The 144,179-nt window shown below is 37.5% G+C and overlaps 9 protein-coding genes and 2 long non-coding RNA genes across 14 annotated transcripts; 8 read left to right on the top strand and 3 right to left on the bottom strand.

The window, feature by feature from the left end:
* The first annotated feature begins 3,443 nt into the window (after positions 1 to 3,443).
* Positions 3,444 to 10,285, top strand: LOC139967601 (actin, cytoskeletal). Its single transcript, XM_071971565.1, has 6 exons — positions 3,444 to 3,584; positions 4,638 to 4,815; positions 7,514 to 7,753; positions 8,183 to 8,429; positions 9,066 to 9,257; positions 9,699 to 10,285. The coding sequence occupies exons 2-6, from the start codon at positions 4,690 to 4,692 to the stop codon at positions 10,022 to 10,024; spliced, it is 1,131 nt and encodes a 376-aa protein (XP_071827666.1). The 5' UTR covers positions 3,444 to 3,584; positions 4,638 to 4,689; the 3' UTR covers positions 10,025 to 10,285.
* Positions 10,286 to 14,697: 4,412 nt separating this feature from the next.
* On the bottom strand, positions 14,698 to 18,061 carry LOC139967600 (uncharacterized). Its single transcript, XM_071971564.1, has one exon. It carries the CDS (start codon positions 17,796 to 17,798, stop codon positions 15,852 to 15,854), a length of 1,947 nt encoding a protein of 648 aa, XP_071827665.1. The 5' UTR covers positions 17,799 to 18,061; the 3' UTR covers positions 14,698 to 15,851.
* A 5,812-nt stretch (positions 18,062 to 23,873) lies between these two features.
* LOC139967599 (uncharacterized) lies at positions 23,874 to 26,444 on the bottom strand. The gene has a single exon (XM_071971563.1). The coding sequence runs from the start codon at positions 26,172 to 26,174 to the stop codon at positions 24,222 to 24,224; it is 1,953 nt and encodes a 650-aa protein (XP_071827664.1). The 5' UTR covers positions 26,175 to 26,444; the 3' UTR covers positions 23,874 to 24,221.
* A 1,727-nt stretch (positions 26,445 to 28,171) lies between these two features.
* On the top strand, positions 28,172 to 32,295 carry LOC139968194 (uncharacterized). Its single transcript, XM_071972587.1, has one exon. It carries the CDS (start codon positions 28,332 to 28,334, stop codon positions 30,276 to 30,278), a length of 1,947 nt encoding a protein of 648 aa, XP_071828688.1. The 5' UTR covers positions 28,172 to 28,331; the 3' UTR covers positions 30,279 to 32,295.
* A 20,941-nt stretch (positions 32,296 to 53,236) lies between these two features.
* On the top strand, positions 53,237 to 58,838 carry LOC139968193 (uncharacterized). Its single transcript, XR_011793240.1, has 3 exons — positions 53,237 to 53,534; positions 53,821 to 55,527; positions 57,433 to 58,838. It is a non-coding gene; the product is annotated as an uncharacterized lncRNA (long non-coding RNA).
* A 20,842-nt stretch (positions 58,839 to 79,680) lies between these two features.
* LOC139967597 (spondin-2-like) lies at positions 79,681 to 89,443 on the top strand. Its single transcript, XM_071971562.1, has 5 exons — positions 79,681 to 79,885; positions 81,425 to 81,677; positions 85,628 to 85,839; positions 86,030 to 86,438; positions 86,807 to 89,443. Exons 2-5 carry the CDS (start codon positions 81,488 to 81,490, stop codon positions 87,118 to 87,120), a joined length of 1,125 nt encoding a protein of 374 aa, XP_071827663.1. The 5' UTR covers positions 79,681 to 79,885; positions 81,425 to 81,487; the 3' UTR covers positions 87,121 to 89,443.
* A 2,735-nt stretch (positions 89,444 to 92,178) lies between these two features.
* Positions 92,179 to 97,340, top strand: LOC139967604 (probable glutathione S-transferase 5). Its single transcript, XM_071971568.1, has 5 exons — positions 92,179 to 92,456; positions 94,593 to 94,715; positions 95,483 to 95,586; positions 95,983 to 96,087; positions 96,722 to 97,340. The coding sequence occupies exons 1-5, from the start codon at positions 92,324 to 92,326 to the stop codon at positions 96,884 to 96,886; spliced, it is 630 nt and encodes a 209-aa protein (XP_071827669.1). The 5' UTR covers positions 92,179 to 92,323; the 3' UTR covers positions 96,887 to 97,340.
* Positions 97,341 to 98,789: 1,449 nt separating this feature from the next.
* On the top strand, positions 98,790 to 105,017 carry LOC139967593 (uncharacterized). Of its 2 annotated transcripts, XM_071971557.1 has the most exons (5): positions 98,790 to 98,974; positions 99,076 to 99,159; positions 102,200 to 102,484; positions 103,341 to 103,455; positions 104,310 to 105,017. In XM_071971557.1, exons 3-5 carry the CDS (start codon positions 102,201 to 102,203, stop codon positions 104,847 to 104,849), a joined length of 939 nt encoding a protein of 312 aa, XP_071827658.1. In that variant the 5' UTR covers positions 98,790 to 98,974; positions 99,076 to 99,159; position 102,200; the 3' UTR covers positions 104,850 to 105,017. The 2 variants fall into 2 exon arrangements, with proteins under 2 accessions (XP_071827658.1, XP_071827657.1); XM_071971556.1 differs by lacking the exon at positions 99,076 to 99,159 and having other exon boundaries at positions 98,791 to 98,974.
* Positions 105,018 to 109,163: 4,146 nt separating this feature from the next.
* Positions 109,164 to 117,213, top strand: LOC139967594 (uncharacterized). The gene is made up of 4 exons (XM_071971558.1): positions 109,164 to 109,323; positions 111,258 to 111,626; positions 112,410 to 112,518; positions 116,493 to 117,213. The coding sequence occupies exons 2-4, from the start codon at positions 111,337 to 111,339 to the stop codon at positions 117,030 to 117,032; spliced, it is 939 nt and encodes a 312-aa protein (XP_071827659.1). The 5' UTR covers positions 109,164 to 109,323; positions 111,258 to 111,336; the 3' UTR covers positions 117,033 to 117,213.
* Positions 112,565 to 115,563, top strand: LOC139967596 (uncharacterized). Its single transcript, XR_011793050.1, has 2 exons — positions 112,565 to 114,193; positions 114,593 to 115,563. It is a non-coding gene; the product is annotated as an uncharacterized lncRNA (long non-coding RNA).
* A 2,402-nt stretch (positions 117,214 to 119,615) lies between the features above and the next one.
* Positions 119,616 to 128,868, bottom strand: LOC139967595 (nucleolar protein 16-like). Of its 3 annotated transcripts, none has more exons than XM_071971561.1 (6): positions 128,687 to 128,868; positions 125,038 to 125,162; positions 123,995 to 124,103; positions 122,594 to 122,678; positions 121,443 to 121,549; positions 119,616 to 121,230 (listed from the first exon to the last, which is right to left on the bottom strand). In XM_071971561.1, the coding sequence occupies exons 2-6, from the start codon at positions 125,139 to 125,141 to the stop codon at positions 121,027 to 121,029; spliced, it is 609 nt and encodes a 202-aa protein (XP_071827662.1). In that variant the 5' UTR covers positions 125,142 to 125,162; positions 128,687 to 128,868; the 3' UTR covers positions 119,616 to 121,026. The 3 variants fall into 3 exon arrangements, with proteins under 3 accessions (XP_071827662.1, XP_071827661.1, XP_071827660.1); XM_071971560.1 differs by lacking the exon at positions 128,687 to 128,868 and adding an exon at positions 126,216 to 126,438; XM_071971559.1 differs by lacking the exon at positions 128,687 to 128,868 and adding an exon at positions 126,221 to 126,434.
* Between the last annotated feature and the right edge of the window lie 15,311 nt (positions 128,869 to 144,179).

Genomic DNA, 144,179 nt, shown 5'->3' with positions numbered 1-144,179 from the left:
CTATTCATGTTACTTCGAAATTGAGAATTGTTGAGAAACGATGACTCCATGTATATAAGCCAACACCACCAAGTATATAAGCCGAGACTAAGGAATCCCGCAGCTATGGTTACAATGGCATTAAAAATTAGCGAGAAGCGTGTGCTAAAATGTACGGTAGCTCAATGACGCTACTTTGGTACCATATTGTCTGCTCGCACAATATTTTTTTACGTTTACATGCAGGCGCCAAAGGTACTGATATTTCAATTGAAAATAAACAAACTTCTCGGAGGATTTTTAAATAACCTGGACATTGTTTTTGGCAAACCATTTAATGTTGTAATTTAGTTTAACATTCTTACCGGAGATTTTTAATTTCTCCGTATGTCGACATTCTGATCAGAAGGGTACCATCGAAAATGAATGGTGGTGTCCGACAACCAGTTTAAATATTCATCTTTAGATCTTTAGAAATGAAAAGGGAAGTTCAATATATGTTGATGTAATGGTATTAAAACCTTTAACATTGCATTGTTTCAGCGTATGCCGACATAGTTATGTCGGTGCATGCGTTAAAATATTTCACGTCCATTGTGGGCTACCGTACACACAAATCAACGGTTACTTATGTGTTTTAATGCACTATAAGCAATCACTGATGACTGTATATAAAATTCTTTAGATTCCAGGCGATCTTGAGTTGACAACTTAACCGATATCAGGAATACTGTTAAAGTTAAACTGTTGTAAAATTATTCATGTTATAATACTCCGGCGCAATACCGCCTCGCCTATATACTGCAGTATATTGTGCGGGCTCATTAACCAAACCCCGTCGGGTAGGAATGCCATCTTCAAATATGTTGATACGTTCGTATAGGCTTATATCGTAACCTTTTATCAGTGCAATCTGATACACAAGTGCATTTCATATCCCCTCAGTGTATATATTCATGCTCGTATCAAGTTTATATAACGTGTATGTCATATAGGTGAGAATATTATATAGGCCCCTACATGTTGTATACATGCAGTGTGTAGGGTTGTTATGTAATCTGCATGGTGTTTTGTGAGTTCTTATAGCTGTAGGACTATATTTGCTCACTCTTGTCAAACTGTTACCTTCGCGGACACAAATATAGCCTAAATCGTTTAAAAAAAGTTTTTTTTTCATTTATTAATGGATATTTGACATACGATGGGTTGTCAAACTAACGCATGGGTTAATATAGGCCACAGTATAGTGTTAATATATAATACACGATTTATCGATCACTCTCAATACTGAAATAAGGTGGTGACTGGAACATTATTTTACTATATATACCTCAGTTTGTATAACGTTAACAGAGGTCTTAGTTTTGTACAACATACATCCTGAAAGTGAAGGGGGTGTGGCTGGGCTAGGGGAGGAGGAAGGTGGGGTGGGGGGGGGGGTGGGTTAACAGAAGTCATAGCAGACTTCCATAAATAGTTAGGCGTATCAATCGGACGTTATCCACAATGTTAGCATAAATAGCACCGTACATTACCCTCACTTTTGTTATTATATATGGCGTAAATATTACATAAACAAAATAGGAAATCAGTGGCATCGAGAAGAAGAGTTCTCGCATTTCTCCATGTAGAATAAAGATGAATTCCCTGCGTTCACCAGAAACAGAAATCTTAACCCCTCCCCTTAACGTACCCCCTCGACTTAAACTAATAAGAGGCAAAACTGACCACATCTACAAATAAGTATATGTGTATTTATTACCGCAGGCATGCACGCGTATAGGTCAATATGTAGGCCTGATGATCTCCATAGGGAAATGTTATACTTTACAAAACATCCACCCTACGGTGGCATATATGTGGCTTCATTGCAGTACAATATCTAATTAATTTTTGACGCGCAATGCATAAGGAAAATCTGGTACAACAAAAGAGCAGAACTCGTATAGTGAGCCAAATATGACAACTGGTATATAGGCGTATATGATAAATTCCGGTCTAAAATGTTGACGATATGAGGTGTAGATTGCCATTGGGCGGATGTGGGACGGGTTGGGGTGGGGCTTAGTGTCGCTCCTCTACACCATTAAAGGGTTCCAAGCGACCTCACTTTTTCATGACCATCTGACGCCCCTTCTAAAATATACTTGTGGCTTCTAAATATAACCTTTCTACCACCTTATAAAGACGCTAAGTACGGAATTGTACATAAACTTATAGTGTTAGTTCTATTCTGGGGCCTTTCTTCAAACTAAATGGTTCCGTACCTATATCACTGTACAAGACGACGAGCATGCGCAGTTGAGCTGTGCCGTTTATGACAATACTATTCGCCCTCGCCCAGTGTGTTTTAACATTGAACAGATATATGAGTACCAGTTTCAGAAGGTGCAATAATATATATACTTGCGTGCTCATACGGCTATATATAGTGTCAATATGACTGTTTAATTTTAGAGTGATTATTTGGGAATTATTTTGGGCGTATTTCATGTTTCAAGTTTTCAATATTCTTGATGTTATAGGACTATTGTTTTGAGATGAAATTGTTCAACAAAATATATTTAGCTCCACATAAAAACTTTGCCAGATAAGGCGAATGGTGAATTATACCAAGCGGCGGGAGGGTGTGGGGGGGTGGGGGAGCAGATACAGTGGTAGTATGTCCATTTAAACATTCTCCTCGCAAGTTCGTGTTGCAAGCCGTAGATCCGCTCAGTATAGCCTACCACTTTACGTATATAGGATAGTATGATACCTTATACTCAGCCTACACGTTATCGATACTCAAACTACATCTTCACTGCCTGCAAGACCTCATTTCTGAACCATTCCCTTTGCAACCATTAAAGAACTATCTTAGGTCACACATATCTTATAGGATTATCTCAATTAATACGCTAGTCAATCTAGCGTTACGACGAATGCATGGGCACCATGTGCAGCATAAATACACTGAAGTAACGGGATTCTCCCGAAACCTTATGGTCAACGAATGAGAGACAGAGAGAAAAATATTTCAGAGAATGGGAAATGTGTTCTGATTAAATACCAAACACCTATATGCTAGTTGAAGAAATTCCTCCATGCGTCATTATGAGAGACCCTATTTTGTCGGAACCAATTATTCTCCCCAGGGAAGAAAAAGTCGCAAAGGTTACTTAATGAATATTCATCATTTCGACCGATGAGGTAGTCTATATGTAACCGCTAAACATTTCTGTACTAGCGTCTGTACTGACGATCCGACCGCTCGACGTATAGGCACCTTGCCATTTACGGACACGAGCTTAAACGTGTCACTGCATAATCTAGGGCTCATTTAGACGAGACCGCCTGCATTGCATATTCATGAGAGAGTTGACATTCGTATCCGAGGTCACTAGAATCAAGATTCGAATGTTGCACTTGCCAAGCTCACCCGTGTAAGGAGCCTGAAGGATACCATGTAGGTTTTGCATGGGGGATGTGGTATACCCAAATTTGGACACGGTCATATGTCGTGGGTGATGTGTAGAAGGAGCGGCGTATAAAAGGTTCTCGCCAAGGAGTCAACGATTCACTCACCGTCAGAAAGCACGGCCTGGACATATTCCTTCTGAAGGGTAAGCTACTCAATATAATTAATTTCTTTCTTACTTCTATTCAATATTGTGAGTTGTGATATAGAACTTACAAAAGATTATTTAACTCATATAACTTTTGGCATAATGGATCTTTAGGCTCTATAGTGTATAGAAGAGATATTTTAAACAGTCTGTACATAAACTCAGGAACAGTGGTAGTGATTATATAAATATATATTTTTCATCAGTAAATCAGTAAAAGTTGAAGAATATAGCCTTTATACGTGATCATTTAAACTTTATTTCACTGCGCTTAGTTATAGGTATCGTTCTTCGGTATTTTCTAAGTGATGGGGAGGGCGAGGCGGGAGGGGGAGGGGCAGGTTTGGGTGAGAGGGAGATAGCAACTGTGCATGTATATGGATCACAATGCAGTACAAAATGTGTTCATGTAGAATTGGGCTTCTCAGTAAGTAATTATGACCATTTTCCATGTAAAATGACATTTTATATAACAAATGTTTATACAGTAACTGAATCGGTCATTTAGTTTCACTAACAATCGTCATTATCTTTCAAAATAGGTTTTATACTATTGTAGTTCATTGGTTTAATTTGAAGAGACCATTATATGGCTCAACCTTTACCAGGACTTATACAAGCTCTATATCTAAGACACATAGTATACACATATAACAATTTTAAAGAAATGTTTGGGTAAGATATTGTTTCCAAGTACAATTGAAGTTTGTTCCCACCTCTAAGTAATTTTTACGAACTTGTCAAATTTTGTACCACTCCCTTCTTTTCCTTGCATTCCTTCTACTAAATGAAAGGCACGCCAATCAGGGTCGGAACCACAGTCTGTTTATATCATAGGTCGATTATACTCAAACCAATTAGGTATTGCGTAATGGATGTATGGGCGGGGCTTAACTTTATCTAATAGTATGTATTCATGCCATCATTCAAATGATAAAAGTTAACATAGGTCTAAACATCAAATGAATGTCAACAACAAATATTTTTGCCCTTTTAAATATTTAAAAATGTATTAATATTTTCTTCTTTTCTTTTCTTTCTTCTTTGTAGAGAAAGTTTGTTTTTGTTTGCATCTACCCCGTAACACAGAAATCTATTCATCATGTGTGAAGAAGAAGTAGCCGCATTGGTAGTCGATAATGGCTCTGGAATGTGCAAAGCAGGGTTTGCCGGAGATGACGCTCCCAGGGCAGTGTTTCCCTCAATCGTGGGCAGGCCACGTCATCAAGTACGTCATTCATAATTTACATATTTCATCTCATCCTTATTTAGCTCCAGCTATATAATTATATTCGTGTGACTTCAGAATTAGGCATTCTTTAATTATATACTGTGTAGCACATATATAGCACTTTGAATTTTGTACACGAATGTTGACTTTGAACTTTGTGCAAATTCCGTGGGGACGTATAATGACATATTTCAAATTAAATTAACCGTAGTGGAAAAATAAAAGCACAAACTTGGGTTCTCAATACCTGACGGTATATTCTACATCATGTAGTAGTATACCGTTCAAATTCAAATATTTGTTGATGATAAAGACAAGGGAATTGTCATTTAAATAATATTCTACTTTCAAGACGATGTAACAGTTGTTCAAAGTCATGAGTTCTGGGCATCCTCCCCCCTCCCCTCCCCTCCCCTCCAAAAAAAAATCTTCAATTATAGCAAGCGAGATCAGTCGTCATATATCATAAAAACAGCTAAATGTCGATATTATTGATTCACATCATAGGTAATTGTTAGCTCTACGATAAACCTTAATATTTAAAATCATAATTACAATTTTTGTCGGAATGGTATTAACTGTAAAATAACTTATATAAGTTTAGCAAAATTTATATCCTCGTGGTCGATTTATCATTGTAGTAAAATTAGCCACAAAAGACATCAAAAGAAAAATCAAACAAATAACCAACTGAAAGCAAACAGAAGGAAACAAGATACACACGGTATTTGAATATAAGAAAAATGTATAGGTATATAGGTATAAGAAAAATTCACTTTGTGATATTGTTACAAAAGGTTTCTATAGTTCTAGAAGTCATAGGTCAACTATGTATTCAAGTAGGAATAGTAAGTTTAGTTGTTTTTAAGTTAGGCCATCTCAAACAAGCTGTAGAAGAAGGGGGGGGGGGAGATATAGCCGGCTGAATAAATATTTCTTTATACTCTATCAGTTGCCCAGAATAATGCAAATATCGCCTCCTTAAACGAAATTTTGGAAACAAATATGTTTGTCTCGATAAGAGTCCCCCCCATCCTAATATCCAATGTAAATTAAAGCTAGAATTTAACCCACCGAGCGGTTGTGAGGTTCAAACTGTGACTTCACAACATACCTCCACCCAACCCCTCCCCCTACAAAGAATTAAAATTTTCAAACTTGTAAAAATAACGAAGAGTGATGAGCACATGGCGATCAACTTGGTGTCAACTGTTGTTGTATGAACCACATAGGCATTCCAAAGAAACACGGCGCATATTCCAATATATTTGAACTATATGGCTAGTTATAGGTGTAAGTTATTTACTGCGTAACCTTTAGAGGCTTATGGTAATTGCCTTATAATACCAGAAGTACGGAAGCCCGTTAAATGTCATTTATGGAATGGTCCATTTTACCACATGTCCCCGTGTCAACGTATACACACCCAAAGCAAGCGGAGCCATTCCATTCCTTATATGGGTAGACCAAAACGCTAGACAGACAAGTGCGTTAGGAATTTGCTCCCGGGACGCGATATACTAACGGCGGCCGGAACTGTGATAGTCAATACTAGCAATTAACATTTCAATGCTACTCATTAATAAGTACACTTGATAGGCTTATGCAACGGAATATTTTCATGCCTTGCTCAAGTGATTTCTGCTACGGAATTCCATACTCACAGAGGCATATTTTGGCCTATACCATTTACAGTTTGTGATGGAATTGTACTTAAACATTTTAGGTATATACACCTCTATTATAAATGGGATGCTCAAAGATATAGCCTATATCCTAACTCTATATATCTACGAAGCAGAGAAAGGGAAATTCCCAAATAAATTAAGAACGATCGATCAAATTTAATTGGTGAAGTACGTATTATTTAAACAAACTAATAAGGCATAGGGCTTACATAGTGTAACACTGTAGGTATACTATAGTCCCTTACATACATGAATAAATCGGATCTTTTTGCTCGCTGCTGTTTTTCGGGTTCTATTCACAATTTCATTATCTGGAATCGTTTATTAGGCCTAATATAATCTTCACCAAGAAAAAAAACCCGACCCATCCGGATTTCAATTTAAGAAAGGCAAGATGATGTAGAGGTCGGGGTTTGGTTTGATTTGGTGGGGAGGTGTGTGTGGGGTGAGGGGGGGGGGGGTGGCAGTGGATTTCAAACGGGAGCCAGCCTAAGGGAAATACGGATGCCTTTTCATTATATTTTCTAAGCTTCTGGATAACCCATCGACAAATTACTAATACAAATATTCATAATTTATTAATTCTTTTAAAGACAATGATGAATTGTTTATTATTATTGTTATTATTTACTGACAGACTGATGGCATAATTAAATCAAAATGTCACAGAATTTTTTTTTCGGCGCCTTTATTAATATGTCTATGTGAAACTCACTGTATTAAATATATCTTTTGGTTTGGTTCTTAAAGTATTATGTTTCTACTGGTATAGTTTCATAAACCGTTTTCATCAGTTGTTCTCCATTACATGAATGCCTTGCATTTCCTACGATCAGTATTTTTTTCGTTAATCAAGTCCTTGGGAATCGAAATTTTTTAAGATCGTTCCGTTTTGGAATGGATGGAAGAAATAACTGTATGGCGTGGTGTTAGTACCTTACCATATATTAGAAAAAAAAAGGGTTTCTCAATAGTAACACGTTCTTGTTTTCTCTTTGACTATATAGGGTGTTATGGTAGGTATGGGACAGAAGGACAGCTACGTAGGCGATGAGGCTCAAAGCAAGAGAGGTATTCTTACATTGAAGTACCCAATTGAACACGGTATCGTCACAAACTGGGATGATATGGAGAAGATCTGGCATCACACATTCTACAACGAATTGCGTGTAGCCCCAGAGGAACACCCTGTACTTCTGACAGAGGCTCCATTGAACCCCAAAGCCAACAGAGAAAAGATGACACAGGTAAGGAACGTGTCAATGATGATCAAACTGAAGAAACTTGGGAGAAAGGAGGATGGAGAGGGAGGGGTGAAGAGGAAGGGTGAAGAGGGAGGGGTAAGAAAAGATAAGGTAGACGAGGGAAGAAGCCGTCCTCCAGAGTCAATATTTTCAATTTGGATGGGTGAGTAGGGAGGGTTGATGAGGACATTTTCTCTCCATCGATACTATTTGAAGTTATTGCATGTTATCCCCCCCCCCCCCCAACCAGCCCAATCCTCCATCAGCTCCGCACTTCCCAATAAACAGTTTGGGCATGGTTATCGTAAATGGTACATCACACTTACCACTCTACGTGATATCCAGTCAGGCCCCAAGATTGATGATTTCATTTCCAGTGTACCTGCTTTTCTTCCGTCACGTGACAATTTTCTTACACATGCTTATTTTCAGATCATGTTCGAGACTTTCAATGCCCCCGCCATGTATGTAGCTATCCAGGCCGTGCTGTCCCTATATGCCTCCGGTCGTACCACTGGTATCGTGCTTGACTCAGGAGACGGTGTGACACACACAGTCCCAATCTATGAAGGTTACGCCCTGCCCCACGCCATTCTGCGTCTGGATCTTGCCGGCCGCGATCTGACGGACTACCTCATGAAAATCCTGACGGAGCGTGGCTACTCCTTCACTACCACAGGTCAGTAATGAATATTCAGTGATAAAATATACTAATACTGGCAGAAAGCAAAGTTGACATCATATCTTATAGAGGTCATTCCGTTCTTTCTGGTGCCACATAAGCTCTCATGCCATTTGTACGGTGGCTTGTTAAGGAAATTGAGGGGCGGGTTATATTCTTCTCAATGTTTTGGCTTTTATGTCTCAAATGTCTGAGTTTGTAACTAAAAATTTGACTTCAAATTCAACTAAGAAAAGTTAACATTTTGAGATAAAAATTCAAAAGTTTTATTCATGTCCTTAATAAGCCACCGTACAGTTGTATCGAAACGCGCCATAGGAATCCTCGGGCATACAACATTTGTCAACGCTCTTAAAATTGTCTAAAGCTCGGGACGAGAACTCGGGATAGAACGTAGTATCTCGGGATATACTGTTGCATGAGAGAGCTTATAGTTGAAGAAAAAATATCAAAATGAACCGAGTTTGCTCCCTCGGACCGTCGTCTTAGTGACTATATTTTGACATAATCTTCACACTTGTAGCATAAAAACATGTTAAAATATTCACTTGAAGTTAATCTCTCTCTGTCTCTCTGCTATGATACATCCACCGCCCTTAAACGACAACATTTCTTCTTTATTCCCTTCTGCAGCCGAACGGGAAATCGTTCGTGACATCAAGGAGAAACTGTGTTACGTCGCTCTTGACTTCGAACAGGAAATGGCCACAGCCGCTTCATCTTCTTCACTTGAAAAGAGTTATGAACTTCCTGACGGTCAGGTCATCACCATTGGTAACGAAAGGTTCCGTTGCCCAGAGACCCTCTTCCAACCATCCTTCATTGGTGAGTTTCAGGTTATAGTTTGGCCACAAGTGTTAGAAAGTATAAAGCTTTTTAATCAACAGGGGAAATGAGGGAATGGAGGGGGCTGGAGGGGGTTGTAGGGTGTCTTGTTTCATCCCCATTCAGTTGCATAATCTGATTATTAACACTAGAGGGCATTGTAATCAGGGGAAGGGATGAGGGGGTGGGGTGTCCGGTTTCATCACTTCAGTTGCATAATCTGATTATTAACCCTATAAAACACAATGATAATCAGTTGATGTCCTAAAATCGTTTGTTACCTGTTTCAAATTACAAATATTGCATAGTTTACGATGTTCTTTTTATTACCATATTACTAATCAGCTAGCACCCCCACTCCCCTCCATCCATCCATGTAAGAGACGAAAAATGAACTCTTTAAAAGTGAAGATAACAAATTGAACTGATTTCTTACACCAGGTATGGAGTCCGCCGGTATTCATGAAACCACATACAACAGTATCATGAAGTGCGACATTGACATCCGTAAGGACCTTTACGCCAACTCTGTCCTCTCTGGTGGTACCAGCATGTACCCAGGTATTGCTGATCGTATGCAGAAGGAAATCACAGCCCTCGCACCACCAACAATGAAAATTAAGATCATTGCCCCACCAGAGCGTAAATACTCCGTATGGATCGGCGGATCCATCTTGGCATCTCTCTCCACCTTCCAACAGATGTGGATCAGCAAACAGGAATACGACGAGTCCGGTCCAAGCATCGTCCACCGCAAGTGCTTCTAAATTAATTAAACATCAAGCTAACATCAAAGATACAATATTTACACAGAGAGCAAGACGAGCCCAACGGCTGGCTAAGAAAGGACCCTTACCAAACTTTATTCGCAAATGTCACTAATATAGTTCAGTGTTAAGTTGTACTGTTTAGCTGACATCAATCAAATGAAAACAAACAAACAAACAAATAAATAATATAAAATCCAAAAATGGGAAGAAGAAAAACAAAAAGAAGCCCCAGCCGATCCACTAGATCTAAGATGAGAACTTAAAGTGTTTCCTTTAGTTGGAATCTTCTTTAAACCTATCATACACATCCCCTTCTGTACGGAAGATCTGTTTGACCTTTGACTTTCTAGGTAGATTTAGAGATACTTAGCATGATTTTGAAGGTTTTTACAGTGCAATTATTGGATCTCACTTCCGTCCGAATATGATAATATTTTTGTCACTTTCTTCCTTCTATTTATTCTCGAATACAAAGACGCACACATGAATAATCTGCCATATCCCGAATTTTTCTCATGTTTTTTTTTTTTTTTTTTCATTTTTACGGAACGGAACCATTGTATTTTTTTTTGTATCATGATATGTTACACCACAGCATAAATGTTTTTGTCATCAATGTCTTACGGGGGGAAAAACTATTGAAGGAAAATGAAGGAAATAACTGTCTTTTTAGTTGTAATTTCGTGAAAAGTTTTCTGTCCAAAACCTGTCATTTGTTTTTTCAGTTATATTTTTCCTATATTTTTCTTTTCTTTTTTTTTTCGTATTTGTTCGTTTGCAATCGTGAATAAATGCTCTCAGCTTCAATAATTTATTCTCGGTACTTTATTTTCCTGACCTTTTAGCCTTTGAAAAACAAATGATCTGATCATTAGATGGTCATGAAGGGGCTTAAAATGCCCTCTATAGGGCTTCAATCAGTAGAGGAGAACGCCCTTTAAGTCTCAGGAGCACAAAATTATAAGCATTTGCATTGAAATTCGAACAAATATGAATAAATATTGTGTTGCTTTGCTAGAATAAATTATGCTAATAAGCTGAAAATATTACACATATATACTCTCAGCTCGTTATTTTGGGTGTTATCGTTATGACACATTTTTATTGTTGTTGTTGTTCAGTGTGAAAGTTGTGAAATTTTAAAATGGGACAGACAGTTAAACTGTAAACTGATCTCCTATAGCATATAGATAGGTTTGAGACTGTAAAATAAAAGAACAACCATTACCCCTATATGCGCCCTGATATATAGTTCTGCTTAACCAAAGCCTACAATTAGAGGTCAAAATGATCCACAGTCAATCTCTATATTATCCCTCTCTCAACCCCGACCCCGCCCACTCTGCCCGAACCAACCAAAAGCCCGCTTCACCCCTACCCATCCCAACCTTTCGAAATCTCCTTCCGCCTCACTACATGTATTATAGGAAGTTCCGTGCAAACGATGAACACTCAATTAAACATGATATAGTTATGAAATTTAGTCAAGCCTAATTATGCAAGAACGGGCGGATACAAAACTTCGCCAATTGCAATCATTATCAAGGGAGATGTGGGGTAGGGGGGCCGGGGGTGGTTGGGTGATGAACTAGGTCTTAAAGTGTCTCCTCGGGTAAAACTAGCAGCTTTTCGCGACCGAAAGGATATCGGCGCTGTCGACTTTGCAATCTGGCGGCGCCCTGTTTCCGAGCCAGTAAGCTGGTATCACAATCCGCCCCTGAGCAAAGTAAGAACATTTTACCCAAGATTTTGCTGAAACATGACATACTAGTGACAGACTTTTAGTAGACGGTATATTCGAAAAGTTTGATCAGGAAATATTGTTTATACAATGAAAGTTATTTAGCATCATGCATGATCTCTTCTCAGTGGAATGACAAGAAGAAAAAAATCTAAGGACTGTATACGTCTGACTGCATAAGGGGATACACAGTTATATATATATATATATATGTGTTCCATGGACCGGCAAAGGGATATATGCAGCCATGTGGTGATCCAGAAGATGAAACCAGAGGAACTGCAGCATTTACAGATGTTCCTTATATTTACACCTTACTACCAGTCCTTAGCACAAGTGAATAACAAAGGAAGAAATGGGATTTTATTGACGATTGAGTATAAAGCCCTGCTTCTACACATCTGATCCTTGATGGGTCACTACAACTGCCTGCAAACTTTACAGTGGGGTAAAATTGTTGAAAACTTTCCAGAAATGGTCTCAGGAACCTTAATATGGAACGGTTGGGTGTAGGCTCATATTTCATGAATAGTACAGGTACATTATGGGTAATTATGTATGCATTAAACCTGCCCTATGTAGTTTAATTGAAACACATCAAAACAAGCTATATAAGGGGGTCGGCATAGGGTTTTCGTGGAAGGAGGGGGGGGGGGGGGTTGGGGGATGCAGAAGGGTAGGTCTACAGGTGTTTCGAATTGAGATGAGATGCATAGCTCATAACATACTTCTACACAGCCCCCCCCCCCTCACCCCAGTTAATGACTAATGGTTATAATGACTGATGGTTAGAAGTGTAAACAACTGTTCCTATGTTTGACTACTAAAAGTATACCTTGTAAAAGATGCTTCAAATTGCAGATTTACAAAACGTGGACGAAATTATTGGGGAAACCTTAAGTAGAGTCTAGTCTGGTTAGTCAAGTCAATCATTAAGCATATGATTGTGTGTTTAGTATTATCTGTTTGTAAGGCCTTCTCAGTATCAGCAGCTGGTCATTAATGTAACGCATGTTAAGGAATTAGAACACACATCCGTTGTAACTGACTAACTGGTACTCACAAGTTCATCACGCTTAAGTCATAAAGACATAAGAATCGGCTGCAATTGGATAATTGCAATGTACGTTTACCTACAAGTACACCTGTCCATATTCTCGTTTGATTATACTTCCTAAAGCTTCGATTGTGTAAATACTGCAGGAGTAGAGAAATCAGGAATATCAAATATTTAATAAAGCCTCATGCCCTGTAATTAGATAACATTATAGATCTTAAAAAGATAAAAAATGACATTATATAGTTTTATAAAAATTAATTAACGAACGAATTATTGAAAAGATAGGTTATCAACTAACCTGGACACACCTGTTCCATATTTTAACAGCTAATTATTAAAGAGAGAGAGAGAGAGAGGTGGAGAGAGAGTACAATATCATCTGTAAATATGAATTTCATGTCATGTGAATATTGGACTATACTGATAAATGTATTGGAAAATACTGAATTTTCGAAACTTCTAAAATCCCTTTTACATTTCCTGTTATCTAAAGCCTAGGTTTTGCAGCAAGCAGGCTACGTGGCGGAGGTTATCACTGAAAAATCGATCGAATATCACGTGATTGTTTACAGAGTAAGACTATATATACGTCAATTTATGATGTCAACATTAAAAATTCTCAACTCAAAGACTTGAATACAAAATTATTAATAGCACGCTCACACACGCACACACGTACACACACAAATATATATCTATATATCAATATATATATATCAATATATATCAATATATATATATATATTATATCTATATCAATATCTATATCTATCTATCTATCTATCTATCTATCTATCTATCTATCTATCTATCTATCTATCTATCTATCTATCTATCTATCTATCTATCTATCTATCTATCTATCTATCTATCTATCTATCTATCTATCTATCTATCTATCTATCTATCTATCTATCTATCTATCTATCTATCTATCTATCTATCTATCTATCTATCTATCTATCTATCTATCTATCTATCTATCTATCTATCTATCTATCTATCTATCTATCTATCTATCTATCTATCTATCTATCTATCTATCTATCTATCTATCTATCTATCTATCTATCTATCTATCTATCTATCTATCTATCTATCTATCTATCTATCTATCTATCTATCTATCTATCTATCTATCTATCTATCTATCTATCTATCTATCTATCTATCTATCTATCTATCTATCTATCTATCTATCTATCTATCTATCTATCTATCTATCTATCTATCTATCTATCTATCTATCTATCTATCTATCTATCTATCTATCTATCTATCTATCTATCTATCTATCTATCTATCTATCTATCTATCTATCTATCTATCTATCTATCTATCTATCTATCTATCTATCTATCTATCTATCTATCTATCTATCTATCTATCTATCTATCTATCTATCTATCTATCTATCTATCTATCTATCTATCTATCTATCTATCTATCTATCTATCTATCTATCTATCTATCTATCTATCTATCTATCTATCTATCTATCTATCTATCTATCTATCTATCTATCTATCTATCTATCTATCTATCTATCTATCTATCTATCTATCTATCTATCTATCTATCTATCTATCTATCTATCTATCTATCTATCTATCTATCTATCTATCTATCTATCTATCTATCTATCTATCTATCTATCTATCTATCTATCTATCTATCTATCTATCTATCTATCTATCTATCTATCTATCTATCTATCTATCTATCTATCTATCTATCTATCTATCTATCTATCTATCTATCTATCTATCTATCTATCTATCTATCTATCTATCTATCTATCTATCTATCTATCTATCTATCTATCTATCTATCTATCTATCTATCTATCTATCTATCTATCTATCTATCTATCTATCTATCTATCTATCTATCTATCTATCTATCTATCTATCTATCTATCTATCTATCTATCTATCTATCTATCTATCTATCTATCTATCTATCTATCTATCTATCTATCTATCTATCTATCTATCTATATATATATATATATATAATCTATATCACCAACAGAACTGTCATCACCTTTTTACAAATTTATAGGGAAAAGAAGAAGAAAACTAAAAACTTGTTTAAAACTCGATTATTTCATTAGTTAGCTGTCGTTCTCTCTAGAATCTTCATGTACTTGTTCATTAGGCTCAGTACGATTTGTTGTTTTATAAGAACAAGGACGAACAGTTGTTTAATTAAAGTACTGAATATTAACTAGGCTTTTCATCCAAACTTTATTTTAGAATAATTTTAAATTAAATGACATGTGATATGCAGAGTATTGAGATACAGTCTTTTCCGCCTTTACAGACTAAAAACAAATAAATTCAGATAACTAGAATCAATCAAAATGAGGGAAGTTTGTGCGTAAGTCATTGTATGCAAAATAAAATTTCGACTTGAAAATATACTTGTGAAAAGCGAATGCGAATTTAAACATTTAAGTAAAATCACAAATAGATATAAGGCATTGTTTTTTCATGTTAACGATAAAAAAAACAATAGTTGTAAAGGATGCTTAATTTATTGTTTAAAACATAACAAAATGTCTTCTTTGGAGAACACAAAACAATTACCAAGAAATCTCTTCCCTACATCCAACAAAACAGGAGAAACAATGTGACAGTTCCAAACCAGGTGATCTAAAGTTATCCATGAATTTTGAATAAAAAATTAAATAAAAAATAAGACATAGGTCGGTGATTCTCATAGTATATTAACGCAAATTGGTATATAGAATTCTGTAAAAACTGAAACTGAAAATAGTGTAAATAATCTTGGCATCGCTCACGGCATTTCTTAAATTAAGGGAGAGAGAGAGGGGGTGTTATAGAGTCTGAATAAGGTACGCACAAGTTATGACATAGCAAATGTTTTATATAATAGTAAGGTTCCTGCAAATTGTGGTAATATCTCTGCAGACCAGCTAAGTTGGGGGGGGGGGGAGAGGGGGGGGGGGTGAATATTTGAATAACTCCAGCACATGCGATCCTGATCCTGTGTACTAACTATAAACATGTTTCCTTGTTTTGATATTTTGACCAGGTGTCTTTTAAGGAGATTGGAGTCTTGAACCCATGGAGCGTTAATGTATCTGGGTTTTGTAGGATGCAATCTTGCTTCTTAAATGATACTTTAAATCCCTCAAAATGAATCGGATGGACCCCGATCTGTTCTGTAAGCATACCTTGGAAAGCGTCGTCGATTGGAATAAGGGGAGTACTAAAAGACTTCTTAAACAACTCCGGTAAGATATCATTGGATATAACATAAGAACCACCAGAGCAATACATCGGATAGAAATCTCCTGCAAAATAACTTTCATTGACGTAGTATCGACTCTTCGGATTCGCTATTCTTCTACTGCCGGCCATTTTGCTTCCAACAAAGAATCGAGACATTTTCTCTTTGCCAGCTTTATCGGAAGTTTCTAACAAAAATCGTATAACATTTCTCCAAGCTACGAACATGTCCTCGTCACCCTTGTAAAGATACGCCACATCAGAGCAGAATTCAGTGGTCCATTTTAAACCTAAGACAACCTTTAAGGTTAGATTTTTGAAAGATTCCTGAAAGTTACCTTGGACTATGTCTCCGTATTTCTGTGCCTCTTTAGCCACCAATTCTTGTATCATAGCTTCATTCTTTCCTTCGACTTTAGCAAGTATGAATACATAGCGAACGTTGCGACCCAAGAATAGATGCTGCGAGCCCCACGTTTCACGTATCGCATTTCGTTGTTCGAAGTTAGACACATGAGAACTTATCAATGAAACAACAAACACGTTGTAATTTTTGTCTTTTGCAGATGAACATAAAGTTTCGTTATTGTGAAGATATTGTAAAACTTGATCGAAATATCTTTTGTTGTTAGTTTTTTTCGGTACGACCACATCGATATCTGGAACTAAGCATTTTTTAAGCTGCGTTGTATTCACTAGGGCTTTCCAATGCTTTTCAGGATCACTGATGTAAGTAAAAGTTGACATGGAAAGTCGCACTCTACAAGTGTTTATGTTAGGTTTCAGAGCCTGCGATCCAAAGGAAGGGTCTAATTTGGTATTTATGTGAGTTTTACTTGCAAGAATTCCAAGAAAAACATCTGGGAATTCAATGAGAGTCTCGTTACGAGCAAAGAATAATACGTCTCTAACAGATGATGCAGACAATACAAAACCATTGTCTAAAGAACAAAAGTCTGGATATTGATCATCTTTGAATTCTTCACGACTAACGTAAAACGGACTTTGTTTATCCCTTACTGGTTTCATTCCTGACCTTAAGAAGCCACTCCATATTCTCTTGTCGTCATTGTATCTGTATGCCAAGTGCTTGTAAAGACGAGGGATGTTCACGTATGTGTCATCTGTACCAATATATACGTCTACGGCAGATGGACAAGATCTGATCACGGAATAAAGTGAAAACAAAACTTTGATACTTTCCATCTTCGGGTGATCTTCAAAGTTGCCAATAACAACATCTCCGAACTCCTTAGATTCGTGTATTGTAGTTTCATTGTCCACAATACCATTGGTATACTTTCCTCCCACAATAAACCATAGGATAACATTCTCTGTAGACACAAGGGTTGAATTTGCCCATGTTCTCCTTATTGCGTCTCGAATACTACGTCTCGAAGGATGAGATAATACACATAAAACCAATGTTGGCTTCTTGTCCCTGCAATCATCAAAGGGTTTTGTTGATCCGATTGTTTGAAAATACTTCTTAAACAAGTGATCGTTTTTGAATCTGTCGTTAGCCCAATCACGCCAAACTTCATCTCCATCTTGCCAAAATTTCCGGCTATAAATTTTTTGAAGATAGCGAGGCATCTTTTTGAACGTGGAAAAACTCTCATAATGATTCAGCAGCGTGAAAAGAGTAATTAGCTTAAGGCTAGCTAAAAACAGAATAGATGTAAAAAATAATCTACGAACAGAGACTCTCATGTTGGAAACATTGACTCATATAACAAAGCGAATATTATAATCTCTTCTAAATTGTTGTGTACTACTACTACTACTGCTACTGCTACTACTATTGACCCAATGGCAGATTCAAACTTTAGGTGAATCTCTGCAGAATTACGTTTGACTTTCACCTGCCATCAACTAACTTATGTTGGCTATATAGTAACACGTGTCAACAGTTGCTAGCAGTGCTTTATCAACCAATTAAAGTTTACAATGCTCTCCTACAGCAAACAAAATCATTACTGACTATTTCAGTTTATCCGTCGTGCAAAGAGGCGTCTTTCAAAATATATCGACACATATTGATATATATATATATATATATATATATATATATATATATATATATATATATATATACACATATATATATGTATATATATATATATATACATATATATATATATATATATATATATATTGATATATATTGATATATATATATATATATATATATATATATATATATATATATATATATATATATATATATTGATATGTATTTAATAATCGCCATGTCGACGATCAATGCTAGTTTGAGTTCTTCGCTAGGCCGAGGAAAGGCTTTGTCAAAGCAAGTACTGTCTAGGCATATTGAATCGATCGATCCGTTGTCAAAAATATTGAAGCCATTAACTTGATATAAACCAAGGAAAGACAGCAAATTATCTGCTGCATTGTACTGTAATACGGTATGAACGGTTACCAACGGAAGTCAAGGTAATAGGGAAAAGGGCACACAAGAGGATACTATAGCAAATTCCTTTTATTACGTAACGCGCTTACTAAAGAAACATATACATCATCAACTCCCCAGATCACTGATGCTATAAATTGTCATCGTTGCTAGTTGAAGGCAGCCTACGCTAAGTACAACTAAAATTACAAACTCACTACGAGTCGTCAAAGGAAGAGCGATGATAATTTCCCCGTAAATACTAGCTACACACACATATGTGTGTGTGTATATATATATATATATATATATATATATATATATATATATATATATATATATATATATATATATATATATATATATATTAATTCGGTTTGCTGCCATTATGCCCATTTTTTATGTTACTTTCAATTTCCCACATCAAATTTCCCACGAAGAACTAGATGTTTTGGTCATTTGAATCTTAATCTCTCTTAACACACATTTTCCAACAATGTTCCTCGATGCATGAAAACGGCTCTTCACTCCAATGCTCAAATGCCCCCCCCCCTCCCCCTCTAAATGCACATGTGGCCCTTTTAGTGATGTGAACTCCATTTGTCATCGACGAATTTCCAATACATTGTAAACCTGTCATTTGAGTTCATAAAAGTGCACTGTTTTCCCGTAAAGTTATGTTTTGCATAATTATCTAATCACCTCAATTGATGAATCTACCAGGACAAACGTCATTTCCAAAACCTCATTGGTGGTATAGTAATACCACCTGCACTGAAGGTCGTGTTTTTTTAACGGTCTATAACGCCGAGGTACCAACATCAACATTGCGCTTGAAGTCACTTTTTAAAAGTGGACATGTTAGCCTACGTGGGGCACGATGGACGCACAATATTAAACATATATATATATATATATATAGTCAACCAGCGCATCTTGTTTCGAATTGGAAAACAAAGGCAATTCCATGCAGTAGGCTTTGGACAATTTATATATATATATATATATATATATATATATATATATATATATATATATATATATATATAAATTGTCCAAAGCCATGCAGTAGGCTTTGGACAATTTATATATATATATATATATATATATATATATATATATATATATATATATATATATATATATATATATATATATATATATATATAATTGTCCAAAGCCTACTGCATGGAATTGCCTTTGTTTTCCAATTCGAAACAAGATGCGCTGGTTGACTTCACAATGGAAACGTTGCCCGGATGTGTAACAATGAGATGAATAAATTACCGACATATATGCGGACATGAATACCGCGCGCACAGGGTAATCTCCGAACTCGTTTATTTATTGCGATTGAAATTTGTCAGAGAAGGAATAGCGTAATCGATAAATACACCCGATTCTCATAGCTAGAACAGTAACTACTGTTCGAGTATCGGGTGATAAATAAGACCGTAGTCACAAGACACTGTTGTCCGTGGTAGTTGTATATTTGATCGTTTAACTACGTTGCTATGACAAAGCACGCGAAGCAGGGATAGCGATGAGACATTCAGTTTAGATATTGATTTACTGAGTTCTTAGTTTCCGTGGTAAACTGAAGGAAATATTTCATCCCAGTAATATGTACCTTTCGATGACTTTGTGAATGCAAATATTGACTTCTCCTTTCTGGCTTCGTTATTCAGCTTCAACAACATGTAAAGATTCCGACATGTGCTGCTGAAGAGAAGTTACTCAAGGAAGAGCTTGAAGTGCACAACTTGATCAACTCTCAAGCCCAACTCTCAAGCCCAACTCTCAAGCCCAACTCTCAAGCCCAACTCTCAAGCCAACTCTCAAGCCCAACTCTCAAGCCCAACTCTCAAGCCCAACTCTCAAGCCCAACTCTCAAGCCCAACTCTCAAGCCCAACTCTCAAGCCCAACTCTCAAGCCCAACTCTCAAGCCCAACTCTCATGCCCAACTCTCAAGCCCAACTCTCAAGCCCAACTCTCAAGCCCAACTCTCAAACATCGAGAGTGTATAATCACGTGGTCATGACGATGAGTTACGTCCAGTATGGGTATTCCAGTGGGTATTACGAGTCCTTTCAATAGGAAATGGATGCAACACATGAAATGGTTGAATCACGGAGGTTTTACCTCTATGGTTGTATGTTGTTACTGACTCGTCAAAGTTAAAGTAATGTGAAGAAGTTATAGGATCCAGCAACGAGTGCACACTTTGGCAAAGCTTAAAACTGATAATATGATCAATATGTGGCATGGCATTGCACTCCCCTGCCCCCCCCCCCCCACGCCTGGTACGTCACTGACTCTACATACGTTCTGAACAAAGGGAATGTATATGCACAGTGGAAATTAGTAAACTGAAAGGTTAAATTTGTCAAGGAATGTCCGAACAAATGGTTCACCTGAAAGACAGGATTAGATAATTCTGCAGTCTTTTGTCAATCATTATTTTATTCATCTTTCTTTCTTTTTTTATCCCAATTGACCTCTGCGAAAGACATATTAGGCAACACCAACATTCAACACAACCATACTTTAGATACTGAAATGTTACGTCTGGAAATTACTGGCACTTCAACGCATTCTCACAGTTCTATGTCAGACTATCTGTAAACAATCCCCTGAAACACAACTATTTCCTTTTGTGACTGTAATTAAAGAGAGTAAACATGTGTGGTAGTTACCTTTACAAATCCAGTGCAGGAATGCATTACAGTAGCCAAGTAACAAACAGACGGCGCTGTTCAAGTTTATTTTCTGTTTTTGCCGCCGTAGTCAATATTGTATTGACTGGTTTGGTGGGTGATTCCTTGATGGAAGCAATCCACCTGTTTATGCAGTTGCACTGCTTAGATAAAGGTTAGCGTATATATAAGCGAGAAAATTGCCATCTGCACAGTCATCACAGATAGATCGACACAATGCACTTAATTGTTATATATGCTCAAGAAGAAACCTACTCATTTTATTTTATTATCTAAAAAAACAAAACAATTCTCATTCTTCCAATTTTCTCCGACTTTATGTGCCAAGTGTAAGAAAATCTCTGAAAACTCCCCCCCCCCCCCAAAAAAAAAAATCATGATCCTAAAGCAGGGGTTAATGGTTGACCGGCAATGGTCTTCCCATGTACATCAAATAAAAGGTATTGGAGTCCAGGTGTGGGAGGTCGATGAGGGACCCCCACCGATCAAGCCATCACAACCTTGTGGCCCAATGTGGGCAAATTAGTGTGGGTAAACCAAGGCCTGCCCAGTTGTGTTACAAGTGATTGAAATGTAAGATATACATGGGCAATTGATGGTGAAAGCCATTTGCATCGTGGTGCTAACCATGGATATACTACTAGGGCTCCGTGTTATATTTGTCATTAATTAAACATGTTTGGGCAAAGATGTGTAGGCTAACTATGGCATCCTTGCTTAGCCTAACTGCAAGGCCTATGCACAATTAATGTGGGTTGAATGCGGGCTACGATGAGTAAACTAATGTGGGCTAACTCTGGGATGACTGAGTTCCATATGTAGTATTACATGGCTTTGACATGGGCAAATTAGGGCGGGTAAACCAAGGGATGCCCAGTCGTGTTCCATGTGGGTAAAATATGGGCTCCACATTGGCTTTCACTATGATAATACCAGGTAAGATACATATGGGCCCCATGTGCTTTTGTCATGGAGGCTAGTAAAGTTCGCATAAGGGGTTCTGATTATTAACTTTTTCACTTTTTATGTAATTTGTTTGCTACTGACCTAGTTATAGTGTCAAACTTCCTTGCACAGAAAGAATAGAGAACTTACACATCGCTCACTTAGCCTATACTGTATTCAAGGCACGAATATATGTATTTGCCGATCGTGTTCAGTAAGTTGAAGTGGACCTTCTCTCACAGTATTTGTCACAACTGATCAGGAACGCACATACGTATTTGCTAATCGTGTTCAGAAAGTTTTAAGTGGACTTCCTGTCAATGTAAGTGTCACATCTGATCATACTCGTACTCAGTTATATTGCTGTTAATTTGAAAGCCTGCATTGCAGTTTTTGAGTTGCTGGGAAGTATAGTTTTTGGTTCCAATGCCGAGGGCTAGGTAATGTCAATTTTCTTTCAATATCCATATCCCAAAGAGTTTTGCCCAGGCGGGTTGCCTATTTCAGACCTATATTAGCTGTACAGGAACCATTATTATCCCAAAAGGGTTGCACATATGGGGTCTGTGTAGGACCCTAAAGTATGTCACACAGATTTTCCTACTTGGGGCCATATAACCCACAAAACCCAGTGAACGTTAACCCACATGGGACCAAGACAGACCAGGCATGCAGACAAACTGTGTAGAACCCATGGGGGTTTCCGTTTTGGCCTCATAGAGTTTGCCCAGGTGGGTCCTATGTGGGCTGTATGGTTTTGAGCTGTGTAAGCCCTACAAAGAACACACTAATATGTTGTTTGTGACCTAGATAGGACCCATATATATATATATATATATATAGCCTATATATATAGCCTATATATATATATATAGCCTATATATATAGCCTATATATATAGCCTATATATATATATATATATATATATCCCAACAGTTCTAGCCCATAGCTGGCACATTTAAGACCCAACATTTTCCCAACTGGGTATGCCAACATGAGTCCGAAATGGGTCTGGTGGAAAAAACCGTGTAGGTCCCACAAAGGTTGCCCAAATTGACCCCGACAGGCCATGTGTGGGTTAGTTGGGCCACATGTGCACTGCCCAGGCTGGCACTGTGTGAGTCCCTCAAAGAACCCACCAATATTCCACACAGGACCCACAAAGACTCATCAACATAAAGGAAGAAATACGTTGAAGAAATACTTGAGGTCAATTCGGACCTTGAACAGGCATAACAATATTGTGATCTATTGCTCAAAATGTAAATGCGTCATTATGCGGACAATATCTGAGTCGGAAAACCAGAAACCCTTTTGGTTTAAGCCTGGGCTGAAGAACCGATGACCCTTTTCAGCTTTTCAGTATAGCAAGTTAAGAGCAATAAAGTTTTGTCTCCCCTTCTTGTATAGAGCAAATACTGGATCAGCCGGTTCTCATGCGACTGGAGTTGAGGGAGGGGTGGGGGCACTTTACTCCACGCTATTGCGCACGTCATTGATTAGGTTTGAATGTATCTTTGCGAGTGTAATCAATGGATGTCAACGGTGTTAATGTTTATGTCAATGTATATTCATACGAATTTTAAACAGTCTCTAATGTTTAGTCGAAAAATTGATCAAATCGACGAGATATAGCTCAAAACACAATGACTGCTGTTCTTCAAAATGAAATACCTTCCTGGAATTATTTAATAAAGAATACCCAGCAAAATAATGTGTGGTCGGTCATATTTTGGCAACAAGATTTAAGCACATTAGTATATTAATAATAAAAAATTAAATTAAAGCAGAATGATTAGAAAACAAACAAAATCACATTGTTTACTTTTGTTGTACTTCATTACTGGATTGACCATTGGCTAATCGAGCTAATGGAGTTCATTGTAAAAGGATTTCAGTATCAACTAAGTTGGTATAGAACGATTTACGTATTATAATCGAAAAGTTGATTTAAGGTATAACAAATTTTCTGCTGTTCTCGTCTTATTACGGCATAAATCACAACATAACAATCAACTATCGAGTAAACTGTGGAATCATTACTAATTCAATATGTCATTTTATATACATTTCTCGTTCTCTTGGTACTTCGACCAGATATTTCTTAAGGATTGCGATGACTTAAACCCATGGAGCGTTAGTGTTTTTGGACTTTGTAAGAAACAGCCTTTCTTGAACAGAACTCGAAACCCCTTATGATCAACCGGATGAACTCCGATCTGTTCTGTAAGCATACCTTGGTAAGCGTCATCGATTGGAATTAGGGGAGTACTCAAAGACTTCTTAAACAACTCCGGTATGATATCATTGGATATAACATAAGAACCACCAGAGCAATACAACGGATAGAAATCTCCTGCAAAATAACTTTCATTGACGTAATATCGATCCTTTGGATTTGATATTCTTGGACTGCCTCTCATTTTACTTCCCACAAAGAATCGAGACATTTTCTCTTTGCCAGCTTTATCGGAAGTTTCTAACAAAAATCGTATAACATTTCTCCAAGCTACAAACATGTCCTCGTCACCCTTGTAAAGATACGCCGCATCAGAGCAGAATTCAGTGGTCCATTTTAAACCTAAGACAACCTTTAAGGTTAAATTTTTGAAAGATTCCTGAAAGTTACCTTGGACTATGTCTCCGTATTTCTGTGCCTCTTTAGCCACCAATTCTTGTATCATAGCTCCATTCTTTCCTTCCTTTTTACCAAGTATGAAGACATAGCGAACGTTGCGACCGAAGAAGAGATGCTGCGAGCCCCACGTTTCACGTATCGCATTTCGTTGTTTGTAATTCCTTACATGAGAACTAATCAACGAAACGACAAAAACGTTGGCATATTCGTCATGAACAGATGAACATAAAGTTTCGTTGTTGTGAAGATATGTTAATACTTGATCGAAATATCTTTCGTTGTTAGTTCGCTTCGGTACGACTACATCAATATCAGGAATTGTACACTTTTTAAGCTCTGTGATATTAACGAGGGCTTGCCAGTGATTTAGCAGGTTACTTTGGTACCTAAACGTTGACATTGAAAGACGCACAGTACAATGGGGTAAATTACCGCTAAAAACCGGCGATCCAAAGGAAAGGTCTAATTTTGTATTGATGTGAGTTTTATTTGCAAGAATTCCAAGAAAAACATCTGGGAATTTAATGAGAGTCTCGTTACGAGCAAAGAATAATACATCTCTTACAGATGATGCAGACAATACAAAACCATTGTCTAAAGAACAAAAGTCTGGATACTTATCATCTTTGAATTCTTCACGACTAACGTAAAGAGGACTTTGTTTATCCCTTACTGGTTTCATTCCTGACCTTAAGAAGCCACTCCATATTCTCTTGTCACCATTATTTCTGTATGCCAAGTGCCTGTAAAGACGAGGGATATTCACGTATGTGTCATCATTACCAATATATACGTCTACGGCAGATGGACACGATCTGATCACGGAATAAAGTGAAAACAAAACTTTTATACTTTCCATCTTCGGGTTATCTTCAAAGTTGCCAATAACAACATCTCCGAACTCCTTAGATTCGTGTGTTGTAGTTTCATTGTCCACAATACCATTGATAGAATTTCTTCCCACAATGAACCATAGAATAACATTCTCTGTAGACACAAGGGTTGAATTTGCCCACGTTGTTCGTATTGCGTCTCGAATACTACGTCTCGAAGGATGAGATAATACACATAAAAGTAATGTTGGCTTCTTATCCCTGCAATCATCAAATGGTTTTGTTGATCCGATTGTTTGAAAATGCTTCTTAAACAAGTGATCGTTCTTGAATCTGTTGTTAACCCATTCACGCCAATCATCGCTGGTATCATCTCCATCATGCCTAAATTTGAGGTCATAGATTTCTCGAAGGTACTTTGGCACTTCTTTTAACTTGGATATAGGTTGCTGGTTGCGTATGAACGTTAATACGTTGATCGCCTCCATGCTGCCTATAAACACAACGCACGCGAAATAAAATCTTCGAACAGAGACTCGCATATTGGTATTCTATCAAATGTCTTTACTATACAATTACGTCAACAATATTTAATGTTCTATACGTCTATGCATTGAACGTACAATGCGACAACATTTCTGTGAAGCTCATCGACGATTTATTTCAAAATTGTAATTTCGTAACGAAAAATCTATACATTTGACAGTCATGTTCTCGGAAGTACTACGGTACGATGACACGATACTAAAGACAGAAATATTTCTTTACTGATATAGAAATGATAATTATAAATGTAATCATGGAGGGAGAGAAGAAACAGATACAATATATATATTTTCTCTGAACTGAGATTTATGTTGCACTTAAAACAAATTTTATACGAGGAACAATATGTATTGATCTTTGCATTTTAATATCCGAGTATATGTAATTAAAACAAATGTTATACAAAGAACAATATGTATTGATCTTTGCCCTTTTTCATCCGGGTATATGTATTATATAACTCAAGATCTCACGCCTGCACAAAAGGCCACTGAAGTGTGAATTGGTGGTCGTGCAACTATCCCTGTTAAGTTGACCTTCGTACTTATGTGTTCGTCTGGCTACCACCTGTTAACTGTCCCACACAGTTTCAGTAAATCAGCTTTTATAAATTTTCATCGATATTGGTGATATAATATTGAAAACTGCAGGGCATATTAAAAAAATTCCCCATGGAGTGACGGAGGGGGGAAGGGAAGGAGGAGAGGGGTGGTCTGGGTATTGGGGTTGAGAGATGGGACAAATAAACAAAAAAGACCTTCACTAACGTGATGATATTATACAGTAGAAGGGGAAGTTCCATGAGTTAGTCAAATGTTTAGCCTTCCCCCTTGGAATGCCAAAATTCCCGAGTTTGGCTCCGGTTTGATTGAACGTATAAGCATCTGATTATTTCATTCCTGAGGTATATCATTAAAATTGTAGTGAGTTAAAAAATCTACCTTCCCCCGCCCTTTTCTGGTCCCAAAGATAGGATATTTATTTTTCAAAAAAGAATTATTCTGTTAATCACAGGTTCTCGTTATTTAATTTTTTTCTTTTTGCTGATTTTGTAGAAAATATGTGGAAATCTTCAACTTTCACTCTTACATTTAACATCTCCATATTACTGACAAAATTCAATATCCATTAATACCAAAAGACAGCTCTATATACGCCTATACGCCTATATCTGCTAAATAATCTGGCAGAAAGCCATTGGAGAAAAGTATGTCAACAAACAAAAGAACGAAGAATGAGAATTTGGGTCAACTCATACCTTTATAATAATTTCCCTTTGGTCTAATTGTCACTCGCTTGATCCGGTAGGGTCCAAAATGCATAGTATTCGCATAGGAAGCTCTCCAAAAGTGAGGGAGAAGAAAAAACACAGATGGGGCTTGGGGTATTCACCCAGAAGAATTAATTATTTTGGTAGATGTTACGGTTCATAGCCCAAATGAAACTTTCAAAATTTCAACTTAAGATCTGCAAATTTCTACAGTTGCTTGACGTTTTATATTACAATTTTGGGCTGTTTGATCTCGAAACGTTGACTCTTTATATGGAATTATCAATTTTCCATTTCGGCAACAATTTATATCACCAATATCGAAGAAAATGTAAAATTACTGATTAACAGAAACTGTGGAGGACAGGTAACAGGTGGTAGCCAGGTGAACACAAAATAATTACGAAGGTCAACTTAACAGGGAAGGTTGCATGACAATCAATTCACACTTCGGCGACATTTTGTGCAGGCGTGAGCTAATGAGTAATATAATATAAATGCCTGGATATACAAGGGCAAAGATAAATACCTATTGTTCTTCGTATAACATTTTTTAAGTGCAACACAACTCTCAGTTCAGAGAAAATATATTTATTGCTTTTGTTTCTTCTTTCGCTTCATGGTTACATGTATAAATATCATTTGTTTATCAATATATAATTATATATATATATATATAATTATATAAATATACCGACATATTTCTGTCTATACATCGTGGCATAGTAGTACTAACATGACAGTCGAAAAGACAATTTTGAAAATAAATTGTTGATGAACTTCACAGAAATGTTTTCGCATCGTACGTTCAGTGCATAGACTTATAGAACCTTAAATATTGTTGAGGTAATTGTATAGTATATAACTTTAATAGAATACCAATATGCGAGTCTCTGTTCGAAGATTTTATTTCGCGTGCATGGTGTTTATATGTAGCTTGGAGGCGATCAACTTATATACGTTCATACGCAACCAACAACCTTTATCCAAGTTAAAAGAAGTGCCAAAGTACCTTCGAGAAATCTATGACCTCAAATTTTGGCATGAAGGAGATGATACCAGCGATGATTGGGCTAACAACAGATTCAAAAACGATCACTTGTTTAAGAAGTATTTTCAAACAATCGGATCTACAAAACCATTTGATGATTGCAGGGACAAGAAGCCAACATTACTTTTATGTGTATTATCTCATCCTTCGAGACGTAGTATTCGAGACGCAATAAGAAGAACATGGGCAAATTCAACCCTTGTGTCTACAGAGCATGTTATCCTCTGGTTTATTGTGGGAGGAAAGTATACTAATGGTATTGTGGACAATGAAACTACAACACACGAATCTAAGGAGTTCGGAGATGTTGTTATTGGCAACTTTGAAGATAACCCGAAGATGAAAAGTATAAAAGTTTTGTTTTCACTTTATTCCGTGATCAGATCTTGTCCATCTGCCGTAGACGTATATATTGGTACGGATGACACATACGTGAATATCCCTCGTCTTTACAGGCACTTGGCATACAGAAATAATGGTGACAAGAGAATATGGCGGGGCTTTTTAAGGTCAGGAATGAAACCAGTAAGGGATAAACAAAGTCCGTTTTATGTTAGTCGTGAAGAATTCAAAGATGATCAATATCCAGACTTTTGTTCTTTAGACAATGGTTTTGTATTGTCTGCATCATCTGTAAGAGACGTATTATTCTTTGCTCGTAACGAGACTCTCATTAAATTCCCAGATGTTTTTCTTGGAATTCTTGCAAGTAAAACTCACATCAATACCAAATTAGACCCTTCCTTTGGATCGCAGGCTCTGGAACCTAACATACACTCCTGTGAAGTGCGACTTTCCATGTCAACTTTTACTTACATCAGTGATCCCAAAATCCAATGGAAAGCCTTAGTGAATACAACGCAGCTTAGAAAATGTTTAGTTCCAGACATCGATGTGGTCGTACCGAAACAAACTAACAACGAAAGATATTTCGATCAAGTTTTACAATATCTTCACAATAACGAAACTTTATGTTCATCTGTCAAAGACAAAAATTACAACGTGTTTGTCGTTTCGTTGATAAGTTCTCATGTAAGGAATTACAAACAACGAAATGCGATACGTAAAACGTGGGGCTCGCAGCATCTCTTCTTAGGTCGCAATGTTCGCTATGTCTTCATACTTGGTAAAGTTGAAGGAGAGAAGGAAGCTATGACTCAAGAATTGGTGGCTAAAGAGGCACAGAAATACGGAGACATAGTCCAAGGTAACTTTCAGGAATCTTTCAAAAATTTAACCCTAAAGGTTGTCTTAGGTCTAAAATGGACCACTGAATTCTGCTCCGACGCGGCATATCTTTACAAAGGTGACGAGGACATGTTTGTTGCTTGGAGAAATGTTATACGATTTTTGTTAGAAACTTCCGATAAAGCTGGCAAAGAGAAAATGTCTCGATTCTTTGTTGGAAGCAGCATGGCCGGCAGTCCAAGAATATCGAATCCGAAGAGTCGATATTACGTCAATGAAAGTTATTTTGCAGGAGATTTCTATCCGTTGTATTGCTCTGGTGGTTCTTATGTTATATCCAATGATATCATACCGGAGTTGTTTAAGAAGTCTTTGAGTACTCCCCTAATTTCAATCGATGACGCTTTCCAAGGTATGCTTACAGAACAGATCGGTGTTCATCCGATCAATTTTAAGGGATTTAAAGTATCATTTAACAAGCAGAAATGCATCCTACAAAACCCAGATACATTAACGCTCCATGGGTTCAAGACTCCAATCTCCTTAAAATACATCTGGTTAAAATATAAAAACAAGGAAACATGTTTATAGTTAGTAAACTTGTTTATTCCAGTCATAGAATATCAGGATCCCAGGAGCTGGAGGCAATCATATATTTGCCGCCCATTCCCTTTCGTCTCTCTTCCCAAAGGTAAAAAGGTAACGACGGAGTTTCGTAGAAATTCAATACGAAGAACAAGAAATATTGCAACTTTGCTGAATCTATATGGATATTACTCCAACTTTGCAGGAACCTTAATATAATATAAGACATTTACTATGTCACAACTTGTGCGTACCTCTTTCAGACTCTACCCCACCCCACCCCTTATAAGATGCAGTAAGAGACGCCTACATTATTTTGACACTACTTTCCGTTTCGGCTTTTACACTGGCGGCATTCTAGATACCAATCGGCGCTTATATACTATGAGAACCACTGACCTATGTCTTATCATTGCTTTCTTTCCTTTTTTAAGTTTAAGTTCATGGAGAAACTTTAGATCTTCTGTTCTGGGACTGTCACATTGTTTCTATCATTTTGTTGAATGTAGAGAAGCGATTTCTTGAAAAAGGGTTTTGTGTTCTCCAAAGCGGACATTTGCATCCTTTACAACTTATTGTTTTTAAATTTACAACACCAAAAGTTTATATTTTTCACAAAAGCAATGGATAATATAGATTGATCACTTACTTGATAAATTTGCATTCGCTATATTGACAACTATATTTCCAAAACCGAAAGGAGCGAAAGGTAATGTTTGCGTACAATAAGTTACACAGTAACTTCCTTCATATTGATTGATTCGGTTTACATGAATTTTATTTGCTTTAGTCTTTAAAAGCAGAACAGACTGTTTTATGAGTACTCTGTATATCACATGTCAAACTAATCCCTGATGAAGACTATTAGAACAAATTATGTTGTATTGTGAATCAAATTAAAGGTATTTGAATCGACTTATGAAGAGTTCATTTAATAAACATTTCAGAAATATTATGGTATCTCCTTCTCTAACACACAGACACACATTTTGTCAATGATCTGTGCAGTGAGTATTGGCATAGCTTTTTTACATTGGTTGAATTAAATCTTTATAAATTTCAATCCAGGAATATTATATTTTCAACATCGTTTCAACTATCATCGTTTTTATAGTGACTCACCCCGTTTTACATTCTCCAGAAAGAAAATGCAATTTTCTGTATAATTATTTTCCCTATATGCTCAGATAATGTAGAAGGGTTATAACAGTTCAGCGGAATCAAATGATTATATAGTATGACAAACCATCTGCGCTATATACACATTTTAATTCCCATATTTTAATTGCAAAAGTTGGTTAGAATTGGACAAAAGATTGTAAATTGTAAACACCGTAAAAAGTGTTTCTTATTTGCTGACAAGTGCTATCATCAGTGTTGCCATGATAACAACCTGGAACTTCTGGCGCTTCTCCGGGAAAAGTAACAAAATAACATCGTGATGTGACATTTGAACATTTTATGCTCCACCTTGTCGCTGTTCTATAAAACAAAGTTTCATTCTACTTTATATTCAACCACATTTTTGACAGTATCATTCAAAGAATAAGAAAAATGGAACAATCTTGACAGCATATATAGTTAGTGCAGGCTGTATTTTAATATCATTTATATTTTAAATACATTGCTCGTTAGAAAGCACGTTGGTCTGACTATCTGTATTAAATACGTTGTGTGAAGCTACAATGGAATGACGACCACTGTAAATCTGCAATCAGATTGCGAGGAACCGTACTTACATTGCCAGTGTAAAAGTTAATACATATTGCCAATGACAAATCACATCTCATCCGGTATAGCATAATATGATGGAGCTGTTAAATTGGCATCATCATGAATATATCACATCATCGTGCTGCGATTCAGAAATCCCTTGCACTTTTTTTTCCATATTGACAAAATATCATGTTCCTCAGGCTGGAAACGATCGATTCAGCACGAGGTTGCACGTACCTTCGAAATATTGGTTAAACAACTATTTATTTATCTTTCACTCAAAAAAGTACGATAGTCAATTTATTCTCCGTCAGTCAGTCATATTTACATTGGGTTTTCACTATATATTTTTATCTTATAGTGTTATATTATTTACATAGCATATGTACTATTAACAAACAAAGAGAAAACCAGTACATTGAAGGTGAACTTTTGACATACTATTACTGTGGCACCCCGTTTGTACATTATAACAGTGTTTTAAATCTAAAATGGCAGGATATCGTTAGTTAGAATACGCAGTCACGTTAACAGTCACCGTCCGTTCTGTGAAAATAACAGAACGTTATGGACGTAAGCGTACGTAACACCATAAATTAACATTCGCCATTGGTCGTAGAATAACAGTTAGATGCCCTTTTTTATCGCATACTGCTAATTGAGAAAAAAAAACGTATTTAATGGTGGGTAAAATGACTTGATATTCTTAAGTTAACCTTTGTGTTAACAACTTGAACGTAAAGGTAAAATTACACTTTATTACCGGTTCGTGTCAATTGCCACACACCGGGACACTGTCAATATGCTTATTCGTAGTGAAGCTGTTAACCAGTCTTTTGTGGGTTATATTCTCGTTTTTTGGAGAGGGGAATGATCCTCCTAAGTTAGACCTTTTGATCCCACTTTTCCCACATGGCAAACCATCAAAGGTGTATAATTAGTGAGGGGGGGGGGGGTGCAAATTGGTATCTTTCCCAACTTTTAATAGTGTTGACGAGCGTATGGTTGACCCCTCCTGATCTTTTTATTCAATTTTCAACTGGATCCTTTGAATTAGCAGTTTAAAAGAATGTCAACCGATCATGTCAAATGATCATGTTTAAATTTCATGTACCTCAGATTACTTGAACTACCAAGGGGAATATACAACACCGATTGGGATAGCTTACTGAAAACGTTACATACTGCTCAACTAGACGTGGGCAACTACACAATAAACATTGTGCTGGGAATGGAGCCCAAACCCAGCCGGCTTTCCACCTTCTTCCTCACCACACTTTTTGAAGCTTCTCACTAAATATGAAATACAGCCTTCTTCGCCAATAATTTCGTTGCAATGTTTTTACAGCGAATAACCGTACAAAAGCAGAGAAGCTACCTTGGACAGGTCATGCTAAACAGAACCATTGATACTTAATAGAAAAGCAAGCCTTACCACCATCATTTTTTCCATATGCGGAAAGGTGTCTAACGATGTCATGCAACTCCGCTTTAAACACCTCTCCCTCCTAACGCACTCCAAATCAACTCTCACCCCCCCCCCCCCCTGAGAACATCCAATGTAAGACCACCCCAACCCCATTGTACCTCACACCATCCTCCTCAAGGAAAAAACAGACAAGGGAAATGACTAGTCTCCCAAGGCTTTGATATGTAAAGAGGTAACATCTAAAAATAACACAGCAGAACCCATTCACTTTGTAATATCTATCTTTATAGGTTATACCATGTATCTCATTTGAAGATAATAACATTTTAATGTAGAGGTTTCTAATATGTTTGATACTGACATCTTTATTTCAAAATAACATTGTTCACATTCACAATGAAAATGTGCGACACACACTAACCACATTAACGCTCATTTAAATTGATAGTGCTCTGCTCGGATATGTTAATAAGATATCGCCGCAAGGTAACAACCGCACGAAAACATTCAGCATCAAATATGCCGTAAGGGATGTTTTGTATAGCGCCCCCATTAATAGATTGAGTTGTTGGCGCTATTAAAGAAGTCAGTGGTCATGAAACAGTTTTTGTGTCCTGTTACTCATGAGCCAACGGTTATCAAAAGGAATTGACTATAGGAATTGATTATGTATAGTTGAACGAGATGGAACGGGGTATATAATATGGGATATAATGTATATGAATACCAACAGACCCAAATTCCTCCATAGAGGTTGTCTGTTTAGCTAACCGCGGTAAAGTTATGGGGTAAAGGTGACTTTCGTACGCATATAATTAATTTTTTTAAACATTTTTTTAAACATGACAAACTGCCAGAAGCCCTGCAATTTTGACAGCCATCAACTAAGCAAAGATACATCAAACATTCTGCGCCAATAAGCAGAAATATTTATTAACCCCCCCCCCAATAAAGGGGGGGTGTCAATGTGCAACATGAAGAATACGGAATCGGCAATTTGGGCAGAGGTAAGTAACGAGATGGTACATTTATTAAAATAGAGAGGGGAGAGAAAACTAAATTGAGTTATCAAACTGGTCTGTTTTCTGTGTAAGGCTGCATGTACATAACATGTATTCTCGACAGCCAAGGGTTTTTTAATCTTATTCGAATTGCTTTCAAGTAGAAACAAATCTGACTACCAACTACTCGGTTTGATAAAGATTATTGCTTATAATAAACAGGTCCCCTTAAGCAGTAAAAAAAAAAATAAGTTGACTTCGTTCGAAATATATATGAGGCTTCAAAAGATTTCTTCCTTTTAATTTAGGATAATCCAGGGGAATTTTCCTTATTTTTGACTACTGAAAGATGAGATTATGTTTTTACATGAAGTTTGAGAAATGTTTTGCTCTTGTTGTTAACCAAGCATATATCAACAACTTCGGTCGTTTTTTTCTTACGATATGAACAAAATAAAGGAGAGCAGGCTTTCTTGACAAGAATATTGATGCCTTAATTCTGCAGGGTGAAGGTGACATGTTGAATTCTGTTATGAAAGGTACTCATGTACTCGAAAGAAACATCTTGCAGTATATCTAAGCCAAACAGGCATCTGCTATACATCGTATCGATATAGGCATGATTTCACACACTTTCGTTCAGTTGGACTATACCAGCTCATGTAGTAGTGTTGAGTAGGCTACTCTGGCCCCTTACGCTCCGGGGCCTAGTGCGTCTCCACCTCTCACCCCATCTCCTCCACCTCCCCATGGCACAACACAACTGAATGCAGTAATAAGATTGAACTTTTAAGGGAGAAATAAACTAGTCTCGATAGAACTCCTCATTCGATACAGTCCGAAAAGTAAGTGGAATATGTTGAGTGAAATAGGTGGACTTGTTTTGGGTACATCACTTTGTAACTCAATAATTGTAATTATTCTTAAGCCTGCTTGGGGACGAAAATTGCTGTTAATATATGTAAGAAAATGTTGGACATGTATTTTTGTTACTGTTTATTTTCGCGTTCCAGGAAAATGCAGAAGATGATTAATTTTATTTCATACTAAACATGATCTATTTGCTTGCAATTTGAAGACCGTAACTCCTGATGCAACATTATTCTTTAGGCTGTTGATAGAACGTCGTGCTGCTTTTTCCGAGACTTGTCAACAGGTTCCCTATTTCGAACCACTTGTTTTTTATTTGTTTTGGATAAGAAAACAGCAATTTTTTCTTTCTTGCTGCCGACTATCTCAAGAAAATATCTCCGGGCAATGCAATTTTGGCACCATCTTGGTTTTAAAATCGGAAACCAAAGTTCACAGTCTTATTTCACATGGATTAGATCCAGACGAAGAAAATAGAAAGAAGAACCACTTCCCAATGGCGGATTTTGGCACTATGTAAAGGAGGTGAGCTTGATTGGTATTAAACTTGACAGATGGGTGAATAAAGTCACACGAGTATAATTACTTTTCATACATCTAACCTAAACGTAAATACAAAGGCCTTCCTTAGAACTACTGTCATCGTCATCGTCTTCATCGTCATCGTCGGCATCACCATCACCATCACCATCACCATCACCATCACCATCACCATCACCATCACCATCACCATCACCATCACCATCACCATCATCATCATCATCATCATCATCATCATCATCATCATCATCATCATCATCATCATCATCATCATCATCATCATCATCATCATCATCATCATCATCATCATCAACATCATCATCATCATCAGCATTATTATTCATATTATCTTCGTCTGATTCTAATCCATGTGAAATAATACTGTGAAATATAAACATTTCCATCGACATATGGCTTGATTTGAAGTTTTAAGACAACGTATCGCCCCATGTACACTATACAGTATATACTATAAACTGGATTGTTAGTACGTGATGTTAAGTTATGTTGACCTTGCTTGACGACAAAATTGTATCTATAAGGTCTTTATTTGAAGGATAAAAATGGATTACTATACACATGATGCAACTCTTTCATATTGGAACTTTACTTTGAGTAAACAGTTCAAATTCCAGATGAGGTGAAGAAGTTACTGTATCGATGTCTCGTAAGGTGATTTAACATATCGAGAAATAGAATCATGAGTCAACATTCACTGCTGGTTTTAAGAGGAAATTACCAAGATGTACAAAAGTTGAAGTTATGTGTCTCTCTGCATATTTGTGTCAATGCATGTCGAGATATATCGACCACTCAACGGTCTTTGTTGTGATAGGGAGTTTCCAGAGTTGCGCTTACTTGTTACGGGTTCATTTTATTTATGTGTACCTCCCTCTATTAATCCATATGTACATTGCAAAGGTTTCACTGGAGGTATATTTTCGGTAAAACGAAGTCTGAGGATTAATAAATATGTAAAAGAGAACAAGCAAAAAGAAACCCATTGGTTCAACCCCTGTCTTTTTATCTTGTTCCGTTGATGATCTACAAAAGTTTGAAATATATTTATTTGTTTTGGAACAAAATATATTGAAAAAGAATCTGTGATGTTGTACATAATCACAGCATGAAACTGTCTTTGTTCTATATTGTAACATACTGCCAACATGCATAGCCTTTCAGAAAAGAAAAAAAAACAATCAGATAATCATTGCAAATATGATTAAGGAAAACAAAGCAATTATTTACATATTGTCTAAATATTACCATGCAGAATTATTTGCGCAATCACATAAACAACTCTAAATATGTTTTCGCTCAACAACCTATGAAGCTACGAGATGGAACAATTTGTTAATTTTCACGTGTTTTGCATGACATATTTATTGGAAGTGTTAAAAGCTGAAAAAAAAGACAACCATATACCGACATCGTAAACGCCAAAGAACGTATTTTATCAAACGTCTATTGATAGATATATTGATAGATGTATTGATAGATATTTTGATAGATATATATGCACATAAAGCACCTTTTGGTTTCACCCTTCCTATGTGTTATTTTCACTAATGTGCTTTGTTAAATTTGCTGTCATTTATCAGCGACATACAATCAGTGACCCTATAGGGAGATACCTTACCTTACGAAACATACAAAGAAGCACAAACCAATAGCGTTTTGTCATAAGTGAGTTACATGCAAGTCAAGCCTACAAAAGTATTAATTACTAAACGTAGGTCACGAAATGCCAATCATTTCAAGAAACCAAAAAGTGCATTAACTCACAAATCAGCACATGTATAAATTGGCATCTGCAACAACCCCGACCCCTCGTATACTTTCACGATGCGACACTCATTAATGAAAGTGTTCATTGCAATTACAACCATCTCAGTGTGTTCATCAAACATCGTCCTCGAGATGTAATCTCAATTTTTTTTTCAGCTCTCGAGAGAGTGTATAGTAACCAACTACTGCCTTCTGTTGGCATTGGTCCTAATGACCAAAGTAAAGTCGCACTGAATGAATTTGACAGGTCTGGTTAGGCCACCCTCTGTGTTTATAGTACACCACCATTCTAACTGAAGCACAGGTGCAGAAGACGATACCACGCAGGCTGTACGCCGTAGCGTCAGTTGCGATGACCAATTTTAGGCACACAGATGAACACATGTTCTTCAGTACGCGGGATCAGTCAGCGATGAGAAAGTTACCTTGTCTCATTCTAAGATGTTGAACAAAATAACATCGATGGGGTGACTTAGTACATCACCTCCAGCCGTTCCTATCTTTTTCTCATTCAGGGATACTACCAATAAAACACTCTTGTTTTGTTCATAGCTGAAACCATTATAGATAAGTGTATTTCAGTGCGGTATTTGAAATGTTCAACATGAGCAATGCGACAAAATAGCCTACAAATTATAAGTGTATATATCTGCTTTATGGTCATCAGTATTAGCCCAAAATATGCTACACAGGCGGATAATGATCACCCTTATTAACCAACTTAGCAAAGCATTTAATTGCCAAAGTTGTTTACCTCGCTAAGAATTATTTGGTCTTTCTTTTTACCCTCTCCAATGGATGGGAGTAATACGAAGAATCAGAGAAGTACTACTGAAAACTTCCAGTAATTAAACAGCATGCAAAAATCTGAGGGTTATACAGATGGTCTTTAATAGTTCATGAAGGTCAGAGGAACAATATACTCAACAATATCATTAAAGAATAAACAATCACTTGCTGTTGATTATTCTAAAACTCGTTTTGTGTAACGAATTGCCACAAATAATGATCAGCGACAAAAGTTATCGCACGACGTCCACGTAACAGATTTATCTTTCCTTTAAAATGTTACGGGTAACAAAAATATTATTACGGGTAACAAAAATATAGTTGAGTGACATCTCAAACATATTTAAGAGATAAATTTCTGACACAAATCATGTACGTGTTCTCTCTCTCTCTTTATAAGATTAGCTGTAGGTGTGATTGTATTGACCATCATAACGGGAGTTGACAGACACCCTGTAGGGTATCTGCTAATTAGCGTTATACCCAAATAAGTATGATACGTATGAAATAAGTATTAATAGTATTATTAGCAATACCGATTGGGGAATAATGCAATGTGGTTTCATGTACAAACTATCGGTTCCTCATAACTTTACTTCTTCAATAAATGTTTTACACAAACAGAGCATATCAAAACTTGTCTTTCTTTTGTGTTATTCTCCGTCACGAGATCACTTTGCACCTAGCAATACTTTCTAAAATGTTCAGTAGTGCTTGGTGCATGTTTGTAAAGTTTGACTGCTAAATGGCCGTGATAGAATGAACTACGTATAGTTCTGTTTTGTTTGATATCCTTCTACCAACAAAGAAATGAAAATTTAGAAAGAATTACTGATCACATCTTCAAGCATAGTTTTTAGACAGATATCGTCTGCATGAGTACGCGGTGTCATCAGTTGAAATCAATGGCTGCCAAATACGCCGCCGCAACCGCGTGGTAGGTATCTTGGCATGGTATCCATAGAGCATTATAATCAAACGCTACAGCAATGGCTTTACATTTACCACTGACCTGGGAAAGTGTCAGACGTTACCCTGGAACAGGGCATGAAGCTTCATTGGACGACCTAGGACCACCGACGAATTGTGTGTAAATTGAATGAATTTAAAAGTAATTAAATGAGCTACGTATTGAAGATCTAAGGACGTCACAGAGAATTTAATTTGGCAGATAGATTCGCTACCGAGAGGAAACATTGTCATAGTAAAGAAAAGACAAGAGGCCGGTTAATGACATGATCTTGTGGAGGAAAGTCACATGATATTTATGATTGTTTATACACGTGGGTTTTTGTTATGTTGCAGGCGCCGTTTCAATATGATTTCTAGACTGATTTGTCAATACCATGTCGTCATGAGTTACGGTCCGGTATTACAGTAGGCAAAGTGCATGCAGCATGATTTGTATTCCACTTTCTAAGTGTATATTGGCGAATAAAAAGATATATGAATGTGAATAGAATTACGGCTGAATCATGAGATCCATTCAGTAGTCCACTACGTATAAGTACTGAAGCGAGGATCTGAGAACGCTCATTCCTTAAAAGAAAGTTCCCACTTGGGCACATACTGACAAGTTGTGATAAATGTTTCAAACTTTAGCATTAGATTCGTCTCAATGACTTAAAGGGTGTAAAGACTCGCGCAAAAAGAAACGTATCATGCCGGTAATCTGACCTAGTTTCGAATGAGGTGTAACAGAAGTGTTAAACACCACCATCGATCCCAAAAATACACACACAGCTTGCTATCGTCGGTAATTAGACACTAGTGTACAGTCAATACATACAGCTGCGGTCAATACCCACAGCCCAGTGTACAAAAGATACAGCGATGGACATCTCAGGTCCAGCTAAAGATAACAAGGTATCACGTTTAATATACTGTCTGCATGTTGTAGCGACAAGAAATAAACTTCACTTGCAAGAAACGGAAAGTTAACTTTTAAAGTTGGCGGCACGCTGTTTGGGCGAGTCTTCATTGCCTTTAACTCCCAACGAAGATTTGAACGTCAAAAAGAAACAAAGTGGGAATATTAGATCGTATTGGGGGGGGGGGGGGGGATGTCTCCTGCAAACCTGTCTTGAGACAGACTAGTATGGCCTTAGCATATTCTCATCACAAAAACACTTGTTTTAAACCATTTTATATAATTAATATCACCTCATGAAAAATCAAATAATTGCTACGACAGACTTGTATCCATAAGCCGATCGGTCATCAAAATCTTGACAAAAGCGCCTTGAACAGATGCACCGTTTGGAACACATGACACCTCTTGCAAGTTATCGACGTGTTCCAATTTTCGTTGATCTGAAATCCAAGACATTCGACAGTGAGATTCTTTGATCAGCCGCAAAGTGATATCATACAAAAGTGACCTAATGATCGCTATTATCCTACAAATCATCCAGCAGGATCTCAGCGGGTAGTTGATTTCCAGTGGGTCACGTAACGCTCCTCTCCACCGTTACCGACCGTGTAAGGTTGAGGAATCGCAGTGGGCAAAGCCACCATTTAATGAGAATTATCTAGACAGATTTTGGGATTGTCCGGAGGCTTCTGACCTAACTTTCTTTTACATCTGATGTACTAATGCTGAAAGACCAGCATGACAAAACTGGTGTACTAACCTTCTTTCCAAGAAGTTTCTTAACTTGTGATCGTGCATCTTTATAGGGAAGTGGCCAAAATTGCCATTTAATTAATACATAAGTATAACAAAGAGTGCCACAGTCACTGTTGTCAGAGATAAAAACAATTTAATGTGTAAAAGGTAAAGACGTAAACAGTTTGCACTCCTTTGCGTATCGGTCATCAGTCATCTGATAAGAAACGTGAGACGTTGTCATGAATTCTCTCCTTTTTTGAACATATATAAGTTAGTTATATTGAAAAGATCAAAATATTGGTTACCCTATGTATTGTCTTTGCTGCATTGATACCGAGTACTCAGCAGCGACAGGATTTAAGGTTGTTGTTATAACGTTGCAGCAACGTAATTGTACATTTCAACTGTAAAGATCAAGTTCCATGTTGACTTCTCGAAAGTGTATGTTGATCCGTTCCAGATGTGTACGTTGATACAATACCATACAAAATACTACCCACCGAACTACCTTATACATGCCATTTTGTTACTTCGATGCAAAAACGCTGTTGATATAACAGCTTCAAGTAAACATATCTTCAACGTCAGTTTTCAAGACGCACTTCAAGTCAGAACTTTTGAATTGAGATTACTTGCGAACGTTTTGCTCTAATGACATTTTGAGGTCATATGAGAGGCACATATGTTGATACACTCTATATGTAGTAAGACGAAGGAGATCATAAAAGCATTGAGGTGTATCTTATGAATCCGATGATAACGTTTTGTTTGTTTTTGACCGTTCCTACAGGGGAATCAACAAAGTCCTCATATGTTAGGTCGGTCTCCTATAACTATATAGCCCCTCTCCCTGTATGCTCTTGAAATTTGGTAGCATCACTCAAAAAACAGCTCATATAGGTTCTGTGCTTCCTAAATGTGGCCAAAGATACGAACGAATAGTTGATCGACCTTTAACAACTCACAAATCTGAATGAAATATGTCATCATATTATACAGGTCAGGGCCGTCTACCTTTGAATGCATGTTTCTGAAATCTGATTGCAATTGAATGCTCGCCCTAAATGCCGTAACTGAAGCACGTAAAGCACAGCTAGAGTCTCGAACAGGCGATAATTATTCTAAATTATCTGTTATAACGATATGTAGGCCAAGTATTCAAAGACAGACCCTACTTTGAACATAGTTCACATGATGTGAAGTTCAACTGCATTACCGTAACCATTCTTCAAAAGTTATTCCAAAGGTTTGATTAAAGGAAAACAACATCAATGTACCGCAATTTATTGAGATTCGGTCACTTCAGCTGTTAGTATTAGTGAATTCAGGAACACTGATGTATTGCTCATAGCTTGCCGGCAAGTGAAACCTATTTATACGTGATCACACAAAAAAAAGTATATATCGAAGGAATTGGACGCAGCAAAGAGCAGCCGAATGACATGAATACTGATAAATAGATAAGAGGAGGGGACAAATGGAGGTGAGAGAGGTATGGGAGGGGGAGGAGGAGGGGGGTAGCAGCCAGCTATGTTGAGACAGGTGGAAGACGAAGTGCATAAATTCTATCAGCCAAATTCATGAAGGGGTTTGATTAGGGATGGTGATTGTGGATGGAGCTATAAGTCATTGCCCCTTCCGTATCTGTCCCACGTCTTCGTGTCAGTACATTGTTATAGAAGCCACACCATTTAAGATGAGCAACTTAAGGCCGACCCTGGATATGACTTTTTAAGTGGACGTAGAGGGTTATGTCGGTGACCGCTGGATATATAGCAGTTTCATCTCATTTGCCGGTCTTAACAACCTAATAAATTTGCAGTAACTCGTAGCACCGGCTTCTATAAGTTTAGACGCAATAGACAGACCGCCACTAATTATCAACACAGGAGGATATACCATTTGAGGAATCGTCTAGGGCAGTATACCATATCACGCCTTGAGCGGTGGGCTGGGGTCGAAGCCAGTGGAGATGCAATCGGTATGTGTCTTAATTGCCTGGGCGTCACTGGAAAATATTACATTCGTTTTTGGCATACTTGTCCAAAGTAAATGTAGCCTACCACCAATTAATTAGGCAATTATTTGAGTTGTATAACATGCATCCAAGGTGCAAATGAAACATGACAATCAATAGTTGGTGTTGTTAGGCTTAGCTTCAGGAAGTTGCAGTAGGTCTATAGATGAGAAACAAATTGCCAAATCGACTAGTACGCTTTATATTTACCATTTCTCGTCTATAGACATAGATAATGACCCTTGACACAAGCGACTTACAAAATAAGGCAGGTGAAATACTAAGTCTAGCAAACAGGCCATTCAGCCAACTCCTCAAAAGCTACACAAAGTTCATCAGAGACAGGAAAAAACGACTATCAACTCAATTAAAACATTAAGAATGTATTGTAAAGTAGCAAGAGATGTTGGCCTTTCTATTTCATACTTTAGTGGTGTATAGTTTAATCGAATGTGGTGTTCGAATGAACACAATATTGCACATTTGATTAATGGATTTTTAACATAATTTAGACCTGAAGGATTATCCGACGTCGTCATGGCTTACGAATTCTGGATATTTTGTTTTTAGAGGAGTACTGTTAAATGTATTGGAATTTTTCTGTCCCCTGCATGCATAAGTCCTTCGTCAGCATTACTTGACATTGGATATGTGTTAGACCTATACTGTCTAGTTTATGAATATTCATGTTATAAGGATACACGTACGTTTAAGCTACATTCCACTGGTTATAACTAACAAACATATAGAGTAGCCTACCGAGAAAAAGACACATCAAAAAAGAGAGTTTAGTGTAAATGTACAATGAACGGTGAGGACACCAACTTTGAACTTAATCGTCTTCGTGTCACTTCTTTATTGTTAGGTGAAAGGGTCACGTTCACACAGAAAAGTGAATAAATTTCAAACCATAGCGGACACTACCACCATCTACAGCTACTGTTCAATTTCGTGAGGTAATGACATTTAAAAACCAAGGTCAAAGCTTGGACTTGTATCTCTTTTAGTCACGTTCTGTCCATTTGTCTATTGGTGACAAGAAAGAGAAACAAACGATGACTCGGCTACCACTATTGGTATCATTTTGGTGGATGTGTGGAAAGGAAACAAATAATATCTTTGTTTGAAAAACTGGAATACTTCACATCATTTATACAAATTTATATGGTGCTGCTTGAAATCTGTTCAGCGCCATCATAGAAATGTTTTTTGTCAACTTATACTTTCTAAAGTAGGCTTACAAATAAAATGGTAATGGTTTGCAAGCCGTTGAATGAGTCATTTCTTGTTACTACAAACCTTTGGGTAAACTGACTGAAACGCCACCTATTCCGAATTTTATATGCATGGTGTTGTCATATGGGGACAATATGCAAGCTACTGAAACAGAGACACTTATTGCTGTGCGTGCAATTGATCAGTCACAATTGCGATGGTTTTCTGAAGTCTTAAGTTCAAATATCAAGATTTTAAAGGGGGGAAAAACCGGCTTAGCCGTCACTTTGTGGGAGCATTGACGTGTGTGTCTTCTTCTGTTTTTCGAGAGGACTGGAATCCCACATGTGGTGATATCCTGGAGTTGCTCTGTCATCAAAAATAATATTTTTAAGCCATCTAGTCATACCAATTTAACCTGTTTAACGTAAATCTTCTAAAAGGCCATTAATATATATATATATATATATATATATATATATATATATATATATAGAATTTTTTTTACTCAACATGGGCTGCGACTCAGGGTGACGTTGACTATTAATAGACTACATGACCTATATGGGCCACCTTTCAAAGCAGAGGATGATAACAATAAAAGAAACATGATGCACGCAATCCATGGAGAGAAACATACAAAGAAATTAAGATAATGGTTTCTTTCAGCGTAGGCCTATCGCAAATGACAGTCTGTTTGGAGAAGGTTAATGCTCGACTTAAAGACCAAGCTCGGCGTTAGAATATATAACCGTTACTCATCTATGACAGTCTAAATTTCCATCTCTCCCTTGTCCTATAGGCAGTGTATAAATCACGAAGAGGGGTACCGTATATCTCTGACAACCAAAAAAAAAAAAAAAACAACAACAACAATTTGCTAAAGATGGATTTTATGCTTGACAAACGCAACGACAGGACAAGAAAATGTTTGAAATGATGTTGCTCCTGATGGTTTCACCACTTTCATGTCCGCCACGCGTGTACCCCACATTGGGATGCATGTTAACTTAGTTGATGTAGTTATATATAATCATGGGCGGATCCGGGAAGTTTACAAAGTAGGGTCGGTGTGTGACGCTGGGGTTGTTGAAGCCGACTCCCATTCGGGAGTGTGTGGTCTTCCAACGGAGCAAACGGAAGGAAATTATACACGTGAAATGGTTTATTCTGATGCATATGTAGTATAGGCTATAAATTAGGTGTTTAACTGGGTCTACACCTGTCGATTGATCCTTCGTCTCACATCACATACTTGGTAAGTTTGTGTTCTCATAATTGGAATACAGAATATGTGTTTGTGCAATGTAGACATTTAATCGTGGTTCTTTAAGCTTTCCTCGCAGAGAAGAAGAAGATTACATAGACCATAAACCCACTAAGCTTCCTTTTCCCCCTTGTTTTTGGCTGCCCAAGCCAAAAGAGCCATATAGTAACATACTCTATTTTATCTATAGTCACTCGAACTTTGTTTGGTATCATCAAATCACTGCTTTGGCACTTTCGATAATTGGAATACAGAACATAAGCTTCTGCAGTGTGATCCTGTCATCATCATTGTGTAAGTATTCGTTTGCGTCGTCTGCGATTATTGAAAAGTTTGACGCAACTTGATACTTGAACCTTATTCGAAACATAATTCTTTGCTTTATTGTTTAAAGGACATTGCCTCTAGTAACAATACTGGTCTTCAAAATATTTACAGATTATCATGATGTAACCATGCGTTCAATACAATTTACGGAAGGGATTCCATTGTAGATACCACGACCTTGATCGATTTTGTTTCTCTCTTTTCTGACAACCTCTGTGGATGTCATCAAGATTACAATCGACAGCGTTACTCTTTGAAAGAGAATCGAATCTTTTTATCAAAAGTCCCCGGGGATCTTGGGATATAACGTATGACGTCATATAAATTTCTACAAGGGCAAGAACTCAATATCTCGAAGGTAATTGATTTGGCTCCACTCTTGTTTATCGATGTTTTGAAGAAGGTCGTTTCTGCCAGTCGTGTGAAGTTGAGCAACGACATTAACCAACTCAATCGGATTATGTATGATACAGGGTATCTTTCGAACCAGCAGTTACATGAATTCTAACAATATGTTGAGCATCACTAAATGTAGTATTCTGGTCACAAACAATGTGAAACTTATATATTGAAGACAAAACTATTCGACACTGATAGTTGGAGCCCCCATCTCATCATGCCCCTAACTTTAGATGTGTTTGATTGAGTGTAACCTATTTTGACTGGCTTAACCTTCAACTACTCCAGAAAGTTGGATCACAGCAGGGGGTATGTGATGTCATCTGGGCAAATGCTCTTTGGAAGCTTTACTAAGGCTATTATAATCTTCTTGTTTGATTTATCTTTGAAACCTGAGACATTTGGAATGTTTGCATAGCTGTCAAAGTTCTCTGTACTTAGAATTTCCTCAAAATGTATCTTAATTATATAACTCTTTTGTTTGTTTGTTGTGAACAAATGATTGACAAATTAAAAAATAAAAACAAAGACATTTTCAGCTGAATTGCCCTTTATGACATCATCTATTCTGATGTTGCCAGATGCATTTACAAAATATCACTAGTAAACGTTAAAAGTTTATATCTTCGCAATACAAAATGCATTGAGGATGTGGTTTTGACAGTTAGATTCAGAAAATTTTCAGCAATTCTGTACTAGCAATCAACTTTAGCCAACAGAAAATGCTTTTAATGGGTAAAAGACAAAGGGAGCGAGTTATCGCTTTCCTTTTATAGCGGTCCTGAACACCCCCCCCCCCCCCCTTTGCAAGATTTTACAGTTGACATCAACGAGACAAAGATATCACGATGTATAACTACATTTTCCAAAAGAATACAGAATATTTATGACTGGTACTTGTTGTAGAGACATTTGAATCTCTGATTATTTGGATTGCTAGTGTTAATTCTTAATTTGCTGACCCAAACATCAACGCTTAATTTGATAATTTAAAGTGTCCTTTTTGAGTTTTCAATTTCTGCAATCAGAAAACAACCATCTGAAACAACAGCTGAAATGAAGAAATTCTTCTTTTTTTCCCTTTCGCTATGCATAATATACGGTGACTTAGAGCAATACTTTGCAGTTATGAACAAATTATGAATATGTGATTTAAAAATATTGTACCTTTAATATTTACCTCTCCCGGCGAACTAGTGTTATAGGATTGGTTGCCATACTTAGTGATATATAAATTAACTATTGAAACTATACTCTGATTGGTAGAAAGTGAATAATCTAATCTGAACAGATAAGTCGAGTGAACATATAAGTCGAGAATCACTCCAGAATAAGGAATAAGTTGTTTTCTTTCTTGAACCTTTTTGTTAATTAATTGCGTTTTCCTTCATGTCGTTGTCGTTCCTTGTCACACCAGCAAGCATCGTGGGGATCAAGGGATATGCTATCATTTATACCTGCATGGACGCTTATGCATACGCGAAATGTTATGATAATGTTACGGAATATTGAAAACTATATAAGAGTGTGATGTTGCCAAAAAAAAAACACGGCAGTATTGTATCTGCAGTTTTCACTCGGGATGTTTTGTGTAATTACCGTTATATCTTGATTGCAAAATTAGATTCTGCACTAACGGCGGGGACTAATTGGTTCCAATAAAACTGGACTTCCCCCGCAAACAAAGACCATAGTAATAATTACAAAGACGTAACCTAAACTGAAGAACTCTGTGTAACATGAGATGTTCAGTACCCTCTGGCAAAATGCACTCAACATCATGACTACTAAAGGTCATAACAATTATTCTCACTGGTTTGTAATCAAGTTTCTGATTACAGTTTGTTTTAAATAATTTAGTAAAATCACAGCACGAAAAAGGTAGAACATAAAGAATATTTAAAGTAAGAATATGTGAATTTTCTATTTATTTTATTATAGTTTGTAAGCCATGCCAGAGAGCTGCCTTTTTTGTCGATGTGTGGTATTAGGGTGCCACGTCTGTTCTTTTCAGGATGAATATTTATATACAGTGTTGGCATTAAAACCATTGCCAATACTGGACCATAACAAATCCTATACACAGAAAGTAAATATTGAAATAAATCAAACATACCCATACAAATTCAATTATATGCTGCTCGATGATGTCACATTTCTAGACTTGCTTAAGTCTCCGGTCTTTTGTGCGAAGGATCATTGGACGTTTTATATCCCACAAAGGTATATGATTTTCTTAAAGCTGTTTAGGGATATTGTACATCACATGTCTCTATATTACATTGATCAATGTTGAGTATATGCTTCTCAGATAATGTTTCATACGAGCACAATAAGCTAGATGAGTATTCAGTGTTTTTTATGTATTTATTTACTTCCTTCTTCACAAAATTTGGACCAGGAAATATTAAGCCTTAGTTAAACCGGTTGGTAATGTTTAACGGTTATAACACCTTTAATATTTACCTCTCCCGGCGAACTAGTGTTATAGGATTGGTTGCCATACTTAGTGATATATAAATTAACTATTGAAACTATACTCTGATTGGTAGAAAGTGAATAATCTAATCTGAACAGATAAGTCGAGTGAACATATAAGTCGAGAATCACTCCAGAATAAGGAATAAGTTGTTTTCTTTCTTGAACCTTTTTGTTAATTAATTGCGTTTTCCTTCATGTCGTTGTCGTTCCTTGTCACACCAGCAAGCATCGTGGGGATCAAGGGATATGCTATCATTTATACCTGCATGGACGCTTATGCATACGCGAAATGTTATGATAATGTTACGGAATATTGAAAACTATATAAGAGTGTGATGTTGCCAAAAAAAAAACACGGCAGTATTGTATCTGCAGTTTTCACTCGGGATGTTTTGTGTAATTACCGTTATATCTTGATTGCAAAATTAGATTCTGCACTAACGGCGGGGACTAATTGGTTCCAATAAAACTGGACTTCCCCCGCAAACAAAGACCATAGTAATAATTACAAAGACGTAACCTAAACTGAAGAACTCTGTGTAACATGAGATGTTCAGTACCCTCTGGCAAAATGCACTCAACATCATGACTACTAAAGGTCATAACAATTATTCTCACTGGTTTGTAATCAAGTTTCTGATTACAGTTTGTTTTAAATAATTTAGTAAAATCACAGCACGAAAAAGGTAGAACATAAAGAATATTTAAAGTAAGAATATGTGAATTTTCTATTTATTTTATTATAGTTTGTAAGCCATGCCAGAGAGCTGCCTTTTTTGTCGATGTGTGGTATTAGGGTGCCACGTCTGTTCTTTTCAGGATGAATATTTATATACAGTGTTGGCATTAAAACCATTGCCAATACTGGACCATAACAAATCCTATACACAGAAAGTAAATATTGAAATAAATCAAACATACCCATACAAATTCAATTATATGCTGCTCGATGATGTCACATTTCTAGACTTGCTTAAGTCTCCGGTCTTTTGTGCGAAGGATCATTGGACGTTTTATATCCCACAAAGGTATATGATTTTCTTAAAGCTGTTTAGGGATATTGTACATCACATGTCTCTATATTACATTGATCAATGTTGAGTATATGCTTCTCAGATAATGTTTCATACGAGCACAATAAGCTAGATGAGTATTCAGTGTTTTTTATGTATTTATTTACTTCCTTCTTCACAAAATTTGGACCAGGAAATATTAAGCCTTAGTTAAACCGGTTGGTAATGTTTAACGGTTATAACAAAGAGCCTTAGACGAAAGAGTTATAGACTGCGTCTGGTATCATATCAACTGGCAAAGTGGATGTCGATACTTTGAAAGGAAACAGACTTATATTGTAGTATAAATTCATCTTTTGTGACACTAATTGCAACCAACTTTATCTTTATTCTGTTTTCATGTTTCTCTGCGTTGGATACTGCTTTCAATCAAAAACCCTAACGTATACTTTAAATACTGACCCGTTTTATTTATTTATTTTACATTTTTTTTATTCTGTAAGGATAACAATTAGTGACGGGCAGCATGGACAAAACCAACCAAATAATATATTTCTTTACTCATAATATATATCTCTTGAATTCCAGGTAACCTAGGAAAAGTACTACTTACAAAACGTTTCTTTGTATCAGGACTTGTTTTCCTTGTAGTCTAGCCTACCAGCGGAGAAAATATTACGAAGAAAAAGAAAAAGGCGGGTCGTATTCAACAGAACTATAAATTTAATACTTTCAATGAACCTGACGATTGGCACCTTGTCAAAGCACGGTGCGTTTCATCTCAGCAAGCTACTATGATGGTGTCTTCGCGTATTATAACTACTGACGTCACATGTCGAAGATGACACTGATTCGACCTCTCCGGGTTTCATCGTCGTGTCATGATAACATGGATATACAATCAGTCTTGTTCAAGCTAAACTATACTTATGTTTCGTCTATGTCTTAATCGTTTTATCACACTAAACTAAACCTAAAATATGATTTATCCCAAGTTCTGTATCATAATAATTTTACAAGCTTAGTTTATTAATAGGCCTATCTTTCCCATTGTCTTGTTTTAATATTTTCGTCGCGTTACACACTCATCAACACGACGCCATATATTCTTTTTACAGTTTGTCATTAGCGCAGCACTAATTCTGTCTAAATAACTCAAATACACAACAAACAGTTGTTTCTTATCCTTTATAGCTTTCAATTTTCTCAACAAAAATCTGCGGCCGATCCACCCGATTCTCGTGGTCTTATTATCGGTTCACACTATAAAGGTGAGTACCCGTTAATCAGTTGAAACTGATGTGTTTTATACATTCTTAACATGTGTTACATTTATGACCAGTCGCTAGTACTGAGAAGGCCTTACAAACAGAAAATACTAAACACACAATCATATGCTTAATGATTGACTGGACTGACCAGCAGACTACTATAAAGGTTTCGCCAATCATTCCGTCCATACTTTAACAGAAAGTGGATCATGACACTTCACAAACTGCAAAACTCTGCAAAACGCATAAAATGTGCAATTGGAAGCATCTTAATTAGTGAAACATAGGGATAGTTGATGAAACTCCTAACCAGTCATCAGTTGAAACAGCCTTTAAGTAATAAATTCGTATGTTAGTAAGTTATCCACAGTAGCATCTAATGACAGGTCTAACATGTGTTACGGTGTTATAAACACACTTCATTTTTATACCGATTAACGGTTCTCTCTTATAGTCACAGTATAAACTGATCAGGCCATGTACATTGGGTGCACGGTAGCATCTGCTAACAGGTCTAACACGTGTTACGGTGTGATAACACACTTCGGTTTTTACTGCTTAATGGTAGTCTCTGATACACGATACAAACTTATCAAGCCATGTACATTGGGTGCACACTATAGCATCTGCTGAAAGGTCGAACATGTGTTACGGTGTGATAACACAATTCAGTTTATACTGATTAACGGTAGTCTCTGATACACAATACAAACTGATCAAGCCATGTACATTGGGTGCACAGTAGAGCATATGCTGACAGGTCTTACATGTGTTACTGTGTTTTAACACAATTCAGTTTATACTGATTAATGGCTGTCTCTTATTCACATGCAGTACAAACTAATCAAGCCATATGCACATATGTGGACGACGGTCTTATAGAGCTACGTTGGCAGATGAACAAACTATGATTCGTCAACGTGTATCGGGAGTTTCCATACCTTATACCATGAAATGTTTTCACCAAAGTTTAATGAGGAATGACGGTAAAGATTTTTGAGAGACAATGTTACAGATTCTACAATTCATCGTTTATAGTTGTACAAAAAGAAGACATAAATACAAACCCGTTCGGATAATATAACATTGTGACAGTCGAAAAAGTAAACGCAACATTATTTTAAACTAATTTTAAATTATATATAGTAAAATTAATTCAAAACGAAATTGTACGTGAAGCTCCTTAAAGATTATTCATCCTGGACAATATAATGTCGGTTGTAAACAGATAAAGTCAACAGACCCCCCCCCCCCCCCCATTCACCGAATATCGCCAAATTTGTTTGGTTGGCAGTTTGACCAAACCTTGCTGCCAACAACTACTTCTGACAATAAGATTGAAGTTGATTAACGATCTTCACCAATTAAAAGTGACTTGGCAAAAACCAAATAAGTTTGAGATTGTAGAGTGCTTTCAAGGACCTTTCCGGGTAAAAGATAAATATGGGGACCGAATGAACAGATATGCAGGTATTGATTTACGGAAGAAGGGGTGTGAACGAGTGGAAGAGGTTGGTAAGGGCGTTTGTTTTATCGTATATAGGCTTACCAATCTTATCACTCGCAGATAACGGTGTCCATTTAGAGAGGTGAAGAAAACAGAATATATATAATTCGATTCTCGCAAACATAACGTATCTCTCCCTTACATCATTGAAAAAATGTACACAATATAGGGTGAACCGGATAATGCCTATATATTGAATTTAAGAGTAAACCACATAGGTGTTTATAGCTGAGTCCAGCGGATTTTTTGGCAGCACTTCATTAAGACTGAGCTGTCTCTTTGCCCTATCTCCCGGGTATTTACGTGGGAAAAGAAGATTATTTTGCTCTTCTGGAAGTTTCTCTTAAACCAAAACCTATTGCACTTACAATCCCCACATGAACGACTATGTGAAGGTTAATGTATAGCAGCTCATGTATAGTAGCAGGAAAACCATGCCTCGTTAAGGTGAAATACCGGTGAAATATTTCGCAAGTTAAAAGAAGAGTTTTGAAAAAAATAAATTACTTTTGAAAATGGCAAAATTCGAAAGACACGTAACAATAACTTTCTTGGGAATTAATTAAGCAGTAGGAGGCTACTCATGTAGCGAGTACCCCATCAGAGGAAAAAAAAAATACATGTATAGGGTCATCAAGCGGTTAAAATGATACAAGTGTCAAGATCGTAATTGGTAAAGTCAAGGTTTAAGAAACATAATACGATGTCTTTGTGTTCCCTCTCCTGACCTTGAATTAGACAAATTCCAACTAGCTCACGTACAACACGTACAAACTGGCATAATGATCGATAACTGTAGCGTCTTCGTTTTCATTAAACAATTCGTCGTTTGAGAACTTGCATGCTAAGTTGACATGCCTATACTCCCATTGTCGTTCCAGACACCGTTCGTAGACCATTTAGACATTAGTTTTTCCCGTTATTTGAAAAACGGAATTTCATGCAGGGTTATACATATAGCCTAGGCTACATTCCATCGTGTGTAAACACTTTTCCGGCTGATTGAAGAAAACGCTTAGAGGTAAGCTTTCTTTTGAAGATGGGTATTAATCTCATAATAATTAATGAAAGTATTATAGACAAATTACAAATTATACACCAGACCAGGCCAACCGAACTTGTATGTATATGCAGGTACGTGTACAGACCGATATGGTATCTTAAAACTTATCCAAGAAGTACTCATGAGGTTAAGTTATCTTTGACTAATAATTGCCCATGCGATATATTAGGCAATGTGTCATCTACTTCATCAACGCATCGAGGAAATTACGAGACAAGTTATCCCTTTTCTTCTTGCGTTCCAGAATCGACGAGAACGCGTTCTCGCAGTCCGACAACGAGCAGCACAAAAATACCTGGAAACGCGTTGTCGACATTTCGGGAAACGTAAAATTTGGAGATTACAACGACGGATTTGTTTTAACTTCGGCTAAATTTTGTATCGCGGTTGCCAGTACCACATGCCAGTAGAAACAACAGGTTCCCTGGTAGATTCTATCGACAATGCGTATATAGCAGACAAACGTTATGACATCATTGTATTGCTATTTGGCATGCTATATGTACAAACATCAGTCACGTTATGGAATCAACTGATTCCAAAATAAACATGACTAATACCTGCATAATGAAGCAAGCTATTGAAAAGTCAATGGCAACGTATCAAAACGTTTACTTGACGTATTGCAGAAATTAAAGATCATTTTCATCTTGCATGTTAAGATCGATGTAATCTACTAACCTATTGGCACGCTATAGTTAAAGCTGTCTCAAAACTGGCAAAGTATAGGCCTATTAACTGTATTGCGACAGTATTATCTTCGTGGAGGAAGTAATAAAAACAAAGACATGACAAAAACACACCGCAAAGCAAAACAATGTTCGTCTGTTCGCACTGATTATTTTCACCGTATAGCTTTGCACTGTCGATACTAATATATAATCATTTGCGCCTATTATCCCCTGGTTTGTCAGTGCTTCACACATGCTTTTAGTACACAGCAAGAAAATGTTGCCAATTTCTTTTTCTGTGTCCTTTCATAAAAAATAATCATAACGAAGAAAACATGATCATCAAAGAAAGAAAGAAAGAAAGAAGGCAACTAATATGAACTTCAAAGTTTTCGTACGAACATACAAGGCGAGAAAACTCTCCGCTACTTTCATCGATGAAACAAATGTCGTAATGTTCTATTTTTATAACCTATGATGATATCATACCATTTGTCTCGGATCGACAACAGTGGGTTTATGATTTACATAGCATACGTCACAGGGCCCATATACCATTCTACACCCCTACCTCGTACATAATTGGTGAAGAATGTAAGATGAAATCAGATATGTTCGTCTCATGTAGATGACACTGACATGAATTACACATGATCGTCTGCTTCATGAACACTATACAGATCGAGGTCTGCATTGAGCTAGCACTCAGTACAACAACATGTTATTGGATGACATTTTTGCAGAATTTAAGTCTTGATATTGTGTCATAGTCCCGCCCAAGAGATAACATGACTGTTAGTATAGACAAATGTAAACTATAGCTATTCCGGCATCTTTAAAATAATGTACATAAATGCAAGGGTTAGGCTGGAATGGCGCCCAACCAGTGGATGGAGTTATTGTGATTGACAACCTTACCTCACAATCACGCAATGACACGCAATGATTTCAGTATTAGGTAACGTTAAGCAATCAAACTAATATTCTCGATTCAGCGCCGCCCCCCCCCCCTCAACACCCATGTATTACAAAGAAACCTATAAACATTAAAACAGAAGTGGGTCGATGATGTAATAATTAGACGTGACAGAACATTCTATGCCATCTGCTTATATGAATTTACTGAACCAACTGTATTTAAAAGTTGTTCATCCAAAGTGCCTCTATCCCAAAGACCGGTGATAATGGTTCGATTATGATTCTCCTTCGCAAAAGATTCATGTGAACGTTTGGGCTACCAATCGACCAACTCTTGACTATTATTGGAGTAAGTGATTCATGTAAGTTAGAGCGATCATTCAATTTTGTCAGTCCGTAATTGTACAAATTACAAACTGTACAAAGTTAAGAGCATGTATTCTACTACTAAAAGCAATTTCTTCACCTTCAACCCATATATTATCGGACAGCTACATCATATACACAAGAGGCAAACCCTTTCTGTCCCATTTTCATTTCTTTCATTCGTGACAGCGTTTAACATTTCGCCATCTCATGCCTTCAAGACATTAAATAATGGTCACAATTACTACCTTTCATAAGATCATTTTCCGATTCTTATCGCGAAATAGAGAGTTTTATCAATATAATCTACTGAGCCTCTAGCGCAAACTAAATGCAGTTCATGTTGATACAGTTCTGACATAATTCAATAGTACCTTATATAATCGTACGCCTGTAGCCATTGGGTAGGGTTAATTATTCTATGCAGGTGGGCGGGGCACTTGAACGTCAAAGATGTGAAAAGGTTGTAACATTCTGACAAGAAATTCAAATATACCAAATAAGGTTTTTTTTTTTTTTTGAATTTACTTCGTCTACGTTGACCATAATCGTTAACTTTCTGTAGATATAACTGAACATTCAGCTGCAAATCATCAAAAAAGGTTTAGATTATACCCTACAGCGTATGACACGTAACAGGAACTCTGAAGATTGCAACCAGTTGAGGTTTCAGTAGAAAAGTGTAATTCATTTGATTCGTGCCTGGAAGTTACTATTCACTCGAATTTATTGGAACAGAAACGCAATAATACAAAGACGTTCTGTTGATAAGCTATATTTTAAAGGATATGGAGGAAGAATATGTCTTAATTATGTAAAATCTTGAGTCACTCTGTTTTTCTGCTAGAAATTTTACACTTTCTTTTTCAACGTAACATAACGGCAGTGGAATGCATGACGACTGCGCAGTCTGAGTTATATAGGGAGCTGTAATGTGTGGCATTTAAGTTGGAACCCGCAGCGTCAAACATACAATACGATACAATACAATACAGTACAATACAATACAAAGCGATGTGATGGGAATATAATAATATAGCATAACATAACATACCAAACTATAAGATAATATAACAAAACATACCATGACACACCATTATACACAATGTACCATATCATATCATACCATACCACACCATACCACATCATACCACACCACACCACATCACACCATACCATACCATACCATACCATACCATACCATACCATACCATACCATACCATACCATACCATACCATACCATACCATACCATACCATACCATACCATACCATACCATACCATACCATACCATACCATACCATACCATACCATACCATACCATACCATACCATACCATACCATACCATACCATACCATACCAAACTATACCACGACACACCATTACACAACGCACCATATCATACCATGTCATACCACATGCCATACACCATACCATGCATTGTAATACGATGCAATGCATGAGTACAAAATGTATTGTTGCAGAACTTAAATTCTTCATGAAAACACATTTCTTTTCGAATACTTAGGACTAGAACACTTTCATAATGTGTGTTATTGATATGCTAATAACCAAGAGGGGAAGCGTTCATTGCCACAAAGGGGTTTGGGTAAGGTAAATGAGAAGAAGATGGAGAGAGTGTTGAGAAGAAATCTTCTTTAAAGATTATTAATGCAGTATTTTATTGACTTTACTATGGTGGGAAGTGGAAAATGTGTAGGTAATAAGGTAAATGACATGCGCTTCTCTACATTCGTTCGATGTATTCATGTGAAATTTATATCCCCAGGGCATATGACTCACGAATTTGACCAAGTAAGCAAAATAAGGAACAACCTTGTGTTGTCTTCGGCAAAGCTCATAACATTTATATATAGTTATACATTTTTTTCCCCTTCAGTGTTAACTGTCACTGCCAATTGCCAATTTACTACCTACTAGGGTATTCTATACTTTACCGAGACCACCGGCTTTGCTGCTGTATGCTGAATGTGCCTGTTTCAAAAGTATAACTCCTCGATTGCACATTAGATGGATTGACACTCCAATGAAACATTGGTGTCCTTTTCAAACAGTTTGTAACTCAAGCTGTTTCGAGTCACCTTGGACTATCTGCCAGACACATCAAGGTTTCGTGGCCTTGGAGTAATTCACCTTGAACGTTAGGCTACCACGCAACGCAAGCCTACGCTCGAACTTCATCAGGTGATAAAAGGCACCGACTTGTCATATCTAATCATTGTTTCTCAGACTTCATACCGGGCCGCCATGAGCTCCAACAGCGGAATACAGCGAGGGTTGTATGATGGTGATCGTCTCATAGTGCGGTCCTATATGAAATCTCTGCCGTAGCTGGCCTGGGAAATCCACAAGAACAGCCTCTGTGGCCTAGCTACAGATTCAACCTACTCTGAAGCAGCTGTGCTCACATCCACGAGTGTTCTTAAGATGTAATTTGTATGTTATTTGCATGTGTTTTAAACATACCACTACATCTGTCGATTGTTAAAGTGTTATTTAATATTGGCATTATCATTTACTAATGCACAACAACAAACCCCCCCCCCCCCCAAAAAAAAAAAAAAAAAAACACACACACAAAGCACATGTACCAATACAAGTTAATGTTGTCGCACGTTCAAATCATTTTCAAAGTTGAGAAACTTTCATTTTGGTAATTCTTAATCTTAATTGATACCGTTTATATGCTCATGACTGTCGATAAAGGGCAAACGTTAAAATACCTTATTACTATAACATACTGCGCCTACTTTATTAGTAAAGCGATTTCAGACGTTAATTTCTCAGACATTGTATAGCATAGTTGACGAAAAAAGGTCACAGCAGGGAACATTAAAAATTAGGATGTCTAGAAGCAACATTCGAACGTAAACCTTGTGAGAAATTAGCAAGGAATATCATTATCACGCAATATGTATTATACTGTTTCAGTCATCACCCACTCCTAAGGTTATAAATTAGCAAGGAAAATTATTATCGCGCAATAGGTATTATGCTGTTTAAGTACCACCCACTTCAAAGGTTATAAAATTAGCAAGGAAAATTATGATCGCGCAATAGGTATTATACTGTTTAAATATACTACTCACTCCTATGGTATATATAATTAAAGGATCATATTAGTATTATCATAGTATTTCTAATCATTTCTAATATGGGAGGCAAATAAGAATATTGGGTGTAATGATAATAAATGATAAGGTGTTAACATATTCTCTACAGGACTTCAGTCTCATTATTATACACAGAGACGTTCGAAGCTAAAGAACCACATCAAACGTTTTCAAGGAGTGAAATAAAAGTCTTACAAAACTGAGAAAAAAAAAAGATCAAGTCACGCAAGTTTATTATTTTTACTGATCAGTTTATAACTCTTGCTATAGCTTATATCGCATAGGCTACAAATCTTTATTAGATAAACAGTTATACTTTGCATCATGCTTTAGACCGTGAGCGAAGATTGCCAAACGAAAAAAAGTCCATCTAGGGTCTTGAGTTTATTCCCCAGCAGGACGTAGGTGTTAGGTAAGTAGCTTGATATTTTGTGACATTTAAGGCATTTATATCGCACATTAACTGCAATATTTGGTTCCCTAAGGTCAACATTTCATATCAGCAAACGAAATGTGACGAAGTTAGTTACAAAGAACTATTAAACCAATTTAGCTGAGAATTGAGGTGGCAACTTAAAAGTCGTCGGCTTGCCCTAACTTTTCAGAGAAAATAGGATTGCATTTATATAAGTTTAATGTTTCTTTGTTTTCCTATTACATTTTGAATGGAAAGGGCAGTGAAGTGATAAGTAACAGTCTGTAGGAAAGGAGATAATTTAAAACATTCGAAGAATGAAAGTCGTTCAAGTGATATTTGGGTTTAATTAAAACATTGTTACTCTCCAGACAAATTCCATTTGATAACAAACTCGACCACGTTTCTCATAGTAAGGAATGTAGGCTCCAAAGTGTTCTTATAAACCGGTTGTAGTTTTAAAAAAAGTGTAATTTATTCAATATTTCGCTGACCCTTGCACTGAATTAGCCCCCCCCCTCCCCCCCGATAGCAAATCTCCACAAGAAACGTTCCTTTTTGTGAATGGTGTTTGTAAAGAAAATAATTTTCCAGTCATAAAATGCGTTTTCTTAAATTAGATATTTTCTTCGATAAATGTTTTCAATTAGACAAACAATATGCTGGAAGTCATCATTTTTGTGTGAAATGGAGATGAATTCAGAGTAGAAGCTACAACACAATCTCTTCGCCGTTCACGTGATCTTATGTGAAATGGAAAAAAGTAGAAATATTGCGCAATTGGAAGTCGGCAAACCTCCAATAAATTCGTCTTTAACAACAAATTTCCGTTCCGATGACGACATAAAAAGAATTCATCATATTAGATATACTGTTGCCACCAAAACCACAAATAAACGAATTAGGGGTCGTTAAATGGGCACAGCGTTCCCCACATGGAACTCAGCGTGTGCCCCAGAATGACGTCATCCTAAATCCTACCTTTTATGCGACCCTGGGAATGCAGTCACAGGGTAAATCAACCTTGCAGTACTTTAAGACAAAATGTATGCATTCTGAGCCAAAACTTCGAAGAAAACTAAAACTGAAGAAACCGAACTGACGACAATGCCTGCCAAAAAACGTTGTACGGGTATGGCAAGCCATGTGGGACAAACACTGCATAATATATCCGCGTATTAATTGGAATATATACGCGTATATATTATTAGCCAATCATATGGCTTAAATATATCCGCGTATTAATTCGAATATATACACGTATTAATTCGAATATATACACGTATTAATTCGAATATATACACGTATTAAATAAAATACATATGGGGATTAAATCCAATATATGCACGGATTAATTAGAATATACACGAAAAAAACATTTCCGCTCTTGCTGTGTACATATACCAACGATAAATGTTTTGGCGGGCTCGCGAGATCGCTTCAAAAAGCGAAACTTTACACATGTAGGCTACAACACATATATTCGAATTAATACGCGGATATATTATGCAGTGTTTGTCCCACATGGCTTGCCATAGACGGGTATATGTGTATGATTGACCAAGGGATACAATAGAAATCCAATCATAATGTCCACATGGTTAAGTCCACATGGTTGAGAGATATACATGTGATGAATAAACCAGTAAATCCCCAAAAGACCAAGAAGCATTTATGTGAGGTAATGCCATTTGTCCCATCGGTACATTATGGATTATACGCAGGTTAATTTCCCTGTAATTGCTTCAGCCCTTATTTTGGCATTTCTATATAAAGAAAATGTAAATCAGAAAACGAATGAAGAAGAAAATATGAGGTTCACGTAATCACTGTTCATGCGATGTTATTAGTAAATGTGCTCTTAGCCGTCTTACTGTTCTTATCAAAGACATAATTAATGTCTAACAAAATCAGTTTTAGCTGTTTGGTAAAATTGAGCATGTTCATAACCGTTTCCATCACATACATAAACCATATTGTGGCCGAGAAACTACGTTCTACCCAGGGAGATTGTATTATTTCTCCATACGTCTTTTTCGTTGATCAGGGCTTTTCAGTAGAACGAGAGGGATACTTTTGGTAACAACCAAAATGATGTCTAATTTCAAAATGGGAAATTGAGACTACTGCATGTAAGGACTTAAGTTATTTCTTTCTTAAACGAGTTGGAGAGAAAAAGAACTGTATGCATAAACAGCAAATAATGCATATGTAGATAAATCCATAAAAAAAATGGCATGATCTTCTACAGGCCAGTCTATTATAATAACATGATGGTGCTAGATTTATGTTAAAAAAATCGCTTGCCACAGTTGCGAGTAAAAAAAATGTGTTGAGAAAAAGGTAATGTGCAAACTATCGTGGTGAATCAATCAGTGTGGTGCTAGGATGCCGCATGCAGAGTTGGGTGAAGTAGGTCATCCAGCGCAAAGAGGCCCGGTGACGCGTCTTGTGCTGGAAACCGTTTGATACCTCCTAGAGCTGAATAGCAGGTTGGGCCACACACGAAATATCCAGGCACCTTCTCGACACGTTACTCAATCTTTCACTTCGGAACACTCGGTCTCAAAATTAGGCCAATTTAGTTACATCTAAACGAATTTTTTAAAAGAAAAGAGGCGCCTCTATAGGGTGTCACAGGGGGGCTATTTCCAGAAACGGCTGGTACAAATTTGTGAGAGAACCACATTGGAGAGATCTTTGAATCGTATAGCGGCGTAAAACGAAACACGGCTTAGAAATAAATTCATTTTGCTTAGGTTCGTCGCGTAAATATAGACATTTCTCCTGATAAGCCTGCAATAACTTTGTGTGTACACTGTCGGGTAATTATACTTGGGGCAATTTGCGATTGACATACATGTTACAGATGCATTTACATAAATAAATTGCGGTCGAAGAGTAAATTTGATAGTTTGCTGCACAATATTATATATTAATATTATATATACATATGTATACATATGTATACATATATATACATATATATAATTATATATATATATATATATATATATACATATATTCATATATATCTATACATATATATATATACATATGTATACATATATGTATATATATATATATATATATATCTATATATATATATATATATATATTTATATATGCCAAAAACAAAGCAATCGCTTGGGACCATTTCAAATTGTAAACTTCCGGAGTTGTACATTGATATCAAATGAATAAGAACCAACATGTATCATGTTGCTTGCACAGGTGTAACTGTATAATGTACCGGGGAAATGTACCGTACATTCTTTTCCCTTTCTCTCCCACCCCCCCCCCCCACCCCCTGCAATATCAAAGCATTAAAAATCAGAATTGAACATTCGGGTAAACCTCGAGCAAATGCATTCTTCTACGACTTTGGCAGTGGGTAATTATTTGCTTTAAAAAAAATATATTTGGTGTACTTATACAGGAACTCTCCTCTCGCAAATAAATATTGCATTAATCAATGATCAATAACATGTGACCAACAACCACTTCGTACACAATGTAACTTCTTTGTTTCTGCGGGTATTTATTTTGTTTTACATATTTGTTCTCTTTCGATTTTGCCCATCGTTTTACGGGTACTGTTCTACTACTAAAGAAACTATAGTCACACGAGGAAACCTTTAGGCTTAGTCTTGAAACTTGTTGTAATTTATTGGTAATCACTTGCTTATATCCTCCGTGTATTAAGGGGGTTGGGGTCGTTCAGCGTGGATCAAGTTGTTCGGAAAATTCTGTTCTAATTGTTAGAGTAAACAAGCGATACCTTATATGTGAGTGGAATGATATATTATTTATGAAACTGTATATAGTAAACATACCAGACTATAGTTACATTGAACGCCATGTCAGTCCAGATAGTAGTGTACATACCCTCAATTACAATGTTCATTCTTGAACGAGAAGTCAGAAAACTGAGCTATGATTTAAATTATGCGTGATGATCACTTTGAAGTGCGCCATGCCCAGGGACTGGGTTTAGGAGCATATGACATTTGACATCAGACTTATTAAGCTTTCATCGCCTGTATTCATTACATCCATTTACTGTAATACAAGTCATTGTCTTTAGAAACAATTGAAATATCCTTGATTTCTTTTCTTCTTGTTTTTTAATCTCGATTTTTTATATATTTTTTTTTAAGGTTCATAGACGAGCAGACAAGCGGACAATCAATTTAATCCCCAATAGAAATTATAGACGCCTTCAAAGGGAATCATCCGACTGTTAGTTGCCTACAATTTTCTGTCAATGTATATTTCCAGAATACATGTACGTAATTATCTGAGGCTCGAAATCATCACAAAATCCCAGCAGAACCGATGAAAAGTATAAAATAGCAAACCTTTGGCTTTTGTAATTGGGTTGTCGGTTCCCATCGGTTATCTCAGCTCTCCCCCTACTTTTTCGTTGTCATATTCAGGTCACCAATAAACTTTTGTCAAAGAGCGATTTGGAACAGGCCTTAGTAGGAGTTAGAAGGAGAACAAATCACTCTACCTTCACGCGAGACATTTGACAAATTGGGCTAGACTACTTTACGCTTTTCTTCTTTCATAATTGATAACATAAACTTATGTTCCGTTTAAATCAACATCTGTGTTCCGCGGCATCTTTAATTGTGGAGACACATGCTGCATCATGTGTGTATGGTACCGGTAGGTGATGGTTGTCGGTTTTTTAAGAAGAGGAGAAGAGGATGAGAATAATGACGATGGTGCAAAGGTATTGTACACATTTCAATGGTTGTAAGGGTTCTACAATCTTATATTGAATATCAGGAATGAATAAATACAAAAATCACTGAGAGATTGAGGAAAAAACGAATTGCAAACGAAACTATAAATGATTTCCTTCATCTATATGCTCAACCTGTGGTTCGGTTCCAACTATACAGCTATAGTTTAAATCAGTCAGAGATTAGAAAGTGGTGGACGAACTTACACTCACTAAATCATATGTTGCTATACTACGGACATCAGCTGACCAGGGCGCGGATGGTCAAAAGACAAACATCTGAGAAACTGAGAGCGGGCGAATCAACAATAATGAAGTCCTGGATCACAGTCTTCACCAGACTTGTATAGGGAGTCCGTACTCGTCCTCATGAATTTGTAGCATAATCGTATTCGTATACACGGGACATTTTGGAATTTAATGGTGTGGATTGGGGCGGGGGGGGGGGGTTACTAGTGCAAACTTAAGTACTCGTGTACTCACGTTTAGAGAATTGTAATCGTCAGCTCGTACTCATGCTGTTATACTCGTGTACTACAGGTGTGACCATCACCATAAGCAAATTCAAAGGTGATGATGATATAGACTGAGGGGATTGTGGAGGTTGCAGAGGGGTGGGGTGGGTTGGATGGGGAGGGTTACTAGTGCAAACTTAAGTACTCGTGTACTCACGTTTTACAGAATTGTAATCGTCAGCTCATACTCATACTATATAAGGTGATATAACTCATCTTAAAAGTGATCAGGTATAAATAAGCATAACTTGATAAATTATGTACCTTGGGGATTTGGATTCATTGCAAAGATATTACATGCAGAGCACTTCAAAATTCCCTATGATTGGCTACAGAAAATCAAGATAAAGTAGTTTACTTCTGTTGTCATCTTGGGCATGTATACTAAGACAGATATATGCTAAGATGATGATGTGCTTCCCTCAGCCCATTGAGGTAAGAACACCCCTGGATTCAAACAATAGATACTAATGACTTTGCGGGTAGCGAGTCTTAGCCTAATGCAGCATATGAGTCCCTTTGTGATCAGTAGACCTACTCTGTTCTAAAGGTGCATTTCATTAACTGAATTTATGTTTTACGGATGTTGCGATGTTGTGCTTAAAAGATTTCTAAAAAGTTTCCAATAATATCCCCAACTACAGAAATACACTGTAACCATTAATTGCAGTTAACCTGTGTCATGGCCTACCACCGAGAGGGATATTTTATGGGCGCCGGCGGTTCCTCGCTATATTGATGAATTAAATTTCCTTTTCTCTCACGGAAAGTTACAACACAGAGACTATCAGTGTAGAGAGTAATATTTCATATCGAATGGAGTTTTCGACCGTGTAGGTCTTGTTGTTCCATTAAAACGTCCTTATGATCCCCTAAACATGCGGAGCAATTAGATGTGACCTTTGATCTAGTTACTTGATCTTTGACCTTCTTTGTCATGTTCATCCGGGAACGCTGTGAAGTGTTCTATTGTCTTTCGTGCCGCAAAGAACGAGGCACTTACATTGACTTGCTGGGGCAATTAAGTTACCACGGTAGCGAAATGAAAACAAATGCGACAGCAATCATAATTCCTGCTTTTTTTTGTCCCTTTTTTGTGTGTGTTAAGTTTAATATAATTTTCACTGATATCGTAGCAGCCAGTCTGTCTCACTGAGAATCAGTACATGTTGTGACGTCATGGAGTAGAAAATGTCGTCACATATCTGTACGTGCTAATGAAATAACACACAGCTAGGCTACGCGTTCAAATGAAACAAATACTTGAATTGTTAACCTCTTAAAATACATTGCCGGTGAGAAATTGAAACAATTGAACGAGAATTACCTTCGTGACGTCTCAAAGTTTATTGAACTATACCTTCGCGGGTGAAAACAAAGAAAAATAGAACAGAAACTTGTTTTATCAGGTCAGTTAAAGTCAGATTATTATAATCAATAAAGTATACTGAACTGCCCCTGGATCCTAGGGTAGGCTATATCTCAGACCTGTGGTGCATTCCCAGGTACCTCGGTACCTGTACGGTAGAATCTAAACGTATATGTAACACCGACATGATCACACGTCTTCAATCTCGATGCAAGGGGGCTAGTAGAGTGCACAGGATTTCGAAATTGGGGGGGGGGGTGTCGTGAATTTCCTCTGACTGATTTAGATAGAGGACGCACCTTAATGAAAGGGCCAGAGGCGAATCATGGGTTTTATAAAAATAATAATAAAAAGGGGTCATCATAGCCGTCGTTGAAACCGGCTTTCGCGTATAAGCAGGGAAGGGGGCACTAAAAACTTACATTTGAGACGTCAGATATTGCAGATCCGCATTGTGTCTTTCATTAGCTCTAACCGCAAGGTTGCTAATAAATTGCTTACTTTGTGTATGTGAGGTTGAAAATGTTGTCAAACATCTCTCGAAACTCAACCATTACCTCCCCCCCCCCACGACTGACACGGCCCTGCCCATCCCCTTTGCGAACGCCACTGAAGGGGACTGGGGGATGAGAATGGGTCAAGTTGCTTGGATTTCGTGCCTAGGCTATATCTTGTAGGCAGCTTTACTTATAAAGTACTTCACAACAGTGATTACAACGGCAATTCATTAGATATATTGAAAATACTCATTGAGAACTAGTTGGATATATTTTACACATTTGGGCAAGTGTAAGAGTTAGTACAAAGCTAAAAAGCTGGAAACATTCGTCCTAACGCTGTAGACCCACTTTAACGACCCTGCTTTCATTGCTACTTCAAGAAACCTCATTCGGCGTTCAGTTTGTAATGATTGTTCCATTCTTTAAAATACTTCGAAGTCTATCCTATAGGTTTTGTCTCATACACTATATCCGATTATCGTTATCACTAATAAACGATGGTTTTCTTTACTTCGCTGAGCCCAAACTGATCATTTTTTCACTTTTTTTATAATTTTTTTTTATAGTTTTAGTATAGGTTTAGAAGAAGGAAATAATAACAAACTAGAAGAAGGCATATTTAGGCTACATGTTAGGTCTTCAATAACGTCTACTTGCAAGGTTGTGCTTATAACTACTTTTAAGCTTTTGTGAGAGATGGAAAAGAGGGGGTTTGGGAGGGGCACCCCCTGGATCCTATTGTACCTGCTTTGACGTAAAGTGTAGTAGTCATGGTGGAAGACATATCGTGGTACGCACAGTGCTTCTCTTTTTTATCGAAATACGGCCCATGCATACAATATCATAGATATATGGAATGTTTGTCAGCAAAATAACAGAAAGTGAAAGTCACGGTGGCATGCACGATAGATAACTAACTACGTCTCGAGAAAGGTAAAAACAAGACACTGTCAACATGTATTTTCATATAAATACGCCGACCTGTTGACATACATTAACGTCATTATGTCACAGTGACACGCATGTATGTCGCTGGTATATTCTGTTTACTGTAAATTATATGTTAAAGCAGTTGTTTGCCTTCCATAAAGCCATATTCTTCTTCACACTTTATCCATTTTCAACTTATATGTGTATCCTATTTTCATTACCTCAATTAGCCCTTCAAATGAACAGTTTATATCGATAACTTGTTAAGCCCATACTCTTATATGCAAAGTAGGCGGGCGAGGTATACTCTCTGCAATGACGGTGTGGTATAGGTATATGCGAAGTGCTTGCTTTGTTAACATAGGCACATATATACATTCTTCAGATTTTGTACAAGTACTTTGATAGCACAATAATCAAGTAAACACAAATAGGGTTACGTTGGTGCTATCTTATGGTCAAAGGCGGCAGAGCCGGGGCATGCAGGGGTGGGTTAGGGGTGATCGGGAGGGTAGTTCTGTATCACTTTTCAGTGTCCACACCGCAAAGCGCTCTTTAAACATAAGCCTATTGTTATATACGAAGCTAAGAAAGCTGTGATTAGAAAGTTGTTGCAGTTGGCAAAATAGAAGAAAATAGTAACTTAAAGTGTCATTTAATTGAAACAAACGAAAAACATTCAAATGGAGAAATATGTGGATACAGAATAATGCACAGAGAGTCCATTTTATCGGGACCTTCTAATATGATTTTGCGGTGTTTCATAATATCAAAGTAACATGACACACCTAGCTACCATGCGAAGTTAGCACCCACAACATTTGAACTTTTTGTTTTGTTTATTTCCCGTCACTTTCGCTGATGCTGAGAACAGAACGAGTTACAAACTTACCCGGCTGCTTTAAAAACATCTTCGACCAATGTTGATTGGTAGCTATGACGTAGATGAGTCTACATATCACTCCGCATATAAGTAAGAAGCCTGAGAGCACAGGGGGAAAAGAAGTAAATAACAGATTTGAATATTGTTATGAATAAACAATCGAGTTTATACAGACTGACCTTTATATAATAGACCTACTTATTTCAGAACCTCTGCTCACAAAGGTTATTTTTTGATTGCACATTATAACGAAGCGTTAAAGAAAAAAATATATGATCTTGCTCTTCTGTATACTTCCCCAGAAACGCCAGCATGAGAAAGAATGAAACAGTAGGAATTATAGGTAATTTCAGTGTCTATTAACCCACATTTTCCCGCCCCTGCCCAAAGTAAACACAGTGCCTTTAGAATGTAGTTAATTTGAGTAACATGAGTAGCTAATTATACCTCCGCCCTCACCCACCCAACCCCTCCCTACCTACTTATTTATCGAAATATTCAATGAAACATCTCATAGAGGAACATATTCTATATAGTATTACCTCAGTATTTATAATAAAGAATTCAGTAATATTATAAACAAAAATATCGCGATAACAGCAACCATTGTTCACTATAGCCTAAATGTGAACTTTTGACTCCAGGTGCACAAATGATTTTTTATATCCATAAACAAAATTTCGAAATATAAGCATGACGAATTTCCTATTTGGAAATGTACAACCTGTCGTCATTTATCTTCTGATTCACGTAATGAATCATTATTATCATTAGTTTTATTATTATTATTGCAGTGTGCAATATTATCTTCCTTGCCAGAATAATGTTTTCTTTTCTTTGAACTACATCTACACTTAGTCGACTCAAATTGATAACTGATCGCTATCTTTAACAAAATCCACATCCTTCCCCCGAAGCAAGAAGATGTCAAAATCTGTAATAATCATCATTATGGATATATATATATATATATATATATATATATATATATATATATTGAGCGAAGGGTGTGTCAAATCTTTATCACTGATAACATTGTCTATTTCTGAAAAAATAAAAGTAAATGAATTGTAATTTATCCTCTAATGATGGCACAACTTGCCAATGGCTATAGTAAAACCATCGTCCTGCTTTGATTGACCGCATATTCCAAGATCTTGGCAGGCTTCACGCATCTTCTGGGTAAGAGAATTGGCCGATGGGGTACGGTCAAGATGGAATCGTGCTGAGACGCGACAAAGAAGTACTCTGTTTGCTTAATGACTATTTTGATGGATTATTGACAACTATGAAGTTGCTCAGGTTTATTACTAGGAATAACTTCTTGCCTCAAATTATATTTCTCCATGGTTACCCAGCTTGATAATAATGGTTATGAGGGGGAAAAGAGAGTCATTTTCTGAGGGATGATTTTACTATTTTATTTTTACATTTTGAAGCTGGCTGTGATATCCTTCATAATGCCACATCAGAACAGTACCGGTACGTCATAAACGCTAATAAAAAAAAGTACAGTGGTCCTATGGTAACACAGTGAGTTCCCTCTCACGCTACTCACTTCACTTGGCAATGCTTTGCAGCTGCGTAGTGCTGTCCTGATATAACATTTACGGGGCAAACATATATTTATATATATTTTTTTTATGGAAATTAACACTCATGCCAAGGCTTAAGAGGGTGAAACTGCGTTGAATCTCTTCAAAATGAACTTTGGATTACATATGTGATATTAAAAGGAACCTAAATCGAAAATAAAGTTTACAGAGAGTTGTGCATTAAGCTATTGCCCATATGGAATCATTTATCCGTCTACTCTTATACACAGCGAATTTATTGCGACTTATTTTCACAGCCTTAAACAAATAGCGTAAACTTAATACAACAGTCGTTTGTACTTGCTACACTTAAATAAAGACAAATCGCTACGAGTCTTGTAGCAATAATACCGGTACGATAAGCTACACTATTGTGTGTAAAATAAATTGGGGAACGGATCACTCTAATGCAAGCTAAAGGAGTAACATTTATTAGCTTTTCTGAGGGTCCGTGTGACAAGTTATGATCATATAAGTTGTGTAAAAGTAAGTTGGCCTGACGTTTCGATCCTAGCAGGATCTTCTTCAGAGGCTATATAAGTTATATACTATATATATACTATATTACTATATTACTCTATATATACACATGTATGGCTTCATAGCTATACGACTTTGCTACACATTATAGACAAAACTACCAACAGTATATGTGTCGGTGTTTCTAACTTACTCTTAATCCAATCGTTTCATTACCAGAAGATCAGAATATTCACAAATGCTATATTTCAGTTATATTCTGCGCTCATATCTGCAACTGCTTATACAATTTTAGTGTCAGAGAGATTAAATTGACAATACTAATAAATAATATTTATATTTTAGTTTAACCATATCAAATGTATTGCATCTGGTTTTTTTTTAAATTTTATGACGTCAAGCCAGTCACTTTCAATATACCACCTATAGTTATACATGCATGATTCACCATCTTTAAACTACTTATATCAGCAAAGATGGTTTGCCAAAAAAAAAAAAAAAAAAAGGTAAAACGGACACACACTAAAATTTTTCCAACTTCACAGCTTGAAACAACAAATTTCGGTATCCGAATTCATTTTTTTCCACCAATTTTAGCCTCAGATTTGTTCCATTTTATTTAAGCAGGTAATTCACACTGTGAACACCAACCTGACTTATGGTGAAAAAAAAGAGGTCAGTCGATGACGTCAAACTGCTTAATCGGCGTGGGATCGTGCGCATAACACGTAGGATGAGAATTGTTAGTCACAAAGATTTATACAATTTTGTTAACTACTAATAGGTCTTTCATTTTTTCCGACACACGATAAAGTGTAATCATTTATGACAGAGGGTGGCCATCCCATAATATGTGTGTCTCTTCATATATGTCCCCAAATGTAATAGAATACTTGATATGGGTGGTCAAAGCAGAGATCTTAAGAAGAAGCAAAAAATGGTGCCCGGGTATTGGATTCAAATTTCAAAAGAAAGAAGGAAAACAAAAAATTGTGTCACTGTTACTCATATTACAAATAAGGAATACGAAATAAGAAATAAATATAAATCAATTGTATTTGCTTTTCGCTCAAGCAAACACATGAAATTTAATTGACTTGTACATTGGCTATGCAGTAATATATTAGCTGAAATGATCTTGTGTAGATAGATTTTAGATGTTATAGGCTACATCTGGGATACAAACCTGTGCTAACAGTTATATGCTTGTCAATGTCTGTATATAGTTTTATCTCATCGCTGTTGTTGGCTGCGATTTAGTAGACTGCTAGTGGTTATAATGCAACAAGTTGGGGCCAGGAGAGGGGGGGGGGGGGGGATATCCAGTGGCCAAGACCGCAGCATGTCATATATTTAGAAAATATTTTCAAAAACGCGGCAAAATTGCGGGTCAGAAAGTGGTTACAATTAACCTGTTGGGAAGAGGAGGGGTGAAAACCACCCCCTGTAAAACCACCCATGTTACAAGCATAAGTCGCTTCGTATGCCCCAACTAGCCTTACTTTTCTAAACTCTTCATGAAGTCATTCAACTTTTATTTGCAAGCAACAACTTCATCTAAATGTATAATGCCACACCATTATACAGCCAGCTTTGTTAAACAGACGAGCTTAAACTTTCTACACTTTCTTTTGTTTGGAAGGGTGATGAGAGTGCGAATTGGTGCCTTTTGGGGGAATGACTGGCATAACTTTGGGGTGGTAGGATACATACTGGTTCCGGAATAGTTTATAGAACTACTTTAGTCTCAATTTTATTTTCTTCAGATGAAAGACTGAAGAGGGAAGGAGCATGCACGCAGCCCAAATCTCGGAACCTTTGCATGCTGGCATTAAAAGTACATTCGCCATAGAAAACAAACGAATTGAAAAAGGCACAAAACAAAGAAAGAAAAACCACTTCATATGATCATTCTCTCTTATCTTATACCCTAAATAATGAAAAGTTCAATCGGCGGGCACATGACATTTAATATCCATTGTTTCCGTTTGAGACCCCCCCCCCCCCCCACTCCACCCATTTTCTTTAGAAATTACGGTTCACGACAAATCGTAGTTCAAAATTACGAAGTAATATACCGTAGACTAATGCGAAAATTTAAAAAGTATCATATACTACCTATAAGTTGTACAAGTGATTAATGTTGAGTGAACTATCTGGCGGTATTTCAGGGAATGACTAACCCCTGTTGTGCCATGTTATATATGTTGTGTAAGTTCAGTAGGTAGGGCAACATATATATATCAAACATGATGGCTTACCGCGAAAACACTTATACCATTACAAATGGTATCCTAATTTAGCCGATAGTGGTTACAAATTCAGAGAAGAAGTATAAAACTCTATATATATATATATATATATATATATATATATATATATATATATATATATATTGGATTAAATATTTTCTTCACAACAGTTATTAGTAAAGTTATGATGTCATGCAGGAGTTAATCCAATAAAAAGTCCCGAAAATTATGTTTCTCTTCCCTTTATTTAGAAGAGTTATTTTCAAACTTATGAGTCTATTCAGTATGATCACGAAAGGTATAAATATTCCTGTGTAGAATCAAATATATGTTTACATATTGAAAACTTGTTATAATGGGTAAGGAATATGTGTGAGAGTTGCTAGAGATTGGTACAATAACACTTGGTAAGCTAATCCTTTCTTGCTTCAAGTTCACAACGGAATTAATGAATCTTTTCAAATCTCTTCTTTGTTGTCACATGTAAAGTTGATACATCAAGTTTTCACTCGAAGCAGACAATTAGTCCCAAACTTACACACCTGCTGTGGAAGTCGAGAACCTGATATTTTTGTTTGTTTTTCCTGAGCAGCATAAGGAAACTCTATAGCTTATATCACTTTGATATGAAAATATTATATGACTTTTACCACATTTTTAGATTTGAGGTAAAGTAAAATCTATACCAGTTTTGTAACTTTTATTTTTAATCTGTTTCCGTGAATTTATAAAAATGGATATTCGGTAGTTATCTGAGTGGTACGCTTTTGTTGTGTTGTCTGTAGCAAGTGGAGGACTAACAGGCCAAACGACTGGGCATATGTTAAGAGCCCATAGCATCAAGGCCTCACTAGCATCAAACTTTTGTTTCAATATTCTATCTACCCTTGTTATTATATTAAGAGAGGAAACTTTATAGAAAACTGAAGAAGACTACAACATGAAAATAAAACTAAACATTTTTTGTTTGTTAATTGTTCCGGTGGGATGCTCTAGCACATGTACTCGATGTTATAATAGACCTATTTGTGCACCTTCACTTCTAACATACTGACTTTTCAATTTCAAATAAAATTTGAGAGTTTAAAAAAAAATAGAATCGCTAAAGATCGAAAAAACAATTGAAGGCGTAAATGACAGTTTTTGACATCATTAAAGATATGGGTCTCCATTCATTAAAAAGCATGGACAAGTAACTAATTACGGTACCTTTCACTGTCTAACTTATCTACTTGAAACTCATTCCTGTCGTGGGTTCTATAGTGAAAATGCTCTCAATACATAACTCATTTCGGATATAAAATTGTACAGATTTTTAAGGTTACGTATTCACTTCATTGATATACAGTTTCAGACTTTCAGCAACTTCAACGAACATTGGACTTATTTTGTGTATTCGTAGTTCCTTAAACATCTTCATAAGAGAAGATCTAACGGTTTTCTTTCTATAGCCTATATTCAAAATCATCCTCTCTATCGCTGATCGGTATTTTCACCATCATGCTTTGACTCTGATTTTGCGGCACATTTGGAATTGTATTTCACTGCACCTGGTAATATAGCTCTGTCTGTTGCACATCTGTATGTGCTTCCTCTAATACCAGTTTGAATTAAGAGCTGCCCAAGAATAACCACAATTCCCAAACTGCGGATGTTTCCCATTTGATGTAGTATATTCTCATGCATGCAACGCTATATGCCAACGGCAAACCACAGAGAGGATTCGGTGAGTTAAATATTAAATATACTAAGAACACCTGGAAGTTTGTTCGCCAAGTCTACTACCGAAATGATGTATGCATGAGGAATGAATATTCATTAGGACTAATGAGTAAAAACTCAGAAGAGTGTTATTATCTAAAGCAAGAAATAAAATAAAGAAAATCTGAAATCAACGATACACAGAACCGACTTAAAGGATGTCAAACCTTCAAAACCGTGTTCGATGTTGAAAAGGCATATAAGTAGTAATAACATGACCTTGATGACTTGTTATAATTTCTAATACAATGGATGAGCATTATCACTATAGTCCTGCACAGAGCAGCCAACGTTATCATCAAATTTAGTCTTAAAGGAGCATTCCTGAGATTGAACAATGTCTTCTTAAACTTGAATATATTGAAAAGCCGAACAGCTATAGAACTTTTTTTAAGAAGCATCTAAACTTTTTCCTTTTTGTTGCTGTGCATCGTGCAAAACCTATATGGCCGAAGTCATGTCTCAACTGCATGCTTTATTTGAATAATCATTCTCTTGGCTTGTGTATAATAAAATGACTGAAAATCGAAATGTCGAATACTCGGGTAGAACCACTTTATTGGGTTTGTATTACTCGACAATGTCATGATCATTAATGATTTCATTTCTATAAAAATTTTGCCATTTAAAAAAAAAAAAGTATAGCAACTGAAGAAGATCAGAAGACGTGACCAGATATATAATGTAGGCCGTCGGACCTTATGATAACAGTGAGTCAGTTTAACAGACTCTTGTATTTTTTTTAGGAATAGTTAGTTATATATGTGACACGTGGTCTAATATCACGTACCACAATAATCTGATATTTGTTTCTGCAGTATCTGACCTCCAAAAGATAGAAATACACAATTGGTCATTGATTTGATGAATTAATATAACTTTTCAGTAACTTACCAATAGGGTTGTTAACCGATATAAAAAAAGGAGGGTAAATATACGTCATTATTCATAAACGCTAGGATGGCAAGTTTCCATATGTCTGTTACTCACCCACGTTTTGTTTTGTTCATGTGACTACGTGGGAAATCGAAGGAACACACAACATGCTTGGTGTTCTGCCAAGAAATACTTGGTAAGCCTTATCTTTATAGCTTCAACTTATGTACGAGAAAAAAAGAAAATTGAATAAACAAAAGCTTTAAGGTTTTGCTCAAGTGCCTAAACCCAAGAAAATCTCTACGACCCTTCTTGAACCGACTTGATCCCTTTCCCACCAGAAGTAATGATCCCCAAAGCATCTCTCAGAACACGTTGTTTATGATCATGTTCCACTACTATGATATGAAACATATGGCAATATATCAACGCAAAAAGGACGCATGATCTTTTAACACGTGACATAAGTTGCTTTCGACTAATTCGCCAAAGTTAAATGATTGCAGAACGAAAATGTTGAGGGTAAAACTTCAGCTCCCATCTCATGCTCCTCGGCGTTGTGGACATTTTGTGACCACACTGTCGACTTATGCTAAACAGTAGACGAACAAAGTTTTGATTTGACTAGAAGAAGGAAAAAAAAAACTGCTTCCGAACACAGCTAGAGGTAATTACCAGGGTGAACATGTTACCGGATGCAATGGATACAATAACCTATTCTTTGGACATCGAGTTATATATGGAACCACTTTTGTTACGATATAAACTAGTTACCAATACATGGAAGAACATAAGATATGCACTGTTGAACAGCCGCCAATGATCACATGTCGTGTTCCGAATATGTTTCGGAAACTTGTCTGAATTCAGGAAACATGTTCATCAGCTCGTAAATGTACTAAGGCGTATCCAGCTTGCATTAAAATTAATAGTATATGAAAGTTATGTCATTATACCACCATGTACTTAATTAGTTAATCCAGATATTTGTAAAGTTTTAGTTGATTACTCTTAATTCCAAAACGTTCCTCTCTTTGAGACCATGGCAAAGGTCGACAGGATAAAGGCTGTAGCGTTAGCAACAACGAAACATATATCTTATAGAAAGTCGTGCACGGGTTCAAGCCCTGGCCGACCAGCGTAAGGTGCCGGATTTTTCATCCAGGAGAAATCCACGGTTTTCCCATCTGAAACTATAGTCATCCAAATTGTAAAAACAATCCAGTATAGGCTACAACAATAAATCGGATGGCCACCCGACGTGAAGTTGAAGTTTAGGACATTCGACTGCTCTTACATGCATATTATGTGACTGCAGGCTGAGTATAGCATGTTAACAATGTCGTAGCTATGTATACTCGATATAAGAAAGGAATGGATCCAGTATGGGAATTGCTTTAAGGTATTTTGTTTTAATTTACTAAAACGAAGGGAACAAGTTTATAGTTAGCATGAAAGAGAAACACACTTAATCAGTTAATTGACATATTATAGGTGGAGCGTTCCTTACCAAATGATATTGATTGAGCTGGAAGAAACCCAAGTAAGGTGGTCCATATTTTGAAATCCACCTCCTCCGTATTTACCAAAAAATAGGTAAACGTGAGAAAATTCTGCTATGAGTCATTCGTATCGACATCAAAGCTGGCAGAACCCTCCGTCACCTTGAGCATAAATGTATCGTGACACCAGTCATCTCGACGGGATTTCAACATCAGCTAACATTGGGTAATCACATATTGCTAAACCGCCGTGAAATATCAGCTCTTCGAGCACGCAATATAGGAGATACCAAGTACAGGAGACTGTCGGCTTTTCTTTTTTAAAGTATAAATATATATATATATATATATATATATATATATATATATATATATATATATATGATATATATATATATGCCTATATAAATATATATATATTGTATATATATATATTATATATACTGTATATATATATAGGCCTATATAAATATACATATATATATATATATTTATATTTTTTTTATATGTATATTTTTTATCTATAAATATATATTTTATATTTACATATATTTACTGTTGTTACAAGAGAATAGCCAAATCGTATAAACATGCCCACGGCAACAACCTATACCCGATTAATTACTTGAAAGTAAGCAACCCGAGGTACACATAGGTTTAGAAGGGTATAGTTGGAGAGGAATCGAGATGCAAAGAAAACAGGTGGCAGTGGAAAAATACTTGAGGCCGTGTTTCGATAAGTGGGTGTTAGTATAGATAATAAAGTTTACCAGATGGGTAACCTATAACTAGTCTTACATTTGAAGAAAAATATTGATATTTATTATTTAGATGACTACAAGCGTCTTGCACTGCCAGCACTGGGATACTTTGTAGAAAATATTAATGGATCAGACGTGCATTTGCCAAGGATTAAGACATCACAGGTGTAAAGGCGGATGACCCTTGTATGAACTTCGTAGTACTATAATATATAGTCTAACAAGAAACCGGGGCATAAAAACCGTACGATATCTACATAATGAACTTTTTAAGATATCAACCGTTAAGATACGTTAAATAACTGAACTACTACTTTGAGCCAAATCAGCGATCAGGCCAATATCTTCTAGACGTAACCTGACATTACTGTTAATCCATGTATTAAACCTATCTCCATTAATAAATCCATCTGTGATTTGCATTGTAAGGAACTTCTAGAATCCCTGTCAAAATGTGTTCTTGAACTTAATAGAGGGGTATTGGCACTCTAGACAGCTTGCATGATTGTATGGTAGGATTTTGTAATATCTTCAGCGTACATGACATCCAAGTAGGGTTGTGTTCAGTGAGGTAGATTTAGAACTGTAGAAGTCCATATACATGCATACTTCCTACATCCATAGCATACAGAACTGCGAAAAATTAGAAAATGGAAAGACAATAATATAATAAATATTGAAATTTAATAAACGCTGTACAGACTCTTTGTGATCAACTGCACGACCGTCAATACTACGACAGAGGTAAACATACATACAAACGCACGTACATACACACATACACCCATACAGACGTCTTACTAAACCTCGCGCAGACGATCACATCTGTATTACCAGCCGCTGTATCGTGAACTTGATCTTTTGACGTACTATAGTGTGCCTCTAATGATGGACCAATTACCACCAATTGCTGTACGCAATAATCCACTCAACGATATGCGGCGGCACAACTTATCGGTTCTTGTGTTCTTTGCCCAGGAGAACCCTGGGAGGTGAAATGGTCAGTCCTTCATGAAACTTCCAAGACAGACGTAGCTAAGAAGGAGCATATGAATCCGGCGGTGCAAGATAATCAAAAATGATACTACAGACCCCGCCCACTAATACTACAACTTGCCACAAGGAAATGACTGTTTTCTTATTAGGATTATTTAAGGACGTAAATCCACACTGAGTCATCTTTTGTATCTTTCCAGTGACAAGGGAACATTTTTCTTAACAGCTTCCAAAAGTTAAACTTAAATAGAAACAAAAACACTAATACTGGCACAATCGGCACTAGCTGAGATAATCTGGGGAGTTCCCCGCATTAACTTTCTAATGATTTGACTTTTCCTGTCTAATGACTAATATGACTAATAAAGTTGATTTCCACATAAATGGTATGGGGTCTCCATTGTTTCCCAGCCATTAAGTTTGCATAGAGACCGGTTTCTGATTGACACTAAAAGAAAAGCGAGTAGTACTTCTTATTTGTTTTAGAAGATGCGATAGCAAATTGGTAGAGTTAATGTAACCAAAACCGTTCATGCCTAAACAATTTGACGTGTGGACTGCCGTGCGAAACTTCGTACAACAGATAAATTGGATAAATGTGTACGTTCCATAAAGAAGAAAACTGAGATGAACACTTTTTTATCTGCATTCGAAAAGCGTGTCCTTATCAGAAGCTGACAAATGATTCTGAAGTTGGATCGAACCCTAACCCTAACCCCAACCCCAACCCCAACCCTAACCCTACAGTGAAGCAACAACGTATCGGTATAGATAGAAGGCTGGTACAATATAATATACGATCTATTGATAATGTCTGGTACATGAAGGGGTGCTTATTGGAGATTCATCTCATTCTCACTAAGGTCAGGTATTTTATGCTATAAGCTACTTGGTTGTTAACCTTGTGAACTTGTGTGCACCACTTCAAGTCCACATCGGCCTCTATCATGATGCAGTGTTTCTTTGCTATAATAACAAAGTTTGACTAAGGGACGCAAATGAAAACACATCGTTTGAGGATGCTTCCATATACTGGTGACATGAAAAATCTATCATTTTGATAGTCTTGTTACTCTTGTTGCACATGATTTTCCTTACCTACATGTTTTGGCATGAAACAGTCATAACCCGGAAGAAAAAGGAAACTAATTGGGCGGTGTCATTGTTCTAAATTTATACTCGGTTACGAATCATTTCTTCTTTGAAACTGGTTGTAATAATATACCGGCAGTGGTACTTGCGGATATTTCGTGTACTTCCCGAATTCTGAAGAAAAGTTCTGTGACATCATGAATAAACTTAAGAACATACGTCATTCTTCATCGCTTCCTCCTTCGGTGGATATCCTTGTTAGGCATCTATATCTCTCTGCCCTGTCAGACTTGCGTGGTGTCCCAGGTACCTTACAACTGATATAAAAGCACCGCCAAGTTACTACACCAGGTCAAAACTCTTGCAAACTGCAACCGCCAAAGCATCATAAAGCAATTCGTTTGGAACAAATTTTCCAAGATAGAAAGTTTCATCAATTTTCACCAATTACTGTATTACCTTTGTGGAACCCGTTTTTCATTGCCATCCCAAAATTGAAGGAAAGCTCATTGCGGTGAATAGATTCAGCTGAAAATAAGGTAAGCTATTTAACATATTTGTATTGCTTTATTGTGGTCCATGGAAGGAAAGTTTATAATAACGTATATCTATATTCGTTAATGTTCATGGTTTGTCATAACGGTTGTTGTTATTATGTCGTGTCTGCATTTAAGCTTGTCATTATTGCATTTTATGATTTAGTTGCTGTCTTGTTCGATGACACCTCCATGGCAATGTGGCCATTACTTATGTGCCCTGCTTTCATGGTTTACATGTGCTATATATTATAACTGAGAGTTAAAATACATTGCATCACTCATATGCATTATATGACATCACATGAGCTAGTTATCAAATTATTGATCTTAGGGTGTCTTCTATGAGTGTTATTGATATGTCACTATTAGTTATTCAAACCATAGTTTGTGCACGTTTTACTTGTTAAAGCTATATTAACTACGCATTCCTCCTAAGGAATTGAACAAGGCCGCCGGTACACGTCGAATCCGGAAAAGACCTCATCTCGCCATGAAATTGTTTCTTCAAAACAGAGAGGTTCACACCCTCTTAAATTTAATCAAATTCCCGTCGGTTAAAACACATTAATACTTGATATGTACGTCCATATAACAATATGGGTTGAATCGATGGCTGTTGCAAACATTGTTCAAAAATGCCTCGCTTAGACGCTACTTGCCAAAGACGTTCACGTGGCGTTTATGCGATAGGATTGATGGCGGCATGCCACAAATCCCTTTAACAGATCTTACCCAAAGGTACTCAAAGGGTGAAATTAGTTTAATCGTCAGTAGGCAACATTGCGAGGGATCAATTAAAACTTACAGTGAATTAAAACTTACAGTGAATTTAAACAGCAGGATTATGTTAGTTAATTGTTTGTGTAAGTATGTCAGTGTATGGCACACATGTCTTTTGTTAGCCCACTTTAGTTCTCGGTCACATCAGGGATGGCGCGCAGCCTCCGGATATTAGCAATCTGCAAAACAGGTGGTACCTTATGCATAATCATGTTTTTTTGTGTTATGAGAGCGCATGAGGTTTTACTCTGTATATTTCATACTTCATCTTTTGACCGGGTGACTCCCTGCTTTGCTTGGGAAGAAATCGTATGAGAAGCCTACGGCTAAGGTTTTACTTTGCGATATTAGGTACACTTCATGGGAAAGTTTGCCTTATGGATTTCGTTTGATTTAAGTCTCCCTATGAAACAGAATATGAACCTTACCAATGTTCATTGTTAAATGTGATAGGTGAAACATAAGCCTTTAGGTTCTTTGTATTGTCTTCAAATTTTAAATTAAAATTAATCTAAAATTTTAAACAAAGCAATCGAAAAATAATCAGTTTGCTTGAGAACATATGATAGGAATTGTCATGTATGCGACCAGCTGTTGCACAAAATTACAGATGTCTTGAACACCATAACTAAACGAAGTTTGATTGCGGCAGTCAAACGAAAATATTTATTATATACATATATACTAGTAAGAATATTTGCGTTAGTATAGGTTGCTGAAGTATTAATACCATTTTCACCTTTCTTTGTATCTTACCAGCACTTCTGACAATCTTGAGTTAGCAAAATTTCATCTTTGTCAAGTTCAAGCGTCATCCATACAATGGCCTCTCGACCAATAGCGTACCTTCTTACTGTCATTACATTAGTAATGGGCGGAGCTTCGGCATCCTGCCTTGCTCCCGAGGAAGAAATGATTTTCAAGATTGAACTTCGTGGAGATTGGAGCCCACTCACTTTCCCGAAGCAGTATCCAAAGTTTCGAAAGAACGCTCAATTTTCACCTCTCGTCGGTAAGTGTCCATAGATTATTTATATCGTTAACACCCAAAAAATAATGAAGTTGTCTGTTGGAAGATCTGGCGGGTCAGTGGTCAATGAGAGAGAAATGCTCGCGAGAGTCGAGATTAATAAATAGAGCTGTAAGCATTAATTATATCTATTCAAAATTAAATTTATTCATGATGTATTTGATATACATAACTTAATTTGGTCTTAGATTTCTTATTGTAATGTACCTCAGTCGAAGCTGGTTGAGGAATATATCTCATACACCTATCTGCATGAGATATCTTTGGCCAAGCCAAAACTCGGGACTCAAACATACAATAAGATGCCTCACATACACCAACGTAAAGTTCTACCAACAATATATATTTTTTTTGATAATGTGATGTTATTGACTGCCTATACTCTAATCGCAAATTATAACTGACTGGACTTTTAGCGTTACAGACAAGACAGGGCCAGACAAGACAGGCCTCAAAATTCTTATATCTGAAGACCTACTGCGTCGTCGTTGGCTTTCCAATATACATATAGCGAACATGCATCCGGAATAGTTATTTACCGCATGTTGTGCCCCATATACAGACGTCTATAACGCTAAAATCTAGTTGCTGCATGAGGTAAATTATAGGAAGGTCGTGTTTCAGGAAAAAGAAAACCAGTTGGGTTTTTTTTATACGAACTCTATAAAGACTGAGACAAAACTATACAAAACATTCCCACGGTAAACAAATCCTAGTGAAAACAATTGCCCATTCCTTAGTATCAAACAGTTTTAGCGAGGCATGTGACAAGGGCCCACTTTTTCAAGCCTTCATTATTAAAGTATATTATGAAAATGAGAATAAATTATTTTCCGTCTCATATTTCTCCCTTGCCCTCTAATAGGGTCCCAGGCCGGTGGCTGACCCCCCCCCCCTCCCCTAACTCCGCCGTCTGACTCCCTCTCTTCAGATTTTTGCTAGTAAGTCATTTTGCATAGTTGAATGTAGAATCTCAGAAGGTACCATGGTTTGTCATACGCGTCAAAAATCAGCATAACTGAGGGCGCTCAACAGATTTATAGTCATTGAACTTTGTGATTTCTCAAATCTCAACATGAATGTCGTAACACACCCCAGCAGCTGTATAGATACGAGACATAACAAAGACAAATCCTACTTAATCAGAGTATTTAGTCCAATGAATAGTGAAAGCAGGGGCAACAAGGCAAAGGAATTCCCACGGAGACATATCAAGTTCTGCATTCTAACAACAAAATATCACGCAATGTTTTGCTTATAAGATTTCAGATTGCTATGCTACCCACGCGTAGATTATTGGATGTCTTTCGAATCAAATTCTATTGATTGTAGCGGTAAAAAAAAAGATTAAAGTGTTATCAGCTAGTGTTGTATGTTTGGATTTTTGTTGGGAAAAAAATGCCTGGATTTAGCGAACTGTCATACAAGCTCATACCCTAACAGTATTTGCTGCTGCCCGTGACAAGTGCTTTTGTGAATATTGCATGACGCTATTTAGAAAGGGTGCCACGTGTTACTTGATACTTTGTGGATACCAACCACACACCCACGTCTCGTATCATCAAGATACACTGACACCCCCCCCCCCCTTCAGTACGCTAACACATATGCACACCTGTCTATAGGTTTCACTTCATGATGAATCATCATAACCAGCCCTCATCCTTATCATAACCTTATCAGACTCCCGTGACAGATTGAAGTTCAATGTATGAGAACATAATCCTTGACAAATTACCGATTGTCTCATCTGCTCAAAATAGGATTGACAAAACATATGCCATCGGACTAACCGTCTGCAGCCACTGCGATCACAACATTATGGCAACTGCTTGTGGCATGTTTATGGAAAGATTTGATATCTCGCCTAATTACTGATTTAGAATTTGAATGTAACGGAAGTCATAGAGCGCCGACAATTAGTGATCTACGAGTATTCAAAAACATACTACAACTTAAATGTGCCCGCGTCTCTTCCACGACTGACAGCTCAATCGAGACCTATGGACGAGATGCTCTAATTAATCAATCACAGAAAGCTTTGATCCTATGTCACACATAGACGCAGACGTACTTTATTCTGGGCATGCGCGTATTTGCGCTAGCTTTGAACATGTTTCACTACAGTCTGTAAAGGTAATCGCCAAGATTGTCCCGGTTATGGCAATTACATCGACCACTTCGAGCTACTTCGATCGCTCCTGATGACTTTGCATCCGTTACCAGTCACATGTACATGGTCAGTTCACCGACAAAAGGGCGCTCCAATTAAAACCCTGTTACTTATCACGGAAATATCCCACAGCGCACACAAACAGAACAGCAAATGAACGTTCGCCTCACAGCATGATAACAAGTGTTCATTTATTACGATGACACCCTTTGATGGTACCGAACTCAAAGTAAAACATTTGAGTTAGACACCTCCCAACTTCCAAAACCGCCACCCTGGGTATTTTCTCAACGCGTAAGTTGAGTTACCATGGTAATTCGGACGTGTCATGATGAGAACGTGTAGGCTTATAGTCGCTCCCCTCAATCTGACCTCATTGCTCCCTACATGGAGGCTGTTTTTACCTCCATGCTCCCTATAAAAGTAGAGCCAAGAACAGAGGCTATAATCACGTACATCACATAGCGTCTGTTCTCCTTCTTGTTGTCTAAGTGACATAACCTTGACACTATCGTCATGACCTTTCATAAGAGAGAATTCTTGTCATGCGAGAGATATGCTATAACAGACCGATGATGATGCATTGCTATGAAATGGCTTTAGGGAATCATTACTGAACCACATGCTGCAGACAATATCTTATTATGATAGTCAACTCTCGCTGTAGGGAGAATGTCATGTTCGGGATATCAGTGCAAACAATGAAGTACTATACCTACATATGCATGACTTTTATGGGTGCAAATCTCGAACAAGGTAAACATGTTTTATGACGGTTCAAGACAAAATTTGAGTGACACCTATGGCGAGCCTTATCCCTACATTTAAATATTTCTTGCCATCGTTGGTGACCAACCAAAAGGACAGATCCCAGACACGACTTTTAATAATATATGACATCTCCCAAACGGAGTAAGACTCTTTTTTTAACTGTGTGGGAGGAGTGCTCTCCACAATTGTATCTGTCATAGAATCTAAAAAAAAAAATATGTGTGGGTATATGTCCCCTTTAACGACATATCCAGAGGCCATCATAGAACACGGAGTAACAACATCCGGGCTTTCTTTATTCCTTTTCATAATGCGCTTCACGAAAACCTTTGTAATCAAAGGTGGAGATTTGTCTGTATAAGATTTGTAAGATGTAGGACATATACCTCATTCGATTTGTCAGACAATGAGTCAACCAGTGTAACCTGAGTTCTTCGTTTCTTTCACAATATACTTACAAGCTCTAATCGTATCGTAGCAACCTCTGCATAAATAAAACAAACGTGAAATCAAAGGTTTCTATTGGAAATCTTTGTAATAATCTAGCCCAGACAGATCTGTCGCAGTCTCGCCAAGTTTGCCTGTCGTACAAAATTGACGAAAGGAGAGTAAAGTTTGAAATTGAGCTGTCTGGGGCCGCCATTGGCGGCTTAGACATGGAATATTTATTTCATATGGCACAGGTTCAAAGGGCTAATACTTTGTAGATAAATATTATACATTTTTTTTGTCTATAAACAAATCGTTATGAAATTCTCTCACTGTCTTTGTATGAACTGGTCAATATGTGTCTTCGACTGTTTAGAGGACATGAAGTATGTATATATGTTGACTGAACTAGGCCGCGGACTAAGTGAGCCTGCATGATGTTTTCAATTGGTTATTGACATTAAAATGAGGTTAAGAGAGAGTAATGAAAATGGATAGTATTATATATGAAATAAGTTTACGTCACTACCGAAACATCTCGACAAATTTCTTACAACAGGAACTGTCCATAACGATGAATACACCATGTGGGAAGAAGGGCGTGTCGTGTCTCGTGATTTCCGATACTTCGTTAATGAAGACGTCACTTCTAAACTAGTTAACTCCATCAAGAGATCACCTGATGCAAACACAGCGTTCCTTGCAAACAAGATTAAAGATGGCATGGGAAAAACATCCAAAACGTTCACAGCGACCAGGGATTTCCACTTGGTAAGTATCATGCATACGTTCGATTATTTAAAGTACACAAAATCAATCTTTTTCTTATTAACATTCAATATGCTACATGGGAATATTTACTTAAATATCCTATAATGCGTTTCAAAGTAATGATTCTTGTACCATCTTTACTTTGTTCCTGTCACATTGATTTACTCTCCGCTCTATTTTCTCTATTCAGCTTTCATTCGCTGTCCACTTGATCCCCAGTCCCGACTGGTTTGTCGGAACCTCCAAGTTGGATCTCTGCCAGGGTTCATCTTGGCTAGACGAACCAATCACTCTTGACCTTCGCCCATATGACGCTGGTACTGACCAAGGATTTATGTTTACGTCACCGGATTATGACGAAAGTTCGTTCAAACCGGTTCACCAAATAACTAGCACATATCCAAACCACCCTGCCAATTCCTTTTACTACCCTCAACTTGACCAACTACCACGCATAGCTCACGCAACAATCAGCAGGGTGGCAGCGTCACAGGTGTCTCTACCAGTGTCTGCAGAGAAATCTCGCGGACCCTTAGAAGCAGTGTCTTCTGCAGGAAATCCTCATCAAAATATCCCTTCCTGGTTTCACGGAATCAGTAGTAAGTATATCACTGGCATTCTCACTGGTAACGCTTTTTGCGGGATGACTATTGAGGACAGATGCGTGGATTGTTCAAAGATCTACCCTTTCCAAACAAAATTACGAATTCTAAATTTCCTCCCAAAAAAACAACAATTGTTGTACTTAAAGAGCTGTGATTCTTCAACCTTCGACTGGATATGATTTGTTTGCATGGTAACTTAGTTGTACAATCATTTAATAGAGCTTTCAATGTCACTATTTTGTTTCGAGACATCCTTGTAACCTTTCCATTGTTTTACGTGGAGTCTTATTAACTGAAGAGTTTTCATTCTATGCGCTAGTATTTTAACCTTTTCTCCATTCTCTTTTCAATCTTCATTTTAGCTGGTAACTCCAACAACGTGCAACTCACACCTGTCGACTGTGCTGTCACAAACTGGGGTGCCTGGGGTACATGTGACGACCTATGCACCGTTGGCGTTCAAAGGCGTTATCGTATAGTACAACAAAAGCCTCTCAACGGTGGAAGGAAATGCGACTCCCTGATCGAACTTCGTATATGTAATTCTAAACTGGCCATGAAAAAGGCCCAAAAGAAGAAGTGCGCCAACAAGAAGATGAAGAAGGAGAGGAAGAAGTATAACGCAAAGCAGATGAAGAAAATTCAGAATAGCATAGACAATTTATATTTGATTTAGGACAACACAACCACAAAGAATTAGTTGACGCATATCATGCAGCTGTCCAAAGCCATTGTCTGTAAAAGGTACAGGGAACAAACAACCTGAATATACAAATGCTCAGAAGCTTGCGACGATTAAAAACACATTGTTGACCGTTAAATTTGGTTTTCATCAAAATCAATCTGTGACATTTGAGTTTACAACATATCTTTTTAAGGTCACGTGTTTAGGATAGACTAATGCTTACGTCATCGAAGCTAGATCTTTCCAATACAATACCGCTAGACACGAGGCACTGATAAAGATCATATCAAAAGCAAAGACAATGAAAGACATGTTGTTGTTAGTTCTCAGTCTAAGCTGAAGTAATTGCGTCATGCGATTAACGATGACGCCGATTACTGATTTTAATAGTAATGTCTGTCATTTACATTAAACATAAATATAGACAGGAATATTTATTTTTGACTAAGATCATAATATTTATGTAAAATTACATTTCTTCGATTATTCAGGGGGCGGATCCAGAATTTCAATAAGGAGGGGCTGTGGCCATGGGGACGACTAAGCCAACTTACATAGAGGAGTCTGATACAAAACTAAGACGCCAAATGGTGTATTCCGAGGCATACGTAGATTATGTATAATAATCAGGTGTAAACGCAGGTTTTTTGTGAGGATAAAAAGGGGTGGGTGGTTACCCTGTGGGTGTTCCCCTGGGTTCCGCGCATGTTCCTGGCGAGCGAAGTTATCTATTCAAGGCAGATGCGTACTTCAGCCTATACCGTGTGGATCTATAACTCAGTGATATTCATTGACCCCCTCCCTCCCCCTCCTCCTTTTAAATAACAGACAAAGAAATAAAATCAAACCCTGGGAAGAAAGTTACTTCCAAATCTGGACGATGCTGGCGTCGTTCGGTGCATGGTTGTACAAAGATTTCATCGATTTCGAAGTTGTTTATGACTTCATTTTTCTTTTATCAATGATAACAGTTTGTATATTTTTCTCACAATGATATAGAAAAGGTATAATATAGAAACGGGTAAGTGTGACAAAATGTATAAAAAAATAGTGATTGGTTACAAATTAAGTAAAATGCCTCGTCAAGTGTCTTCATCGAACCTGCAAATCTCTTTGCAAATCTCTTACGAACTCTCAAGTCTCATGTAAGCAACTTGTCGAGTTATAAAGTGTAGGAGATTCCAGACAGAATGGATAATGGTTTTAAGTTAAGAATTAAAAAAAATAAGATTACACTAAGGACCTTATCTCAAACTTAATACCGACAATTAAATGAGCCCAGAGTGGTATTAAGGCGGTGTCCACGTTTTTTTGTGCTGGCCCAATCTAAAACATAAATATATTGTAGTTCGGTGTAAGCGTTATATACGGTATGTATACTCTTTGTTTTTTATACAATAATGAAATACGTACTAAAGCACAAGGTAGAACAAAAATCAGAAGAAAAAACATGACAAACTCAGAGCATACATGTAAAATTTACTTTAAAAAACAGGTATTTGTTGCACTCCTTTAAATTAAATACGACAATTATTTTCCAGTTATAGTGTCATTTTGGAAAGAACTTTTAGTACAAGAATTGTTCAGGGCGATCCACCGTATAATATAAAGGAAGTTGACGGCTTTGTGAAGCGTTCACCATCCAAGTTCCAATACCAACGACCCTCTTGAAATGCTAGCCTAGTTTGAACTGTGCTTCTAAATGATACAGTTGATTCACTGGACGAAGATTAAATAGTGCAGGAGCTAGGTTGTGTTGGAAAGTAACCAAATCAAACATGAAGATCGCATTGAATAAACTTTCTTGTTGAAATATGATAGTGTGTATATATATTAGTGATACTTGGGAACGCGCTTTACATGATTATACAAATATGGAATGGAAGAGATGATGAGTTTGATTTAGTTGTTTATGTCTTTCTGCAATTTAAGGTGTACCTATCCTTCAATTGCTTAGAGGTTGTAAAGATTACGTTTGCTGGAAAAAATGGAAGGAAATCTATCGGTTCGGTGTTTTGTTTTTTAAATCCCCGAGGGGCACAAGTCCAAGACCAATTATTGTATGAATTAAATGATCTGAAATATGTAAATAATGTACTATTTGTAAATATGATACAATAATTTTAAAAGTAGAGCGCAAGAAATGTTAAAGTTTTTTTTTCTCATTTCTTTTTCTTAGTTACTGAAAAATGAATATACAATGTAAATATTTCTTTGGCAACCGTTTCTCGAATGACGGTTGTATAGAAAGATACGGGAACATAAAGAGAAAAGCAATAAAGGAAAACAGTACAAATATCTGTTTTCAATATTATTTTTATTCATCACTGTTCTTTATCGCATCTTAGTTAGACTAAAGATGTGTCCATCGCAAACGACGGATTGAGGGCGTTTGACTAGAATCGTCACTTTTCGTGGGGCATAATGCCTTGCACATACAGACGAATGACAACTATACAGGAGTAACCTGCATGGTAACATAATAACCGCCCCCTCCCCCCCAAAAAACCCACCTTTCTAATCCTTTGATATCTTCCTTACTCAAGTCTATTACTTAAAGCGTCGAGGCTAATTTCACCTTTGACCCTCACACTGGTCTTCAGTATTGTCCCCAATGATGCTAGAGAATCAAATAATCATTTCTTCACGTAAAAAGTGTTATACCGCCACCTCCCTAAACATTTTCTTCATTGAGACATTGGTCTGCGTAATTTAACACTCCCTCGATGTTTGAAATTATTCTGGAGCCCCAGATCCAACAGAAAAGTACATTTTTCAAAAAAATTAGCACTTTTTAGTAGTATGCTAAAAAACCAATTAAACTGTTGACCTCTCAGAGTAGAAATTCTGTTTTTGCCCCGAATGAGGATTGGTATACGATGGACGTTAAACATCATGCAAAATAACATATAGTAATTTATATGGGACCAATTTATATAGGAAGAGTTTGACAGAAAAATAATTCATTTTGTTTATCGGTGATGTTTGGAAATCTCGAAGCAATATTGGTAGGTCATAGTAGTATTATAGACCAAAAGATTTTAAGTGGTTTTAATACACATCCAATCAATAAATGTAGCACACTGCCAATTTAATAATGGTTTACTTTCGAGCATACGCGAACTATTCGACACCCGGGGGGGGGGGGGGGTAGGGAGCAGCAAGTGGTACCATTTCCATCCCGACGACCCATACCCCCATAAAATAGTCAGGGAAAAGGGGTATGTGTGCGGGGGAGGGGGGGGGGCGAGCACGCTACTGGTATCAAAACCGGCGGATCCTTAACGCTTCTGTCCTTAACTTTAATTGTTAGTCGGGGGGAAGGGGGTATTTTTCTTTCGTTACCACTTCTCCGGACCTAAGGCGCAGCATAATTTAAATTACGCTAAATTAAATTAAATTAAATTACCACACATTACCTAACGTGGATTACTATAGCTGCCTGTGAGCCGTTTCGATTCAGAACTGCACGCTGGACTAAGCAGAAATTTAAATTTACTGAAGCCATGTGTAAGACATAAGCAAACGTTGGATCCAGTGAGAGCAGGGGAAAAAAATAACATAGGCATGAAGACAAATTTAACAGGAAGATATATACTTACCCTGGACTGCAAACATTTGTATAACATGGTGTGAAAAATTGGCTAGTCCCTTATGATAATATGCAGTTGTAGATGTAGGCGGGGCCTATTTTGTTTATAAAGCACGTGATAAAGCACGAAGTTCAGTATCAGAGAAGTCAAATTGGACAACTTACGACTTACTTTTAATAACTATTTCCTCACTGCATGCAAAAACAAAAATGGCAAATTAGGGGTATGAGGGGACGAGGAGGTGGTGGCTAGGACGGACGGACAGACAGGAAGAAGGGTAGAAGGAGGGAGGGTGGAGTGGTGGGGGAAAGGTTACGGCCCTGAATGAAGGTGTCTGTGGTTTTAACACTTTTATTAAGAGTAGGAAATAGTCACATGCTCTTTGGGAAGGGTCCGGAAGTGCTTAAAAGAGACGCAAATCCAAGCAACATTATTAATATATTATATGTAACCAGTGCTGCGGCTGCCGAGTGGAACATTTGAAGCAATGAGGCTTATATTCACACGATTAAGTATGTGACTTCCGCTGGAGTAAGATAGTGAAGCTACCTCTTGGTTACTTCCGTCGTAGATCACGTGATACTCGGAAAATCGCCGTTTATTCCCGGCTATAAATCAAGCGAGGGCTAACCAGATTGAAATAATAATGAGGGCGGGTTATTTTTTTCTGCAGGTGGTGTGAAGGGGGGGGGGGGGGTTGGGCACTACCCTATCCCGTTTACAAACAAAGAAAACCTTACACTCCGTACGTATAAAGACTTTACACATCATTCTCATTTTTATGACGGCTATATGATATTATGTACAAAACCGAGTCGGTTACGGTAATTATACCGACCCGGGTTTTGTGATTCTGAACTTAGCGTTCGTCAAATCGGGCGCACGCAAAACTTCTATCAATAATGTTGTGTGAGAATTGGGATAAATATGGATTCTGGTATTACTGCCATTTTTTTTTTTTTTTTTGTAATATCCTCGTCATGCATCTGTTATTCCTATATCCTGCGGGATGACAATGCACTTTTTAAGAAAGTCACTCAAAATGGACTCGAAACACAAAACCACAGTCCCCTAATACATTGTGATTACAAGATATCTCGTCAGAAACCAATTCCTATTTCCCAAAAGCTGAGACTCCCTTTAAGTTTAGTTACTCCAATTAGAATGTTCACATCAATTAGAACTAACTGAATACATAAAGAGGCTCACTTCTCTACGACAAACAAGACGACACAGTCTAGAGACGCTAAAAAACAAAGAATCCATACCTTCTATTGATCGTTCCCCTCTCAGCTACTTGTGGTACGTTGATTCTTCACTTGTAACTCTTTTGTTGTCCACATTTCCTCTAACAAAACAATTAGTATTCCACTTACTAAGGATTCACTTCGTTCATTGGTTAACTTTCGCGAGAGACTGTCATGCACAGTCACGGTGATTCAGCACTTTTTAGCGTTGGTATAAATATGTAAGTTCCTCCCACAAATGACCACTCTACTGCGAATGTTCTTCTTGACTATCGAAGGCTTCAGTCAACCAAAGCACTATCTTTATACACTTCATCCTTTCATTTCTTTTTCTCCTGCAAGAAAAGAAAAACAATGGCCACATTTAAGGTGACGTATTTCGCTATGCCTGGTCGCGGGGAAGTTTTGAGACTAACCCTCGAAGTCGGTGGAGCTAAATGGGAAGACAACAGAGTGGCCATGGAAGATTGGGGGAAGATGAAAGCCGGTAAGTAACTGAACTTTAAGTAACCTTCTGAAAAAAATCCTCAAACTTCGCCAGGAATGCATGCATGAGAGAATTTGAAGTGAAGGAGGGAGGGAGGGAGGGGATGGGGCATGTTTGGGGTTGACAGGTATAGTCTGCTCTTCTTCGATGTTATAGTTAATAGGCACTATGACCGTAAGTCAACGTTTCGCCAGCAATGATCTCTAAATGGTTCAGTTGGGGGAGAATTAGACCACTACTACGGGGCACATCTCTCCCCCACCCTTTAAACCATGCATACAAGGTATTCATTAGCATTGCGTTTATATATGTCCTTCAGGCCCCTAACTAAAATCGGTCGGAGGAAATTTGAATTTTTGAAATCATGCGCACACCACTGCTCGGTGACACTATTTCAAGAATTTCACTGACAGCTGTTGGCTGTACATAATTACCATCCTGTCATATTCTTTGCTTTGATCCACGTTCAGTCCATGTTAATTGTTACACTGTCCTAAATACGCAATATATTGCCTTCCGAGCTATACCTCGATCAAATTCACCAGCCAGTTTTATATATGGAAAAAGATCAGAAATTTAGCCATCTAAAAAAAATGGCGGGATTGTATGGCTACAGGCATAGGCGTATAGGAGCCCAATTTGATTGGGGTTGGGGGGGGGGGGGGGCTGTAACGACTTGCCCGAAAAATATAACCAAAATTGTTCGATTGTTTAATTGTTTAATGTAGATATCACACAGACATGCATCGGTTATTAAATCGCATGCCAATATTATACAATCATTTGCCGTGTTATTACCATTTGAGGAAGTCGTTATAATAATGATAATATAGGTTTAACCATTGAAAACACATTGCAATTTATTTTTCTTTCACCCATGTAGGTGCCCGAAAAATTCTCAGCATATAGCCTGAATTTTCACAAAAATATTTGCTGGGGGGCTGCAGCCCCCCCCCCCCCCCCCCGCCTCCCCCAGCAACCCCGCCTCCTACGCCTATGGCTATAGGAACCATTGTATAACTTAAAAACAATGTAAATTTAAAGAGGTATACGTTTGCATAGAGATTTCGATGGTATTCAAGTAATGGCTTTAAGAACTGCAGCCATTATAAATCAGTCAGTATATATTAGCAAACTCCTCGTAACGGCAGATTGTTTACATCCCACGCGAACTAATCCCAAAAATCAACTTCGTGAGTCTCTAACTACTGCATGGTCATGTGATATAGGCTTGCTATTGCGATCAAAGACAAATCTTGTTCGCCTGTAACCGGTAAAAGTAACAGCCATTTGCGGTACCAACGGGGAGCGGAGAAGGGAGGTGTTATGTTTTACTCAATTGTAATGGCAATTCCTCCCCCCGTTCCCTTACCCAGTCGACTCTGGTGAAACAAAACTGAAGTAATTCTGCCCCTAAATTTGTGTGCAACTTAATACAGATAGGATTTTGACTTTCAAACTGTTTGTTGACCCAAACTGTTTGAGCCTTTGAACTGCTGCTTGAAAGTCACTTCGCCAAATCACCCCCCCCCCCCACCCACCACCATCACCACCATTAAAGACATTATGGTGCCATCACCACGAACAATACTCTATACTGTCGAAAATAAACTTCAATGTCCAAACGATGGTCATAATTTCTTGTAACATCCACCCTGGAAATGAAATCTTGTTTATTCTGTGCGTTGGGGACTAAAACATAGGAGTTTGATTTATTCTTTATCAAGTGACGTATTCTTCACATGATCTGTCGCCCATAGTCACGTGGTATATTGTCACTTGGTTGTAAAAGTTTGCCAGGCTGCCTGTTCCACATTATAGCGTGTTATAAAACCCTTAAATCCGAAGCTGTATATATTGGTATGCAGCAAGTTGAATGTAATGTTTTGTAGTTTAAGAAAGAACCAAATTGATGTCCAGGGGCGGTTGAATAGGGTTCAATCTGGAGTTGCGGAACGATCGACGGGCAGTGGGACATGTGACTTCTATGCAGTTGAGGGGCAAACCTTTTTACTTTATACTCAAGCGAACTACAAGTGATGATACTTAAAATGTAACCCTAGGCGATATATTCCTATTCCAAGTTCGTCTTAAAAACTATTAACATCACTTTTTCTTACTGGTTTTCTTACACAGGTCTTGCAAATGATCCAGTCTTCAAGTTTCCTTGGTTACCACATCTTGAGGTAGTGGAAGGTGGTTCTACGGTTGTCGTGAGCCAGAGTATTCCCGCTCTCCGATTCGTAGCTAGAAAGCTAGGTACGTAACGATATAGTAGCAATATAACTAAGAGGCTATAGCTAGCTAGCTAGCTAAAAGGTTTATACTTTATTGCACGGCTGACGAATTAATTCTTAGTTTACTATAACATGTTAATTTTTCGGCGTTTTTAGAATACGGTCTTACATAGTAAACAACAGTTTGACTGTAGAGGCCTCCGTTTTTGTGAGAAAACGTAAATATAAATCCCATGGTATTGAGTGTTTCTTGGTATGAGGCGCTCGTATCCCCCCTTTTTATTTTGTTGCGTGGTGACCCCCAATTTCCACCTTGATAATCTTGGTTACCCGCCAGTGACGGATGTTGAGGCAAGGGATTTACGGGGGAGGGGGAGGGGCGGGGTGGAGGTATCAATTTGCGTGCCTGCAGGATTTTAAACGTGCATGGGAGAAGGCTTCTTTTTTGCAACTTTTTAAAGTAATTTTAGTAAACTCACGATTTTTCCTGTACTTTTTCTTCCACAAATATCAGCAATTTAGAATTTCTTCTGAATGTTTACTTGCGACCCCGCCCCTCCCCCCCCCCCCCCTTGTGGCGTCCTTAAAAATGGCTGCGATTCCCACTTCGAGTATCAGGGATCAAAGAGACTATTATGGTGTAACATCATATCGATTAAACTTACAACATGCACAGTTTTCATCGAACAAGCCGTTAGCCCTCATAATCTTCATAACCTATGAAGTATAAATACACAAATGTAACCAAAATGATTATATTTTATTATGTCCGGTCTGCCTAATACACAGGTCTTGACGGAAGTTCAGATGCCGAGAAGGTTTTGGTGGATAGTATCCTAATAATCTATGATGACTTCCTAAAGCTATACGTCCCTATTACCTTTTCAAGCAAAGTAAGTATCCTCACCAGAGGCGTCAGAAGAGGATGGAGGGGGGGGGGGGATACTCAAACTTCGAGGGGTATTGGGACGTGTGACTTTTATTTGGTTAGGCAATCCACATAAGACATCCAGTAGTTACAGTTTTCAACACAAGGGCAAGTTTAATTGGTTTGTTTCAACTTTTCATGGAAACAGCACTTTTTCATTATTGTTTTTTCTTTAATTTCTCAACAAAGAAGCTTATATTAAATGAACACAAAAGGCATTATTTCGCTTTAAAAAAATGAAAAAAGGTGTTTTTCATAAACGAACAATGCAGAGGCGTTACGGAATAACCATTCCGCGCCTAATTTGGTTTCTCATAATGATTAGTAATGATATAAAATTCATCTTGTTTTGTTTTTACAGCCTGATGAAGACGCTGAAAAATTCTTGAAAGGTCTAGAGACACAGGGAGCCTATCTGGAAAGGCTTCTTAGCCACAGTAAGAGTGGATTCCTCGTGGGAAGTAAGGTAAGTAACTCCTTATTTTCTTCTCTCAATATAAATGAGGTATATTTTGGTGGCACTGTTTGAAGCACAAAGTTTATCTCTAGGATACAAAAAGACAGTTTGTTGACAACCCTATCTCAGTATCTGGTCCCTTCCTCGAGATGGTTGTTTGAATGTAACCTGCATTGACTATAGCTCCAGGAAATGGAGACTATGTCTCCAGGATCTCAATTGGTGGTTTGTGATGTCATCTGTTCTGTTGAAACCTTCTTGTTGATTTATCCTTGAAAATGTGATGCATTAGGACTATTTCCGGGACTTAGCGGAGGTTTGTTTTCTGTAGTTACATTTTCTTCGAAATGCAACTTTCGGTAAAAGAAATAAATCCACTTCATGATTCGCTCTGCTGTTGCCAGATGCATTGACAAATATTCATAATCTTTTGCCAAAGAAACTTCTATGAAGATCAATTATCTTAGTCATTACTAGCCATGTATATGTATATATATATATATATATATATATATATATATATATGTACATATATATATGTATATATGATATAAAATATATATATATATATATGTATAATACATATATAATAATATAATTTAATAAATAATCAACATTTTGTGTTCTGTTTTATCTCTTTTAGCTAACCGCTGCAGACATCGCCATATTTGTAGCCTTACGAGAGGCTTCTAATAATCTCACCCAAAAGTCGAAACTTAAGGTTGACTTGAGCAAATTCCCAAAATTGAAGGCCCATCACGAGAAGATAGCCGCAGTACCAAAGATTAAGGCTTACTACTCCAAATAGTTACAACCTATGATCGGATAATCTTTATGATATTGGATGGTAATATATACGACATGGAAGAACGACATGAGAACACTTAAACCATGCTTGTAATTGCTTTCAAATTTAAGATTAAACCTTTGTACAGTGCAAGGATTACTTTGGCAAGCTTAAGATATGCTTATAGGTAAGCATATAAGCTTAGTCTAGAGTGTATATACCAATCAAATCAAACTTCAAAAACAAGTCTTAACATAAAGGATATTCAAAGAGGTTGCATGTATCATATGCAAAATTGAACTGGTTTTCCGATACACGGTAACCAGAAATGAAAACCCGGAAAATGTCAAGTCATCAAATAGGGAATTTCCTCACCCGTTTTTCATTTCCTACCATTTGTACATTCACGATGTGGTTATCACACTTTCACCCATTTGCTCATATTTGTAAAGCAAATAGAATAACTTAAACAAAACACTTTCTTTTCTGTTTTTTTGTTGTTGTACTTTTGAATGTTAATATAAGCTATCGGACTTGATGAGAAGAAGTTGTGGGGGATGGGGTAGGGGTGGGGTGGGGTAGGGTGGGGTGGGAGGGGCTATACAGACCGTGGTCCCTAGTCTAGTCGGGGCCCAGGAATATATGGAGGGGCCCGGGAAAGTTAGGGCTAAAGAATAGTGAATTTTCCATTTCGGAAAGATAACAGAAAAGAAAAGTGACATTATATTTCCGCAGGGTCTGACCATGGCGACTGACGCCTCTGAATGGCTCGAACATTAGGATTTTTGCCATTGCTTGAATTCAACTGGACATGCGCATAGTGAAGTGGTATGGGCTAGAGTTACCTGGCACTTGGGTTTATATACCGTCCGCACTATCGTCTTATATACTTCATATACATGGCGTAAATCGTGCAGAACAACTATACATAATCCCAACGATATCAGTCGTGGTGGTGGTTCGGGGTGGGGCTGGTGGGGTGGGGCGTGGGTGTGAAGAAAATAACTCCCTGAGTTTCCATGGACTGGGGTCCAGGTATGTTAAGCTCATGTAATATCGATGGCTGAGTTTGTATCTCTCAACCTGATCCACAGCTAAATCAAAGTAACTGGGTCGTCTGTTTGTCTTCCTATCCCACAAGTACTCCCTCCCCTCCCCCCCCCCCCCCACCCTTCGCCCCCGCCTTCCAACAATCCCTCTCACCTTTTTATCCCCAATTCTAATACCATTGTTAATGCCGCAAAGAGCGGTATGGTTACCGCATTTCTTGACTTAAAACAATGAATGAAGTGTGTTGTCATATACATTCATTTCCGCTGATACCTTAGCCCCCCCCCACCCTCTACCCCAACAAACACACACCCTTCGTCCCAATCGCTTACTCTTCTCTAACTAAATCGTGCTGCGTTACGTTCTCTTAGGCTAGCAATTACCGACAGTGAACCTACGTTTGGGTCTCACAAAGCCCCCTCCCCCATCCCCGCTGTTATTTGATGGAGGAGCTGACGTAATCAGAGGCTTACCTAATAAAAGGAGTTCTTCCAGACATTTTTAAAAACATTCAAATTTTCATATTGAACATTTTAACGTGATACGGCATCACTCCCCTTACTCAAGATTTGCGACTTCTTTGGATATGATAATTAAATAAAAACATCCTTTTCTGATTGTTTTAAAGACCCGCAGCTTCACCTACCACGCTTCATGTATCTCTGTACGTTGCTGCAAATGTTCATCCATCCTTTTCAAGTGCATTTAGGTTTGAATTTAAGAAAAATTAGTGTTCGCATACGGAATATCTCTCTAGGTGCATGCCCGGTGGGATACTGTTGGCTGTGCATGAATTGACACAAAAATAAATACCATCACAAAATGTTGGTTTATAGAAAAATGCATAGCGCCACTCTCTTATGCCTGTTGTACAGTTGCATATAAGCTTTTTAGATATTTACACACTCATAACGACAAAAGAAGAAGCTGATTTTGTGTGCAAAAGCGCATTTAGACTACGTTGGGTATCTCTGGGAACATTGCAGGTCGAATGCTCTCAGTTCTTACCATTCCAAACGGTGAGGAAAACCTTGGCGTAGCAGGCTGAAGAACATCAAGGTATATGCCTAATTTTTGTCACCTTCATAATGACTTTGTAACATGTACAACTATATCTATATAATGCATTTTCTATTCGTATAGTTTTCCTATTTGACTAGGTTGCAGCTACTGTGGATACGCAATTATTTAGCGTTAGCCGGGATCACTATACGATAGCGTACCGAGTGTGACGGCAAAACCAGGTACTAGTTGCTTTCTAGTCTCTTTGTCAGGATTGAATTTAATAAAACATAGCGGATCGGGTTTGTCAAGTAGAGTATCTGCACTACTTTTTGCCGAAGGCTCAGTAACATTTGCAAGGTTGCTGGCGTGTGTATGTAGGTGTAAGTGTGTGTGTGCGCGAGTGACAGTGTCTGTATGTGACGGTCAGCTTGTAATCACGATACCTCAAGAAGCACAAGTTGAGTGATATATACCAAGTGGCTTCCATGTATGCTTCAGTACACTAGGGACCAAGTGGGCCCCATGTATGCTTCAGTACACTGGGGACCAAGTGGCTTCCATGTATGCTTCAGTACACTGGGGACCAAGTGGCCCCCATGTATGTTTCAGTACACTAGGGACCAAGTGGCTTCTATGTATGCTTCAGTACACTGGGACCAAGTGGCTTCCATGTATGCTTCAGTACACTAGGGACCAAGTGGCTTCCATATATGCTTCAGTACACTGGGGACCAAGTGGGCCCCATGTATGCTTCAGTACACTGGGGACCAAGTGGCTTCCATGTATGCTTCAGTACACTGGGGACCAAGTGGCCCCCATGTATGTTTCAGTACACTAGGGACCAAGTGGCTTCTATGTATGCTTCAGTACACTGGGACCAAGTGGCTTCCATGTATGCTTCAGTACACTAGGGACCAAGTGGCTTCCATATATGCTTCAGTACACTGGGGACCAAGTGGCCCCCATGTATGCTTCAGTACACTGGGGACCAAGTGGCTTCCATGTATGCTTCAGTACACTGGGGACCAAGTGGCTTCCATGTATGCTTCAGTACACTAGGGACCAAGTGGCTTCTATATATGCTTCAGTACACTGGGGACCAAGTGGCCCCATGTATGCTTCAGTACACTAGGGACCAAGTGGCTTCCATATATGCTTCAGTACACTGGGGACCAAGTGGCTTCCATGTATGCTTCAGTGCACTGGGGACCAAGTGGCCCCCATGTATGCTTCAGTACGCTAGGGACCAAGTGGCTTCCATATATGCTTCAGTACACTGGGGACCAAGTGGATTCCATATATGCTTCAGTACACTGGGGACCAAGTGGCCCCCATGTATGCTTCAGTACACTGGGGACCAAGTGGCTTCCATATATGCTTCAGTACACTGGGGACCAAGTGGCTTCCATGTATACTTCAGTACACTGGGGACCAAGTGGCTTCCATGTATGCTTCAGTACACTGGGGACCAAGTGGCTTCCATGTATGCTTCAGTACACTAGGGACCAAGTGGCTTCTATATATGCTTCAGTACACTGGGGACCAAGTGGCCCCCATGTATGCTTCAGTACACTGGGGACCAAGTGGCTTTCATATATGCTTCAGTACACTGGGGACCAAGTGGCTTCCATGTATACTTCAGTACACTGGGGACCAAGTGGCTTTCATATATGCTTCAGTACACTGGGGACCAAGTGGATTCCATGTATGCTTCAGTACACTGGGGACCAAGTGGCCCCCATGTATGCTTCAGTACACTAGGGACCAAGTGGCTTCCATATATGCTTCAGTACACTGGGGACCAAGTGGATTCCATGTATGCTTCAGTACACTGGGGACCAAGTGGCCCCCATGTATGCTTCAGTACACTGGGACCAAGTGGCTTCCATGTATGCTTCAGTACACTAGGGACCAAGTGGCCCCCATGTATGCTTCAGTACACTGGGGATCAAGTGGCGTCCATGTATGCTTCAGTACACTGGAGACCAAGTGGCTTCCATGTATGCTTCAGTACACTAGGGACCAAGTGGCTAAATATTCATGTAGGGTTGGGGCTTAATGGGAAATCGTCGAAAAACGAATTGTAAACAAGATATCTCAACTAAAATAAGTTGAATCAGTGTTATACTTGGTAGATAGATGTCATATGATGGGTAGATGTACCCTTTTGGTTTTGGTTCCATCTCATGATTATTTATGAGTGGGCGGGCCTTACCATTAACTCGTTAAAATGTCAATATCTCTGCAACCGTATGTCCGATTAAGTTAATGCTTGGTGTGGTGATGTAACTACATAGTATGTATATGTTCTTTGCAAGAACATTCAGGCCTACATTTCTGTGGACCCTCTGAGCCCCAAAAACTTTCGGGCGCCGGGCTGGGTGGACCCATATATTGTGGTTGTATTTGATTTATTATTACACGCACATAAACACGCCAAATCATAAAAACCAGAAAACAAAAACGTTCAGTGGTTCCGATGCCTAAACATAGAATGTGGTAAGCCATACAAGTCATGTTAAAAGTCAACTTGTGCAAAGCAAAATTAAGAGGATGATCTATTGACTAATGCGGCATCATATAAAGGAATGTGCCATGAATCAGTTATCATGTCGACAAATTCTATTTGGTGACATAGTATAACTAAAACCCATTGGTCACTATGGTTCGTTGCTTAAAGGAAAATAAATGTCTTGCATATGTCAGTCATTCCAATAGTAAAGTAAGTACATATCACATGCAAGAGCCCAATGGCACTATCCAAAATTGAAATAAGAGAAACGTTGGCACAAAAACATTTGGGCCCAATACAAAGTCTAAACAAAAATTGGTTAACAAAATGGCTCGACAAAATATTGGGCCCAAATGGGCATTAAAATAATCAGACCCACAGGTACCAGCTATTAACCAACAACTGTATTCCAAGTTTGATACAATCCGATTTATGGCAATTTATGGCAAGTTAATGCAATTTTATAATTTTTGGGCACTCTCAAAAAATTTGGCCCAATAAAATTTAGACCGTCAAGACTAAATGCATAAGGGGTTTGAAAACACAAATGTTACATCCCAAACCCTCTACCCCCCCCCCCCCCCCCTCCCCCCTTTCTCTCTCTGGTGTTTCGCCGCAAAGTATTAATCGAGATAGGAATTAAGTTGCCGTTACATTTTTTGACTGTCTGACGATGCTCACGAATTTCATGCATATTTTCTGAACATGGTCGAACTGATAGAGTAAGCACATGCAGTATGTAAGTTTCTTCTCTGCTCTAACCCAAGGATGGCATCGAAACCAGCGAAACAAACACGAATATTTGTATGGTGTTGGCCAAGATCGATCTCGACGGCTTTTGAAAAATGTCTTAGCTTTGTTGAAGGTGTACAAACATGGCACGAACCCTATTGCGTAGCTTTTAATGGCGAGCTGATGGCGAATCCCCAAGCGATGGAACCTGGAAGCCCAATCGCAATCATTTTTGAACAATTTGCAGCAATGATGAAAACCATAGCAGATCAACCAAATGAATTTTCTGATGGACGATTTTTATCTGCAGACAAATTTACGTAAGTTTCACCTTGCATTGTCTTAGACAGGTCACCAGTATTGCAACTTACTATGCTGAAAAAGTATGTTAATGGTCACCCATGCTCAAACAAGAACTTTGACTTCCACTTTAAGTCTTTTTTTTTACTCTCATTGAGAGTCCCATGATGGTCTGGTTATAACCTGGAGGGAAAGAATCCCCTTAGGAAGCTTACAGTTCATTTTAGCGTGTTAACATGTGGTGCCAATACTGATGGCCTGGGAATGTTTAGGAAGTGACATCTCGCTTCTGTATGGATTGCAAAACCAAACATAGGGAAGAGAGAGAGCACTATTTATGTAAATGCTCACTATCGAAGTATTTTAGCAAACCTGGGGGGGTGGGGAGGGGGAGGGGGTAGGGGTGTACATGTGCTACTGTACCCTTAGTCGCTATGCACTCAACACAGAAAAATAATGTTTTCTTAGTAGTATTTCACACTAGTGTCACACTGTGAAACTATATATGTATATACATTTTAACATATATGTCTCTAACGCCACGGTAGTACCAATATAGTAATGCGTGACGATGAAGGTGTGGATCTTGTACATGCATGATTTGCATAGAGATTCTTGCTTCACCGATTTTACTGGTGGGGACAGGTTTGACAACAACGAAAAAGTCTCATTGCCGGGCGAAACATATGGCGGCGGCATAGAATATAAGGAGATGTAGGAGGTTTCCATTTCGGATCCTTCAAAGATGAAGAAAAAGAGCACCAAAACACCTTAATTTGACTTAAACACTCCTTACCCCCTCCCCTCCCCAAACCCCCCAAAAAGGAGTAGATAAACTCGAAAGTATCTCAATATTCTCATTTAAATTTCCAACAGATTCCCAAACATAAAATCAATGCTGGAGGAAGAAGAGACAGCAGAAGGAAAGAAATACATCGTGATTAAAGACTTGGCCACTGCTGTAATGGATCGCGTAGATTGCCTACCAGATGTAAGGGTTGGAGAGGGAGAGAGAGAGGGTCGTGGGGGGGGGGGGGGGGGGAGGGGGAGGGAGAGTGGAGAGAGAAGGAGGGAGTCATTGAACACATTAAAATACTATTTTAGGAAACTTAACTGTGTCCTTTTTGTTAGTATGTGCATGTGTTTAGGATATGATTGTTCTGGGTCTGGCAGTTTTTTGTCAGTCAAACTAGACGACAATGTCTGAGACGTTGTTGTAACTGTTTCCTCTCTGTATTTAGATGATTTATGTTAATGAAGTATATAGGATTAGTATATCCAATCAAATGTATCACATGCCGAATATAAGGGTAACACTTTGAGACTTCCATGACTTGTGACAATGCTTATCAGTTACAATCATTTACCATGCAAAATCGATGAAATGTATTTTAGTGCTACCTTATATGCTTGCTTAACATCATGTAAGTTCAAATTCCATACAAGCAAAATCTTAATCAACTGACGTCACGCGTTGTTTGTAGCGGACATCATCCGCCATTCATAGTTACAAACGTTTTGAGATATTCCTCAAAACTCAATTCGTTCATTTAAATACATGTGACACATTCAGCAATTCGTCTCGGCAAAGGTGTAGGCTACGAAAAATTCGAGAAAAAAACAATTCACCCCAGAAATATATATCCTGTAGTAAGAATCATGTCGGACAACTACAGTTCACCCTTATATTTATTGGGAAATACAGTGTGCTTTTATTCCAGTCCGCTCCAATGAAATAAACTTTTACCTGTTGGTGCATGATGGTTGGGAGGAAATAGGGAAACTATGTTTCATTTACTAACTGTCAGATAATAAATCGATAATGTTCTGCTCTTGTCTCTGCAGGTCCCCAGTCGCCACACTTTTCTCATTCGCCATCCTCATCGGTTTCTCCTCTCTCAAAGAAAAATGATCCTCCGAGTGAGCAACCACCAGGGTGACCCGGCCGATTTCGACATGTTCAACTCATCACCCATGTTGAGAGATTCTTTCTACAAAAGAGATGGGATGCACTTCTTGTGGAAGTATGTCCAGGAGACGGGCAAAGACCCCAATCCAATCATTATCGACGCCGAGGACCTTATGAATCACCCTGATAAAATCCTTCCCAAGTACCTTGACGCTCTGGGAATCCCATTCAAGGAAAAGTATCTCACGTGGGACGAAAGCGAAGAGTCGCTGAAGACTTGGAAGGGGAGTCTGGATCAAGTGGTGATAGGGAAACGAATGGGGGTCTTTGAGAAGGCGTTCAAGAGTTCCTGTTTCATGCCGAATACACATACTACACCAACCAAAGAAGACCTCACACAAGACATCATGAATGTTGTGGGACACATCTTGCCGGGCTATGAAGAAATGTACGAGAATCGTATAAAGCCGGAGTGAGCGAGCGAGCAGTATTAGCATTACAATGGTGAATAGGACATAGGTAACAGAAGGGATGTCCATGCGCTAGACTCGGTCACCTCCGGCTTGATCTTCAAATATCGCAGATCAAATATGGATGCTTGGCGTAGAACATAACACTAAGTGAAACCCTTATTGCATTAACAATACAAAAGCTGATGGGATGGCCATTTTTCAGACTGGACGACCAGAGGAAGTGTCAAATATATCATGGACAAATGTCTATTTACTACTATTTTCATCTTATTGTACGTTTCAAAATTTATAAAAATATACACCTAATTATACCGTTAGAACACAAAAGTAGTTACAGAAAGAACAAAAATCAAACAAAAATCTCCATGAATCGCCCTGGAATGTTTTTTTCTTTCTTCATATTGATGAAAGCACCATGGGTTGCATTAGTTTGGTAGACACATATCATCCACAAATCTGTCTCCTGTCAGAGTGGCCTGATTGGAATTCCAATACAAAACAAAATTCAAGTTCTTGGAGGTATTTTTCGTCACCAACTAACGAGTAGTCAATTATAGTATCGATATAGTCACACAATTATGATGACGTAGAAGATGTAAAAACATTTTGATAACTTTAACATTAAATAAAGCGACTGACGAATTGAAATCGATCAGTAAGTGTCCGTCTTTTCTGCAACAATATAAGTGATGATGTCATTGCGTAATGATCCCTCGCAAACTTACTCATTCCCCAAAAATACTTGAAACTTCCATCTGCTTACTGGAAGAAGGTTGAGTATTTAGCTTCACCCCCCCCCTCCCGCCCCACCCCCTCGCCCAGCTATCCCGTACAAAATGTAAATGCCGTTTTCATTGCCATTTCATAAGTGAATTTTCAATGGTATTACCCATTCGGAATGGATGTAAATACCTCATAAAATGACACCTGGAATAAGTCACATATCTGACGATATGGCTAGTTTCATAAGGACTACAATTAACCAGAACCCACCCCACCCCACCCCCACCCCCACCCCCTCCCCAATCGGCCTCAGTGCCCTTCTCCACCATCTCGCATGACTTTTGAGCTCGCAAAACAGAGCACAGGAAAGTATAGAATGATTTAGCAGTCATTACGTTTCTAAATCATCGAGGTTAACAAATAATTTAAATGATATCAGCAATACCTCAATCGACACTTTCATACCAGGACGACCATGGTGAAACTAAGGAAACCCTTGACATCCAAAATTCAGTCATAGCCTGATGTCTTACAAAGAGTGTGAAAAATATTGTATTCAACCGTGCGCCTCTATTTATGCCATCCCTTCCCCCCCCCCCTTTCTATCTGCTCCCCTTCCCCTCTTTACACCATAGTCCTTCCTCTCTCATACAAAGTTTCAGCATATATGCACTTCCACTGATCGTGAACTTGAATGCACACTAGTCCGGTTTACAGTGATTTCACATTGCAATACAACTCATACAACAGCCCTCATGAAAACCTGCACTGTACATAATAACCTGTACTATATTAACCTGTACTATATACCTGTACTACATATTGATCATTTATAGCAGGTCATCTCGCTTTTCCTATAGCTTATATTAAAGCGGCTCAATCACTCTTTGAAAATTGAACGATTGAATTAATTAGATTTTATTTTCAACTTCATTCCCATGCAGCTAGCCTGGTGTACGGCAATAATAGTACCGAGTTTATGGTTGACACAGAGCGTTCACGTCCGTTCATAGATTATATTATCATTATTATGCATTGGTAACTGCGCAAGGTTGTCGCAAACCAGGAGGTGCAATGCCTTCTCTTTCAAAATACAGATACTGTCGTTGACGCGGACTTCGACTGTGAGGTGGTTATATGTACGTTATTCCGTTTCAGTTTAATAGAGTACGGTATTTAACCCAATGCAAGAGGTTTAAGCGAGATTATAGCACACACAAGTGGAAACAAAGTGGAGTTAATCTTAATATTGAAAAGCAAAGACAGAGGCTTTAATTAGTTTGATTAATCATTATTAAACTGCCAGTGACTCGTTAAACTATGCATGTTACGTTAATATGTAACTTATATTATTAATCTTCACACGAGTTTCTAACATAGAACCTTTGATCAGAATCCAACAACTCAAAGAAAGAAATATATTGAAAAAAAACTTTGCTATATAGATAGGTTAAAAGCATCAACTTCTACTTTGATAGTATGAGAATACCTGCTTGCAATGTATTGCTGACTTTGTGACAATAAACTGACCGAGAAATAGCTGAATTAACTTACGATGTAGGGTTCTGCAAACGCATTGAATAAGGTCTTTTTTTTTGCACTGCGTTACAAAAGTTGACCCTTGGTTGCAGTGATACCTAAACTTGACCTGTCTATTGTGTAGAGCAAAATACCTATTTGTCCAGTATGACGTTTTTTTCTTGTCTCCTTTGTTGTTCCCTTGGCATTCCATGCATGGTCACCTTATTTTTTCATTGTTGTATGATGGAAATGTGTACGTGTGTGTGTAGGCATACTTGTCGGGCCTCTGGACAAGCAGTCGGCGTCCATAGCCTAGTGGTTAGGGTGTCCGCATATATATATATATACAGTATATATATACAGTATATATATATATATGTATATATATATGTATATATATATATATATATATATATATATATATATATGCTTCATAAATAACTACATAAATAATATATGCTTCATAAATAACCGTACCGCTCCACGCAAGGTTCTTCGTTATTTACTGAGTTTACATAGCGAGTAGACATCACGTGACTCGGTCTGACAAGTGACCTTTATACCGTCATTGTTGCAGTACGGTGGATATAGAAAATTCACAAATTATAGATAGAAGTAAGCAGTTCGGGAACGTACGTGCGTCGTATTTAAGACACGGACATTTAAATTTGGACAGATAGGTAATTGTATAGGTAAAATCAATAACAAGCGAAAGCTGCATGCGAATGTTTATACACCAAATATATGAAAAAAAAGCGAAGAAATTTGTCTCTCTCTCTCTCTCTGACTTGTTTATATGTTGAACTCAACATAACGTCGTGTGTTAAAATCGGATTGTATATGTCGGTATTATTATATGCGGTTAAATGGTTTGCACGTATACGCACGCATATCGGACGAAATCATATAATGATATAGGCAGTGTATTGGGAATATATATCTAAGTCATATTAAGTGGACGTTAGAATAGGTTGGCCGATTTTAAATTTCAATGAGTCAAACCTACTCAAAACATTATCTTCAGAGGATATGAACCAATATTTTGTGTCCGATAAATACCGCAGGCGCGGATCCAGAGGGGGGGGGGGGGTCCAGGGGTCCGGACCCCCCTGCTCTTGGCCAAAAAAAAGAGGGAAAAAAAGAGAAAAAAAAAGAGAGAGGTACTTTGCATGTCTAAATTGAAGGGGATTCCCTGTTGTACTTAAATATCCAAGAATTTCATAATGGATAGAGGGAAACCCACTCCCCTAGACCCTAGGATCACTGGAGGCCAAACCCCTCACCCTTCCAAAATCCTGGATCCGGCCCTGCATCAAACAGTGGTGACGGAACGGGAGGGGGATTGGGGGCTAAAGGCATTATGATTTTTGTATCATCTCAACTCATCTGTTATGTATTACCATATTTCATAGATTGTTTTTTCTCATCAATTGAGAAATTGCAGACATGAGATCCATATTTTCAGGCTAGGTACATGCAGCTTAGAATACTCGGTAAGTGCCGTTTCCGTTTGGCAATTTTTTAGATTTGAAACGTCCTTAGATGCAATCTGGTGCATATTTTAAGTCAAATTTGAATTGCCGACGGATCTGGAAGTGGTGACTGAAATGGGGGAGGGGTCTAAGGGTAGGGGGTCTACCCCTCCCCTTTGGAAAATTTTTAGTTTTGAAACGTCCTTAGATGCAATCTGGTGCATATTTTAAGTCAAATTTGGCACGGAAGAAGCTCCCGTTCTCCTTTTCTCTATTCAGCTTTCCTTCTTTCTTCCCCTTCCGCTCTCTTCACCTTTTCTCCTTTTGCCGACAGACCCAAAATTTGCCGACAGCGACCAAATTATTGGGGGGTGTGACACCACCCCACACCCCCCCCCCCGCTCGCTACGCCCCTGGTGAAAACACCCACTCCAGAGCTGTGTTATTGCTTGTCGTAATTTATGTGAGCGAACTTGACCTTGCTGTTTTGCTGCTGAGCTCTTTGTTTGTACAAACCCCGGCGAACTATTCGGGCGAGTAAGTGACAAAGATTATGGTATACTTCGATATGTAATTACAGGGAGCACCATATACACCCTACACGTAAAGGCAGCTACAAAGTACAAAGTTAACCTATATGCTTACTATACGCTGCAGTCAGGTTATACTAATTCCGTGGTAACAATTAACTGACATTTTCGGGAGTTTGTACGGAAGGTCTCATATAAAAGTTCTATATACAGACAGTTGGCCAAATACAGGTATGGAATTTTGAGTTGACATCGAGTAGCGTCTATAATTATTTTGCGATAATACAGCATGGAAAAAAAAGGGTTCTTATTTTAAGAACGCCTGTGTGCCGGTACGCCTGTACGTACCGGACTTGTATAGTCAGTCAGTACTAGGCCTCAACTGGTAGTTATATGGTCGACTGCAGTTGTGCAACCATCAAGTTTTGTACCGGGGAGGGAAGGGGGTGGGGAGCCATTGTGTTATGTCGTCCAGTGGAGGAGTGCAAGGGCCCGGATTCCTTGTGCGCTTTCAGAAAGTTTGGAAATATAGCGATTGCCTGATTGAAGAATTTTAACGGTTACAGTTGCACCACACGTACATGTCGTATATACTTACTGTAGCCTTCACTAGATAATTAGCAGGGGAGGGAGGATTGATGGGAGGGGGGGGGTAAGTACATGAACCGTTACGCTTACTAGCGTCTATAGAGTATTATTATTGTCTACGCTATACCTCATATCATGCATATTCTACTTGTAATCGTGCATGTATGGAGAACGCATCACTATGGTGTGATAGAAACAAACTTGGAACAGCCGAATGGGAAGGGGATTTTTAACTTCTGTCTACCACCGGGGAGAATTTGGAGTGTACTGCACAACATGACAATTCTTATACATTCTTGAACGAGACGAAGGGAGGGCAGCTGCGTAATCCTGCTTCCAAGTAATATACATACTAGAATGACATTTTCTTAAAATTTTGATTTCACGTCCAACTCAGAAATATATTTGCTTATCAAGAGACGTAGGCCTACTATAATGGTTTGTCATTTAAATATATATATCTTGTCTTCAGATGTATTACAGAATTAAGTCTTGTCAGTCGGTTTAAAGCTTTCATGAATACTTATAGGCTAATGCAGCTTTCATTACTGTCGTTACATGAAAAGTAATCCCGGTCCCATGGCCCATTTAACCATTACTTTCGGCTGAAATCCTGATCGGTAACAGGCTCGCCCGCCCCTGGTGATTTATGAAACCCTCTGTACATATGGAATGATAGATCAAGGGTGCAGTAAGATATTGGAAGGTGGTGGGGGGGGGGTTAGAGGAGGGGCATGAACTTCGAATCGCAGCAGGTCGTGCGCCAAAAAGGGCACTTACATTTATTGAAGAAAGAGAACTCACGGTCCACCATATTAATTGTTAACAGGTGGCCACTCGTAGTTTACCAGACTAAAAGTTAGCCAATGTTCTTTCACAAGGAAGCAATTTTTTTAAATCGATTGAAAAGATAATCCAACATTTAATTCAATTTTATCTCAAGTGGCATTACATGTTGCTCTATAAATGAACATTGAACAAAAATGCATTGATTCCTATATTGTCTAAAAGCGAGTCACGGTTAAGTCACTTATATACACCACATTCTGTATCATGGATATTGTAATGTAATCATCAGAACGACTCAACGGGATATAAATGCTTCCGTCTGGGTCACAATTGGTCATATTAATGCTTCCTTCAAGGTCACTTGATCATATTTACGTAGGCCTATTTTTTTCGTAATAGGTTTTAGAAGTGGTTTTCTTGGTTTTGTTTTCTTTCCTGCAGGAAGGGGGGGGGGGCGGGGGAACAGCTTTGTCTCGCAACAAATAAGCACTCACTACCTACGCCGAGGATTGTACTGTAAAACCAAATATGTTCTATTTACCTGAATATTATGTATTTAATATTCGTATGAGCTATTCTACTCACATGAAATGTCATAATTTTCAATCCAGTTAGAATGGTAAGAACTCATGCAAGAATAACAAACGAGTGTATTATACTTTAAATTAGTACTAGGAACGATTGTTTTTTACATATACAGTACAGTAAAAGACTGAGAGATCATAAATAAGTATTAAATATTATTGATGTTTGATTTTTTTTCTCTTCACATTATAATTACGGAGTAGAGCCGTTAAATTTAGAGGACGCTCATAAACATTACCAGAAGCGACACCATTATACCACGAGTTAGTTAGAGAAGACAAAATGGCCGCCGAAAAAGAAGACAAAAGACAGACTCGGGTATTTCTATGGGCGTGGCCTCGATCCATCTCTACAGCTGTCGAGAAATGTTTAAGTTTTGTTGAGGGCGTTCAGACGTGGCACGAGCCCTACACTGTCCCGCATATCTTCGAATTACTTGACAAAGCTGAGAAAGGTAAAGAAAGCAGTGAAGTAACCGCCATGATGACGCAATACAAAGAGATGATGCTAAACGCTGGCAAGGAACCCAATGAATTCAGCAACAGCAGGTTTATGCCCATATCAAAATTCAAGTAAGTTTCGAGGTCCTAGAACGCCTACAGGGTAGTAAGTAGTGGTGAATAAAATCAGGCCGTGGCCAGGCATGGGAATAGGGTGCACCCCTAGCCCACTATTCCGTGTAGACTGCCATACCCCCCTCGATACACATGCACACACACATTTGTGTCACCACCATATGTCTAAAAAATTCGTAAGTTATAGGAAGCAATAATTGTAATAATTGTAAATTGTTCCCCCCCCCAAAAAAAAAACAATAAATAAAAACAACAACAACTCAGAATTCCTACGTGAAGAGCTTGGCGTTTTCCCCAGTCAAGGTTAAGAAAAGAGGTAGAATGATGTATCTAGGTCATAAAGAGGAGGGTGCTGAGAGAGGAGCGTCCAACCAATCAAAACTAACCCCAAGGTACAGTTTATAGTTTAATTGCCCCAAATTGACCTATTCTAAGCTACAGTAAAGTTGTCTTGCTTGTAATCAGAAGAGTTCAAAAGATGTCAGCTGCTTCAGTTTTGAACTTAAGTATTAGATGCCTCTTCCATACCCTGGTTCACTCCCACCCCCCCCCCCCCTTCGGCACCCCGCATCCCAGGTTCCATCTAACCTTTCCCATCAATATAAGAATAAAAGCAACGTGAACAAAAACTGTCAAGGATTGATTGCTATCACGATATCACAATTAAGTGATATCCATGCTTTTTGGAGAGGGCGGGCCGGGGATTGGGTGCTCCATAATAAGTCAGATTTTCCAGTTTTCATCATTTGCTTCCTCCTTTCATGATTTTTTTCGTTCCAGTTATCCATTCGTAAAAGATCAACTGGAGCAGGAAGAGCCAGGTAAACAATACATATTTATTAAAGATATGGCGGCCACCATATTGAATCACATGGATGCTTTGCCCGACGTGAGTAAAATAATGTGGTTTGTTCATTAATTGTAGAACACACAAATCTGTACTTTGGGTTGGAATGTAACTAAGCATCACTCAACAAAGAAACAATGTAATATTCACATATAACTAAATACCTCTCAGTCTTAAATCACTTGATATTTAATGAGAGACGGAATGACCGGTCGAGTGATCGGGCAGCGCACACTGGCCTCTATGGTCTCTCAATCCAAGCCGATATTTAGGACTGCGTATACAAGTTTTGTTCCAATGTTGCGTGTCTTAATCCATGTAAGATTGGCTGTATTATGGAGTGGGTTAAATCTCGACACTCTTCTTATCAGTTGAAATCACCCCTTCCTTTTTGGTTCCTTGCTTTAGCAAAAGGAACCTATGCAGTCAGGTTGGCGTGTGTGTGTGTGTATGTGTGTGTGTGCGTGTGTGTGTGTGTGTGTGTCTGTGACACTTGCTTGGGTACGCTCTATCTCAATAAGGGAATGTTGGATTGAGGCCAAACTTGGACTATAGATCCGCCATATGGAGAAGGTGTGCCCTATTGTTTCTGGTGCCCACAAAGGTCACCAAAGGTCAGTTATGGTCCAAAAACCGAAAATATTAAAACTGCAATAACTCCCAGTGCCAATGTGCGACAAGATTGATATTTTGGGACAAGTTGTGAACTGGTTAGGGGAGCATTTTCAAACTTAACGGTCATGTGATCCGAGGTCACCAAAGGTCAATTAATGATAAAAAACTAGTATTTTTGCGATAACTTGAGAACGAAATGTCCGTTAGGGTTGGGAGTTGCTTCAATGTTATCCAATTGTCGACCCGCATCTGGGTGACCCTTGACCTCAATTTGACCTCTGGTGACCTTTACGTGTTTTTGGGGATTTTTACAGTTTTGATGCTATTTTCAGATGTCAAAGGTACCTTCTGATCATAAATGTCAATACGTTGACCCCGTGTGACCTTTATGTGCGAAGTTATATGGGGTCAAAGTTTTTCGGTCGGAGTTAGGATGGTTGTACAGACTTGTCGTTTTGTTTTTTGGAATCAGGAGATTAAACTACATCTGAAACCAAGGTCAAAAGGTCAAAGGTCACATTAGAAAAAAATGTGCTTATTTTGGGAGGAAACAAGCAAAAAAGGAAATGTTTGGTTTTGATGCTAGATTTGGATATCAAAGGAACCTTCCGATCAAAAATGTCAATTGGTTGACACCCGTGTGACCTTCGTGTGCGAAGTTATACTAGGTCAAAGTTAATTTTCAGACATTTAATGCAACAACTCCCAGTTCCAAGGTGTGACATGGTTGATATTTTTGGACAAGTTGCAAATGGTATAGGGAAATATTTTCAAACTTAACGGTCATGTGATCCAAGGTCACCAAAGGTCAATTAATGTTAAAAAACTAGTATTTTGGGGGCAGAAAATGGGCAAAGAAAAAATGTTTGAATTTGTATAGTTTGATGCTCTAATTTAGGTCTCATCAATCAAAAATGTCAATAAGTTGACCCAAGGTGACCTTTGTATGTTAAGTTATATGAGGTCAAAGTTAATTTTCAGACATTTAGTGTAATAACTCCCAGTGCCAAGGTGTTACACAGTTGATATTTTGAGACAAGTTGCAAATGGTATAGGGGAATATTTTCAAACTTAAGGGTCATGTGATCCGAGGTCACCAAAGGTCAATTAATGATAAAAAACTAGTATTTTTGCGGTAACTTGAGAATAAATTGTCCGTTAGGGTTGGGAGTTGCTTCAATGTAATCCAATTGTCGACCCGCATCTGGGTGACCCTTGACCTCAATTTGACCTCTGATGACCTTTTCGTGTTTTGTGGATTTTTACAGTTCCGATGCTATTTTCAGATGTTAAAGGTACCTTCTGATCATAAATGTCAATGGGTTGACCCCCATGTGACCTTCGTGTGCGAAGTTATATGAGGTCAAAGTTAATTTTCAGACATTTAATGCAATAACTCCCAGTTCCAAGTTGTGACAAGGTTGATATTTTTGGAGTAGTTGCAAATGGTATAGGGGTATATTTTCAAACTTAACGGTCATGTGATCCGAGGTCACCAAAGGTCAATTAATGATAAAAAACTAGTATTTTTGCGATAACTTGAGAACAAATTGTCCGTTAGGGTTGGGAGTTGCCTCAATGTAATCCAATTGTCGACCCGCATCTGGATGACCCTTGACCTCAATTTGACCTCTGGTGACCTTTTCGTGTTTTGTGGATTTTTACAGTTTCGATGCTATTTTCAGATGTTAAAGGTACCTTCTGATCATAAATGTTAATGGGTTGACCCCCGTCTGACCTTTGTGTGCGAAGTTATATGAGGTCAAAGTTAATTTTCAGACATTTAGTGTAATAACTCCCAGTGGCGAGGTGTTACACAGTTGATATTTTGAGACAAGTTGCAAATGGTATAGGGGAATATTTTCAAACTTAAGGGTCATGTGATCCGAGGTCACCAAAGGTCAATTAATGATAAAAAACTAGTATTTTTGCGATAACTTGAGAACAAATTGTCCGTTAGGGTTGGGAGTTGCTTCAATGTAATCCAATTGTCGACCCGCATCTGGGTGACCCTTGACCTCAATTTGACCTCTGGTGATCTTTTCGTGTTTTGTGGATTTTTACAGTTTCGATGCTATTTTCAGATGTTAAAGGTACCTTCTGATCATAAATGTCAATGGTTTGACCCCCATGTGACCTTCGTGTGCGAAGTTATATGAGGTCAAAGTTAATTTTCAGACATTTAATGCAATAACTCCCAGTGCCAAGGTGTGACAAGGTTTATTTTTTTGGACAAGTTGCAAATGGTATAGGGGAATATTTTCAAACTTAACGGTCATGTGGTCCAACGTCACCAAAGGTCAGCTAATGTTAAAAAAGTAGTATTTTGGGGGGAGAAAATGGGCAAAGAAAAAATGTTTGAATTTTTACAGTCATGCTCTATTTAGGTCTCACCGATCAAAAATGTCAATTGGTTGACCTTCGGGTGACCTTTGTGTGTGAAGTTATGTATACAAGTTCAAAGTTAATTTTTTTTAATTTAATGCAATTAAATCTCAATGCCAAGGTGTGACATGGTTGATATTTTGGGACAAGTTGTGAACGGGGTGGTGGAACATTGTGAAACTTAAAGGTCATGTCATCTGAGGTCACCAATGTTATCATATCTGTTGACACGCTTGTAGGTCTCTTATATTTCTTACATTTTCGACGCCATATTTAGATCTCAAAAGTGCCTTTTGATCCAAAATCCGATCACATTTTGTGATCACAAAAGTGTTGGCTATAGTGTTGGTTACTTTATGGGAACATGTAGGACCACAATTACTTGGACTATTTGAGCCCAATCTTGCTTGATAATATTATGTGTATTGTCATATACCCCAAGCAAGGAACCGCAGTGCCCTTGGGCTCTTGTTTTTTTTGTCGACGGCTATGCTGCTGGACGCTGGTGAAGGGGTTGCAATGAGCGTTTTTGCCCGAGGGCCAAAATTAAGAGGCAGTCCGACCATGGACCTAATAAACAACTGTTTGGCTGCTCCGAAGAAACATTTAAGTAACAGTATACTTAGGTTAATGCAGAAAAAAATAATTTGCCCACAGATTTATTTAAATTGGCAATCCGTTTTCAACTTTGGGCCTCAGTATTCCATGTTCATATCAGAGCGAGTTTGGTAAAGTAAAAAAATACGTTACTTGATGTTCGATATCAGAATACATCACAGGGGGCTGACCACGTATCCCCATCCCAACCCTATTCACCCCCCCCCCACATCTTTTTTACGATCATGTGTGCACAATACTGCCCATCCGTAAATCGTTGGTACCATTCCAACTCTGATGAAGAAATCCATGTAAAGTTGTAAACGTATCATTCAGCAATCAGTTATGGAGAAACTATAGGAGCCAAAAATGTTAACATTCTTTGGATTTAATTCTTTTCGTATTTTCAATCCGAACAGGTCCCGTCTCGGCACACTTTTATTATTCGTCATCCATACCGATGCCTTGTGTCGCAAAGGAAGATGTTTCTCCGTATGTTGAACTATCAAGGAGACCCTGACCAGTTTGATATGTTCTCATCCTCTCCCATGCTCTCGCAAGGATATTACAGTCCAGATGCCATGTACCTGGTCTGGAAAAATGTCCAGGAGACTGGAAAAGATCCAAATCCCATTGTTATCGACGCCGAAGATATTATGAATCACCCCGATAAAATTCTGCCAAAGTATTTAGAGAAATTGGGGATACCCTTTCACGAGAAATACCTTACATGGGATGAAAGCGAGGATTCCTTACAAACATGGAAGGGGGCATTAGAACAAGTTATAATTGGTAAAAGATTGGGCGTCTTTGATACGGCCTTTAAAAGTTCCAGGTTCCTCCCCAACACTCACTCTCCACCTGCAAAGAAAGACCTCTCACCGGACATTATGAAAATGGCGGATACTTTGTTGCCAGGATATGAGGAAATGTTCAAGAATCGCATAAAGCCAGAGTAACAAGAAAATTTTAATATTTCACTGAGTAGTACTCAGACTACTACATATTTTCTTAAAGGATATTAATTTCTAACCTGGTCGATTATTTTACACATTTATGGTGGAGAAATGAATCAGTATTATATAAAAAGTGGGGTCGCTACTCGCGACGTTTGTTTCAAGTCATGTGACGCGCACTAAATCTTAAAAGCCAACAGACTCGAACAGTTTGTCCAATTTTCTAATACGGGAGTGATAAGAGTGACTCGAGTCAATACCTCGACTCGAGCTAGAAAAGTATTGTTGAAGGTTTGATTTGACCTTAACGAATGAAAGTGACTCGTTATAACTGTAGAATGTATGTGTGGCAGTGACTGGGAATGAGGTCGGTCATGGTGAGGGGGCAGGGGAGGGGGTTACAGTCAGACACTTACAAGTTACATTCAACATACGAATTACTTCTCGATGTAAACAAGTATGTTACAAAGAATTGTACAAGTTCCCATGACATGATCCTTCGCATTACATAAAATATTAGAAGGTATCATGATATCCCGATCCACTCGGGAATATAGTTAAAGATGGAGCTTAACCCTCATTTCATTCTCTTCAACATTTTAATATAATCTGGCAGTTCAGGATTCATCAGAAATGTCCTTTCAAAAACTTTTAACAGACCTCTGTTGAAATGTGAGGGTATGGTACACTTGACCTCTACAGTGAATTTGTTGAACGGGTGGGGGGGGGGGTTGTCTAATTTAATGGGCGAAATTTAAACATGACAACAACACAGCTAGTTTCTTATTCCATTCCACGCCAGAAACAATCACAAAAACACAAATTTTACTTGATTATAAAGAAAGAACACGACGACGCAAAAGAATTAAGTACATCACCACTTTCATGGAGATTTTATTTTGATATTATGTTTAATGTCAAATGAATGTTTAAAGTATTGTATAAGATTTTCTTTTACTATTAAAACTCAATTCTAGCCTCCATAGTAGCATATTATCAATCCTATATGAGTTTTGTTTACAAATAAAGTGTCGAATTTGTTGAAGTTGCTAAATGCACCAATGAATCTTTGGATAGTAAAGTAGATCAGGAAACATGCTATGTTCAAGTTGACAGGTCTTCAGTTAAAGTGTATTTTACTACCAACTCCTGAATTATTCCATCATAACTTGGGACTTTTTCAGCATGTTTTGTTTTTACTAGTAGAAACAAATCTAAAGACTATAGAATCTTGGTCGTTGAATTCCATGTGACTGAAGATAACAGTTGCCCACAAATAGCTTCTAATGCATGGTTCAAAGTGACCTAACACGAGTCACGCAACAAACTGAAATATGTAGATGTTGAAAGATATTTGAGATTTAAAGTTTGCACACCTGTCACTGATATCGCATAAGGAAGCCCCTCTCAATCTTCAGAAAACATATCTGCAATGTTTTGCAATAACATCGACCATTTATCCACCACTATTCTAGTGTTTTGCAATTTGGATGATTGGTTATTTGGAAGTCTTACATTGATTTAGGTGATCCTCCCCCACCCACCCCCCTCCTCCATCCAGCTCTCTACTCACCTGTTCAAGTTTTACAGATAATTTGGAGGAGTGGTTGGTTATGATAGGACATTCCTTGTACGAAACCTAAAAACTTTGTTGAAGTTAGCCATAGGTCAACAAGTCAACCAGATTAAATCAAACATCTAATACTTAACATGTCAATCTTAAATGTCTTTGAAGGTCAACCATACATGTCTTAAGAAACATCATACTCTTAATCCAATCTCATGAATCATGACAAACAGACTCACATAGATAATCTAATCCCAGACTACAAGATATAGTTCATTCACTTTCTCTTAATTTTTTTTTTTGGCTCATTTAATGCTCTTTGCTACATGTTTTATATAATCTTTTCTCATATTATTGTGTTTCTGTCTTAGCGGACGGCGGCCTCTGGTGAACTCACCTGAGCTTCATTTTAGGTCCTCCCAGGTTTTAAATCTCTTTATTATACAGTAACATTCATCCCATTAAATTTGTTTATATAATGAATTAGCAATTTTGACTGAAATAAATGTGATTAAAGCTTATTCCCACTACGAGATGATTCTTTGGAACTTTGCTATTCTCTGGGAAGTCCAAATGGCTCCTAAGATATGATGAGTGCGTTCTGAAAGATCTACCAAACTCCCGACTCATATGTCATACTTGAAAACATTTATGTGGTTGCAGAAAAGTGTCGCGTACAACACCAAAACATATTTTACATAGCAGGTTACAATGGAACAACAAAAGGTGAAAACAACCTGTTGTTGCCTAAATTTTCAACAATTTCAACAACGCCATTATTTCATTGTGACTGCATTAACCTCTCGGCGAGAAAGTACTCTGCACCAACAACAACAAGAGAAGATACAACAGAGGATATTGAAGACAGCAACTGATGACAACACAATGAATTTTTAAACAAATTTAACAGAATTCACCAACAGTTTTAATTCAAATGATGCGTTCAGTTCGGACGAAAACAACCTGTTTGTAAACAACAACATGATTTTTGAACAACAGAAAAGAAAACGAAGACAAAGTTGCAAATTTGCTGGACCTTGTTGGCATTCCAAAGTTAAACATATTCTACACATATCTCAGGAGAAAATCACATTTGATGAGCCTTTGTGGCATTTCTGTCAACTGTAACAAACTAACAAAATGTTCTGAAGTATTGCCCACGGTGTAGCAGGAATCGTTACTTTGCAAATGCAAGTAGTAGATCTCTGGGGACTGTTTCTCGCCGTAGTTTCTTCATTGATTTATATGAAAGGTAGAACCAAAGCTTAGCTAATATGCAAAACTTCACTCAAAACTTCTGGCCTTACTAATCTTCTAACTATTGCATCCTGATAGTCGGTTTTCATGCACATTCCTTTGAGAAATCTATCAGATCCATAATCACAGTAGATGCATTTACAATGTTTGATTTTTTTCGCTACAACATGCATTTAAGCAACTAGCAAATACCTTGGAAGGAAAGAGAATATTTTCTGGACTTTGAAGATCAAATTGTAGTGATTATACAGCAACTTAACTGTTGAATCACAAAGCCACCAGTTAATCAATTAGTCTTTCAATCAACACCAGTCTACATCAGCCATCTCAGGAGAGTCCATATATTTGAAAACTTTCTCATCAAGACTTTCTGTCAAGTACTTTAAAACCAAATATGACAAACATGATGACGTTTTCGTTTTCCAGTTACACCACTGATAACATCTGCTGTATGTGCAAGATGACGCAAATCTATTCAAACCTAACAGTCTTCCAAAATATCACAACAAAGCCGGCCATATATTAGATATTCCCTCTGATTGTCCAATTGAGTAGTTTGATATTCTTCAACTATCGTTAATGTAGAATAATCCCTAAAATCATCAACCTGGAACTGGTTTTACTTCACTCAAAAACGAATTGCAGACATATCAATTTAGTCTCTTTGGTCATCGTTCAAGCCCTTCAATTCTTTTGAGTATAAACTCAACTTAAGTTATCGAGTGTAACTAAACGATAGTCACCTTTATACACATATCGTACAGTTCTCATTTGCCTTGAACAAACTGAAATTTTCAAGATTCCACAGCAAATTCAATCTAGACAGAAAAACTGTCTTGATACCTTTTCCTTAAGTTATAATAGAGTGAGCAATTCATATCTCAAACCAGATATCACCATCAAATGAGAATTTTAACCATCAAAGCCCAGACCTAGAAAAATTCCCAGTTTGCTGATGACATTGGCAATAGAGACCCCAGATTACCAGATGGCTGTGAAGGACCACTCAATCTCACTGACTTTGACCATGTGAAATGTCAAACATACCAGTTCTGTTACAGATGGTATCAGAGTCTCTACTACTACTACATTCTTCATGACTGTCCATGAGAATATATCCATGCCCTCTGTTTCCTTACATCTGTAACGGTTCCATCATTACCTCTGAATGCATCATTCAGTTGATGCTGCCTCTTGTTCCATGGCTTCTACCTTCTCTGTGTCTTCTACCTTCTCTGTGTCTGCACCTTTCTCCTTCCCCTGTTTTTGCTCTAAATATGCTTCATAAGCCCCAGGGACTTGCTTAAATAGTTGTATCGTTCCTTTGATCTGTTTAGGTGTTCTCTGGTAGTAATTTCTGGGATCTTTAGCCATAGCCTGGTAATTGGAAGTAAAATTGTGAAAAATTAGATCCAAATTACTGAATTTGTACCACTTTGAAATGCTTCTAAAACACAAATTTCTTCTGAGCATTTCTACTACTCCATTCCATGCCTTATTATACAGGTTATTCATGTCACAGCATTTTGTAAGAAATTTGGAGAATAATATTTGTTGGGATAAATTCTCTGATGAGGTAGGATACTCACAGCATAATCTTCGCCGTATTTGTCAATCATTTTCGTACAAAACTTCTGAAGTTGGTTTGAGAGTGTGTAGACCCTCTCCTTTGTTAAGGAGGCCTCTTCAGCTAATTCTACAAGAGAATACCAAAGAAAAAAAAAGTTACAGCTTCAGTTTTGCATTTCAATACCGAAACTACACAACCAAAGTGAATTTCACAAAACATTTAAAAAAAAAAGGTTCAAGAACCCTTTTCGTATCACTCAAATAACCGATGCATTCTTCAATACCAAGATTGCAAAGCATTTCTTCTCACCCACAATGGGACTCTCAGTTAATAATATTACCTGATTACATTAAGCAATGTCTGCCCCATTTAATACTGTGCAAGTGCAAGCTCGGCTTGAAAGTATACATGTATGCTGAGGCTCCCTATTTTCCATTGCAAGGTACAGTATTGCAGTCATACAAAACACCTGTTGCACAAGTCACAAATTATGCAAAAAACTATGAACAGTGGCATCCAGAGCCATGTAAAGCCTGGGGACAAATTACAGTATTCATTTTCCCTTAAGTATAAAATGAGAATAATTTTGTTTGATTTTCCATAGGCCCCCTATTTGACCCTCGGCCATGGGGCTGTAGCACCCTGAATTGCTACAGTACTGTAGGAGATTTTAATAAGCAACTCTGTGTATGTTCTGTGCCCTGCCAACTCAGTTGTCCAGCTGTTATTCAATATAAACATTTCCATGCTGTGAGGGGGGGGGGGTGCATACCAACCTGAGGCCACAGAGGCATATGGTGTTACTAGGTATCACACCCCAGTTTCAAATTCTAAATTCTATACTTTGCCACAATAGAACCATGAAACTTGATACTGCAGACCAAAAGTATTACAAAGGTCTTCTCTATCCTTTCAGACAGAATATTCATTAACTAATTATGGGCCAGAAATTTCTGGGAATCATGTTTTCACAGTTTGCACTTTTTGAGGATTCCTAAATTTTTATCATAAATTACTTCAAATGCTTAGTTTTTGTGAAAAAGATAAAAACTGACATACATCTTTCCATTTTTGTATTTCTATGAACCATTTTTGGCACAGCATATTTTGTTTTGCTGTAGATACCTGATCAAACTATTCCTTGATATGTCGAGTACTTGTGTCACTTACGATCTGCTACATAAGACTTGGTCGCTGCTGGCTTCTTGTGCTTTGGCTGCAACTTTTCTTCATATTCGTCTGGCCGTATAAAATGCTAGGGTGAAAAATCAAACACACTGATGTCAAAAAATATCTGTGTCTTTGACAGGTATGTCACCATTGTTAGAGAAAGCCCAGCTTTTCACAAGTGAAGTTATTCACTTCTATTATCATAGATACACCTTTTTTTCTCCTTTAGTGGTACACGGAGGGTGGGGGGTGCAGGGAGAAAATTACCTCGGCTGACCAAGTTACAGTGCAACTGATTCAAAAGCTAAAGCAAATTCAGTAATCATCAGGATTCAAAATGATGCAATTGTCCAACATTTTAAAGTCTACTGTACAGTACTGGCCCACAACTGCATTTGGCTATCACCATCTCCATCCCCCTTTTCCTGGCTGTCCCATTACTCCTGTTAGTGTCAGAGATTATAAAGGAAGTAAACTAAGTTGAGAAACATTACAATACCAGATTAATACTATGCAGTGTCAAGATATGCAACAAGAAATATCCACAAAATGAAGAAACCTCCCATTCAAAATATCGGGGAACCAGATCAAACCTAGCTCCACGGTCAAGAACCTTGATCAATGAAAACTTCATTTCACTATGGTTTGCATAACTTTGTGTGTCTGACTCATGTAATATTCTCACAAAAGTGGATGTTCCCAACTACTAGCCTAAGAAGCCTGCAGTACAGTATAAATAGATTAATTAATTTGGTTGCTTCTGCAGTAGTGATACTAGGGAGTTATTCTCCCATTAATTAAATCTAGGCAAACTTTAATATGCCTAACTTCATCTTTCTTTTCTGATATATGATTTTGATGGACCTTAATAGCAGATAAAGTTTCTAGTTTACTTATCTTTCCTATAAAGGTATTTTATCACTGTAGTAACACCAAATTTGAGCAAATTTACCACAAAATGCAATTTTTAATGTTTAAGATGATACTAAGTGTACATTAGTAGTAATTATACATGATAATAATCATAACATGGTGTCTACTGCATTTCGCAGCATATTCTATTCCAATCCTAATTTTTGGGGTAAACCTCGTAATCCAAAACAGCGATTACTCAGTTCCAGAATATGAAAATATGATGTAAAAACGACTGGCTCGTGTTGATTGGAAGCTAATAGACAGTGTACATATATGGAATTTATGCAAATAGCCAGCTGTTTTGGGGTTATAGTGACATGTTATAAAATATGATTATTCACAAGTTTTCATTTTTGGGCACAGCATAGAAAACCTGGCTGACAATTGTCTACAATTAGGGATCCACACAACAGCAGTTTAATGTACTGCTTTAATACTGCACATTTACTGTGTTGCAGTATTAAGTAAAATGAAACTTAACTTTACCTGTGTTTTCCTTATTTTCAGAGTTCTATTAGCGTTGTGCGACAGACCCATTTCTGCAAAATTTGTGGCAATGCTTTTCTTCTCTGACCATGCTTGTTTCAGTTGGGTGCTGCAAGAAACAGAAAAGAAAATCAAGTGTGAAGACATTGTAAAAGATAAAATCACTTCCAGGTCTCCCAGGAAGTCATGTCATCAGTGAACATCAGTGAAAATTCCACTATGTCCCTTATGGAAGGCTGGCTAACCTAACCATCCCTGCTGGTCCAACAAGACTATAATGAGCACCGATGATGAGTCGTGCTTCAACGCACACAGCTCTAACGTTTCTAAGTCCTTTTACAAGTCCTGTTAAGTCTAAGTCCTGTTACATTCACCGCAAGTTGCCTCTACGAGATAAGCTTCCTACAGTACAATAGTGCATCACACAAAATAGCTGGCAACAACATACATCACAGACATGAACTTCACATACAAAAAGCAAGTACACACTGTGCAGTACAGTAAAGAATACATGTACATTATTGCAGATACCTTGCAATCAGTTAGAGGCTTAACAAAGACCGTGGCAAGATGCAATTTGCTGGAACTATAATTCTGATATTTCAAAAATTTAACCGCACCTGTAATTTCAAATGAACATCATGAACATTCGAGCCTACCCTCAATTTTACTCAAAAATGTGTCATAGATGCCATTGTTAAATACTCTACCAATGGCACATGCATATGCCTTGCTATGTTTCTAGATTAGAGTATAGATATATATATATAATTGAAATCGTAATGAGTTGGAAAATCAAGAACAGTGAAAAACTTCCAGCCTCCACCGGGATTCGAACCCAGGCCTCCTGCATTATATGCGGAAACCCTTCACCACAAGGCTGTGGATGCTGATTGTATGTTAAGATTGTATGTTAAGAGGTTTGAAACCGGTAAGGTAGGTCGTAATTCCACTGTAGGCATTTGTCACCTGTATATCACTCTTTAATTTCTTTACAACACCTTCCCTGAATTCTTTAAAGCTTGTGCAAAGTTTTCACTTACCATTCTATTTTGGGAACCTTTTTGGCCTTTTTCCACAATTTTTTACGATCCACACTGTATCTGTAGCTGTTTCGTTTTGAACTTCGGTTTTTTCTGCTGCCCATTTTGTAAGTGGATACTGATTACTGCAATGACAGATCATAAATAAATTTATTAAAAACAAGACATTAATAATGGCATCGTCTGAAACATTTTTGAAGCACACAGTAAAAGGAAACATGTGTATTGTTTGTTAGGTTGGGGGGGGGGAGGAGGGGGTGCAACATGGGGTAGTAGAGGGAGAAGAGGATTAATGGCCCTAGTGGGGTGTATGCTAGACTAAGGAAGCTTCATCCTTATTCACAGAGAGGTTTGACTATTAACTGGTGTACAATCCACGGTTATCACACATACAGGGATACAAAGGATATCTATCACTGCATGGTCTTTTTAACCCTTGGAGTTCTAGCTATGACTTTGCTTCAAAGCTTAAATGACATGGAGAATATAAACACTGTACACTTTATTTGCATCTTCTCAGTGTGCAAAGCTGGGCCAGACACTGGCCTCTCTTGTTAATAGTTACTAGGCCTAGGCTAAGTTAGGCCTAGGCCTCTAGTTGGCTAGACAATGTGGTAAACATTGGGAATGGGTGTGATTTATGTTACGCTTTGCTAAATTGCTAGCCTATGAATTATGATGTGTTATGTAAACACTGCCTGTGACAGAATGCAAAACACAGTAAAAGTAAAACTAGCAATAGGTCTAGCGTAAAACTATGATGTAGTATGTACATTCAAGACTGTGTAGGCTATCTGTTTTCCAATCTTGTCTTAACTAGCCTAAGTACAATTCAGTCCCATTTGAAGATGGTGTACCTATCCTTAGTTAGTTACATGCAAATCAAAGTTTCAACAATATATTGCTGTGTAAAATCAATTCCTAAAAGTACCTTTAGGATGTAGGATCGATGTAGGATCGAAACCTATGGCGGAAAGTTATGGCTGTATGTACCAATGGCGGAATGGCACTTGAACACTATTACTTAGTATTACTACTGTATACTAGCCTAGCCTACTTGTACTACTACTAGTTGTACTAAGTACAGTTAATAATACTAGTTACTACATTATAGCCTAGGCTAGTCCTTACTTTTTTGCTACCTTAATAATGTGTGGATTGGAATTATTTGCAGTTACCTTACCTACTACAAATCTTGACAGTTTGAATATCTGATATTATACGTTGATCGTGAAGATGAAGATAACCTAGGTCTACGGGTGAATTTCCTTCGCTGTTGTCTGACCTGTACAGTCTATTATTACATGCATGCACGACAGTTTGCAGGCTACGTTATACGTGTTTCATATGTACTGTGCATATTTGTACGGGAAACTGTGTTGTTTCGCAATGTGGTGTGTGCCATGTGGTATTTCGAAGCGAAGCTGTCCAGATTTCAGCAGAGGATTTGTGCACACGTATATACTCGGTTTCTGTAAGGTGCCACACTCCCTTTATAGTACACATATCAATCCGTACAAATGTTGTAGGGTATGTATTTACAGGCACTAAAGAGAGGCAAACAAAATCCTTGATGATACCGAGTTCTGTGAAGTTTATGTCACCATGAAAACTTGTGAAAATGAGACGTAAGACAAGAACTTATGATTATCAAGAACATGGATCATCCGAAACTGACAAGGAAACGCTGGTTTAATCGCATTGTTCAGTGACACAAATACATTGATTTACAGTTGTATATTTGAGTTCTGGTAAATGATACGAAGATGTTCGTTGGATTTATTATATTGAATGAAACGCTCTGTTATAAATGACTTATAACTGCATCTTTCCTTCGAAATATAAAACCTTGTAGAAGTAACGAAAACGTATAATCCGTGAGCAGAAAGCAATGTGACTGCTAAATTTGTTTATCAATTTCGCATTACAATGCTGAAACTGATTAGCGCTTGTTTACCACGTTGTTTTTACGTGGTTTACTCTTCAGCTCACAAGACGGCAACGGTGGTCAAACCCAGTGATGGAATATGTCTGCTCTGTCTATAAGAGGATGTGATGTTCTATGGTTCCATCATCCATATATGTGAAGAAGTTGAGAATATGTGGGATACGCCTATCGTTCTAGAAGGGCGGGGGTGGGGCTGGGCTGTAAAACTGAAGAGAACCAAGTCAACCCAAGTACCGTACTTTGTCATGCAGCCAAATCAAAATATACAAACATCAAAATGAAGAACTGACTGCCGATAATGGGTAAAATGACCGATATATAAGGATTGGCATAAGAACTGGGGCATGCTCCCTCCTCCAGGCTATACAATACATAAACAATATACGTATATACAATACACGTATGTACACGGTACGCACACGAGAACTGTACCCAGTTTGCAAATATTTCTTACAACTAATTGGTGGCGCTATGCCGATATACATTGCGATACTTTTGTATGGAAAAACCTGTAAAGAACTTAATAATTATTAAATTTTTAAAAATGGTGAAGGGTGGCTGAGATATGATTTTGGAAACAATCCAGAGTTTTACAACTTTTTCTTCGGTTTCTGGACGGGGTTTAGGCAATATTCCGATGATTATTCAAATGTAAAGTTCTCTATAGCACTGATATTTTCAGGGAAGTTTTTATTTTTTGGGGGGGGGGTGGGGCTTGTTCTAGAACATTTATGAAGGTGCTGTGTTGTTACTATGTGGAGCCTAGATTTTTATTGAAGAAACAAAAAGTCAAAATGTAGAATTTTCACACTTCTTGAACCAATACAAAGTTTGAACCAACATTTTTGGAAATAAACATCAATATTCCCCCCCCCCCACCCCCTAAAATAATATTTTTTGAATAGATCTGTATTACAGCTTTATTCTAACACTCAAACCATGTCTATAGGCTATAAGTATTGGGAAGATACACATTTTTCAAAGTGTTCGGTTTTTTGGGCACAATCCGCTCAGAAAATGGTTAAAGAATTGTAAAGCGCGCTTATTGGATATCTTCTTACGGAATGCGTTGATCAAAGTTGCATGCACCCATGCCCAAGTTGATTTCTCTACTGCTTTTTATACAGTTTACAGTTACAGTACTTACTCATTTTTAAATACCTCAACTGTCTTCAAAAGATATTTTCAAAGATGCATTATAGCTGTCAATGGATATTATTTCCATGAGCTCTTCTGTATACGATGTAATGCCACCACCATACTTTACTGTATAAATTAACTGAGAATTGTGGTGGTGAAACTTGTATCAAGGTAACATTACGATTATGAAATTAAATCTGCACTTTTCGTTGCACTGTAAGCTTGCATCACATGTATATATTCATGTTATACTGACATATGACTGGAAATATATGAGATTTATCCGGTTACAACAATCTGACATCCCTTACTCGCGAGTCATGAGGCCGTAACGGTTAATACAGTATATTATAATATCGTGTTCTCTAAATTTGCTTTTTGAAAATATAGCTAGTCTGGTCCATTTTCCAATGGCATGCATAAGTATACAGTTAACGTGATGTTTTTATGCCTGGACATAACTTTTCTGTCAGAGGCCGCAAGTTTACGACTGGACGTCGACAAATTCAACACAAATGGTTATTTTATGTAAATGGAAAGTAAATGGTATCACACACGTACCTTGAAGACGAAGAGGTGAATATGTCAAAGGTTATTGCGTTCCCTTCCGTAACGTATCCAACATTAGAGTGAACAGTGTTACTGAAAGTTGCGGAAAGATTTATTTGGGTACTCACAGCGAAAATCTCCTGTCGTATACACACCTCCGAGCAATATGACATAATATGAGAGGAAATTAACCTCGTTCGTAGACATGAACAAAATGTGGCAAAGAATGAAATGCAAGTCAAAACATCGAACGTGTTTCGACAAAGTATGTTACTAGAGCCCATCATACGTTTTAGTCACAACCTGTGTCAATTCTAGTATTGGTAAGTTGTTCTCTGTTCATCGGAATGTAAGCCCCATTGACTTGTAGAAATTATTACTATGGCAACCAGAACTCAGTGACATTCTGTGAATAACACGGTTTGATCACTGACCTGCACAACAATAGGTCGACTGCTTACCGAGAAAACATGAAAACATCGTCATTCGTTTGAATTAAACTACATTTTGTAAAAGAGGATATACAGGACTCCCAATAAACGTTTATTCCATAGATTCTGGATAGGCAGAGTTAACCCTGATAGTAAATGATATTTTAAATGTAAACTATATTTATTGAACGAAACTAATACTTGATTCTGTATGCTATTTTTGGGGGGGGGGGGGTGGGGGGTCAGTGTCTGGTGTGTCGGTGTGTGGGTGGGTATGGAGTTTATTCCCTATAGTGTATGTTATAAATTCACTAGCGTATCTAAGACGAATATAAATATAGTTTTACTAACGTAAGGTTCCCCGTGGTAGGTAATTGCGTTAGCTTGGCTAACAATGAATAACATTTTTCTTGGAGAAAAGTCGCCAAGATAGAACCTGGACAGGTAAACCAAACAACTGTATCCATCGAGAATTTATCCGTATTATCATAACGCTGTTACGTCAAGTGTGTACCACGATTCAATTGGAAAGTGAATACATATACCACGATATTACTATATGATCCGGTAAGAGATTTGTGAGCGAGGTATTTTGCTTAGCATGAAAAGAGAAAATTTACATTTCTTGAAAAATGACGGCGTTAGTTTAACACTCAACATTTCTTTTTATAGAAAATACTGTCATGTTTCCTCAAAGCATCCATATGTTCAACGTAAGGCGAATCGTTCCTCGTCAGGCCACGTATTCAGACGGTGGAAACACATATAGTAATATGCCGGTCGCGAAGAATGGTTAGACCTTCTGGCCATAAGCAAGGATTCACAAACGCCACATTGGACATAAAGTGCATAACACTATCCTGTCTAGGGATCTGATGTGGCTCACTTTGAGATTAAATAATCGAACGTTTTCAGATAAAATGTCGGATTGCAATGTCAAGGAATAAGTCGAAATCATCGTATCAGTGGTATACATATTGCCCTCGCGAAGACCTATTCTGCCAGTGTGTTTTTATGTGTAGCAAATCCAGTGGCGTCTCCCAAGGTATGGCCTGGGGGGGGGGGGGAGCACGTGCCCTCCCAAAACAATCGTGCCACCAGGTGCCCCCAGATGCGATTTGGAGTGTTGAAATAATACTCAAACAAACACTTTTTTTACAAAGGACGAAACGTATTGTGTTCATCAGTAAAACTTCTTTCCACCGACCATCACAATAACCAGTTGTTTTCTCACTAACAAGGTCACAGATGCCCCGGCGTGAACCGCTAGTGACCACTAGTTACTACTACCTTACATGACATTCAATTTCAACACTCTTATTTAAAAACATTATCAAAGCAAATGGGTTAATTTCCATTGTTTGTATAACATTTCTACCCGCCTCAATTAAAAACATTAATATCGGACAGAGTATAAGCCCGAAAATACTCGAACATAAAGTTACTCCACGTTGCAAATATAACACCAGATTGCATCAAGGACCCCCAGGGGACACCCCCCCACTTAGACCCTCCCCCAGGACGGCATTCACAAATACACATTGTGCCCCCCCCCCTAGTTAAGAGCTGTGCCCTCCCTGTGCCCCCAAGAATTGAAATGTCTGGCGCCGCCACTGAGCAAATCACGGATATTTCCGTTAGTCACAAAATAACGACAGTTGCCAGGAACAAAAGTCATGACAAAGCTATAAATTTGTCAAGCGACGAGTTACTAAGTTAATCACCCATTCGGCAAGCCCTACCAAACAAGGGAAATAAATTACTTTCATATCTCAAAAAATTATTTCGTATTCAAATCTCGATCATCTTTTGTCAGCGCACCTTGTACCCCGGTGTTCTTTAAATTATGAGACACCGAGATAAACTGCAATCTATAAGATGGAATTGATGTCGAGAAATAGTAAACGAAAACTTCAGGTCACGTGATTTTCCTAAACACTGCTATATTGTTATGCTATGATGCCGGGCTCTAGACATACACCTTTACGCTTAAGACAGAGGACGTTGGCTATAAATTATACGTCCAATCATAACTTTAATTTGTGTTACGTTTTACAAACACTGTGGTAAGCGTTTTTAAAGTCATGTGCATATCTAGTTTAAAGGTAACAGAGCAGTTCTAAAGGTAACGTGACTAGGTCTAAGTTGAGACATTTCGGTCGGATAACCGAGAACATATGCAGAAAGCGTATGATAAAGTCATGTCATGAAGGTACTTGATTCTACCGAGCGCCATCTATTATCGGAGAAAGAAATTAGATCCAGCTACGTCCAAACAAAATTCTTATATAAGAGTTGAACAGGTTATATGATTTATCCATCACATTGAAAACAGGCGCATTTTGTGTGGCTAATAGTAGTACGAGACAACACTAAGTTTTTGACATATCAAAGGAATGAGTTCTTGCAAACTGTCCCAGACTATTCATATTTATAATAGATTATATTTATAATGCAATACATTCCGAGTTGGAAGTTTAAATATTAACGAGAAGCGGTATTTAAGAGCCCCAGGGTTTTCAATTGAAGGGAATTTTGATGTGCTAAATTAGAAGTTAAATATAGAAATATTTTATTAAGTCTTATTAATCAACCATATTTTTTGTGATTTTCTATATATTTCAAGTTGCTTACGGCTTACTGATAATTACAAATCATCGGAAGACAGCTGTGTCTGTCGAAGTGGCACATAACCAACTCGACATCATATGACGGATAATCAAGATTTTACCCCCAGAGCCGGATCGAGAGTGTTTAATTTATTCCATGAAATGTTTATTAATGTTACTTTGAAGCTACCCTCTTCATTATATAAGAACAATAGTTCGCTAATTTCTTTCCCTCATATTTTTCATTAAATTGTGATGAATAATTGAATTGGCACAACTATATATACTGAACGAGCAATGGTGCAATATATGCAAGGAACGTTTTGAGGATGAAGACTTATTTCATTTTTGCTTTGAAAGGATTCTACTTTCGATAATAACGGCTACGTCGCCCTCTCGTATAGAATATGAGATGGAAACAAAGGCGTAGATACTTCGGTTCTGAACGTAACGCGCGCTAAATACGTTTGACTTAGGCCTATTCGTACCTTAAAAACTTAACCAATAGGCCACGATGGCCTAAAGAGTACTTTCTGAGTTCTCGGCGGACTCGTTTGGTACTCGGCTTATTATCAATTAAATTAACCCTCTTTAGCGGCGGAATTCAAGACCACGTAATAATGGGTTTGTATTGAACCTAACCTGTATTGGTCATTAAGAGCGTATATGGTATAGTGTACAACCCTTACCAGTGAAGTAAAACTAGTGCTGAGTATAGGTATAGAAGGAAGGGTATGGTTGGACTGCCCAATCTGTAAGCGAGTTCCTGATGTTTCTTATATCCAGGCACAAAGTCTAAAGCCTAACAAGCCGAGAGGAGGAGAGGGCGGGAGGGGGCGTGGCGGGGGGGGGGGTATATACGAATCGGCAGTCCGTGCATGGACTCCGGGCCACTTACTTGGAGCAAGGTTGAATACGGGGTAAAGTAAAATGTCACTCACGTAAGCAAACATGAAGACTTGAGAAAGGGGCCCCTTGTCATCGGGCAATGGACCCTGCTTGTATGTAATGTGAATATTACTTAACATTATCTTAAACTTTGATTAGAAATAGAAAACATAACACCCCGGGTTTTCTTCATGTAGGTAAGCCAGAAACGATCTATTTTAAACGATAAATATAAAGAGAAAATTGCTGTTTTGGCTGATTTAGACACGTCTGCAGTGGAGGTCTATAAGTGACATGAATGCGAAGCTTTGAACGACCCTTTTCTCCCAAAGGGCAGTTTGAGACAACATGTACTACCCATCGTCCAGTTTTCAACACGAACATTAACCATCTCATGTGAATCTTCTTCTGTTTGAACATTTTAACAAGTGTATATGTGTTACAAAACTGCAGTGTAGATCAGTTGCGCGATATCTTGAGCCCAATCTTGTATGACGTCACTGATGATAAGTCTTAAGATAACACTTCAGTAACACATTACTTGAGAATATTTTATAACGGTATGACAATTAACGTTTTTATAAGATGAAACTATAGACTGACCAGAGTACCGTACACAATTAGTTTCAATGCATTTACCATCATTCTACCTTCGCAGGCATTTACTGAACCCTATAGATGTACACGATAATTTATTGTAAGCCTTTAAAACATAAATATAAGTGTAAGCGAGGCCGAACGGTAAATGTAGAGTTCGGAAGGATAAAAAAATATACTATGTACAACACTATGAACCGTGCGTAACATATATTTAATCAAAAGTACCATGTAACTAACTATCTTACTATGTAACTAAGTAACAAAACTGCTTGGTTAGAAGAAGAGGACCTCCTCTAACTCCAAGAATTTGAGAATTGCACTTTGGTTACGAGATGTGTCCTCCTGTCTGTAAACTTAACTCAACCTATAATCCTCCCCTAAATCCCCGCAACATACACACATACACGCATATGTACTCCACATAGACCGATGATATCAAGGAATATATATATATATAAACAACAGACGAATCCTATTTTTTATTTAAATGTGCACAGTAAGTCATGTCTTTGAAACAAAACTACATTCATTCTTAATTTAGCTGTTTTAAAGACATTGATTAGTGATTGAAGACACGCTGTTTTTTTTTTCAACTGCTGACGTAGACAAACGAGAGTAAATGAATTCATCCATATATATATACGCGTCATCACTGATGAACTTCAATGCTGTGACATTTTGTCTCTCATTTTCGCACACAATCTGATCATTTATTAAGTTCTTATGACCTCGTAGCATGTGCTATCGTACCTCATTATAAATCCCAGATTTTCTGTGAGACCCGCTGATGCAGTGTCCTATGATGTCGTTGTCTTATAAAGAACGATAACGAATCGGATTATTGGGAGTTTGGAAAGTCATTTAATGACTTCCATTACCTTGTTACAACTGTCATCCACTATTGGGATATCACCGGAGAGACGAGAGAGACATTCAACAAATCAGAAACGCAAAGTTAAGGAGAAACTAATCCGGTTTACGTTTCTTTAAGGTTTCCAATAGACTAAATTGTCTTCATCAATTTCTCAAGTTAAGTACACTGCCATTACAACGGCGACACATATCATGTTGAAATTAGTGACGAATGGCTGCCCGTTAACTTGTGAAGACGCCTCGAGAGGCCCACGCTTATGATTACTCAAGGTGTGTAATGTAGATATCATGAAGGCTTATTATAATAGTCAATCTGTCAAGATGTTGAAAAGGTAAAAAAATATTAGACGGAAATTTCTTGAAATGGACGAATGTTTTAAAGACTATCACGATAAGTACAGATAATATATGTATAATTATTGAATCAATTACGACGTCGTAAGTCACGTGAAGTGCTCATTTGTGTTCAAGTGTTTTCTTTGTGTTTTTAAAATGAAACAAATCACGTGATATAATATAACCTGGCGAGTAGTAGTCTCAAGTACAATACATCATATTGATTCAGCTTTTTATTATTTTTTTTTATTATTATCTCAAATTCCTCGTGAACAAAAACATAGCAACATTATCGGAAAGCTTAAACCAAAGAAGGTATAATAAGAGGCACATTGTGTTAGGTGATTTTATGTAAGTGTAGGTTAATGAACGTTAGTATTGACGTGCACTATATGAATCAAATGCAGTACGCATTGCTGTTTTATGTACCTATTTTTGTTTCTTCCTTTTCTTTAAGGCGTTAAATGGGCTAAATAATGACGGTATATATACAACATGCACATCGCTTTTCTAAGCAAAAGTTATTGTAGACGATCAACATCATATATATGCTGGTGCCTTTTTACACCTGACGAAGGACCAGGATGTCCGAAAATTTGTGTAGCGTGTAGTTGTATCTATTTTAAATACTATGTTGCATTTAAAGACATTACATGTTGTCCTTATCTTTTCTACTATCATTTCTATCCAACACATGGAACATTACATCATGTAAATATATATATATATATATATATATATATATATGGGCAGGGTCAAGGGGAATGTAACATTTGGGTTGAAATTGGAAATGTACAGAACATGGTCAAATGTGGTATGGCTAGATAGTTAAAGAGTTATATTTTACCACTGTGCTCACAGAACAAAAATATAATAATTCAATAAAAAGTTATAGACATATATAACACATGCCACTTTGCACTTGTGTTATGCCAAAAATTCTCAAATTCTGGGGATATTTTTAAAACCAAATATTTCCTAGTACAAAGATGACTTAGAAAGATAACTTACACAACCTAGTAGTCATGGTCAATATTATACATACCACAGGAATAATTCCCCTTCAATGTCTATAACTTGTCAATTAGCAGTAATTGCTAATTACCTGATTTGTCCCTCCGTTACTTGTCCCTCCGTTACCAAAAAAATACCCTTTTTTTTATTTCTCAGTCATTCAATGCTGGAAAAATTTCATAATTTGTATAAAACACCTTCTTAGATTCTTAGATTAGCTACTTTTTATGCTAAAGTAAAGAACAAGTGAACTAGTGTCCCTCCGTTACCAGTAACGGAGCGACAATTGTTTACTGCAAGGTTGTGCACAGATTCCTGCCAGTGGGAGTTTGCTTCCTCCTTGTTGTGTTCTAAGAATGGAATTCTTGACTAACTGTTTAAGTGAAGAGAACAACAGCTTGACTAGAATTAATAAATTCCTCAGAATGTGAAGTCATGGAAGTCAAGAAAAGCTAATTTTGATTTAGAGAAAAACCACACCACAAACACCAGCTGGAAGGTATGGAATGGACGTTTACATTCATACACTACTGATGCCAACCAGTTCAAAACTGTGAGCAATATGTCAACTGTGAGAATCAAGGACATTTTCTTCCATTTGCAAGAGCTTCCAAAGCCACTTTCCTTCAGCAGGAACAAAATCAAAGTTTGTTGATCAGGATTACAAGAAAATACTAGAATAGTTGCAGACATGTTCAAAGCATAGTTTTGATTGGAATATTGTTTTTTATTTTTATGATATTGTTGTTTTGTTTTGAGTTTATAAATAATCGCAGGAAGTTAATTCAACTATAGTTTCTAATCCACAAATATTACATTCAGGCATACTGAACCTTTCTGCAGTACAGTACAGTAGCTACTGTAACTGTATCATGTTATGTCTCAAATTTTGTTTGTATTATTATTGTTGATAATTGTTAAATTGTTATAGTACCACTGCATTATTACAGTATGGTTTTATCATTAAAGTTAGAAGTTACCTCAGCATTTCACTCTTAAGCCCAGTATCAATTACTGCAGCAATTGGTTTCTGCAAAGTACTAGTTGTGACTGGCCTACTACTATCATGAAATGTCTGCACAACAGTATACAATACCTGTGAACTGTTTACTGTAAATATGACTTGTTTCTAACTGCACTGGCCACCACCCACCCCCCCCCCCCCCCAACAGTTGCTAATAATGCAGTTAGAGAGTGCTAAAGGATGAAGAGTGTTCTGTTTGAACTTGTTCTTTTAATCAATTTCTTACCATTTTTTTCTTTTTCTTACATTTTTATTAACCAATGAAATTGCTAATGTTTTGGTGAACATAGCTGTTGGTTTAATGTTCTTATCCTTTTTTCCCTAAGTAATATAACTATTAGTCCAATAGCAATAAAAAATATTGAATCTGAAGCAGCAAAAACAGGCAAAAGGCTACACTAAACAACACTGAACATTTTGTGTCCCTCCGTTATATATATTTATATATATATATATATATACTTTTATATATATATATATATATATATATATATATATATATATATATATATATATATATAGTGTCAAACTGCGCTTGGGAGTGTGTCAAACTGCGCTTACAAATAAAAAAGATATAATAAATATGATAATATCCAGACGAGATTTCAGGTCCTCTTCGGCAGTATACATTAACAATACATTAATAAATCAATCAAAGATAAGTAATAGTAAAACACATGTGAAGGGATCAAATATAGAATAAACATCCCACGAAAGATCTTTTCTGTCTAGGAGTACAAAATCGAGACCAGTTTTAAATTTAAAAAAAAAGAACCAAATGATATGATACAGACGTAATACATAGGACGATATGAATGTAATTTTGACCTATATTTTAATCGGCTTGGCCTGGATTCCAATCAAATCACAAGCTGTTTCTTGGGCTAGGATGTCAAGTAAAATTAGATCTAATACTTGTTGTTTATCTTTAAAGTTTACTTTACCAATTTCTTCAATTTAGTCTCCGATATTGCTCCGCGATTTACGCAATTACTCAAAACATAACACCAGATTGAGGTCAATTAAGTTAGATAAAATGAAAAGGGTCTCAGAGTTTGCATTGTCAATACCAGCTGCGCGTCTCCGCAGGAAAGGTTAATTAAATGTGTATTGTATATCCTGCATGCAAGTTTGAAAGAAAGTGAAATGTTAGAGAATATTTAACACGAGGGTGGCCTGCCTGAGAGACGCTTTCAAGATAAAGTAATTCTCTCGAGCAATTTATTTGACTTTATAGTATAGTCTACACTGATATACGACTGAATGCGTTAAAGTAACACCAGATGCTCCAGTCGAAAGGAAGGTTTTTACTTCTCCCAGAATTTCATCGTCAGTTTTAATTGTTAAAGATACTCACTGTTTTTGCAAGAGCGATATGAAAACCTCGAAGAAGGAAAGAGATACCGAAAGATAATCTTATCTATTACTCGCCAACTTAAAGTGTCTATATTGTACCATTAAAAGAGGGAAAAAATGAAAACCACGATAAGACTATAAATTATCGTTATCTTTTTCTGCATTTAACCTGGAAAGAATTGGACCACTACTACGAGTGTAACCCCCCCCCCCACCCCATTCTCAGCCTCAAATTTTATATTAGCAAAACCAGCAAATCCCGCACATAGGAGATGACCTCAGTGACCCCAGGGCAGCACCCTCCCAAATATTATAGCATCCTTGATTCGCCTCTGACAATTCCATAAAGGTTCAGGCCTCTAGCAAATTCCTTCCGAGAAAATGTTGAGTGTCTTATTATATATTAGCACAACCTTCTGTGTAGAGATATACTGATATTGACCTAAATTTAAGTCTATATATATGCCTCAGAGTGCACCATTTGAATTCAAAATGTTGAATTATCTTTCTGAGGGAGGATACACTGTCTCCCCCCCCCCTTACACGGGAGTATAGGCTCCAATGACCTCAAGGCAACACCTCTCCTTAATGAAATACTTCATCTGGTCCTTCCATCCTAATCACTACCACACCTTTGATATCCTTTGCACACCAATGAGCGTAGGGAACCTTGAAATGACACGTACACCCTTGAATTGGATACAAATTAGATACGAGGAAGTATATCGAAATGAGTTTTGTCAACATTAATTGAATTACTCATGCAAATTTATACAAATAAGTAGGCTATGCAAATTCAGTCTTCCGTCTTTAATCGGTTAACGTTCTTGGCTTGGTAAAAGTTCCGCGATTGGATTGTTCAAGTTAGTGGTTTGATTTTTTGAACATTTTTGGTTTTAGCTCCGTCGAGACCCTTGGTATGTTGGTGGTTATACATCAGTAGGTTGCGGTCTCAAAAGACTAGTACAACATATACACGTCGATGATAGTGCCTTTTTATAGGACCATATCACGGTAGGCTACCGTATACTTTACAACCGTAGGTGATATATAGTGCCCTTCTAAGATGATATCACGGTAGCTATGGCTAATACTTTACCATCGCGTATCAAATTGGAAAGAAGAACTTCCTTAGAGAATTCATAACCTATAAGTTGTTTCGACGTCATGCATGATGAATACAAGGATAGGAAACTATGTGTTACAGCTGTCCACGTGCTCTGCTATAAATACAAGTGACTAGGGCTGTGTGTTCTTTGTCTTTTTACAACCTTAAATATTTCAAAAAAGTAATATTTGCCATGGTGCTCTTTGAAGAGAGTTTATAATACTGTATGTATGCTTTATTAGGCCTGGATGAAAATAGAATATAGTATAGGTTACATGACAGGCACTACAATCCCTGGATGGGTCCAGCTTAGGGGGGGGGGCTGTGGGGTTAGTCAAACTGCGTTTAAAAATGAAAAAGATATACGAAATATGATAATATGATAATATCCAGACGAGATTTCAGGTCCTCTTCGGCAGTATATACATAAACAATACATTAATAATTCAATCAAAGAAAAGTAAATAGTAAAACACAACAGAAGGAACCATATATTGAATAAACTTCGTTATCATCGCCATGTAATATTTACTTACAGAAATCCACAGTGAGTTCTCGAAGAGCGAGAAGTGACGAGAGATTTCTACCGAAAAAAATCGGTGTATAAGAATTGACGCGGGTTCTCCTAAAGTATTCCAGTTGTGTTCCTTCTTTTGATCAAAAATATGTTAAAAAAATATTTAAGTGCAAGAAATCTCAAAAGGGGAATACTGCCTATGCATTCCCCTGTTTGAAATAACCTCGTTATGCTTCAGTTTGGAAAATTTGCTGAATTTGTTGGTTCATATTATAATAATTGACATAAATATCACTTTCAAAACCTAAATTAGTGTTTTCTGATCATCCCAAATGAAATATATCAGTTACAAATTCATCTTTAGTAAAAAAAAGAAAGAAACAACAAGAAACAACAGAACAAAAAACTATTACGATTGTTACTTGTTATTTTACACCATAATGGATTTTTTTTCCCCGAGTATAGTAAACGCGTTATATTACTAATAATGGAAGGAAGTATAGCCTATACCGTGTATGAGAATTGAGAGCAATGCACCGGTGGGACTAGGCTATCATTGCACGTATAAAAAAAAAGAAATAGACGAGAGAAGAAATAAACACTTTTCTGACGACTCTAGCTTAGTTCTGTCTTTGAAACTTAAAACTAATTACACTGAAATCCCTGACCTCAACGTTCGAGATAAAAAAAAAAAAAACATGAAATAGAAACGGCTGAAAAATGAAATAGAAACGACTGGTTAAAAGTTTAACCCACTAGGGTTATTCCTTTGTGGGTAGCTGACCTTTGGAAAGTAGGATTGTAACCTTTCAATTATTTTCATTTTTTTTGATCAGTCTTTATATTTGAGCGTAAATTATATTAATAACGAGGTTTTTTGGTTGACCTCAGCAATATTTCATGTACATTTACGAGGAGAAGGCATGTGTTATTAAAGAAGTGTTCCCAACGGTGTATTTTCCAAATCGCTCTAGAGAGCGAGAGGAAAGAAAAAACATATTGGCAAACTATTAATCTGCTGTTTTCAAATTTTGTCTACAATATTTTTCTTCGCATGTACCAATGCTTCAAGTTTGGTCATATATGTGTTGCCATTTAAATATCATCTACATAATGATTAACCCACATGGTATGGGGTGAAGGGTTGGGCAAACTAAAAATCATATTTGGTTCGCCCACGAGAACTTGTGTATTTGCCAATAGTTGCTCACTAATATCTCCCTCCTCCACCCCTCGCTCACCCTCCATCTCTCCCAACCGCATTCCTCAATCACTCACGTTTACCTCATACACGCACTCCTCCCTTATTCACTGCACCCTCCCTCCATACCTCCCTCACTGACTGTTTCCTCATTTCGACCATCTACTCCTCCCTCCTCCCTCCTCCCTCCTCCCTCCTCCCTCCTTCCTCCTTCCTCCTCCCTCCTCCCTCCTCACTCCTCCCTCCGCTCTCCTCAATCCTCAATCCTCCTCAATCCTCAATCCCTCCGTTACTCAGCTAAAGAATTACACTGCCAATATTAACAATAATTAAAATGTATACATTTGAAGTGATTTGATACCGTCCGTTATTTATGTAGTTTGTTTGTTTATGTTTGTCTTTAGCTTCTCTCAATTTGTCAGCATTTAGTTTCTGGTTTCATTGTCATTTCTGTTCTCATCAAACACTCCCAGTGAAACTTTAGACTGATCATCGACAGCTGTTTATTACTGATGAGGCAGTTTTATTTTCTTCTTTCAAATGCATATATTCCCCTGATAATTGATATTTGGAAATTTAGTAAGTTTGTACTTTTATTTTTCTTTAAAGGACTCTTATCAACGAATTTCGAAATCCATGAAGAGGACTTGTGTTGAAGCAGTCTCTTGATTTGATTCTTGTAGGACTGTAAGAGTCACTCAACTGTTAATAACAGTATACAGCAGGGTTGTCCAACCTACGGCCCGCGGGCCACAGTCCGGCCCGCCGCAGGGTTGCGTCCGGCCCGCCAGAGATGCTATACGGTGCGAAATTTTAGTGAGCAGATTTATTGATAACAATTTGAAGCTATATAATCAATCATTCGAACCTTCTGGGTCCAAAAAACTGCATACAGGTCAGTTTTTGTGACACTCTCTTAGCGGAGGGGGGGGGGGGGGCGGCTGAACTTTATTCATCTGTTTTATCAGGAAGGAAAATAAATCAGTGCGCTCCGCGCGCAGTGCTCACATTTTGTTGCCTTGGGCTTCGGGCAAAAAAAATCGAAAAATCGAGCGTAGGGTTCATGCGGCCCCCTCCTTCATCATAATCATTCCATGTGGCCCTCCTTTGCAAAAGGTTGGACAACCCTGGTATACAGCCATTAGGCTAACCATGGTTAACCATGTGTTACTTTATACATGGAAAAGAAGAAGAAGAAGAAGACATAGAAATGAATAAGAAAACTGTTCACGTGCATTTGTATCTTGCTAGTACTATAATATGACACAAAGTGACCCGACTAAGCATCCTCATAGGGGTCACCAAGCCAAAAATACGTTTGTGTACCAGCTTTTTAGATCACGTGGGAGAAAATCAACTGTAAAATTAATTCAATTATATCGAAACGCCTTCCAGCTTAGAGAGTTGGAAGTGGATCATTTTAAGGTTGTCTTTCATGAGTACTTATTTGGAGAATGTGTCTTGAACCATCAGTGATAACAGGTTTTCAGAATAAACGTCATATAGACTCTTTTAAAGTGACCAAATTAAGTATTTTATATTCGCTTAATGTTTTACTTGCGAAATAACTCTATATAACGATAAGATAAATCATGTTCACTAAATTTGCTTCTTATTTGTCCAAAAGTGGCGCTCGCCTAGCTTTACTGAAATTCCTGCAGGGTTTAAATTATATATATATATATATTTTTTTTCCAAACGAAAGAAGAGAAACTTTTCCTCTTAACTCTTCTTCTTGTGGGGTGTTTGGTTTTTAAACCTAGCGCTGGCTTTTTTTTTAAGAAGTCAAAGTTATCGAAGAACTATCGACGGTAAGAAAAGAACTTGGTCTTGAAAAGTTGATATCGTTGCTTTTCGCAGTTTTTTTTTTTTTTTTTACGTTTCCTCTGTTTTTATCTTCCATCTTGCCATGTTTTCCTTTCCTACCGTCTATCTTACATGGACGTTGGTTTATTAATAAGGTAACGTGATACATGTTATGTGCAAAGCTGATTGACGTAACACTGACATCCTATAAAGCAAAACCCCTTTACGGTAAAATCCAAATTCAGCTGGGAGTTAAAACAGTATCGATTTATCAACAAGATGTGAAGAAAGGGGAAATGACTGTTTGGGCTTGTATAACATCATGTCTAATGGCCCGGGCAATTTAACGGTCTTATTCTCATACAGGCTCAGCTTTCACGAATGAAATATCCTGGTGTTTCTTTCTCCCCCTCCTTTTCCTCTTCTTTCTCTTCTTGTTCATCTCGTTATATGCAGATGATGTCCTTGTCTTGACGTTTTCTTTAATTAAACTTTAATGCTGCCTATTTTTCCATTTTTTTATTTTTTTTATTACTTCCGTTGTATTTTGAAAAATGATATCAGGTGAACAGAGACGTGAATTTTTTTTCTTTTTTCAGAAAGTGTCTCATAAAAAGGTAGGCTTTACAAAGTTTTGACATCAGATTAATTTTTGTACAAAATTTCCTAAACTTTTATGTCACTCAATCTACAACGACAGTTGTTTTTTTGTTGTTGTTTTTTGTGGGGGCGAGATTTTTTTTTTCTTGATAGGACAGAGTTTCTCACTATGGTCGATGTATGGCTCGGACCTTGTAATTCAATAATCTCAGAGTTATTGAAGTGGATTGCAAGTCTTATCGACTGCACATCGAAGTATATACAACAGAGTTCCAACTTCCCAGCCATACACTATCATTCTTAGTTTACATAGTATCTTCCCGGCCATACACTATCGTTCTCAGTTTCCATAGAAATATGATGGTGCTGTTAATGTTTAACTGAATTATTAAACAACCATATTTCAATGGAGACATTAGTTCATCAACATGTCGTGGAGTATTTTAGGCTAACATTTTGTATTGGGAGGGGTGGTGCGGGGTGTGTCGTGATAACAAAATAGATATGGTATGGTGTTGAATTCTTCTGTAAAACTTCTCGTGTCATCAATTCCATTGTAACTATATATATATATATAACTTTATATATATATATAACTATATATAACTATATATATATATATATATATATAAATATATATATATGTATATATATATATATATAAATATATACAATTATATATATAACTATATATATATAACTATATATATAAAACTATATATATATGTATATATATATAACTATATATATAACTATATATATAACTATATATATATATATATATATATATATATATATATAGTGAGAGTTACTCTGATGAATGTCCTCATATGCCCCTATTAGAGATCCCACGTCTATCCATTAGCTAGCTGATATAAGTTAATGATGAGATATCTGACGGCTGCGCACCTCAAATTAAATTAGTTATGGAAATTCTTTTCAACGTTGGCCTTCAAATGTTATTATAGTGTCACAAAAATAGTTTGATTTATGGACGTCTGGTATATAGTATGAAAATACAGTCTTCCCTTTTCATTCCTCGTGGGAGGATATATTTTATCGTAGTGATGCACTATGAGTAGTGAAAAATTAATGTGACTATATATATATATATATATATATATACAGAAGGAAAATGAGAT

This window comes from Apostichopus japonicus, chromosome 5, assembly GCF_037975245.1.
Source record: "Apostichopus japonicus isolate 1M-3 chromosome 5, ASM3797524v1, whole genome shotgun sequence".
NCBI classification, from domain to species: Eukaryota; Metazoa; Echinodermata; class Holothuroidea; order Aspidochirotida; family Stichopodidae; genus Apostichopus; species Apostichopus japonicus.
This window is presented reverse-complemented; position numbering and strand designations above follow the sequence as displayed.

What these genes read in the sequence shown, in the direction of transcription:
- LOC139967601 (XM_071971565.1), top strand. Translation starts at nt 4,690, where the DNA reads ATGTGTGAAGAAGAAGTAGCCGCATTGGTAGTCGATAATGGCTCTGGA. An exon ending in ACAGAGAAAAGATGACACAG is followed by an intron (nt 7,754 to 8,182) that starts GTAAGGAACGTG and finishes GCTTATTTTCAG; the next exon opens with ATCATGTTCGAGACTTTCAA. An exon ending in CTACTCCTTCACTACCACAG is followed by an intron (nt 8,430 to 9,065) that starts GTCAGTAATGAA and finishes TCCCTTCTGCAG; the next exon opens with CCGAACGGGAAATCGTTCGT.
- LOC139967600 (XM_071971564.1), bottom strand. Translation starts at nt 17,798, where the DNA reads ATGAGAGTCTCTGTTCGTAGATTATTTTTTACATCTATTCTGTTTTTA.
- LOC139967599 (XM_071971563.1), bottom strand. Translation starts at nt 26,174, where the DNA reads ATGCGAGTCTCTGTTCGAAGATTTTATTTCGCGTGCGTTGTGTTTATA.
- LOC139968194 (XM_071972587.1), top strand. Translation starts at nt 28,332, where the DNA reads ATGCGAGTCTCTGTTCGAAGATTTTATTTCGCGTGCATGGTGTTTATA.
- LOC139967597 (XM_071971562.1), top strand. Translation starts at nt 81,488, where the DNA reads ATGGCCTCTCGACCAATAGCGTACCTTCTTACTGTCATTACATTAGTA. An exon ending in TCAATTTTCACCTCTCGTCG is followed by an intron (nt 81,678 to 85,627) that starts GTAAGTGTCCAT and finishes TTCTTACAACAG; the next exon opens with GAACTGTCCATAACGATGAA. An exon ending in CGACCAGGGATTTCCACTTG is followed by an intron (nt 85,840 to 86,029) that starts GTAAGTATCATG and finishes TTCTCTATTCAG; the next exon opens with CTTTCATTCGCTGTCCACTT.
- LOC139967604 (XM_071971568.1), top strand. Translation starts at nt 92,324, where the DNA reads ATGGCCACATTTAAGGTGACGTATTTCGCTATGCCTGGTCGCGGGGAA. An exon ending in TTGGGGGAAGATGAAAGCCG is followed by an intron (nt 92,457 to 94,592) that starts GTAAGTAACTGA and finishes TTTCTTACACAG; the next exon opens with GTCTTGCAAATGATCCAGTC. An exon ending in GATTCCTCGTGGGAAGTAAG is followed by an intron (nt 96,088 to 96,721) that starts GTAAGTAACTCC and finishes TATCTCTTTTAG; the next exon opens with CTAACCGCTGCAGACATCGC.
- LOC139967593 (XM_071971557.1), top strand. Translation starts at nt 102,201, where the DNA reads ATGGCATCGAAACCAGCGAAACAAACACGAATATTTGTATGGTGTTGG. An exon ending in TTATCTGCAGACAAATTTAC is followed by an intron (nt 102,485 to 103,340) that starts GTAAGTTTCACC and finishes AATTTCCAACAG; the next exon opens with ATTCCCAAACATAAAATCAA. An exon ending in GCGTAGATTGCCTACCAGAT is followed by an intron (nt 103,456 to 104,309) that starts GTAAGGGTTGGA and finishes TTGTCTCTGCAG; the next exon opens with GTCCCCAGTCGCCACACTTT.
- LOC139967594 (XM_071971558.1), top strand. Translation starts at nt 111,337, where the DNA reads ATGGCCGCCGAAAAAGAAGACAAAAGACAGACTCGGGTATTTCTATGG. An exon ending in ATGCCCATATCAAAATTCAA is followed by an intron (nt 111,627 to 112,409) that starts GTAAGTTTCGAG and finishes TTTTCGTTCCAG; the next exon opens with TTATCCATTCGTAAAAGATC. An exon ending in ACATGGATGCTTTGCCCGAC is followed by an intron (nt 112,519 to 116,492) that starts GTGAGTAAAATA and finishes CAATCCGAACAG; the next exon opens with GTCCCGTCTCGGCACACTTT.
- LOC139967595 (XM_071971561.1), bottom strand. Translation starts at nt 125,141, where the DNA reads ATGGGCAGCAGAAAAAACCGAAGTTCAAAACGAAACAGCTACAGATAC. An exon ending in TGAAAATAAGGAAAACACAG is followed by an intron (nt 122,679 to 123,994) that starts GTAAAGTTAAGT and finishes TTTTCACCCTAG; the next exon opens with CATTTTATACGGCCAGACGA. An exon ending in CAAGTCTTATGTAGCAGATC is followed by an intron (nt 121,550 to 122,593) that starts GTAAGTGACACA and finishes ATTCTCTTGTAG; the next exon opens with AATTAGCTGAAGAGGCCTCC.